General features: G+C 39.5%; 2 long non-coding RNA genes across 2 annotated transcripts; one reads left to right on the top strand and one right to left on the bottom strand.

The window, feature by feature from the left end:
* Positions 1-38,530: 38,530 nt before the first annotated feature.
* On the bottom strand, positions 38,531-130,877 carry LOC306821915. Its single transcript, XR_013778838.1, has 4 exons — positions 130,714-130,877; positions 77,152-77,301; positions 58,813-58,878; positions 38,531-38,770 (listed from the first exon to the last, which is right to left on the bottom strand). It is a non-coding gene; the product is annotated as an uncharacterized lncRNA (long non-coding RNA).
* Positions 91,649-92,364, top strand: LOC306821914. The gene is made up of 3 exons (XR_013778837.1): positions 91,649-91,878; positions 91,964-92,022; positions 92,103-92,364. It is a non-coding gene; the product is annotated as an uncharacterized lncRNA (long non-coding RNA).
* Positions 130,878-144,179: the final 13,302 nt, after the last annotated feature.

Below are 144,179 nucleotides of genomic sequence, written 5' to 3'. Positions count from 1 at the left end.
TCTCATATGATTAAAGCACCTCTATGCTGCTGAGTATCCAGCTGAGGGATCTTTATCAAGAGCAAGAGTGGGGAATGCAGGTGCTTGTGTGTGTGTGTGTGTGTGTGTGTGTGTGTGTGTGTGTGTGTGTGTGTGTGTGTGTTGGGTGGGGGGACTGTAGTTAAAGATATAAAACCAAAGAACCATTTAATGTGGATCGAGGATTCTGAGGCTTGTTTGACACATATTTTATTCCTCTTATGTTACTTTTTGCAGATTTTTTTTTCTAGATTTTGACTTGAATAATAATGAGTTTGAAAGTGAGTCACATCTCCAAATGGGTAAAAGTCTCTCTGCACATCTCCTCTTGCCTAATGGGAAGACCACTAAGATGAATGGAGCCTTGTCTGGAGATCAGGTGCTTTCATGGGTGTCAGTTTAATACATGGCCTCATGATTATTGGATCAAGTCGTTTGATGTCCAGCTTGACATAGAATCTTTCTTTAAGCAGTTTGTCAGCCTTCTGGTGTTTTATCTCAAATGTTTGTCAGAAAGAGACATTGTGGGAGAAAAAAAGAGAAAATAATAAAGAGATTTTATACATTGCCCCAAAGAACATGATTTCGCTACAACAGCATATGTGTATGTGATCAGTTTTTGTTTGTTTAGAAGAATATGTAATACAGAGATTAAAATGAAAACATATTTTGGACCTGTATGGCATTTTCATGGTCGTTGGTAGTTCTTACGTAGCAAACTAACACCCAGAGAGCAGATGATTTGCAACGATACTTAGGTACTACAGCAAGCCTGTGCAGTCTTTATAAGAACCGGACAGAAGAGGGGAGGGGATGAAAAGAAGGGGAGGGCCTGACTCTCTTTAAATAGCTGAGTGACAGCTTGGCCAAGCTCTCTGTATACATTAATAAATTAGAATTTTAATTGTGTCTTTGTCTGTAGCGATGGTCTAGTAATTCACAATGTACCAACAACTTGTATTACGCTATAGTCTGCTGTTCTGGTCTCCTCTGTTGACCTCTGCTGCACAATTCCCTGCTGCTAGGCTGTGGAAACCGTTTAGTTTGATCCTTCTACTTATTACTTACTACTGAAAGGCCATCACAGTCATATTTCATTCACTGGTGTTGCGTCTGCGCAAAAAAAGAGGCTTTTTCTAAACCTGACATTCAACCTAGCGGCTCCAATTGCTCACTAAAAGACACACCCCCACCCCCATGGGATAAATTAGGAGAATTTGTTTGTGTGTTTTATATATACAAGCTGACAGCATTAACGCATTACTTGAGATTAAGGGCTGAAGTAAACGCATTCATTTTTGAAATCCTATTAACCGTGTGCTATTTTGTCTTTTACAACACACTACTTCCCTAACCCATTCAAGTCTTTCTCTATGCCAAATCAAAGTTCTCCTGCTTGATCATCTAACCCACTGCGCTACTTGGATATGGTTCGGACAAGGCATTGAGTTTCCCCAGCGTAACATAACTATAATTTCTTCAAGACTCTGTCTGTTCTCCCTTGTATAATCTTTTCCAAAATGTTATTGTATCACAAAACCTGAACACTTTTGAAAATACCATACTGGTAAGAAAAGTTGTAGACATCAGGACAAAACTAAAATGTTACAATTTTGGTTATGTTTGATCAACTAAAAACCATACAATGTACCTTAATACATTTGGTTAATAAACAAGTGACATGTCAACATATGTGGAGTACCTGCAGCTTTTGGTGTTTTTCATTGGCTCTTGGAGACTTGCGGTCAGAATTTTGTTGTGGCAGTTGTTGCTATTGATGTTGCTGCTGGAGTATCTGCCAAGCCACTCGGAGAGCCTAGTCAGTCAGTTTGTCATTTCAGTGTGATCCCTGTGAATCTCCTCCTCCTCATTCACCTACATTCCAGCTCAGCACACTGAGCACCAGTGCCATAGAGGACTTGCACCTCCTGCGCAATGTATGACAATTCATTCAAAAGAGGAAGGGAAGAAAAGAGAGGCCCTGTTTAATACTGATGTTTTCTTATAAGCTACGTCTTCCTTTTGTTATATTCATATTTATCTGCTATTACTTGAAAATACTGGACGTTCATTTGCCTCTCACTAATACCTATTTTGCGCTTGCAGTCGTCCAGCTTTCCGTCCAAACTCTCTGTGACGTAAACCAGTAGAACACGCAAAAGCCTGTCTGAAATACTACCGCCTCCACAAGGTTTGCACCTGACGTCACGCAAATATTCTTAGTAAATCACCCGCAAAACGCCCACAACCCAAACGTGCAAACTTTTGCTGTGAACATGCAATTTAGTAGTCTTTAATTAATCTCTCATAAATCTCTTCTGATTTAATTTATAGAATACAAATTACTTTTAGAACATTGTTTTAAACTAGTATTTAGAAAAATGAATCTGAGGCCGATATAGAAAACACCTCCACAAACAGTGCATGTGGCTTCAGGAGCTGGGGATGTGCATGGAAAGTAAAACACGGAAGTTTCAAGCCCTGTTTTGTGCATACCTATATGGTGTGGACAAGTCATAAAGACAGTCCCAAGTGCTATTGCACCTGCAAACTCCCCATTTAAAAGGCTGATTTGCTTCTTTAAAATAACTCTTGACCTTATAACAAGAATAGAATGCAGCTCAATCATATATTAATTGTTTAAACAACAACCTTTTCCCTTACAACAAAGAATCAGACATGCAGTCAAGAACAAAAAAAGTGGAAGAGAGCAAAGGATGGGGGGGGGGGGGTGGTATTGAAAACTCTCAGCAATACCAAGAAAAGTAAGCATGTGAGCTGGCCAGCCTCACACCTCCACCGGAAAATCTGGGTAAAACAGACCTCATTCTTTCTGTGATTCTCATATGATTGCTAACACAACAAAACAGTCAGGAAGCAAATAATTTGAGAAGTTCAAAAATTGGAAAAATAAACTGATGAATGCTAAACAAGAAAAAGTTATAGAAAGAGATGAGAGCACAAAAAAGAAAACGAATAAAATGTAAACAACTCAGCAACAATTGTGAAAGACTGAATAAGATAACAAAGAAAGGGTGAATAGAATAGCAGATCATGAGAGAGAGTTAACAGGTTATAAGGTATGGGGCCTATTCTACGAAGCAGGATTTGAGCTTAGCAAGGTAACTTCAGGGTTAACTCTGGGTTTTCAGTCCTACGAGGGTCGTTCACTTCTTACCCTACAGACCTAACCTGCTCCAGAGCAGGTTATTTTGGAGATAAGAGAGCAAACTGTGAAAATCTCCACCCATTTTAGAAGTGCTTCAGAGCAACGCTCAATCAATTCAATTCAATTCAGGTTTTTTTTTTGGAAGGGGACAACGCATATTAATAGAACACATGATAAGACACAGGTAAAAATGCCAGAATTAGCCACAACGCTAGTGTACTGTAGTCTCCTAGCCACGATGTTAAAAAAGCTTTGAAAAATACAATCAATTAACTATTTTTATTTACATATATAGTATTTATACATTAACATGCCTTTGTTATATCATTCATTAGTTCATGCTGTAATTCTTTGTTTTACTGACTCTCCAATTGCCCTCAGTTAAAAAGACTTGAATCAAAATATCAAAGCAAAAAAGTAGCTGAAATGGCTGAGGTAGGGTTCATGTTTTTCAAGAATCTCTAATAAGCTTTACCAATATTGTGTCACTTACTCAAAGGACTTAGATAATTTAGTGATGCTAAATCAGCGTAACAATGTTTTCTGCTTTCTTTTCTACTGTTACATGGGACGATAAAAGGAGTTTGCTTAAGTAATCAATCATTGAAATTGCAAACTGAGCTTGCAGGTGGACACTAAAACACACACACACATGCTTTCCAGGCTTATGATCATAAAACAGCCTCAAGCCTGTGACAGGTTTTATTAGCAACAAAGCCAGTACAATTTGGGATCCTTTCAGTTTCAGTCCTTTTCATGTTCCCCTTTTTTAAATGTGTTTAAAGGTCACACCCTCTTCCCCATGTTAATGTAACTTCCTCTATAAACAACAGCCATTTCATTTAGATCCACTTCACACCCTATTAGTGAATAGAGGCAGGAACCTCTCTTGTGTCCCTGAGCTATCAATCTGTGATAAAGAAACAGCTAAGTACTGGATGTCTTTATGTGCAGTTTGCTCATGTGGATTATTTACAGGCTTTGGGGTTTCCTGCTGCTAAAGCCAGCTCTGGGTGTCTTACAAATCCCAGCTCAGAGCTTTGCAACATAGAAAAGCATGCTCTCCGCTGCTTTTTTCCCACCTTGTCAAAAGGAACAACATATTTTACACGTGGCTGTTGTTTTCCAAATGTATTGTTATTTTAGGTAAAAAGCAAAAACAGTGGCAGAAAGCAACATTTAGCTGTGCATAAAAGAAAATGATCAGAGGATGCTTTCATTTACCTACCATACGAAAGATACACATAGCTGTCATCATATTTTTCAAACAACACTTATATAGAAAAGGAAAAATGATTCGAAAAAAAAGAAAAGAGAGAATATGGGAGAGTATGGGGTTCGAGGCCCTTTGGTAAGGGCAGTCCAGTCCCTGTATGACCTGAGCAGGAGCCTGGTTCGCATTGTTGGCAGTAAGTCGGACCAGTTCCCAGTGCGCGTTGGCCTCCAGCAGGGCTGCCCTTTGTCACGGTTCTGTTCATAACTTTTATGGACAGAATTTCTAGGTGCGGCCAGGGGTCGGGTGTCCGGTTCAGAGACCACATGATCTCGTCTCTGCTTTTTGCGGATGATGTGATCCTGTTGGCTCCATCAAACCTCCAGCACACACTGGGGTGGTTCACTGCTGAGTGTGATGCGGCTGGAATGAAGATCAGCACCTGTAAATCTGAGGCCATGGTTCTCGACCAGAAAAAGGTGGCTTGCCCTCTCCGGGTCAGTGGGGAGTCCTTGCCCCAGGTGGAGGAGTTTAAGTATCTTGTTCACAAGTGGAGGGAGGATGGAGCGTGAGATCAACAGACGGATCAGGGCAGCGTCCGCAGTCATGCGGTTGTTGTATCGGTCCGTCGTAGTGAAGAAGGAGCTAAGCCGAAAGGCGAGGCTCTCGATTTACCGGTCGATATTTGTTCCTGCCCTCACCTATGGTCATGAGCTTTGGGTCATGACCGAAAGAACAAGATGCCGGCTCGGGCATCTGTTTCGGATGCCCCCTGGACGCCTCCCTAGGGAGGTGTTCCGGGCATGTCTCTCCGGGAGAAGGCCTCGAGGGAAAAACCCAGGACACGCTGGAGAGACTATGTCTCTCGGCTGGCCTGGGAACACCTCGAGGCCCCATCGGAAGAGCTGTAGGAAGTGTGTGGGGTGAGGGAAGTCTGGGCGTCTCTGCTAAGACTGCTGCCCCCACGACCTGGCAGTGGAAAATTAATTTATGGATGGATGGAAAAGAGAGAATAGAGATGATGCTGAGAAGTGCTTAGGGGTAAACTTAAGGAGGATATCAATCAGGGTCTCCATTGAAAAGTAGACAGAGAAATTGGCCAGCGTTGCTTGTTCAGAACCCATTAAAAGAGAGACCTGTAGTATTGACTGTCCAACTGCCCTGGCCACCGCTGAGCCTCGCAAATAAAAAGGTTCAGAGCAGATAGCTCCTAATTGCTCAAAGATGTGCAAGCAGTTGTAATTGGATAAGTGATGTTCCTAGTGATTAATTTCACCTTTGGTTCAACTGAAATTCTTGCTGGTGTCGTCATCTCAATTTAAGATGTAGCAATCAGTGAAAATGTATCACTTTTCTTAACACAGCTGAACACAGGATCACAGTGGCTAAGTTTAGCAGTGAGTAGCACCACCTGCCCTCGATCCTCCTTAATGTCCACACGCCTGTGCTGGTTAAACATCAAGTCAAATGATTTTTCTGTTTACCAGTTTAAACTGAGAAAGCTTAAAACATCTTTATATCTATTTTGTCAAAAAAAATATTGGCAAAATGTGCTGCTCCAACGAGATCTTGTCACTGTCTACATCCAAGTAGTAGAGTGTTGGGGGCCTTCCAAGTTGAACACAGGCAAACAAAGGACTTGGGCCTGTTCCCCTCTGAAAAGCCTGAGTAGAGTACGCTCAGCCAGAACAAAGAGCTTTTTAGAGGACTCAAGGTCCCGTAGGCCTTTGCAGTAGTTCACACCTACAGGAAGGGGGGACCCGAAACCCTCTCCTCTCATTGGAGGGGACTGAAGGTGCACCCCTCCCCCACAGAGCCCAAGCTACAAAATCCCAGAACAACCACTTCTCTTTCTCTTTCAAACGTCGTCTGGCGACGTCCGAGGATACCCCATCTGCTTCCTGTTTCACAACACGCTTCTCTTTGTTTAAAAGTTTTGGCGCGCAGCTAATCCAAAGGCCTTGAAGCATACCGACGTCTTAATTTCCGAGCCTAGATCATCCACTTGAACGCAGCTCAAAGAAGAGCGTCTTATTTCTCCCGTAGTAAAACGGTATTGAGAGAGACTGTAAGGATTACGTCTCGTTCCGTCCTTTAAAGAAAGGACTCTGCTCTGCTCAACCCCCTTGGACGCACCGCCATCTCCAAACAACTGCAGAAAGGCCGTTCCAGGATCTCTTTTCTTCCTTCATCAACCGTGGACAAAACGGTTACAAGTGAGGCTTAGCTAGGTCTGGGCAGTTAGATATAGAGAGTGTGTTTAATAACTGAGTTATTATTGGGAAACGGTGATAATATTTGCTTGGTGTTTGACCACTGTGTCTTAGATTTTATGAGAGTAAAATCTCTTTTGTTTCCTTTATTTGTGCCGCTACGTCCCGTGTGTTTCCCTGTGAACTCTCACGTCATAACCGGGTAATAGACTCATTATCAGAAAGACTAGTGTGAACGCCGTCTGATACAAATCCGGCCACTGGCTTCTGGTAAGTGAAGTTAACTATGCTCTGAGTTGTACGTGAGAGTCCAGGCCGAGATTGAGCTTCTGAGGTGCGCTCGTTTCTCTCTCGCTCTCTCGCTTTACACACACACGCACCTTTAGGCAGACGCACACACATAGAGATCTGTGGCTTTCCAGACGCTGCAGAAACATAGATCACGTTCTGTGTCCGCCATCACGTGACCACGTGTGGTCCCTCTCTCTTCCTCTCTCTCTCTCTCTCTCTCTCACTCTCACACACACACACACACACACACACACACACACACACACACAGACACACATGTGCCACGCTTGTTTGTTTTGTTTGTTACCAGTTGTCACCTGTTTGGTTTATAATAGTTGTTTGTTTGATTGAGTTTCATTGATTAACTTGCTTTGTTAAATAAATTCTGTTATAATTTAAAGAGCAGTTGTTTGTGATTACTGTGTATTCACATTGTGACTTAGGCTGGGTGAAAGGGCTTTGTGTTCGGATTTCACACCTTCAATTAAATACCGATTATTAATTATTAATGATATTAGTATTTAATTAACTAATTTTGAGACTGATATTTTGTAATATTTTGGTTGTTCCCTGTTTACAGGGTGGTGCCCCAAGGTTTATTAAACTCTGTTTAATAATAATTATTGATTTATTTTAATAATTAAGTAAACTTAATTATTAAATTTAATTCGACAACTAAATGTTACACCATAAAACCCCAACATAACCGTTGGTCAGGTATTCGCTCCTGAAATCCCCAACAAGAGCATTGAAAGTGTGCATGTAGCCAATAACGCCAGCCACAGCTAAGGCTAGTGGTGGCCATACAATAGCCACTGCAGCAAAGACTGTCGCCTACATACATGGAATGCATGACATAACCCCAATAGACTTTCCAGTGTCCTGGTTGGTTGCAGGTGAGACATATCATTTGACTACCATTTTGAGCTTGAAATGAAAAAAATATTAAGAATTATTCAAACTCACTAATCATTCAAGTGCCAATTATAGGTAGGGTGCCTATACTTTCATCATTCAGCTAATCTTGCACAACTGGACCCCAGCTGAGAGAACTTGAAGAAAAAGAGAAGTGACAAGATCTGTGCTTGTTTTTGCATTCTGAACTTGAGTGTCTGTTTGGATTTTTGTGTTGGTGCTACAGTCTGTTTACTCAATTACCATGGGGGACAGCCAGAAAAAAACATTACTAATAGGTAATTAATGTCTATAAATCATCACCTTTGGCCCATTGGTATCACTCTACAAATTTTTTGTTGGACATCTGGAGAAAGTCAAGCATATGCTTGCTTGACTTTCTGATCGATTACACATCTTAACTTACCCAACATCTATTACCTCTGCTTTCTTTATTAAAGGGAAAGCACTATTTTCCTCAATAGTAGCCAGCCCAGGCAGCCAGGTTGGACTTTTCCTCACTAAAATGTAAAATGTTAGAGATAAGTCCACAGAAATCATAAGAAAGCAAAGTAATTCAGATGTCCATATAACCAAAGAGTAGCCAACGTAGCTTGTATTAAGCTGTATTTAGGTCTGGGTTTTAGAGTTCAGTGATTTAATTGTGCATGTCATTGAAGCCCTTTATTTGTCTTGTCTATTCATTGTTATAGTCAATAGTTTTAGCTGATAACTTGTATGTTCTCACTGTTGCACTTTAATATATGTATCACTGATGCTTGCTCTTTATATCAATACTGCTCACTTATAACTGCCATCACTGTTTTTTGCACATGTTCATCTACTCCAGCAAAGCATGTTTGCACTTAGTTAAACATGACTTACAAATGTCATAGTTAATTAGAAAGTTAATTTATTTTAGAATACATGTCATTTAAATCTAAATGCATATTGTTATGAAATACATGCATATTGTTATAAACACGATTTGTTGTTTTTTTTGTTTTGTTTTGTTTTTTTCTGGCAGTGTAATTATTTTAAACAGATAAGCAGTCAAGAACAGGTCTATTTATTTAGTTACATTTCTTCTTTTTCCTTCCTTAGACATTTATCTGGTAGGCAAAAAAAGTAAGTATGTTATGGATTACGGTAAAAAACAATTGTAATATGAGAATAGAGAGGTAAAACACAGCTAACAAGAGAGGGGAAAATTGCAGAACACAGGTGAAGGTTGGAGGAGGTGCAAAGGGGAGGGTAAATGGTTTCCAAACCAGGCAGTTTGGGTGTTGGAGCATGGTACAATTCAATCCTACCCTCTTCACCCAATCTGGCAAGATCAGATAACCAATGTAGGCCTGACTTCTGGCTTCTAGTTGCTGTTTGCACTGATTGTTTGGATTGCACAACCTTGCTAAGCCTTGCAAACAAATTGGCCATTTGCTTACAACAAACAAATGGCTAAAGGCCTCTATTCAGAATGGTTTGCAGCAGAAAACTCATACCAAGGAGAGTAAACAATAATAATAATAATTAATAATAATAATAATTTTATTTATAGAGCGCTTTTAGACAAAGTGCTTTACACAGCTTAAAAGCTCAACACACAGACATAACACATCATTAAAAACATTAAAAACATCAGGCATAAACAGCAGTGAAAAGGTGGGTCTTCAACTTTGCTTTGAACACATCAATGGAACAAGAAAGTCTGATGTCCGCAGGGAGACTGTTCCAGAGAGTGGGAGCGCGGAATGAAAAGGACCGCTCACCAATAGTCTTTTTGCGAACCTTAGGGACAGCTAAGAGACCAGTCCCCTGTGAGCGAAGTGACCGAGCAGGCACATACAAATCTAAGAGACCAGTCAGGTATGCTGGTGCAGAGCCATTTACAATTTTAAAAGTCAGCAGTAACACTTTAAAATCCGCTCTGGCGTGAACAGGCAACCGGCAAACAAGCTGCAGACAATATACAGACATAAAAATTACAAGAATATAAATCCCAAAGATTCCATGAGTTGCACATGCTGCAAAAGGAAGAACAGCAAATTTGCATGCTGAAAACAAATACCCCATTTGCAAGAAATTATGAAATCTAACAGATGTAACGTGCACAACATGCAAGTTAGCAGGTATGAACATTGACCACTTTTTAAGATTTAGTAACTGAACAATCTTGAACTAACGCATATTCATCCCCTGCCATTATTGAGAATACCATGTTTGTTATACCACAAATGCAATGTAAACTCATCCTTGAGTACAACAGGAGTTATCTTATAAATATTGTTTCTCCCATGAGTCACGCTTCCACCTCAATTATGCCTTTCAACTTCATAGTCTCAGTATGATTAAGTGGCAGTTAAAATCATTCACATTAATACACCATTGTGCATCTGGTGCTAAAGGTAATTAAAGAAGTAAATGACTCATAAGAATAGACATATTAGCCACAAAATGAAAGGCAACTGGGCTGCCTGATGAAAATATGTACCATTAAGATACTGCATTTTCTTATTGGGGTAATCAGCTCCACTAGCCTGATGCTGATTTAATCCACTCCAGCGGAAAATCTTTCAGCGCACAGCTGCGTGTCGCTGTCTATCTTATGTCTACTTACCAAGAGCAAGGAATTATGCTATAATACAACCTTTGATATACCATTTAAATGTGTAGAGGTCTCATACAGGCAAATCATTCAGAGGAGCAGTCAATGCATTGGTTTCATACAGAGGCATAGGCTATAGGGAGCAAGAGAATGAGCAGTAGAATGATAAAATCTTCTTAAAAGAGAAAAAATAAGAAGGCAAAAGAGAGAACAATATGGGAACAATGCAGAGGGCAGATCTCAGCAGCACCACTCTCCCTGACCTTAGCTTTTGTTCTAAGCATTTGATGCCTCAGGATGCCCACCATTGAATACAGCAATAAAATCCATCAAGGTGATAAAGTGGGAGGAAAAAGAGCACATGCATGCCAACTGTGCTGGGTACTTAGATCGAGTACACATGCTCCCCCCGATTGCATCTCCTTTGGAAGTGTTGCATCACTTTGTAGCAATGAGTGGTGTGCTTGGGAAAATGGGTGCTACCAAAAGCCCAGCGTGGGACCCAGAATACTGTGAGCAGATTTTATCATGCATGAATGATATTGTTTAGAATGGGAAGATCTATTTGCCCTGGTCTCATAGACGGAGGACTCCACATTTTTGATACACTCGAGACTTCTGGGATACAACTAGTAAAACCCTTTATCTGCCAATTTAGTTGGAGTGAATATAGATGAATGGAATCCACACAGCTGTAAAAAAGTACTTGAAGGGGAGGAGCGTGATCAGTCAACTGCAAAGGCTATGAACAATAATAGTTAGTAGTAGAACTGTACTTAAACCCACGTGGTTTAATGTGAACTGTATGGAATTTAAAGCAGCTCATGATGAATATTCCAAGGAATCAGTGACAAAAGAAAGCAAGCATGACACTTCAAACTTAAAGATGGGATATTAATTACATCTGCCTAAAGAGCAGATGAGTATTGGCTAAAAGAGCAATGTTCCTTTTATTATGATTAAAGCCAAAATCTTCCCACTTGAGAACAATCTTTTGGAATCATGAATCTTGCTTCAAACAGCTGTGTTATAGAATTTGTAATAAGGTTTACTGTGTTTTTAAATTTTATATATTTTCCCGCTGATGCTCAGTCTGTATCTGTCCCAACTTGTGACCTAAAACATTTTGAGATGCTAAGGGAACATTTCATGCATATATGTGTGTGTAGTGAGAGTTCCTCCAAAAGGAGAAGCTTTTTCTATAAATCATAGACCTGTCAAATTGGCTATGGATTGAGTTGCAGCAAGGAGAGACATCTCTCTGGGAATAGCACTGTCTCTGTTGAAGTCATTCCAAGATGGGTAATATGATCAGATGCCACCAGGAATAAAGGCAAGGAAAAGAAACAGAGAGAAAAAAATGGATTTCTCCATCCATAAAAAGGAGTAATCTCCAGCGGGGTCAGATACATCACCTGTCATACTGGACTGTAATGTGTTCTGGTCTCACAGGTAAATGATGTGATACATAGTGGGTCTTGCTTTTGGGAGGTACAAGAAATATTTCTTATATATATATATATATATATAATTATTTTTTTACTGGGAATAAAGGTGTATCTTTGAAGAACAAAGGATAGTCACTTCTGGTGACAAGGAATATGAAGAACTTTTTTTTTTTAAATTAAACCAATGTAGTGCTCATTTTAACCAAAACAAAAAACAGGCCATAATAAGCTATTTTCTCTATTGAGTATGGATGGTATTATTCTAATGACATATCTGTTTTGATTATATTAAGGCTAAGAAAATAAATAATAATTAGGAGTATGGTTCAAATGATTGACATGTTGGTGGGTTTTATCTGATGATAGGAGGCTTTAGGTCTGCCTCAGCTCCACCTCTTCACCTGTTATCATATCGATTGAAAAGTAGGTGGTGATAACCCTTCCAATACGTCAACCTCCATTGTTCAGCTTCAAAAAGGTTCTTCAGAAACCATGGGGTGACATCACTGCAATGTTGTCCATGTTTAATTTCTTAAGCCTACATTTTTTTTGCATTTTTTCAATGCACGACAATGGTTTTAATTTAAAAAAAAAAAAACTTTATTTACAGCAGGTCATTATTCTCATGTCATATTATGCGATATTAACCTAACAATACCCTATTGAAGCATGTCATTAGTGAACCTGTAAAGGGTAATCCAGGAAAAGTAGTATCCAGTCCAAAGACAAAAAAGTCTACGGCAAAACCATTGCATTTGATCAAATCAATCAATGAAATGATATTTTTTACATAAGAAAAGCACTGTAATTTTTTTTTTCATAATACTTTTCGAAAGAACATCTCTAAAAATGTTAATATAATTTACAGAGCTGTAACCAAATCGACTTCTTGGTGACAGAATCTATTTTGAACTATAATAAATAGGAAGAAAACCTTTAGCAAAATTTAACTCACATTTGGCAATCACCTGCTTTCATACAATTGAGCATCAGAAAAAGAAAGGTAATATTTTGAAAGCAGGATAACGCTGAGAATTATTACCTTACTAGAAACTGAATGACTGCCACAACACAAGTAACACACAATCAATTCCTTTCATGCTACCAAGACTTTTGGTCTCTGGCTTCTGTTTTCTGGTCCCAATATTATTGTGAAGAGGGATGTGAAGAGACAAGACTGCAGGCTAAATGTTGCAGAAGGTAATGATCATAAGTCAAATTATGTAATGTTTTAAGTTTGAAAGACTTATCATCATCCCCCTTTTCAAATAATGCTATGTAGCAACTGTTGGTGTGAATAGGGTTTAAAAGTAAAATTCTGTTCACAGAAGTAGCCCAAACAACAAGCTCTGCAGGAACCAAGGGCATGTGGGCTATAGAGCTGTTGGCGTGGTGGGCGGGGGGATGACAGACTGCTGTTCAAGTCCATTAGCTGCTATGTGAGAGGGGTGCATCTAGCAGTACACGACCTGTGAAGAATCTTAGATCTCACTCTATCTTGAAATGGGGATTGCTGCATTAATTCTAGGAAACTGTAATCTCTCAAGCAAATCAAATTACTCTCATTAAGCGCTAGAAGAAAACTGCTACTGTTAAATGTATGTATAAAAAGTATTTATTACCAATAATCACCTATTTAACATGAGGTAGCTCACAATGGCTTTTACTTTTGCTGATTAAGTTTAAAATGGGGAAACAAGATAGGGCACATGCTCACAGATGCATATACTTGGCACTAGGACACACACTTACACAAACACATGTAATCGTACACAGAAACACACACATATACACATCTCATGAAGTTTATGAGAGCAGTTGATGCAGTGATTAAAGGGGTGGAATGAGGGATACAGTGCTTAGGGGCCTTGGAGAGGACATGCCTCACCTAGTCATAAAAACACACCTCTGTCTTTAAGCTAGCACAAGAATTACTATGAGTGGGGTCATTTGGAGGTGAGCTGCAAAAGAATTTACATGTAAAGTAGAACATGTCATCACCCAGATAGTGTGCTTGCGCACATAGTGTTGCACTTTTGCTTGGAGTACTGACCGTCACATATTTGCATTGTTGAGTGAGGTTTTGGTCAACTTTTTTTGGAATAGACCTGCAATATGCTAAATCTTTTATGTGTATATTTCTTTTATCAATGTAAACTAACTTAACCACTATCCAGACACTATCTGGGTGTTTATGCTGCGCAGGTATAGCTTTCAGACATGAAATAAAGCTGAACAGCTTTGTGACTGTATGACATGTGGCATAACGACTGTCATGGTATGTGAAGTCTTTGCATCTTTCCACAAAGGACACTCATCTAGCTATGATATCCTTGCTGGTAAATAGGAACGACATATACATCCCGTTTCTAATATTTTATTCTTTTCCCACCATTAATTACATAAAAAACAGTACACAAAACCAAACCAAAGAGGTTGAAATCATTTGCCTCGGAAAATTCAATTATGACTAGGGGTCAGTGGTTCAATGATTTACTGTTTTAGCATAATTACCTGATTTTACTTTCCCATTTTTTTATATTCATTAGAGACAGTAATACTCATGCAAACACAAAAAAAAATCACTTTTTTGTTATCAATCAAATTAAGCATCAATTCCTGAGAGAACATTTCTTTCAACTACAATGGAGCAAAGCTAATATGGTCCAAAAACAGTCCCCTGAAGCAATGTAAGGGAATTCTATTAGAAACCAACCTACATAGTGTTGGTTTCAATTAGATTTTCTTAATCAGATAATACATGTTTTTTTTAAACATCAATTGAATATGAATTCTGATTGGTGTTTTAACAGAAGCATTTATAATGTCAGGCTGAGACTCAGTTAGTTCTTTCACACAATATCACATTAGCACTTTGAAAACAATCAGCCAAAGAAAAAGATAATTAATTTGATTGCAGGTCCCTTGGGAGACTTGTCTTTCTTGGCACATCATAATATGAGCCACGGCTTTAACTCAGAAGTTTTAAAGAGACTTGACATAAACACACGTAAAGAGGGGGGTAACTTATTTTTTTTTTCTTTCTTTGTAGTTTATTATTTATTGTGCTTGGTACTGAATCAGCGAAACGATTTCCCACATTGCACTTGCCGAGATGGGATCATTCTCCAGTTTCCAGAGCTGGGATATGCAAAAGCATGAGGCTAAAGCAGGAGTATTGTCATGTTTGGTGTTTTCCATGTGCTGTGTGTGTTTGTGTTTCTCTGTCTGTCATTCCCTCGTGTCTCCCTTTCCCTCACTAATCACTCAATTAGGTTCAGCTGCGGTCACAGGTGTTCACCAATCATCATCATCATCCTCAGGTTATTTAAGCTGGCTCCTTGCAGGAAGCCAGCGCCAGATTATTGTCTCATCTCCATGGTTTGTTCTCTAGCGTTTGCTCTTGCTTCTCGTACATTCTGGATATTTGTATTTACTCGTGTTTGTTAACCTCTCGTGTTTTCTCATTTCCCATAGTTCCAGTTCCCGTCCTTCCTGCGCCTCCGTCTACCCCTGTTCGTCTCGTGTGTCTGATCTGGCTCATCATCACGCGTGTTTTAGGTCTAGGGTTGTTAGGTTGCACTAGAGTCACTTTGATTATTGTATTGCACATTTATTTCCCCCCCGTGTCACGTCTTAATAAATTGTTATTTGTTACACGTCTTTTTGTCTCTGAGTCGTGCGCTTGGTTCCAAAGATTATCTGAATCGTAACAGAATAATCTGGCCAACAATGGAACCAGCCGACCCAGACGCAGAGAATAGTCTGTTGAGAAACGCTATAACTTCTCACGGTATCATGCTAGGTACCCACGATCAGACTCTCCGGGGATTAGCTGACTCACTTAACATTATCTCTGCTAGTTTAAATCGTGTTGAGAATCAGCTACTTGTGACTCAGACTTCGCCTGTCATGTCCACTAACCCTGTCGTTTCTGTCTCCAGTTTGGTACAACCTCGTGAGCCATTCGTCCTGGCTCCAGAACGCTATTGTGGTAAACTTGGAGAATGTAAGTCTTTTCTTTTTCAATGCGCGTTGGTTTTTGAGACCCAACCATTAACCTACGCGTCAGACAGAGCTAAAATCGCTTACGTTTTGGGGTTACTCTCGGGCAGAGCGAGGGCATGGGGAACAGCTTTTTGGACGAACCCTCGTAATGATAACGTTCAGTTCCGGCTCTTCTCTGAAGCTATGGAGACAGTTTTTGATCATCCGGTGGCCAGTAGGGATTCTGGTAATCAAATACTTGGGCTACATCAGGGTAACCATAGGGTTGCTGAATACTCGGTTGAGTTTCAGACGCTAGCCACCGGGTTGGGATGATCAAGCTCTACAGGGGATCTTTTTAAAGGGATTAAGTGAGCCGGTTAAGGATGGACTTGTGGGTCGTGCTGAGACTAATTGTTTACAAGAACTTATCACTCTTTCCATTAAGATTGACAATCGTCTTAGTGAGAGACAACGCGAAAAGAGTAGAGACAAGGCGCAGTTAGCTCAGCAATGGGGGCTTCCGGATGCCCCGGGGTCCCGGGTTCCACGTGCGGGTTTTTCTGCTCATAATGACCCACCGAGCAGTTCATATCAGGTTGAGGAACCTATGCAAGTGGGCCGGAGTCGGCTGACGTCGGTCGAACGAAATAGACGTTTCTCTTTGAGACTCTGTATTTATTGTGGGGAAGGAGGACATCGGCTAGTTAACTGCCCCAAACGGTTAAACTAGGACGCTCGCCAGTTGCAGCAGGGGTGCTGGTGAGCAGAACGGAGATAATTAAATCCCCTCAAAACCGTCTCAATTTAGAGGCTAGCATCCTCGTGAATGGGAAACCCTTTTCTTTACTTGCTTTAGTGGATTCGGGGGCTGACTCTAATTTTATCGATTCGGAGCTAGTTAGACGGGCCGAAATTAGCTGTCGTTCCACTTCAGTACCTCTTAAAGTGGACGCGTTAAATGGTCAGTTACTTGCTCATGTCGATTCTGAGACTTTACTGTTGTCACTTACGTTAGCTGGCAATCACAGAGAGGAATTGAGTTTCCACGTCATGCCTTCCTCTCAAGCTCCCCTTGTGTTAGGTCTCCCCTGGCTGCAGCATCACAATCCGGACATTGATTGGTCCTCGGGTCGGATCACGGGTTGGAGTAATTTTTGCCATGCTAATTGTTTAAATTCTGCTGCACCTCTGGTAAAATCGACTCCCAGGGCCTGCGTCGTTTCACCGACTGACTTATCTTCTGTTCCTCCGGTTTACCACAATCTTAGCGAGGTTTTTAGTAAGGAGAAGGCACAGACATTGCCGCCTCACAGACCCTATGACTGTGCAATTGATATTCTTCCGGGTGCTCCCTTACCCTCGAGTAGGTTATTTAATTTGTCCAAACCCGAGAAAGACGCCATGGAAAAATATATAAACGAATCTCTCACTTCTGGGTTTATCCGACCATCGTCTTCACCTCTGGGTGCCGGGTTTTTCTTCGTGGATAAAAAGGACAAATCTTTGCGCCCGTGTATCGATTTTCGAGGTCTTAATAACATCACGGTAAAGAACAAATATCCATTACCTCTTATCGGCTTTCGAACCTCTTCATGGAGCTACTGTTTTCACCAAACTGGACTTACGGAATGCGTACCATTTGGTTCGGATAAGGGAGGGGGGATGAGTGGAAGACTGCATTTAATACTCATCTCGGACACTTCGAATATCTTGTTATGCCATTTGGTTTGACGAATGCACCTGCGGTTTTTCAAAATCTCATTAATGATGTACTCAGGGATTTTTTGGACCATTCAGTTTTTGTTTACCTGGACGACATTCTCATTTTCTCTAAGACCTTCGAGGAGCATGTGGTCTTGGTCAGGAGAGTACTTCAGAGGTTGTTGGAGAACAGACTATTTGTCAAAGCCGAGAAATGTGTTTTCCATGCTGACTCTGTTTCTTTTTTGGGATACATTCTTGAAAGCGGACAAGTGAGGACGGATCCGTTGAAAGTTAAGGCGGTGCTGGACTGGGAGAACCCTACGTCACGTAAGCAACTACAAAGATTCCTGGGGTTCGCCAACTTTTACAGGAGGTTCATCAGGAACTATAGTCACGTGGTTGCACCGCTCACTAAACTCACCTCACTCTCTGTTCCATTTGTTTGGTCAACGGATGCAGAGAGAGCATTCGTTGACCTCAAGAGACGCTTCTCATCAGCACCTATCCTGGTGCAACCTGACATTTCAAGGCAGTTTATTGTGGAGGTGGATGCATCGGACATCGGGGTAGGTGCGGTGTTGTCGCAAAGAGACTCGGAGGACAAGAAGTTGCATCCTTGTGCGTTCTTTTCACGCAAACTGTCCCCTGCTGAAAAGAATTATGATGTTGGTAACAGGGAGTTACTGGCTGTGAAATTGGCGCTTGAGGAATGGCGCCACTGGTTGGAGGGAGCAGAAGTACCTTTTGTGGTCTGGTCAGATCACAAAAACTTGTCCTACATTCAAACGGCCAAGAGATTGAACTCGAGACAGGCCCGGTGGGCCTTGTTTTTCACTAGATTCCATTTCACGGTTACCTACCGCCCTGGTAGCAAAAATATAAAACCGGATGCCCTTTCCAGGCAGTTTGCTAAAGACAGTAAAGACAATGAGTTACCTGACACCATTCTGCCTCCCTCATGCCTGGTGGCATCAGTTACGTGGGAGATCCAGTCGGTAGTTAGGGAGGCTCAAAAGGATCACCCGGACCCTGGAGGGGGTCCGAATAATTGTTTGTTTGTTCCAGATGTGGTCCGCTCGCAGGTTCTGCAGTGGGGACATTCATCTAGGATGGTTTGCCATCCTGGTATCACCAAAACCACGGACTTCTTAAAAAGACATTTCTGGTGGCCGACCATGAACGAAGACGTCAAGGAGTTCGTCATGGCGTGTACGGTCTGTGCCCGGAGTAAAGCGTCTCATCGACCTTCTGCGGGTCTACTACGACCTCTTCCGACACCAGGACGTCCTTGGTCGCATGTGGCGTTGGATTTCATCACGGGATTACCAGTTTCTGAAGGTAACACAGTTGTACTTACGATTGTTGATCACTTTTCCAAATCTGCTCACTTTATCGCTCTTCCCAAATTGCCCTCTGCTTCCGAGACTGCCGAACTGATGACAGTGCACGTCTTCCGGTTGCATGGCATTCCTCTAGACATTGTTTCTGATCGTGGACCCCAGTTTACGTCTCAAGTATGGAGGGCTTTCTGTCGAGCTTTGGGGGCCCAGGTGAGTCTTTCGTCCGGGTACCACCCGCAAACTAACGGACAGACGGAGAGGGCGAATCAGGACCTGGAGGCGATGCTTCGTTGTGTGTGTGAGCAGAGGCCACACAGCTGGAGCCAACATCTGGCGTGGGTGGAGTATGCCCACAACTCGCTCACCTCATCAGCCACAGGTATGGCTCCGTTTATGTGTTCGTTGGGATATTTACCTCCGTTGTTTCCGAGTCAGGAGGAGGAGATCGCAGTACCCTCAGTGCAAAGCCACTTGCGGCGGATTCGCAGGACATGGAAAGAGGCTCGTGCTGCGAGGACAAAGGAACGCAACCAGAAGATGGCTGACCGATGGCGGATGCAGGCCCCGGTGTATGTTCCGGGGCAACAGGTTTGGCTTAACTCTAAAGACATTCCTCTGAACGTTGCTTCTAAGAAACTCGCTCCTCGATTCATCGGCCCATACGAGGTCGAAAAGGTCATTAACCCATCTGCTATTCGTCTCAGACTTCCTCCCGCTCTTAGGATTCATCCCACGTTCCACGTTTCACAAATCAAACCGGTTGTCACCAGTGATCTGAGCCCTCCGGCCGTCGCCCCTCCACCCACCCGGCTCATCGACGGCCATCCGGCCTTTACGGTGAACAAGATTTTGGACGTTCGACGAAGAGGTCGGGGGTTCCAGTTTTTGGTGGACTGGGTGGGGTACGGTCCGGAGGAAAGGAGCTGGAACTTCGCGAGCTCTCATTTTGGACCATTCGGTCATTAGAGACTTTTATCGGGACAACCCGGGTAAACCTGGTAGACGTTAGGGGGGGGGTACTGTCATGTTTGGTGTTTTCCATGTGCTGTGTGTTTGTGTTTCTCTGTCTGTCATTCCCTCGTGTCTCCCTTTCCCTCACTAATCACTCAATTAGGTTCAGCTGCGGTCACAGGTGTTCACCAATCATCATCGTCATCCTCAGGTTATTTAAGCTGGCTCCTTGCAGGAAGCCAGCGCCAGATTATTGTCTCATCTCCATGGTTTGTTCTCTAGCGTTTGCTCTTGCTCCTCGTACATTCTGGATATTTGTATTTACTCGTGTTTGTTAACCTCTCGTGTTTTCTCATTTCCCATAGTTCCCGTTCCCGTCCTTCCTGCGCCTCCGTCTACCCCTGTTCGTCTCGTGTGTCTGATCTGGCTCATCATCACGCGTGTTTTAGGTCTAGGGTTGTTAGGTTGCACTAGAGTCACTTTGATTATTGTATTGCACATTTATTTCACCCCGTGTCACGTCTTAATAAATTGTTATTTGTTTCACGTCTTAATAAATTGTTATTTGTTACACGTCTTTTTGTCTCTGAGTCGTGCGCTTGGTTCCAAAGATTATCTGAATCGTAACAAGTATTTTAATTCATGATTCTACAGGCCGGGCAATTGAAGGTATAGATTCATTTTTTGAGTTATATTGAAGCAGAAGAATGGAATCAACACAAAGGTCACATATAAGTATAGGCTTCAGTTTTTGGCCTAATATTCATTTGAAGGCAGCTTACCCCTGAACAATAACTTCCCCCCCCCCCCCCCCCCCCCCCCCCCCCCCCCCTCCCCTCAAAAAAAGGTATATATGTCTTTTCTGTGCCATTTTTTATCTCGGCAGTACCAGTCCTGGACTTGAGCTGTAGAGCACTTTTAGTTGAGCACTGGAGTTGTGTCAACTCAATGTGCTTTTACACCGCATGTCACCCATGCACACACTGATCGCAGAGGTTGCTATGTAGTTAGACTATTAGAAGTAACTAATCCAATTAATTTGCATTCATGCGCAGCCAGTGAAGAAGCAGGAGCCATTTGAGGTTAAGTTTTTTGCCCAAGGACACACTGGACATGTTGCTGCAGGAGCTGGTGATTGAACCCTTGACAGATGACGAACTGCCAACTGTGCCACAGCCACCCATTTGCTGCCCTGAGCAATGTGTCTGCTGGTGTCTTTCTAATTTTCCTTTCTCTTATTTTTTAGTTTATATTCTATTCTATTATTGCGAAACTGTGTGTTTATTGTTGTTATTGCATGGCCTGCGGAAAAGTCTTTACATTTCATTGCACATCTGTATGAGCACGTGACAAATACAAATCTTGAATCTTGAATCTAATAAGTGCACTGTTATCCATGTTTCTAGAATGGTTCATTGAATATGCACATATTTTTGGTGAAAGGTAAACTGAATGAGTCAATTTGCAAATAATTAACCTGAAAATGTGCGTAACTCAGATCCAGAAAACAACCGCTCAGGTTCCTATTGGTATCAAGGGTTCTCTTGTTTTTTTGTTTTTTTTACCAAAGTCAGACATGTAACTTGGTATGCATGAATACCAATAAGTTTCAGGACTTCATGCCTTTTAAAGTAAAAGGATCTGTTTCTGTAAAATACATCAGATAAATAGACTTGTTTTTCATAAGCAATATTTTGGCAACATAATGATATTCTGTGAAATTACATTAAAAATAGAAAACTTTCCACAGTTTAGGGCCTTGAAAATATGACTTTAGAGAAAAAGTGGTCCAGTGACTAAATTTACCCCAGACTATAGTTAAAGTTAATCTGTGTCAGTGGGTCAAATAAGCTAACTTGAGGTAAATTGATTATCCTTCTTTTGTTGTTTGAATGCAGGGGTAATAATAAAAAAAATGACTATGCTATTTTGAAAAGCATTTTTAATGATACATTTACCTTAAAAGAAGATCTTCTTAACAAGCTACCTTAAACAACACAAATCCAACCAATAAAAATGTTATAATTTGTTTAATATTCTTCTATTATTACTATCTCGTACACTCTGTCTGATCAAACAGAGGTCTGCTGGTTTAGCAACAGAGCATCGCTAAAACAATTCCTTGAATTACAGAAATGGCACAGATTCATGGCGCATTAAAAGAGAGTGACAGAGTTATATCACAATAGTAAGAACATGTAGAAGAACGAACTGCCAGGCTCATACTGAAAGTCCATTAACTTAGTATACTTTTGTGTCTTAACCCCTCTACCAGTTGAAGAACAAGCACAGTGTATAACGTCTGTTCGTTTGGAAACATTTGATCATTTTAGAATGTCTGGCACTAAAATACCCAAAGATTACATATTTTGCATCAAAGACACGTTTGTGACAACATATTCATTCATATTCGTGTGCAGGTTTTGTCTGTGATGAACTTTAACGAGTGCAAACTGTGGCCTGACACAGTCTCTCTCTCTCCCCTATTTTGTGTTTTAAATTTCTTTCCTAAATGCCAAAAAAATCTAACTTGAACTAGATCTATCATATCATGAAAGGATAGCATAATGATTAATGCCTGACTTGTTTTGTAACCGTTAACATACAGTTTTCAGTACAAATAGCTCATTTCAATGTTTTTGAAATTATACAGCAGCCTATACAGTATTTGTTGAGTTATAGTGATGTCTGAAAGCCAGCCCACTGGATGTCTCATTTCAACCAATCTGGCCCCCGACCCAATATGAGCTTGAAACCCCTGACATAGTCCATTTTTGATCCTGTATTTTGCTTGATTGTGCGCACATTAGTTTTGTCTTAGTACATACAAATCCCAACTCTTCCAATATTTTGTACAATTGAGAACCTTGATGGAGTTTGCCAGCAATAGTTGTTCATCAAAATCAAGACATTACGCAATATCTACTGTCTGCTGACTTTTATTTTAGTTGCAGTGGAATCAAAAAGCTGTTGATATTGTTGTATTTTTAATTCTAAAGTAATATCCAAGTATAATAGTTTGGTATCCTTTAATCTTTATTAATTTGAACTTTGTGATACACCCTTAAAACTATCTTCTTTTAGCTACACTAACTTACACTTTTTTTTTTCTTTTTTTTAAAGATTTATTTTTGGCCTTTATGCCTTTATTATAGAGAGGAAAGTGGATAGAGGCGGAAATCAGGGAGAGAGAGTGGGGAGAGACATGCGGGAGATGAGCCACAGGCCGGACGCGAGGCCGGGCCGCCCGCGCGGGGACTGAGCCTCAATACATGGGCGCGCGCGCTACCGCTGCGCCACCAGCGCACCCCCACTAACATACACTTTTAAACCTCCCAAAAAGTTGCCACTAAACTGGTGTAATGGCATTCACAGGAAGCAGCACATTAGCAAAGTTGTCAGGGAATGCAAGATGTTTTATATGGCAGCTTTTGAAATTTTCAGGATGTGCAAATGATTGCTAATGCCAAAAGTGTGATTCAGTCAATCACATACTTAATTAATTAATTAGTTGATGCAAGTTTAAACTTTATTCTATTTTTTTTTTTTAAAAACAGCACCGTGCCATCGTGGTTCCTGGAGTTAAACGAAATGTGCACTGCTGGTTGTAATGTGGTTTATGACACTGTATGGATTAGATGTTTTTCTTATTAATATTCAAAGTTATTACAATTGACAAATAACATCAAACTATTTAAAATTATTTACATAACACAAAAATGCTAATCCTAAATGTGGAACTGTTCTTATCGAAGCAAAAACATTTTCATGACTTGATAGAAAAATCTGCAGAAATATATGCAAAGCAGGATGACAACCAACTGCTTTTCAATTGAAAAATTCTTGTTTTCTCGTCTTTTATCCCTCTGTCAGTTACTTCATCTTGGTACTTATGTTCCTTGCTTGGTGCAGATCATTTATTTTCACTGATCTACCTCCAGAAAAATGCCACCTGAACCTATCTTGATAACACTCAAAAAGACAAGAGCATCATTTATTGCTGTTATGGAGCTAGAGTTCTAAGACAAAGCACAAGTTTACCCTAAAAAATAAATGTGCAACAGATTGCAAATTCTATCCATCAGAAATAAGTGCACAATATATAGGGACGAGTCCTGTCAAATTGAGAAACATTTTTTAACTGTAACTTGAGTCAGAAATCTCTTTAGAAATTCAGAGCACTGTTAGAATGCGTTTTAATTTAATTTGGAATTTGCCTTTGTGTATTTATAACTGCCATCGACATTAATCAATAAGGGGGATAGACCGAATTTGGATTACCATTTGATTCTTACATTTCTATTACATTCATTTGTATTGATTCAAAAGTGTGGCGATAGATGGTGCCCTTAGTAGTAATGCTCGTAAGGTGAGGGGCTGCAGAATCAAAGATGTATTTGCTGAAATGGTTATCTTGTCATCTGACACGCAGGACCATTCAATCAGCCAGCAATGGCTGGTCACAAGCAGACAACACTCTGAAATCCCCATATCTGAGGAGGAGACGTAAAGGAGGCCAAATCTGATCAACAAATAAAGTTCCATCGTATCATAGATGTCTGGAAGAAGAAGATACTACATGCAGACCAAAAAGTAAGAGATGCACAGGAAAAACAAAAAACCTCTATGGTTAAGTTTCTAAAAGGAAAGATTCTCTCCACTGGAAAGTAAGATAAGCAAGAATTTTTTGTGTCCTACTCCCTCCTCCAGATCAAAGAACAAAGCATTTATATGCTATAGACAGCCTTACATTTATAATAGTCACCTTAAACTAAAAAATAAAAGCTTGACTGTCCATTAATGGCACATACCAATTAAAAAAACTCAACCTTGCATAGTCTAGTTGACATTTCCTCTGATTTTTAAAAAAAAATCTTATTGTATTTAATGAATTTTATTCAGATTTAAGATAAATTATCATTTAGCATGAGGGATAAATACATATATGGTTGAATGTGGACATAAGAGCTTAGCAATTAGGAGTAGAAAAAAATGAAAAATGAAAAATGAACCAAGACTAGTTTGTTTCTTCCCTTGCTGCCCTACAGATATCTTACATTATTCAATCCAAAATAGCATCTTTCTGTTTCTTACTTTTCTTTCTTATGTTAATGTTTAATAAGAGCCCTTGGCTATCTATGGGCACAATTATTAAATTTCCGCAGAGAGAAATTGAAAAATTAATCATACTCTCAATTGTGTGCTTCTCTTATCCATTGGAAATAGCTCTAAGAGCTGAGGCTTCTTCTCTGTCAGACGCATAATCTAAAGACAATTAATCTGTTGCCAGGGATATGCTGCTTCTGCCACTGAGACAATTGCTTCAATAAACACAACAAACTGATTATCTATATGCTAGCACTTGAAGAAAGCTAAGCCTGTTAAGTGATGATCATTACAGAGATGGTCTGAAAAAGGAAGAGGGAGCATGTGTTAAAAAATACAAACTATTATCCCCAGTGGCATATTGGAGATTCATCCCACAGGATGTTGTTTCAATAAGTGCTGGCAGTTGGCCTGAAGCACATATTTTCAGCTAACACATAAACACGCTAAAACACTCCCTCGATTACACACAGCACGCTATTAGGAGTCAGATGGGCTGACAAGAGTTGCAAAAACAAAATTGCTAAGACCAGGTGTCTTGTGTTTTTTTTTTTTTTTTTACTTTTAAACAAGTCAATTATTTATGTGTGGGCTTGGTAGGATTTCCATAATCCATGTTTTGACCCTTGCCATTGCTGCACACAATCTATGACAATATGATAAACGGAATATAAAATGTCTGCAAAAGCAAAAGAGCATTAATTTCAAACTGGCAGACACATTTATTCCACACACACTATGATGATTTTAAGTGGTATTTTTAGTTTTACAAGGCAAATGTAACAAGGTATCATGAAGTTTCTGAAGTAACTAAATTCCAATAATTTGTGAGTGCATATTTTTGTCATTACTTCTGATTTACAGTAGCACTATTCTTTTAGTTTGATCTATGCAAAAACAAACATGTATTGAAGTTATGTTATGTGTTATGTTGTTGGCCTTTTACTTCCATACACAAGAAACACAACACAACAACTAGCTAGCTTCCAGAATTGAGTTAGACACCAACAAAATGGGATTCTGTTTTTTAACATCATTGATAATCTTTGTGTTTCTTTGAACAAGACATATGATGGATCTTGTGCACTCTCCATCTGCCTCCCAGTAAACACATTGGACTGACTATTCTCTCTATCATGCATCAATCCTGACCCCCAGCTCAATCCAATCCCATCCACAGGCACATACACAGACATGCACAAACAGCCCCCAGGCGGAATGCCCTCCCTTCCCCTCAAAAAAACCTCTTTCTTTAACATCTGCCAAGAAGCAGCACTGCTGCCTATTGTCCACTCAATGTCTCCTAAGGCATGTCATCCAACTCTAATCAAGCAGAAAATGGTCATAAATATTTCTTTCTGCTAGATTTCACATTCACATTTCACGCAGAGACATAACATTTTCGCTTCTCCTTCAGGGACAACCTAATGCAAAAAACAGTTACTTATATTCAAGGCTCATGTTCGTTCAGTCAAATGCAGAACACATTTTTCCTGTTTGCAGGAGCAAAATGAGGAGAAAAGAGGAGGGGGATAGAAATGCAGGGTTGTCTTATTTTTTGTGCCATTTACTGGCTAGTAATGTGGCACAATGTTTCCATTGCATCATGTAAAGGATGTAAACAAGCAAATAACAACAGCGCACAAGAGACCAGCACAAATTGTCCTGCTCTTGAGGTCTCTCTGCCAGCACTGATGTGGAAAAAAAACATTTGTTTTACAGTCCATTTAAATAATACATATCTTTTATGTAAACAGGAAAATGTAGAGAAAGGATTCATGGGAAACATTGTCTCTGGCCAAGCTAAGTATTTATGGCACATGTCATTCACAGGGTGCAGAGGTACCATCACTATTATTTATGTCAAGACATCCCATCAGTGCATATCATTCTTTAAATGGTACAAAGGCATTCTCAAATAAATGCCGACCTGTGCCATTTTTCTCTCAAGTAGAGGCCATGTCACTGCTGAGCATGCAGAAGAATTGGTTATTAATCATTGATACATTTTTTGATGGGTGAATACATGTCAAACAATCTTATTTAGGAGACCGATACAAGGTGTGGCTTCCCATGTATATTTATTTCAAAGAAGATTTATTTCATGATCAGAATTGATTATTCATGATATTACGATCAACGAGGCAAAAATACAACTGTCTATGTTTTTCTGTCGATGACACTCTGCCCTCTGACTTTCATGACAATTGAAATTCTATTATTATACCCCTGCAAATTTACACAAGGTCAAACTCAATGCTTAATCATTTGTTAAAGTACTATGTTAAAGTTTGTCCAATATCAATATGCTAATGTGAACTGGTCAAATTGACAATATTCTTCTCTTCTTGGCTATTGACAATCCATTTTCTGTTAGTCATTATAATGACGATGATGCAGCCAGGGCTTACAAACTGACACAATGATTGAACTGTGATGTCATTTACTAACATTGTGTCAAAACATTATTCATAAATTATGAAAGTCAGGCTCAATACAGGATTTTCTCATTTGTCTGTCTGTGTGGGTAACACCCACTATGCATACATTTCCAGATGCCTGCTTGTCTCGAACACAATGCACACACTTTTACCATAACTTCGAATAAAACTATTAACCCAAAAAAGCATATATTCAGTCTCTGTCCCTCTCAAGTCTCTGAGATAGCTCTAACGTTATAGGAATTTACAGTTCAACACAAAAAAAGCCCTAATCTAAAACAAGAATTAGAGTTTATTAAAACAAACAAGTGTTTTATAAAGAGGCAGTCCCAATTTCAATTTCAATTGCTCATTTAACCCTTAACTGTCCAAATCTTCAGGGACCATTCAATGTTAATTGGATCTACATTGCACTAGCATTGGAGGTGTTGACAAGCACAGTCAATGAATATTAATTACCCTAAAGTTTTTCGTACAGGAAAGACTTCACTGGTAAATATTAATTCTAAGAAGTTTTTAAAGTACTGCTCTTATTAAAAATGAAAAGGCCCTCTGCCTGAATGTTTTCCCAAGAGGAATTGTGCACCATTAAGTCTATTATCAATGAACTGGGGCGGATTGGATCCCCTTAAAGAATAGCTTTTCTTAAAAATAGCATTATTAATAAACTAAATGCAAACACAACTCAGTAACGGTTTTGTTTTCTTTGTGTTTTAAAAAAAAAAGGCTACTTAAGCCGGTAATTTCTAAATGTTTTTAGTTGTGGTACACAGTCACTTGGAGCCCTTTTAAAATTGTTACCTGTTTACAACACTCAACATACAAGTTGTTCAGTTAAACAGCACAAATGTACTTGTGTTTCTACAGCATAATGATTTGTGTGGGACTGGTTGTATCGAATTCAAAAGCAGTTGTTTGCATTGTGTTACCTAAAAATGTTAGAATGCATTAGTCATCTTGCTAGCTAAGGTCTCTCTTTAAGGCACTTACTAATGAATTGACACAGATTGAGGTTGAGAACATGATCATCAATTACATATTCAGTTAATAAATGGGAGAAGTAATTAAGAACATGGATGAATTCTGAACCAGTCAGGGTCAGATACTTATAAGTCCATTTCATATTTACACATTTACATACTCTCTGTTCCTTTTCTTTTGTGCTGGAAAAGATGAACCTGGCAGTCCATTCTTTTACCTGTCCATACTTTCATAATCTAACACTGACTTTTTATCTGCGCTATCTCCGTGCGTAATTCATTTCACCGCAGCTCCACAGCTTGACCAGCAGACCTCTTTTTTGAAAGGCCGCCTGTGTGGGATATTGTTTTGGGATGGGAAAGAAATGCTCAGTTCTAATGAGATATACAGTCTGATAAAAACTAGTGATGGAGGCACAACAGCTGGCTACTGATCCAGCTGATCCACTATGAGTTTGGTGAGCTACAGAAAAGCATGATCCATATGGGTCACGAACTTGCCAAATGAACTCCAAACTCTTACTGCTGCACGCACAACACTACTAAACTTTCAACTTTAATCTTCCTGTTGATAAAGATAACACGGCCTGAAATGACTGAAAAATAAAATTAAACACATGCACTAAAGTGCGTCTGTAAGTCACACTGTGTGTAGTACTTAGACTACGCACGCGTGTGCGTGTGAGGCTTTAAAAAAATTAAACGTACAGTGAGGCAAAAAAGTATTTAGTCAGCCAGCGATTGTGCAAGTTCTCCCACTTAAAAAGATGACAGAGGTCTGTATTTTTCATCATAGGTCAACTGTGAGAGACAGAATGTGGAAAAAAAATCCGGAAAATCACATTGTAGGTTTTTTTAAGAATTTATTTTTTAATTATGGTGAAAAATAAGTATTTGGTCACCTACAAACAAGCAAGATCTCTGGGTCTCCCAGACCTGTAACTTCTTCTTTAAGAAGCTCTTCTGTCCTCCACTTGTTACCTGTATTAATGGCACCTGTTTCAATTACCGTAAATTCCGGACTATAAACCGCTACTTTTTTCTCACACTTCGAGCACTGCGGCTTCTACTCCGGTGCGGCCAATGCATGGATTTTTTATGGGGGACAATGAGCTTCTGCCGCAAATACATTTGACTTCGTCACGTCGGATCTTAATATCAGTCATTTTGCGCTTCATGCACGCACCCTCATGATGGAAAACACACGGAGAAATACATATGATGCAGCTTTCAAGTTAAAGGCCTGGCTGCCAAAGAAGCTAACAGAGCTGCTGCACGTTAAGATGACACTGACAGCGACAACAGAGACTGAGGAAGTGAGTAATGAAGTCATTCTGAGGCAGTGAATGGATGGACTTTTTCTTGTGAAATATATTACGGTCATCTTTTTCATCAGCCGTGTTACAGACACCGTCGGCTAGGCTTCGTATTGTAACAGTTCATGTTGTAAAGTCAGTAGTTGATAATGTGTTCATAATTCCGATTATGTGGAGAGTCAGTGAATGCACCAGCGAGAACGTGTTGAGTGGCTGTATGAGAGAACGCTGGGGGAGAGAGTTGGATTGTTACGGCAAGTTATGTGTTGCTCTCCGCTGTAAACGGCGTGGTCACGGCCGACAGTGATCGGGTTATTAAAAGTTATTATTTGAACGCTCTCGTCGTCCTTTAACGTCCGTACGGACGCTACAGTATTTGCGGATGTTACCGGTAGCCTACGTCTGTGTAAATAGCTCTTGTTATAGCGTGGACACCTGCGGCTTATAATCAAGTGCGGCTTATATATGTACAAATACATTTATTTACTTATTTTTAGCCGGTGCGGCTTATATCCAGGTGCGCTCAATAGTCCGGAATTTACGGTAGTTACCTGTATAAAAGACACCTGTGCACAGCCTCAAACCATCAGACTCCAAACGGCACCATGGCCAAGGCCAAAGAGCTGTCAAAGAACATCAGAAACAAAATTGTAGACCTGCACCAGGCTGGGAAGAGTGAATCTACAATAGGCAAGCAGCTTGGTGTGAAAAAATGAACTGTGGGAACAATTATTAGAAAATGGACGACGTACAAGACCACTGATAATCTCCCTTGATCTGGGGCTCCATACAAGATCTCATCCCGTGGGGTCAAAATAATCATGAGAACGAAAAAAATCAAGCAAAAATCCCAGAACTACACGGGGGGAGCTGGTGAATGACCTGCAGAGAGCTGGGACCAAAGAAACAAAGGTTACCATTAGTAACACACTACACTGACAGGGAATCCAATCCTGCGGTGCCAGACATGTTCCCCTGCTTAAGCCAGTACATGTCAAGGCCCGTCTGAAGTGTGCCAGAGCATATGGATGATCCAGAAGAGGATCGGGAGAATGTCATGGGGTCAGATGAAACCAACATAGAATTTTTTAATACAAACTCAACTCGTTGTGTTTGGCGGAAGAAGAATGCTGAGTTACAGCCCAAGAGCACCATACCTACTGTGAAGGAAGGTTGTGGGAACATCATGCTTTGGGGCTGTTTTTCTGCAAAGGGGACAGGACGACTGATTCATGTTAAGGAAAAAATAAATGGGGCCATGTATCTTGACATTTTGAGGCAAAACCTCCTTCCATCAGTCAGATAAAACGTGGCTGGGTCTTTCAGCATGACAATGATCACAACGAAGCCCGGGCAATGAAGGAGTGGCTCCGTAAGAAGCATTTCAAAGTCCTGGAGTGGCCTAGCCAGGCTCCAGACCTCAACCCCCATAGAAAATCTGTGGAGGGAGTTGAAAGTCTGTGTTGCCCGGCGACAGCCTCAAAGCATCGCTGGCTGACCAAATGCTCTTTTGCCCCACTGTATGTGCGTGTTTATATGTTTATATATTGTAGTACATAAACCCACCCCATGCCTTGTGTGTGGCTTTTATGAAATAATCACATTTGTGCAGTATATAGGCAGCTGAACCATTCCGTGCACCATATTGTTTGTGTGTATTTGTGTGTGAGCTACTGCTACCCACATAAGCTTGGGATATTTAATAGGATGTTTACCCGAGCAATAGCAAACAGTTCAAAATGATGGTTGCAGCAGAAAGTGGAACTGCACATAATCCCTCCCATTGGAAAGGGATGGCAGGGGAAAGTCTCAACAAAATACCTGTGAAAGGCATTCTTAGAGAAACAAGGGTGCTGGGTGAATCACCTCTGAAAAGTTAACATCTTAGTGAAAATAGAAGGTGCACTTAGGTTAAACAAGGATTTTGTCTTGGTTTTGACCCCCCAAAAAGTTCTACTTTGTTTAAAAAAGAAATATGATTCAAGAGAGAGGAGAGGACGTTGGTATAAAAGCAGACCAAATGTGTTCAGTGACACACAGCATTTTTTTTAAACCATAATTATTATTTTCCCCCTTTTCAATATAGCAGCACATCACTGTTCAATTTTCTCCTCCATCTGTGTGATTATTAATCAAATCATAGATCAATTGCCAGAAACAGCAACGAATTCCAGCCCGTAATAAAACTGTCATGTGCTGTAGTAAAAAGACAAATGTTGCAAGTTGTGTGATAACATAATTAAACTGTTCTGTGAGGGATTCCGTAAAATTATTTAAATTGGACAAGCACTATCATTTTACTAATAAGGCAATTTAGGGCAATATGCAGTGTCATAACACCGATATTATCCTCTTCACTAGATTTTCCAATAAGTTGCGGCCTCTGTTTCATATCATTTTATGAACAGTTTGTAAGATACCTGAGAACACCTTTGTATACAGGAGTACCACACCAGAAACACCATGTGGGCTCACATCCTAACAGTGGGTTTGTTTTCTGGTTCCACACTTGTAAAAATGTTGTATAGGCCCATGAATGATAGGACAAGGCAAAGAGAAGAAGCCCATATTAAGAAGTATTGTGCAGTCATTGGTAAAAGAGTACCCAGAGTAAAAGAAGCCATTATTACACTAATATTCAGCAGTGAAATAAACCGATACATATTTCTACAGTAGAAAGAAATTCCAGTCATCAGTGTGGTGATAACAACACTGTGTGCTTTTGGCAAACACACATTTTCAAACCAGGCATTTAACGCCCTCTAGCCAACCCTTAGTACCACTAACAACACACCTTAACCACCCACCCTGTCATGTTTGGGGTTCTGTGTGCTTCCACGTGTGTTTGTTTTGTTTTCCCTGTCTGTCTACTCCCTCTGTGTCTCCCCTTGCCCCATAATTGGTGATTGGTTTCAGGTTGGCTCACAGGTGTTTGCACTCCAATCAGCACACTATTTAAGCCGGCTCCTTCCATGCTGCCGGCGCCAGATTATTGTTCTTCCCTCATGGGTTTGTACTCTCCATGTCAATACCAGTTCTCTAGTGAATCTTTGAATGCTCGTTTTTGATTGCCGTGTTTTTGGCCTCTCGTGTTTTTTCTCCCTCTCGAAAGCTACCCAAGTCTGCCTTCCTGCAATCTCGCCCCCCCCACCCCCCACCCCCCATCACGCCTACAATTGGTCCTTATATTTTATCGATTGTGAACAACTCGCTAACTGCTGGCTTTGTCCATTTCCATTTAAAAGTGATTTGATTGAACCCCTTCTCATCCTTGAGGAAGATTTTGCTGCTCGAGGCTTTCTCTTCTGTATCTCAGGAGGCAAAATTGTGATTCTCATTCCAGCCTCTAATAATTTTCAAATATTTCTCATTGATGTCTTTTTTGTTTCTCCTAAAATTCACTCGGAACAATGGTTGAGACTAGCCACAGGAGTCTTATTTGAGACTTAAAGCCGATATCTTTTTAATGGTTCATTGTCATCTCCAAAGGAGAACATAATGAGACAAAGATGAGACTGTAATGAACCTACTAAACTTAAGCAGCCTTACACATTACAACTACATAAAAAAACCTAAAATTAATTGATATGTATTTTGACCATCACAAGTAACTTATTCCACAGCAGTGGCGGCAGTAATTCGGGGTTAAGTGTCTTGCCTAAGGACACATCAGACATGTGGCTCACAGGAGCTGGGTATCGAATCCTTGATCTATGGTTGAGAGACGACAACTCTGCCAAAAGAGCCACAGCCATCTCCAAGCGAAAAAGTGGATGCCAGTAAGGTTGTAACAAGACCTAGAAATAGGGCTTTGTTTTCAAATGTATTGCATTAAAATAGTACATTTTCATGTCACAGATAAATCATGTTTATTTTAAAGAGCAGAGAGCACAAGGTTATTTTTTTTTGCTCTGTGTGAGATCAACATTAAAAAAAAAGTGAAGGGAGATTAGATTGAGTAAATTGAGTAAAATGAGTAAATTGAGAGAGCTCTCAGTTCTCCACCTGAGCTCAAAAAGAGTCTCCAAACTTGAGACAAATCCAAGAATCATATCAGAACTTGATGAGATGTCCTTTGGAACTGAAAGGGAGACGAGGTTGAGATTTTGTGCAGCTATTTTATCAAGAGGCCAGGGTGAGAAGCTGGAGACATAAGCTATAGTCTCATTTAGCTCTCACATGGATCTCAAAGTTGTCTAGGAGAAATAAATGAAACCTCTTTGAGACCTCTTTTCTAAAAAGATTTTCTTTATCTCCTTTCGCCTTTGTTTTGACAAAAGAAAAAAGAAAAACATCACAACACAAGACAAAACTCAGAACATGCATCTAAGTTGAGATTGATTAAGACGTGCTGTGACACTTGTGCTTTTTATGTGATGATTCAGTTGACTTTTGTTCAGTTTTAGGTTTGTTTGTGTTTGTTCTGCTTCTGTTTTCTGTCTCCTGCAGGTATGTGAGTGACAGGAGGTGTGGCTGGCTTTGTCACTCAGCAGACGAGGCACATCTGACTCCAATCAGTAATCATCTCGCCCATAAGAACCTGGGGTGCGTTCAGATTGTCCCTCCTCTCTACTTTCACTGGCCTTTATTCCTTAACCCCAGAAGCAGTTAAATGGCGGCCATGAAAAGAGCGGTTCGGGTTTCTCTAAAAGTTAACGAAAGGTGGCTCAATGCTTCCTTTATAACCTCCTTCAGCATAGGAAACGGTTAGAATAATGGGCCTTTTTTTACTTATACTCAGGTGTAATTTAATGTGCTCATTGCAGTAATGTATTTTTGAATAAATCAGATAAAGCCTAGATCACCCAGTATAAAAGAATGTTTTGACTTCCATAGTATGCAGGATTTTGCTTATGTTGATGTAGTAATGATGTGTTATTTTGTCATGTTTTGCTCTGGTTTATGTGTGTTGATCTTGCCGTCTGACTTATCAGTTTGTGGAGGTATCTGTGTGAAAAGGGCTTGCGGGAGTGATAAGATTAGCTTTTCAGATTAGCTTTTTGTAGTCCATTTTCTGGAAAACGTCACTAACCTTCACCGCCCTCACATTATTATTAGTCACCTAATGGAAATTCGGTCGGATTGTCAAAACACTGCGATCACCTTTCACTAAGTTTTTTATGAATTCTCCTAACACCTTTCCTTAACCCTGTGATGTTTTCACAGGGTTAAGGAAAGGTGTTAGGGGAATTCATAAAGGTAAACATCTCTCCAGTATTGTGCCAAATAATTCCGTCATGTACGGTAGTATCACTTTGCGCTTCATGTTTACTGAGCTTCGTAGTCCTGTTAGAATATTTTTTGTGCTCATTAGTCCTTGTATTTACCGGTGTTCTCTTGTGTCCAGATTCGCTGGTGTGCCTCAATTTTCCTGACCGGAGCGTCCAGAGTGATGTCATGGGAGTTATTTTTCTGGCCATTCAGCTCCCTGCCTTCACTACCTGCCCGTGTTTTTTGTTTAACATTAAACACTTTGGGGTTCAACTTAATGAAACCACAACATTTTATTTGTGGTTCAAATGGTCTACCGCTAGATTCTGTTCGTAAACATGCTGTACTTACATTTACACATGTTTCTAAGTAACAGTACAAGTTGATAAATACCACTTTTTGCATGGTAATGTTCTTATGCACTCTTTACAAACACATCACTGCGTACGCACTGTTGATAAATGAGGCCCCAGGTTTTTCTGCACACACTTTATCCATGTCACTCTCTTCTCTCCGCACAAGCAACATAGAAGACATTTGGATCAGAAAAAAAAGTTATTGGCTGCAGTTAGAGTTCAATATGCAACAATTTATTCATCCCTGCTTAAATTATAACTATTGTGATATCGTTAGCATTTCAGAATTGGAAATAGCGTTTTGTCATTAAAACAGGGTACAATGAAAATGTGATGCCATCTGTCTGTGCAGTAAAGCAACAAAACAAAAAATGTAAACAAATTAGTACAAATGTAAGAAATAGAGCCATAAATACTTTAAAAGTCACAATGAAAGTGATCATTGTAAAGGTAGGCACAGATAGACAAAGGTGTTTTATAGCAGCACTCCAGCAGGTTTGTGGATGGAAGATGTGTGTTTGCCAAGTCCAACTTGCTGTTGTAGGACTAAGAAAATTTCCAGTATACCATTCGCACAGCGACAAACCAAAACCTACATGTCCTAGTTTTGTCACTTGCGTGGTTAAACAAACAATATAAATGCTATGCTGAAATGAACCATTGATCACCAGATATGTGTTACAAGTTGAATGTCAAGAAAGCAGAGACAAATTCACGTACATTGTTATAGTCACTTTGTATCTAGAGCTACAGAACATAACTTCCTGTTGCAAAATTGTGTAAATCACAAAACAAGTTGTTGCAAAACAATTCTCTTTCATGCTTACATTTTTGATGTTGTCAGTATCTTCACTTCCTCATGAGGATATGTTAAAACCACAACTTCTCCAACATAAACTAAAAAACGGACTGCTACACAAACTTGAAAACAACTAAAGTAAATCGTCCAAACACCTTACCATGCTGCAGAAAAGTACAATATGTTGCATTTTCAAAGCCTCATTAAATGAAACCAATAGCTCCTTATGTTTTTTTTATTTATGACTAAACAGTATTTGACTTACTAATAGAGATGCTTAAATCATGCTTATGGTCCACTTTTCATAGTCTACAAGATAGATTCCCCTGTCATAGTCAAAATGATCAAACAGATAACAATTATTTCATCCCCATTTATATTAATGAGGACTGTCTTTCATGGTTATGCTCCATAACAACAATAAATTACATGCCACTGTCAGGTTTGTTGTTCCTTCTCACTCAAAGGACTTAAATACATTTGCACTTAAATTACAATATTATTTCAAATGGATTTTTTCAAGCCAAAAAGGGGTTATAAACTGCTAGACGTTCGAGGGGGAAAAGGGAGGGGAAGGGATCCTTTGTGTCTCAGATTTGTAACAGCCCAAGATGCAAAACTGAAAAGAGAGATCATAAAATTTCACAAAGTGGACACAATTAACAATGATTCACAGTGCATGAGTCTGTATCCTTGGTTTTCCTTGACTGCTTGTTTGAATCTCAGTGACACTACACTATTTAGTGTAGTTACAAGCACTAGAAGTAACACATCTAATCCTTTATCCCGATCAATGTTTAATTTATCACAACATATTAATACAGGAGCCTTTTTAAAGTCCAACATTAATCACTGCGAGGCAATAAGTGCTATTACTACTGTGTTACTGCTATTTAACACAGTTTAAAGCAGAAGGCAGGAAATCGGGCTTGCTTGTTTCTTCTTAGTTATAATGTCAGGGTAAATTGTAGAGAGTAACAGCTCTCTTGGGATGACTAGAGATAAAGGAACATGCTGTGATGAGTGGTTCTATACTAACAGGGAGGCTTTATTTCCATCCTTTCGAAGTATCAAGTGCCCATCCATTCCCTTTGCTCTCCTCTCTCTTATGCTCTACACCACTTCCTTGCCTTAATATTTGAAAGTTGTAACCCCTTTGTCTTTGCTGGTTAAAACTGAAGTAAAAGTCCAGAGGAATTAGGTTTCAGTCTCAATGTTTTCTCAACTATGGCCTGCAGTTATTGAAATTGTATCTATGGTCTCTCTTGAGTAGTAATGAATTTGGTATGGCTGTGATTTTCTTTCTGATGTCATGCTCATTTTGAGCTGTAAAAAGATAGAAAGACAGGGTGATTGGATCTAGGACAGTGGATGAAGAACATCTTTGGTAAGAGCTAATGGCCTATCAGAGTTAACTAATGGCATGATCATTTACCACTTAACAATCATACATACAATCCCTTCTCCTCTACAGGTAAATAAAAATATACATGTAATGGGAAAAAAAATATGTAAAGGCAATTACGGTCTCTGCAAAGCCAATCCAGTTTAGTGATCAATTTCACCATGACAAATAGCATGTCAACAACTCTTTACCCATGCAACTCATGTGTAGTTCAACATCTACTGGAAAGAAATCATAGCTTTATCTAAAAAATGTCTCGTACTATTAAAATGCTTCAATAAAACATGAATGAATTTGCTTGTTATCGTCAATTGTGAACACAGAAGGGTGGAGCATAGTATTGCAATATCCTACAATCACTATGTCCTAATGGTTCAACAGAAAGATGATCAAGAATAATACCCAATTATTGCCAAACTTCATATGTTTAGGTGCCCTGTATTCAATGCCCAATCTTGCATTATTGTTGCATTCCCTGTTCAAATACTGACTAATGTACTGTGACAACCGACAGCAACGCAGAGTCTGCGCTCACCAAACAGTTCTTGACAACCACCCAAGTAATACTGTCAGATAGACTGAGATAATGGAGGACACCCTGATCTTTTCAATGCTGTTTCCGTAAACACACTGTCGTGTGCCACACATAACATTGACACCAACAGAAAGTGCTTGTCTGGTTGCTTCAAGTCTAAGGTGGTAAAAATGTTTTGGGCTTCACTGATGATAACAGTGTTGTGCATCTTTATACTTCATTGGTTAACACAGCAGAACATTGCATTAGTTATGAGTGTACGGTGTGTTTACATTGGGTCAGGAGAAAGTGCTGGCACCCCATTGGATGTCATGGTTTCTTATCTGTCAACAAAATCTTGTGGCACCCTAAACCGTGTGCTAGAATATCATCATAAATAATTTACTAAAATGCAGATACTGTATGCTGTGATAAACACGCAAAGAACTTAGCACAATCTCACAGAGAGAGCACTTCCACGTTTTTAAAATATTTAACAAGGCCTCATTATGCATAAATAATAATAATAATGTGTTTATGTACTAGCTGTACTTCGAGGTGGCATTAAATATTAAGTGGCACTATATAAGGAATAGGCCTGCAAATGAAATGGCTTCATAAATTTAGGACAGGTGTGAAATGGGGTTTACCTGGTGCTGGCGGAGATGCAGGAGGTCAGTTGCATTCAATTCAGCTGACAGCATAGCACTCTTAGGATGTCCATCCACACTCTCTGCTGCATTTTCATTTGCTGTCCCATTGCTTGTTACCTCCACTCCAGATCCTTGCATCATGACTGAGTAAACCTAGAGAAGAACAGCAAGAGAGAGAGAGAGAGAGACAGCGTGAGATAGACTTCAACAGTTGCAACGATGAAGTTGCTCTTTAATCCTTGCCAAGACTATAAATATCTATTAAACCCTTAACACAATATAACTTATTGCAGGTTTTCCTGTTGGTTTGTGCATTGTTTGTTTGCATTGTGGAATATCTAACAAGACAAACTTACACACTCTCTGACATAATTTCCTTTCTGGTGAAGATACGTTGACAAGTTCCGACAGGACTAGAGAAAAGGGAGGGACTTTGGCTTTGTTTGTGTTCTGCATTTGGAGTACATACTGTACAAGGGTGTCGCACAGAAACTGGAGATGAACCCAAACCCAGTTAGTGAGGGTAGACAAACCCAAAGAGCTCCCAAAGAAACATTGCAGATTTTTTTTTAGAGACACGTTGACTAGACAGTATGTGTGACCTTTCAAAGGATTTCCATAAGAGAGATCCTATGTAAGGATAAGCAACAATTCTCCAGGGTTCAACAATTTAAAAGATCGGACTATTTCTTGTGTTCCTCCTGTGAGTGTTCCTCACATGCTCCACCTCCTGATTAAATCAGCCTGTTTTTCCTCAAGTGATCATATTGAGATTGAGATGAGATGAGATTCAACTTTATTGTCATTACACATATCCAAGTATATAGCAATGCAATGAGGTTTGGAAGTGCACCAGAAGTGCAATAAGCAGAAAAGTGCAATAATCTATGTACAGATATTTACAGAGTTTTCAGAATAGATACAAAATGCAAATTACTGACCATATATTGATTTATGGGATGCAATAAGAATAAAGAGGACAATAAATATGTGTAAATATATTCAGCAGATTATGATATATAGATTAAGGTGCAGTAACCATGCTATATTAGATTGTAGCTATAAACAGAAGATTGACATACATTATTATACAGGTTAAAAACATACAGGTGGTATGAACATACTATACAGAATAGACAAGATATTCAATTTATCCGTTAAAAAAGTGGATAGATGCTATAAATTTAAATAGGTCAAACGAGTATACATACACTGCTCAAGGAAATAAAGGGAACACTTAAGCAACACACTGTAATTCCAAGTCAATCACACTTCTCTGAAATGTCGCATGCTGTTGTGCAAATGGAATAGACAACAGGTGGAAATTAGAGGCAATAAGCAAGACACCCCCAATAAAGGAGTGATTCTGCACGTGGTGACCCCAGACCACTTCTCAGTTCTGATGTTTTGATCACTTTTGAATGCTAGCGATGCTTTCACTCTCAGTTTGTGTGGCAGGAACGTTTGCTGTGTCTGAGAACGTAGTGTCCAGAGCATGGAGGCGCTACCAGGGGACAGGCCAGTACATCAGGAGATGTGGAGGAAGCTGTAGGAGGGCAACAACCCAGCAGCAGGGTCGCTACCTCCGCCTTTGTGCAAGGAGGAACAGGAGGAGCACTGCCAGAGCCCTGCAAAATGACCTCCAGCAGGCCACAAATGTGCATGTGTCTGCTCAAACGGTCAGAAACAGACTCCATGAGGGAGGTATGAGGGCCCGACGTCCACAGGTGGGGGTTGTGCTTCCAGCCCAACACCGTGCAAGATGTTTGGCATTTTGGCCAGAGAAAACCAACCATTAGCAAATTCGCCACTGGCGCCCTGTGCTCTTCACAGATGAAAGCAGGTTCACATTGAGCACTTGTGACAGACGTGACAGAGTTTGGAGACGCCGTGGAGAACGTCCTCTAGAATGACCGGTTTGACGGTGGGTCTGTAATGATGTGGGGTGGCATTTCTTTGGGGGGCTGCACAGCCCTCCATGTGCTCGCTAAAGGTAGCCTGACTGCCATTAGGTACCGAGATGAGATCTTTGGACCCCTTGTGAGACCACATGCTGGTGTGGTTGGCCCTGGGTTCCTCCTAATGCAAAACAATGCTGGAATTCATGTGGCTGGAGTGTGTCAGCAGTTCCTGCAAGATGAAGGCATTGATTCCCCAGACCTGAATCCAATTGAGCACATCTAAGATGTCATGTCTCGCTCCATCCACCAACGCCACAATACACCACAGACTGTCCAGGAGTTGATGGAGGCTTTAGTTCAGGTCTGAAAGGAGATCCCTCAGGAGACCATCTGCCACCTCATCAGGCCCATGCCCAGGCGTTGTAAGGAGGTCATACAGGCATGTGGAGGCCACACACACTACTGAGCCTCATTTTGACTTGTTTTAACTACATTACATCAAAGTTTGATCTGTAGTGTGTTTTTCTACATTTATTTTGAGTGTTACTCCAAATCTAGACCTCCATTGATAATATTGATCATCCATTGATCATTTTTGTGTGATTTTGTTGTCAGCACATTCAACTATGTAAAGAACAAAGTGTTTAATAAGAATATTTCAATCGTTCAGATCTAGGATGTATTATTTTAGTGTTCTCTTTATTTTTTTGAACAGTGTACATTCTACAGGTTATGATGCACAGATTAAGATTACGGTGCAGTGCACATGCTATACTAGATTACAGATATATACAGAATATTAACATATTTTATAGGTATTACAAGGAGGAGTGGTTGGGGAAAAGTGATGTCCACGTGCAGTGGGGTCACCAGGGGGCGGAGTTCGGCAGGGAGACGGAGTTCAGGGCTCGTGTTGAAGAGTTCAGGAGAGAGATAGATCTGGGGAAAAAGCTGTTCTTCAGTCTGCTGGTTCTGGACTAGAGGCTTCTGGAGCGCCTTCCGGAGGGCAAGGGGACGTACGTCTGTGGGCGGGGTGGGAGGAGTCTTTAAGGATGCTGCAAGTTCATCGCAGACAGCGTGTCCTTTGACTGTCTTCAATGGCAGGGAGTGGGCAACTTATTGTAGTGTATTTCTTTCTTTATTGAACACCAGTTTGTTCAATCAACCAACAGCACCATGTTAAGACCAAGGTTGTCCTTGTGATCATTAATAGGGTTTATTTGTGTGAGGCTTTTTGCAAATTTTCTGTGCTCCAGGATAAACCTCTGCCTCCAGTCTGCCAATCACTGCCTGCCCACCTCTCATTTCCTCACCCTCCTACAGCAAAGAATTCTACACTGGCACAGGCCAGTGTAGAATTCAGTTATGTGTCTCAACATAATAGTGGGTTTAGGGGGGCTTATTGGACCATCAACCACAGTTCACTTTTTTCTAGTCAGAAGCTAGAGCCAGACCCCTCTATCTCCAGACATTTATTGACTTGGCTCACCCATCTGGTCGTGGGCACTGCCCCTCCATAAATTCGTTTTCAAAACAGGGAGTGAGCAAAAGGAATACTGTCAGTGTCCAATAAATTAAAGATGTCTTTAATTTATAGGCATTTGCTTTTAACAACTTACTCTTCAAGATGCCAATTACAAATACACATTTTTTATTGAAATTAAAGGCCGTTTAAAATCAACCTAAGCAACATCAGTCTTCCCCTGTTGTTTTAAATAAAAAGTTAGTCCACATTGTTATGTTAAGGTTGCAAGTGACAGTAGCCCACGCACATGGATGTTTATTGTTTACTGTTTCAATCTATCTATCTATCTATCTATCTATCTATCTATCTATCTGTCTGTCTGTCTGTCTGTCTGTCTGTCTGTCTGTCTGTCTGTCTGTCTGTCTGTCTGTCTGTCTGTCTGTCCGTCCGTCCGTCCGTCCGTCCGTCCGTCCGTCCGTCCGTCCGTCCGTCCGTCCGTCCGTCCGTCCGTCCGTCCGTCCGTCTTGTTATTTGTGAATGGTAAACCAGCATTTGAGACGATTAGTGGCAGATTCAAGATTTATAAATATCGACTTGTGTTGAGAAAAATATTGTAGGAAAAAGAAATTTGTGCAAAAGAATTCCACAGGTGTCACAATGTCTGCCAGACTGGACAGTTTGAGGCCACAACCGATCAACACTGACACGACTCCACTTACATCTACTCTTTTCATTGGATTTCTAATATCTGCATCTCTATCGTGTTTGCCTGAAATGTAAAAGTTCAGGCAGGTCAGCTTTCAAGTCGGATAAACGACCTCTCTCAGAAGGTTGCAGGGTGGATGTCTCAGTCTGCTGCTGAAGGGGCTGATCAGAGCCCATCAAAGAGCCATGAAGGGAGTGGAGGGGTTTTCCATAATGGATGTAAACAAATTCTCACCCATCTCCTTCAACTCCAGAGTACAGTCCAAGACAGAACTGGCTCCCCTGACCAGTGTTAAGTCTCTTCCTGTCTTTCTCTGTGGTCCCTCCTCCCCAGCATACTCCTGCATAGAAAAATGCAAACACCATAGTGTCATCAAAGACCTCAGTCTCCTCAGCAGGTGCAGTTGACTTTGGCTCTTCTGTACAGGACATCTGTGTTATGTAACCAGTCCAGTTTACTGTTGAAATGAACACCCAGTATGAACATCCAACCATCTCTGTTGTTTTACTGTAGCTGGATGTGGGTCTCCTTTTTGTTACCATTATACACACACTCTACAATGGCTGTGTCATCTGAGAACTTCTGCAGGTGGCAGCTCCCAGAGAAAGGGAGGAGAGCACTGTCCCCTGTGGGGCCCCTGTACTGTATACCACCATGTCAGATTCAAAGCTCTGAAGCCTTGCATACTGTGGTATGGTGAGGTTGTCTGTCGTCCTAAAACCTGAGCTGCCTCAAAAATCAAGGTCGACTCACTTGCCGGAGTGCTTCGATGGCTTTATCTAAAGAGGAACTAATAATGTTGACATTATACCAAAAGAGACTTTAGAGACAGAAAAACATGTAATCTTTTTAATAACAAGTCAGAGAAAAACAAAAAAATCTCCAGAGTACTGTGTCAATGTGTAAATTTACCATTGCAAGGTACATCACATGAGACACATAAATATATTCCAAGTCATTTCGAGCCTTACAAAGCAAGTCTTAGCAGATCACAACACATTTACGTACTGATGGCAATGGCAACAATGTAAAGTGTCCATCAGTACTAACATCAGACATGTTCCTGCAGGAGCCAGGATTGAACTCCGTACCTCCCACTGAGCCTCAGCCACAATATTTATAAAACAACTAGACAGAAGCCATTGAGGCTTCTCTGTCATTTAGCCTCCTAAAAGTCCGTAGCAAAAACAGTTCAGCATGTCGGGAGGGCATGACATGAAAGCTAGAGTTCCAAAAGCATAAGGACATCTGTTTTGATTTATAGACATGAAATCAAATTTTAAGCCCTTTACAACTTCATGGGTGTATCCCAACTAATGGTTTAGATAATGATATCTCATTCGTCAGATTTTATCATCATCAACTGATCAATGAATGTCTTGTAGAAGCTTTCTGTTTTGACCAAATGCATTTACTACACCCCACAGAAGATGGCATAATTTATGAAGATTAATATTTCAAACAGGTGTTAGGAATGTAAACCGTTCAGTTGTAACTAAAAAAAACAAACATGCTTTTTGAAGCAATTTCGGTCTCTTAAGCTAATTGTTCAGCTTAGCAAAGTGATGTTTTGAATCGTTTTTGTTTTCTTTGTTTTTTTAACAATTCTGTTTGATACAAGCCAAATCATCGTGAATTCTACTGTATTAGAATTAGTGTTGCATTTATTATCTATATTACATAATATATATCAAGTCAGCAGCGGCACAATGATCTTGGACCCGATCAATACAAATCTTTGATTCATCTTGTGCTCCAGACAAGCACAGCTCTTTTTTGTACTGCAGTCTAGGCAAAAAAGTCAAGCTACATAAAACATATTTTTTTCTGATAGAGTTCATGATAGATCCATGTATATGACTAAATGGTTGATTTTCAACGTTTTTCCACTGGTAGATTTTTTTTTTTTTTGATGAAGAAAATGTCTCCGATCAGAATTTTTAACAAATCACATCCTGCAGGTATGCATACCATGTGACGTGAAAATGTAAATTGAATCTTCAGCTTTTTTAGCTTGCTCTGACACTTAAGAGCAGAGCTAAACAGAACCAATACACCTAACATTCAGAGGATATTCCTGCACCTACTCCTACTGTCAAAGAGCGTGCCAATACAAAAAACGTAAAATGTGGCACAACATTCAGGTTAACTTGTGCTAAAAGAAGCAGGCTGGGACTTGTGGTCATAAGAGAGGTTGTAAGTACTGTAACTGTCTACAGTGATATTGGAAAGCTCTGCCAAGTGTGGCTCTGCTAAGGCTCAGTTAATTTAATGAGGAACACTTTTGATTTTGAAAATGTCATCTTAATTCAAAGTTCCCTGTTATTATTTTTGCTGAAATGTCTTTATTATGAAACAGCCAGATCTGAAAATGGGTTGTTTTCAGCATTATCATCAACATAACATAACTCCTTAGACAGTAAGCTAAATCTAATATGTCTCAAAAAGTAGACACACCAAACCAAATTTCTGCATATTGTTTCTTCAATTAAAATCAATCCATTATCATGCACAGGCTCAGACAGATTAACAGTATTTGGGATCATAGATGGCACACTCCAATGAAGCTGTGTCAGTATTGAGAAAAATATACAAATCACTTTAATCCTTTACATGGATCCAATGCCTAAGTCTAAATTCACAGACCTTGATTTATAGAGCAAAGTAAACTAAGGCAAGAACACGATCAACTCATGTCTATATGTAGACCAAGAAAATAGAGAAATCAAATGAGTTGAAATCGGGTTGGGAATTATAATTATTAAACATGTAGCCTCTTAAAGCGCTGAATCGCCACACATTTTCTCATTAACTCTCCTTCATTTGACTTTATCTCACTCATCTCACTCACATGTGGCCCATACCCATTAAAACTACAGCAAGAGGATAGACATCAGGAGACAAAAGGCCTCTTTTTATGACCATAGACTCAATGCAAAGGAAATAGCCCATTCACTCCTACAAGTTATCTAATAGATTTGACAAACAACATACTAAAAGAAAAAAACACAGCATAAATTTTAACATGCAATGGGATCTTCAAAGTATGTGACACATTTTTAATCTTCCTAACAAGAATTCATGAAACAGTTGTTCCTTTGGGTATGGGATTGCAAAGTTATCAAGAGGAAATGTGTCAGATGCATTTCCTGGGATAACCAAGGTTAGCTTTAACGAGTTTTTCTAATTAATATTGCATACTTATGCACAGAGAGGACAATATTATTAGAACTGCTGTCTTCTGGGCATATGTCATCTCACTGGAGTGCAGCCTTCTGACATCATTCTTTATGTGAAGCAAAGCTTGTTATTTAAAAGCTTGTTAAATCAGAATTTTGCCAAACCACTGCTTTGGACATAAAGTAAGACATTAATTATAGTTGAGTAAGCCAACAAACAAGATGTTTCAATCTTTTTATCTTAAGTACTGCTGTATGTATGAATACTTTAGACATGGTATCAGAAGTAATCAAAAGTAAAGTAGTGTGCCACCAGCGCCACTACAATACACTGAACGTTTTTTGTCGGACTACATTGCAGGTACCCATCAACAACATTACATCAAAACAGGTACCAAACAAGAACGCATTTCTCACTTTATTCCCTTGAGGTAGGTGCGCCATCCGACAGAGCAAAACCGTGATTAGTATGTGTGACTATATCCATCTCAAATGTGGTCAGGTAGGCCTAGATATATGGAAGTATGTCTATGTCATTCAGTTCCAACACTTAATAATTGTACATTTCAAATATGTATCTGAATTTTTTAATTCTATAGGCCAAAGTCAGATACCAAAATACATTTTCAAGATGATCAAATTGATTTTTCATTGAAGGCTATGTTCCTGGTAGCTCAGCAGACCTTGATGACTCATATAGTTGTTTGTTTTATTTTTTTAAAAAGGATTAACTGATATAGACGCTAATTCTTTAAATGTATACTATTTATTTATAAACTCAAAAGTTAACTGATGAGCAATAATGTCTATAAATGTCTTTAATGTTGTATCAATGATTTTTAAATATTAATATCTAATAGGAAGGGGGCAAATGTTACCTGTGTTCTGGGTGTAACTAAGAGATTATCAAATGTGTTTTAAACTTTAAATGTGCTCCAATGTTTCTCCTAATTTTCAATATGTCTGTTCATCACTCTTTGCAGCTTTAATATAAATTGATTCTTATCTTCAACTGTATGTGGAAAGTGACAGCTTAAAATTTAGACCAAGCATCAACCTCCGGTCTTGAAAAATTAAGCCTGCAATTTATCAAGGGTCTTCTTGAGGCTGGCTCCAGGAGCAAATACACATCACAGCCAAAAAAGCCAGTTGTGACAGTAAAAATTAACATGGTAACAGTCTGGTACAAAACAAAAAAAACGGGGGTGATTTTTTAATTCTAATGAACAATATGTGTAATCAATAGTAAGGTGCAATCAGGTGCAAGGTGCAAGCTGCATCAGCTTTCAGCCTCAGTTTGAGACATTTCCAGGATGGCAGCAAATGCCAAAGGGCCTCTGAAGCCCCCTTGCCACAGCAGATGAGTGATATCACTCAGGCTTCATCCAGTATGGTTTAGACACATGCAAAAAAAAATGACTTTGATTTTATGATACTTATTGGCAGCTTCATAGTTTATGGTATGGAAGTATTTCAAGCTTATGATCTTTCCAGCTGCTTTTAAAGGAGCATGGCAGAGGGGTTGGTTTAAGCCTTAGACGCATTTTGATTTCCAAAGGCCCCATTTTCCAAGAAAAGGAAAATGTATGGATACAAAAGCAGAGTAGTTTAATCCTTTTATTAGGAAGTTACATTAATAAAACTGACCTGAAAGCAAAATAACAACACATCTTACTGTACATCATTTCAGTGTTTTCATAGAATTGGGTTTAACTTTTTTTGTTTTTGTTCAATACAGCAGAATGTCAGCAGGATGTGTCCCACTAATAAAGCAACACAATGGCAATGTGTAGTTATAAAAGGACATAGTTCATCATGACATTTTCTACCATTCCCAACTGATTAAGGTCATTATGTTGGAGGCCTGATTTATGCTGTCATTTCCTCTCACCGATACTGCATCAATGAATCTTAATGAATTGGTAAATAAGGGTGAGGATTACACTATGTGATACTGCAACATTTTTCACCCACTACGGCCTAAATTTATGTTGCCAATTAAAGACTAACAGGGAAAATAGGCTGGCAGAAATAATATTCTTACTGGTATAAATGGACTACAATTCTCAGTGAAGCAACATTTTATTGTTATTATTAAAAGTCCCTGTACTAGTCTCCTCACCCACGTTAAAAGTGCATAGGTTGCTGACATATGTTTGCAAGCATGGGATTTAAGGACAAGTTTATTCCATGGAGATGTAAGAACAAGTTCACAACATTGGGAAGTTGACCATGTCGTGGGGCCAAGTCCTCAACATTCACAATGTGCCCTCTATGTTTGACTAGCATACAGATGCACATCAAGCATGGTTACACACATAAAGAAAACATCAAACAATCAGACACAATAGTATGTCAAAGAAGAACACGTGCTGGATTGTTTAAGAGCATTTCTTAAAAGAAAATACCCTGTATAATTCACTCTAACGGATATTAAGGACATATTTCGGCAACAAAGTTTTGTTGATCTGCAAAAAGTTATAAAACAACATCTCTCTGTCTTTTAAACACAATGAATATTGAAAACAAATTGTCTTTAAGAAGATTTATCTTATCTGAACTACCTAAAAACAAGCTATTGAAATTGCCATTGCAATTAATACGCTCCAATTAATAAAACATATTTTTAATATTATATACTGAGAAAAGAAAATGTTTTTGTATCGCAACACGTGATGAAAACCTTGCATGCTTTTTAATAACAATTTCTTAAAAGAACATGTTGAGTTATAATGAAAATCTTTTTGTGTTTAATATTGTGACTAGATTTGTGTGTTTTAAGAAGCGCCTCATCACATCAAACACACTGTCCTGCCATAAGATGAAGAGGTTAAGGGATGAGGGATGCAGTGTGGAAAATTAGAGCTGAAGCAAAGCAGAAAAGGGCTTAATTTACTGGCATGTAAAATATGCAAATGAGATTACTCTCAGCTTAACTGTATCATTTATGTCCATAAAACATCATAATCATTACAGGACTCAATTTAAATTACTCTGTAATTAGCATATCAAAGTTATTGGTTAAAGGTTATAACAAAGATCCAATTTAGGTAATAATTATTTGCTGTCACCCTATAGAATACATTCAAAACAAATGTGTTTTGGGGAAGGGGAAGTAATATCCTATCTAAAAGAAGTGTGTGTGTCTGTGTGTGTGTACAGACTCACAGACAGACACACACACACACACACACACACACACCTACACACACACACACACGAACACAGGTGTCTAGGTGTGTGTTTGTGGGGGGGGGGGGGGATTGAGTGTGTGTATCTCTGAAGGGAGTACTCACCTGGGGAGCTCCACTCAATCCATACTCAATGTATTTCCATAACACCAGGAGATCACAGATCCAATTTCTCACACTTGCCACTTCAGGAGCTCATCAATAAATACTAATCACTTCAAACATGATTCTGAAAATGGCCTCAGTCGAACACTTAAGTAGACTTCCAAAATCATAAAACATTTTGTGACACACTTCTACATTGACATCTATAATTTGCAACTATTCATTAGCTATAGCTTCTTTTCTTCGATAAAACATGGAAAGTTTTTAGCATTTTGCACGCTAGCCTTCCTCAAAGTTCTTGCACAAATCCTTTTTAATTTGCAGGTAAATGAACGTTCACTGAATATTACTTATTTATTTAAAATATAATTGATACAAAACACATTTGATAATAGATTTACAAAATAGTTATCAAAAAAGTTAAAAGTTCAAGCAGCAGCTGTGGTGATTTAAATTTGGGTATGTTTCAATCACAGGGGAAGCTGGGTTAGGACTGCACCTAGAAATATGTTATACAGTATGTAGATGTAGTTAGGCTGGCAATTTTATATATATAAAATTATTCTACAATTCACTTAGCAGATGCTTTCGTCCAAAGCAACATATATCTGAGAGTTTTATAAGCAAGGATCTAGAAAAGAGAAAACAACGTGAGTACAAACAAACAGCTTCAAACACTTTGACTGCAATTAAACGTCACATTAAAAAAAAAATTATATATATATATATATATATATATATATTATTCTACATTTCACTTAACGGACACTTTTGTCCAAAGCAAAGTACATCCGATAAACGTATGTACAAGGAAACAGCTTTAAGTCAGATCGGACACAGGTGCAGGCATTGCACATCGACGGCTGTTCTTAAGAGCTCTAATCAGTTTAGAAAAATCCTAAACCATCATCAGTAATATCAAAAACCATCATCATCATCACCATCATCATTAGGGATAGGGTTAAGTCATTGGTATTTATGAAAAGTGCCAAGGGACTCTGCAGATCGATGGAGTTTGGAAGTTCCTTTCATCACCGAGGGGCGACAGAAGAGAAGAGTCTAGTTAGCCTCTGTTGTGAAGGTTGAATCAGAAGCCTTTCACTGGCAGAGTGTAGAGGGGAGGAGGGAGTGTGGAACTGGGATTATAGAGTTTCGGTATGGAGGAGCCATTTTTGTCACTGTTTTGTAAGTGAGCAGCAGAGTTTTCAGAGACCAGTGGTAACTGGGAGCCAGTGTAAGAGATGAGATGAACAGCAGAGTTACATGCTTTTTTAGATAGATTAACTTGTGTATAGTTTGTGCGCTGACTCTTGAGGCACCCCTGGGGATAAAATGTGCCCTTTGGACACTCAAAAAGGTCACCAGGAGAGCTAGGACAAGAACCAGCAGAGGGCAGATCCTGAGATGCCAAGTTCAGAGAGTGTGGATAAGGATTTGATGGTTAACTGTGTCAAAGACAGCAGACAGGTCTAGCAGTAATAGTAAAGAGGACTGACTGGCAGATCTAGCAGCTTGTAGCGATTCTGTTACTGATAGTAGTGCAGTCTTAAGCCTCGTTTCCACCAAGCGGTCCAGCTCGGTTCGTCTTGGTACGGCGCGCATTTTGGGGTGTTTCCATAGACTAATCCCGGGAAAGATTCCCAAACAACCGATCCGTACCGTCCCACTTTTTGGGACCCTTCTGTTGGGGTGCCTTGGTAGAATGTGGAGCCGACCCGAAAAGGTGGAGCTAAACACAGCAGTCCGTTGATTGGTTGAAAGAATCATCACTTCCTGTGCTACGTCGGCAAACAAAACTCTGCCGTGTTTAAAGCATTGACTGTATTACACAACTGATTGTTTACCTCTGTATTTCTCCTCGCGGCACACAAGCCTTCTCTGAAACAAAGCTTGATTGAGTTCTTGTAATAAAGAGTCACATGCCAATGAAGTGGATGAACTGCTGGATGTCTTCCAGCGTTAGTTTTGTTTGTGTAGCGTTTTTCTCCTTTGTTGAATTTATTAGTTAGTGGTTAGCTGCTATCATATGACACAATGTCCTACACAAGTCCATGCTGTCTCATTAAGGTGGAAGCCTAGATAGATAGATAGATAGATAGATAGATAGATAGATAGATAGATAGATAGATAGATAACAAACATCATGGGCTATCAGTAAAACTATCCAATTAATCAATTAGTGTCTACCTTATTCCATAAAAACTGCTTGACCATAGTTACATTATCACAGAGATAATATCTACCGTAAATTCCGTACTATTGAGCGCACCTGGATATAAGCCGCACCGGCTAAAAATAAGTAAATAAATGTATTTGTACATATATAAGCCGCACTTGATTATAAGCCGCAGGTGTCCACGCTATAACAAGAGCTATTTACACAGACGTAGGCTACCGGTAACATCCGCAAATACTGTAGCGTCCGTACGGACGTTAAAGGACGACGAGAGCGTTCAAATAATAACTTAATAACCCGATCACTGTCGGCCGTGACCACGCCGTTTACAGCAGAGAACAACACATAACTTGCCGTAACAATCCAACTCTCTCCCCCAGCGTTCTCTCATACAGCCACTCAACACGTTCTCGCTGGTGCATTCACTGACTCTCCACATAATCGGAATTATGAACACATTATCAACTACTGACTTTACAACATGAACCGTTACAATACGAAGCCTAGCCGACGGTGTCTGTAACACGGCTGATGAAAAAGATGACCGTAATATATTTCACAAGAAAAAGTCCATCCATTCACTGCCTCAGAATGACTTCATTACTCACTTCCTCAGTCTCTGTTGTCGCTGTCAGTGTCATCTTAACGTGCAGCAGCTCTGTTAGCTTCTTTGACAGCCAGGTCGATCGCCTTTAACTTGAAAGCTGCATCATATGTATTTCTCCGTGTGTTTTCCATCATGAGGGTGCGTGCATGAAGCGCAAAATGACTGATATTAAGATCCGACGTGACGAAGTCAAATGTTTTTGCGGCAGAAGCTCATTGTCCCCCATAAAAAATCCATGCATTAGCCGCACCGGAGTAGAAGCCGCAGTGCTCGAAGTGTGAGAAAAAAGTAGCGGCTTATAGTCCGGAATTTACGGTATCTCTGACAATACAGCCCAATAATTTCTGCTATCATTATCTTACATTAATAGCAGGGTTGCACTTGGAATTCCCATGGGAGATACGTGACAATCGATTCATTTATTTCTAATTAATGTAAATGGACACATCAAAATAAATAAAATAAAAAACTCTACACTGATAACATTTTAAGTAACACAGTTTAAGGTTTATGTCTCTTTGTTTCTGGTTTATAAATCTATAAGCCTCCTTTTATTGAGAAATAATTGCAATTACACTTTCTCTTTGTTGTAAGGTTACAGCGTTAACAACATGGTAATAAAAATATAGTGATTGTGTTGACAAATACAGCAAAAAGAACCTCTTTTAGAAAGCTATTACATTTCACCTCTGAGCTCATAGCTGGCTTTTCTGAGATGCACTAATTGAGTTACTGGGGGGTGGTGTCAAACTATTTTTTTTATTATTCTGGATGTAGTTATGGAAATAGTGGATGATTATGGATGTATGTATATATTTCTGAATTACAGGTTATGGATCAACGTGTGTGTTGCAAGCCTGAATAATTGTAAACGGACATGAGCTTATATAGCGCTTTTCTAGTCTTCTGACAACTGAAAGCGCTTTTACACCACAATCAGAGGTAACTAATTACATTCATTCGGGGTTAAGAGTCTTTAGATCGGACATCTTGCTTGCAGAAGCTGGGGATCGAACACTCAACATTCCAGTTGAGAGACGACTCCACCAACTGAGCCACAGCCGCCCCCGAATTGTCATTTTAGTAACATGTTTAGGTCACTGCTCCTGTAGGTTGTACAGTAAGCGAGCCATATTTCAGGCGATAAATGTGGACAACCTATGAGTCTTGGCCTGAAGCCTTTTTTAAGACTTGTTCCACCAAACCTTGATATAAAGGGCCTAATTTTGGCATCGTCATACTGAGTCAAGTTTTTAAGAGAAAAGGACAGAGATAACGCTTATGAATTGACGCTATACAAATAAAGATTGAAGATTGAAAGGAACAGAGATCTATACGCTATGTGATCTTGGTATAAACAACGTTGTCAGTAGCAGTCACCCAAGGTCATAACACCTTATTCTGAGATCCTCTCAGCAAGTGACCAATAATCAGATCTGTTGGTGAAGCTGTTACAGAGTCTTGGGTTAAGAGTTAATGTCAAACTTTCCTAAAGAGTGTTTGTCCCAATGTTTGTGCTGGTTTTCAACATAGAATGTAATCATGTTTTTTAGAGTATAGTTCACTCTCCTTGAATATGGTGTCTAATGGTCTGAGTGCTGGATGCCATGTATTAATTAAACTATAAGGAATACTCCGACTGGTCAACATGTCTCAGTCAGCAACCAAGGTTCTGCTCCATCAGGTTATCTTCATTGTTCTAATTGTATTGTGGGATGATTGTTGGTGTCAATGACAGAGAAAGACATGCATTACAATATGAATTAATTCAAAGGTGTGCAGTAATGTTATTCTGACTTTGTAGGCGCTGTATTTTTTTTTTTTTTTACATGGGTATGACATATCCTGAGATCTCAATAAAGATTCAAAGTCAGAAGCACACATTTATGCTGTGCCTTTGCCTTAGTGTCTAAAGTGATGTCTTGGTAGGAATAATACATTTATTTTTCACGCTACCTTGCATTTATGCAACCTCTTTCTGTTTTTAACTACAGCAACCAAGCTCATAGAGATAATGGTACTTACAGCGCATGAAAAAACAGCAACAAAACTGGCAGTGTTTAACATTCTGCTAGAATGCCCCCACGTGGCACTTTCACTACAGCAGTTGTTTATTATGTTCCAGGCAAGTCATAAGCGATTAAAGAAGGTCTTAAGATTCAAAGTGTTATAAATGCATGGAAACACAGTGGACTGTAAATGCCAAAGAATTAGAAGCTTACCAAGCCTTTTACTAATACATAGCAATTTTCTGCCTGATGCTGATATAAAGAAATTACTTTTTTAAAGTTAGACATAAATGCAGTGAAGAGAACTATTACATGAACCCCATTTGTATCCCTGTATAAGCTCACACAAACTTTCTTTTGGCCCCACTCATGAAGTCACTTGTTTATGTTGTATATATCTATAAAAAATAAATTATAAAATACCATCTTAAACTGGGAAAAAAAAATAAAATCTGAGGAGATTTTACCAAAAAAAAAAAAATTCAGTGAAATAAGGATGCGAGAAAGGGCTTCTCCCTCACATGGCTTTATAAAATTTAACTCATGCTGAGAATGAGCTTAGCAAAGTTTAGAGTGCTTAGGGCATCTAAGGATTTTACAAGAGGACTATTTCTTGAAAGATGGATGTCATCATGTCCGAATAATGACCTTTATAGGTAGAAGCACATCAAAGGCAGCTCTATATATGAGCACATTCTGATCTTGTATTCTATAAAGCTTCATCAATATAAATGTTTACATTTCCTTTGCTTCAATTCTCTTTAAGATTTGTTTTAAATGTGGGGCTCAATACCAATTTAAAAACAATTTATGGCAGTGTATAGGCAAAAAGTGAATACAAATTATGAATGATTATTATTAATAACTAAGTCTTGATTTCACATTAGATTTTCAGTTTACACAAATATTGATTTTCTAAAACCTTTTGATGGGTTGAATGATATAAATGTCCCTAAAGCTGAATTTATCAACAGACTGGATACTATTAACGCAGCATATCACGGCCGTGGTTCTAATCTAACAGACAACACTGAGACTCTGCGCAGGCTGAAAGATAGACAATTTAATGTTCAGTGTGGAGCCATTATATACCGTTCAACAGATGTCATAAATTCCTTCCCACTTTGGATATTTCTATACATGGTCTGGAGAATCACATCACCTTTACCCTAGATGTCAAACCTCTATTTGAAGAACAATTCCTCATTCTACTGTCAACTGAGGCCATACATTATACTTTTGGAATACTTCTAATGACATTCTTCTCTTCAAATATGGTCATAGCTTCTCAGAATAGATCGTAGTCTGCTCACAGCAAAGTCACCTCTACAAAGTGTAACCAAACTGAACGTATTCACAGAAATTCGCACATCACCTTTGTACATGTTTTCCTATAACTCTGAATACAAAGAGCAACAAAAACTTGGAGGCCACTTACTCTACCTAGTTTCATATCACAATCTCCCTCCCTCACAATTAAACTTTAACGTTGTCATTCATCATGTCTGTATTGCTGTTTAGTCTGATTGTTGGTTGTGTCTTTTGTTTGATGTGACCTTTGTTTTGTATATGCTGCACAACAAGAACTTGCTGTAAACAAGCTTTAACTGAGTCGGGCCTGTTTAACTGTAACAATTGTGAGGTTAATCTTTAATCTTTAATCTTTAATCACCTTCACAACATTAAGGCACAATCTATGTTCAGGAAAACATAGTTTCATTACTGCAATTCCCTTTTTTTCAGGCTGCCCTGATAAGTCTATTAAGACTTTTTTGAACTCGTCCAAAATTCTGCAGCATATGGTCTGACCAGAACTACAAAAAAATACATAAATGTATCACTAAATTAGCCTTTCTGCACTGGCTCCCTTTAAAATCTAGAAGCAAAATCAAATCCGTCTTCTAACTTACAAAACTCTTGATCGCTTGATCTTTAAGAGCTCATATTGCCCTAACACCCCCTTGAAATCATAGTCAGTGTCCAGGAGGTATAGACACCTTCTCTACCTGTGACTAGCACACTGAGCTGCTACACTATAGAGTAAATGAGTCCAAAGACACAGAGCACACTAAATGGGTTTGATATGCCCAACACTGTACAACAGTTCTCTGCTGCTGTCTGTGCTTGATAAGATGATCTAGTACAGTACACAGTAGGGGATTACTGTTTATTAATGATGTAAATCTCTCCTTCAGAAGACAAACCAATTCAAATATTCTTTCACAGGATACAGTTCCTAATATAGTCTAATTCATTCTGATTTGATTTGATTACACAGACAAAATATTATTGACCATAGACTTTATCACACAACCATGCTCAGCTGTCTCACTTTGACATTTAGAAGAAAAAGGAAAATGTGTTATTACTGGTACATAAATATTGCCTCTTTCTATATCATAGTTCACGAGCTTTACAAACTCCTACAATTGTGAACAAGAAAATACTGAATTTTCCCAAGAGGAACGAAATAAAGCCAATTGACAATAAAATGAAATAAGTAAAAACACAATGACAGAGCTTTGTATGTCTGCTCAGATAAGGGAGCTATGCTTTTGTTGCTATACCGAATAATGAAAAAACAGAATAAACAGCCTATTAGATGTTATTTTTTTATCATTTATTTGTGATAATGTCTCAGAGACATTCAGGAATCATTATTGTCCATAGCTCTGCATCTTAACAGTGCTTGTTTGTATTCATTCTTAAAATTTGTCGCCAAAAATGTTTTTATATATATATATATATATATATATATATATATATATATATATATATATATTATGTACTGAACTCACCTCAAAAGTTTTAACCATGTCACTAATGCAATTTATCTCAACAACACAATACAACTTGTGATATAAATATATAGAGATCAGAAGGTTTTTCTAACTGTTGCCTTCTCTTTTGGGGGGTAAAATGCCAGTTGTAGAATTCCCCTTTCCTGTAACTTCTTAGAAATCTTTAGCTTTTTGGAAACAAAAACTGCTTAAATCAACTATTTGTATAAATTTAAGATTAGGCTTTGTTTTGACAATACATGTATTTCATTCATCCAACAATGACTAATTGTGGTCTTATCCTCCATATATATTTCTCAGAGGTGGAAAGTAGTGAATTACATTTACTCATGTTACTGTAATTGAGCAGTTTTTTTTCTGAACTTGTACTTGTTTTTAAAATCTGTAATTGCACTTTTACTTAAAGAAATCTTGTTTTAAGTATTGAAGGTTACTTCAACGCTATGTGTCAGGATTATTTTAAATAACATCAGTTACTGAGTAAAAATGTAACAATGTAGGCCTAAATCGAGGCTGAACAAAATTGTTCTGTGCGAGAAGATTTAGCTTAAACACACCTTCAGCAGGTAGACCCGCTGTAATGGAGGTGCTTGTCCTTGCTGCACTAGCTAATGTGGCACAGAGCCTAAGTCCAACATGATTAAAATAAGCAGGGTTGTGTCTCTGACTTATGGGCAAAGAAGTGGCTGTGAATGTTGTTTTTCTCAGCAGCGTTATCAAGAATCATGGCTTCGTGCAGCTCTAAAAAAAAACTCAGAGCAATAAATGCATTTAATTCTGGGAAGTTTTTCACATTAAAAGCCCATTATTGCCATCTCTGTTGGGTGCATTTATTTTGAAGCAGTCATATTATGAAGTTGGGTGTTTTCAGCTGTTGCAAATTAACAGAACTTATATGATCAAAAATAAAAACTTAAACTAAAATTTCATAGGACTTTGTCAAGATTTGCCTTTAATCAAAAACAAATTTGAATTTGTATTTGTAATTTGGATTCAAATCCTCATGTTCTTTTTGCTCTACACAGATCCATCAAAACATGTAAAATGCAACAACATACTACTTACGACAAAAGTAAGGAGTAACTTCTAATTCAAGTACATTTTAAAGAAGCTACTTCTTTCTTTTACTTAAGTATATTTTTAATCTGCTAATTTTACTTTACTTAAATTTTATCAAAGTAATAGTCCTTTTACTTGAGTAGTATAGTTAATTCTCTTTCCACCCTTGATGTTAATCATGTGTGTGAGGATATTATTCCATGGACAAAGCTTAATTTTAGTATTTAACAATCATACAAATAAACTTGTTTATATCTCAGATGTGACTCTTGTTGAACACCAGTTTCATCTCACATATTTTCTGTTCAGAACAACTTTGGTTCGTTTTGTTCCTCAAACATAAAATCACTGTTAAAAATACAGTTGAAATAAAACATTTGCTCGCATGTTGCAACATGCTGACAGAAGACCAGAGTGAGTGTGAAGGAGAAGAAATTATAGAAAAGGAGGAAAAATGTGGTAAAGATATGAATGAAGTTGGAAGAGGAATGAGACATTATTGTTAACACCTTTTATACCCTGAAAGCATGCTTTGACCATAAATACATCAGAGTAGACCCTATATTTTTCTCGTAACAAGCACTATTAACCTTTGTTTAATAAACAGTACTTTAACACATTTGAAGTCTTATCTGACATGTATCAAAATGTACAAAGATCTGGAGGTACTTAGGTGTACACATAACTGCACTGTTAGATGTTAAACAGTGCAGCATGCTGTATAACTAATTTCAAACTAGTTATCAGACTAAATCTCTACATTTTTACCTTCTCCATGCCACTTTTCAGCTTGCTATTTTACTGACAAAGTGCACCTGTTGAACTATCCACCACCACAACAACTATCCATCAAAAGGGTGAAATAGCACTCTTGCCATACATAGAAGAAGTTAAGAAGACTGTACACAGCAATCAAATCACCACTCTGCATATAATCAGTTATTAAGCCAGTTCAATACAGCATTAAAATGCATAATGGAATTATTTAATATTTACCTTCTACAATGGCTTGCTTACTTAAGCAGTCTTAAGTTCCAGCGATGAAAAATCAGTCTCCTTGCCCTGTGGACAATAAACAGAATTATTCAGAATAATATGTAATACATCGAAACATGAGGTTTACCATAAGTATTCACAAAAGAACTTACAGAAAAATATTTTCAGGTGTAGTTCACCTGAAGTTCACAGGAGGTTCCAAACCAGTTTCCTCTGATATATTTGGATAAGAGTCTGTGTATGTTCTCACTAATTAGCCAAATTTAGTCACTGCATTATTTGCTCTTTGCTTGTTTTGTTTGTCTATAGACACTACGGTCTATGTACTTCCCTCTGCTGCTACAGGCAAACAGCCACAAATTCTGATCAGAGCAGGACAAAAGGCACTTTTTTTCTTTCTTTCTGTTTGTTAACCACAAATAAACTCAGTCATGATAACAAATTAACAATGGAGCTGCCTAAAGTGAGTGAATAACTTATTTGCAAGACAAAAAGTCCTCATGTCGCTGACAATAGATGCCTTTCTCCTGGTGGTGAACAGTGTGCCTGTATCTGCTTAGTCCAACTCACCGACAAAGCCTTGATCTACATCCACAGCTTTCCTGAATGAGCTCTACTGTAACTCCAGGAATTGAAGGGGAAAAAATGAGAGGGAAACACAATCTTATTTTTATGGTAAACTGAAAAGAGACTGTTGAGCGATATCTCTGGTGTATTTAAATAAAAGCATTGCCAAATCCCCTGTCTGACTCTTCTTTTTTGCTGTTTACATTTGACAGTCAAAATTGTGGTCAGGTGTTTGAGCAAGTGTATATCTAATGCGGACTTAGCATAGATTAAAAACACAAAGTGTCACCTTGCTCAGTTCCAGTATTAACTACGTGTTAAATGCTATTGTAGAATAGTCAATGTACATCTGGCTCAGAGCTCTCCTGAGGGATCTGCAGTTAACCAAAACAGACTATTCCCACACATTATTTTATTAGTTACACTTAAACTTGTGATTCCAAAACTTTTTTCTGCTCCTCTCCCACCCAAACCCTCACAATGAACATATATTGCTCTTTGCTTACAAATTCAGATATTTTTAAAATTGATCTCATACATTGGCCACAAAAAGTGTGTGACAAACTAAACAACCTAAGAAGCCACATATAACAAGTAAACAATTAACATTGATAACATTGATATTAACAGTGAGATTATAACTTCCATTGTGACATCTGGTGAACAATAATTTACCACCATTTACCTGGAAATCCTCTCACAAAATTTGCCATGCTTTGCTAGCCGTGAAAAAGGTGTACGGGGATTTTTTTTTCAAGCCTTTGTGATCCCACATGTCACATAAAATGTATCTATATACAAATGTTTCATCATTTTTATAGAGGAGATTTTGCATTTTAGAGATAATGCATAAATGGGAGCTGAGAGCACCTTTTCTCCTTGTAAAATAGAGCTCATCTTGTAATGCATAAGCAGATAATTGTCTCCATTTGAAACTGCACAAGACTGTAATATTGTCATTTATAACAGTAGGAGTGCACAGAATTTAGGGTAAGGATAAACAAGCACATGCTGTTTCATCCGGATGGGAAAACCTAGCTCATCACACACTCCCACATTGAGATTTTAGGGAGTAGAACAACTCCTCGTTGAAATAATTACCCACCCAGGTGGTTTATATGCATGCACAGTAAGAGGCCTAAGCAAGAAATATGAATCAAAATGCAACAATTTAACTAGACAATGGAATCCAAGGACAATTTGGCAAGGTTCTCTTTTAAGGTCTTCAAATAATACTGTTTGTGTGATAGGTCAAACAGAGTGGAAAATACAACATTAAAGACTTTTGACAAAGAAAAACCTCATTGTAGTTAAAAGAAATCTGTGTGTAAAAATCACACACACATTTGTCACATTGCTGTTAACCTGATACCTAATAGAGGGTCATATGGTCCAAACAATGTTCCTATTTTCTATGCAAGTACTGTAGGTTTCATTATAATTGTTAGCTAAAAAACATATTAAACAAACCTTTTTCAAAGGAGAAGAGCAATCAGAAGGGGTTTTTTTCTATGACAATGAACTGCTGTGGTTCTGAGCACAAACAAAGACTCATTTCAGTCTGTCCATACAGCTATGAAGTGGAATCCCCTTTTTTTAGAGGGTCAGGACTTCACAATATGCTCCCTAGTCTCAGGAATGTTAGCAGTGCCTTTTGCTTTGTTGTAAGATTGCATGCAATATAAATATACCTCCATTGAAATGAACCCAATACCAACAATAGGCTTGCATTCACTGTAGACAGCTCTTCAACTTCACTAATGGACAAGCTTTCATCTCTCTTCACACTGTGCAGATAAAAAGCTGAGGGCCGATGAATATTTACCACTAAGTAAAGTTATTCCATTAATTACCCCAAGCACACTTAAAACTGTACATGTGGCTACTTCTCGAGCACCTCGTTAATGAACCTTCTCATATCATTACCATATTAATGTGCTAAACTCAATCTTTCTCAATCTCTTTAGTAACATTACATTAGCTGAGGTATTTTACCTACTGGTCTTTAATATAATATAACAAAGAGTAAGGTCTTGGGATAACTGTCTTGCTATTAATTGGAACTACTAAATCGATTAGTAGGTTGAGATATATATATATATATATATGTATGTATGTATGTATGTATGTATGTGTGTGTGTGTGTGTGTATATATATATATATATATATACACACACACACACACACATATATGACTCACCGCCACACCGGTCAAATACACACACCCACACACACACACACCCACACGTACATACATACAATGTTTGGGCATGCTCCTTATGAGGTGGTGGATGATCTCCTGAGGGATCTCCTCCCAGACCTGAACTAAAGCATCTGCCAACTACTGGACAGTCTGTGGTGCTTTGTGGCGTTGGTGGATGGAGGAACCCAGGGCCAACCACACCAGCATATGGTCTTACAAGGGCTCCAAGGATCTCATCTCGGTACTTAATGGCAGTCAGGCTACCTCTAGTGAGCACAAGGGCTGTGTGGCCCCCCAAAGAAATGCCACCCCACACCCTTACTGACTCACCGCCACACCGTTCATTCTGGAGGATGTTGCAGGCAGCAGAAAGTTGTCTGTCACGTGTGTCACAAGTGCTCAGTGTGAACCTGCTTTCATCTGTGAATTGTGCCAGTGGCGAATTTGCCAATCTTGGTGTTCTCTGGCAAATGTCTTGCACCTGTGGACGTGAGACCCTCATACCACCTTCGTGGAGCCTGTTTCTGACCGTTTAAGCAGACACATGCATATTTGTGCATGTGTCTGTCCGTCTGTCTGACAGACAGACAGTCAGACAATCTGTCTGTCTGTCTGTCTGTCTGTCTGTCCATCCATCCATCCATATATTGTGGCAAGCTGCATGGAAGAATGATTCAAGAATGAAAGTTGTTCTCATTCACCACACACATGAATACAACATCAACAACAATCACTGCCAACAGCAGGAGGTGATGAACAGCAATACCCCAAACACTCATGGTTTACACCAAAGTCCCGAACACCCATAATGCTTTGCAGCATCCAGTCCCCGCGATTGGCTATATATATATATATTGTGTGTGTGTGTGTGTGTGTGTGTGTGTGTGTGTGTGTGTGTGTGTGTGTGTGTGGGTGTGTTTGTTTTTTTGTTCTTAGCTAAATAAGCATCAGTGCAGTCTGGTGAACCTGGTGAATGAATTTCAAGGAAAATGACATCATTCACCATAACAGACATCATAACAGGGTTTATGGGTGCTTTGTACTACAGAGAAGCACATGCAATGTCCTCTTTAAGTTATTTAATGTCATTTTGGATGAGCAATTCTACAGAGGCTGGTAGGGGTCACACACTCGGCAACTGCTGAAATAATGCTCATTTAGAAAAACACGGAGAATATTCAGAAATGCAGCACATTCAAAGGCAAATGTGAACTTCCGAAAGCTGGAGCATTTTTATGTGAGAGTTAGAGACACAAAAAGAATTAAAGCAAGTCCGAGTGACATTTTGAAACTGGGGATGAGACAGCCTAGTGTGGGTTCCATGGCTGCAGCCCCTGAATGCCTGGAAATAACGCTAGCTTTGGGGCTAATGAGCTCTAGCTCCAACACATCCCTCTACAACTGCTTTCACAGCCTGACACATTGTGCTTTCACCATCCCTGCTGATAGAGTCCGGGTCTTTGCCACAGTTTCACATAACTCCCTGTCATCAAACAATTACACTTCACCCATGGAGAACCCCCAGCCCCAGGCCAGACAAGTTAAAAATCCTGGCAGTCTGAAGTCCCGTACTCATGCCAGGCAAAAAAAAAGAAAGAAAGCAATACATACAACACATGGGAAATAGTAAACCACAAAACAGAGCAAACTAGATTGTCACCTGAATGTTACATAGTGGCTGAATATCTGATCACTGTGACTGATCCAAATTTGAGGAAATGTTTGACAATGTACAGACTGAGCAGAGCACCACCATCAAGAGAGGATGCCAGAGACAGACTTGGCTTCCCAAAGAGGACAGACTAAGCACCCACTAGACCCAACAGAAGGTGGAAAAAGAACTGCACTTTTTACATGAGGTCAGCCCAAAAATCTTGTTAAAAGTGGTTTAACAAGTTGTATTCCTTGCACACTCTTTGTAGAGTAAGTGCGCATACAGGTTTAATAAGATACTTCATACCGTTGGTTCCCAAACATTTTTTTGATTCAGTTTATACAGTGTGCACATCAATTCTGAGCTTTAGTCGTGCTTCGTATAACATTTAGTTGTACGTGTCTGCTGACATTCTGCCACAAATTTTATCCAATGGAGGCTCGGGGTGAACTTCAATGTTTAAGCCAATCTACAGTGAAAAATAATAATAATAGCAGATGCAACTTAGCACAGAACAAATGATGAATATGAGAGTGTCATGAATTCGAAACGTTAGATACAAATTAGCAACCTACTACCAAAATTTGCAAACTACGATGTACCCATAGCAGGTAAAGGACCCATAAGTAAGATCCTATACCTGCTTTTTGTAAACATAACGATGAGCATGGTCTCGTTACCTGCTCTCTTGTTAATGTTAACAGACAAAGAGTAAGGTCCTTTACCTGCCTTTTGTAAAGTGTCTCGAGATAACACCTGTTATGAATTGACGCTATACAAATAAAGATTGATTGATTGATTGACTCCAGTGCAATTATCTCCCTAGAGACCTCCCTAGAGAACTTTTCACCAAAAGACTGATAAAAGTACAATATGTCAGTGTCTTCTTCAGCCGTTAAGGTTTTTAAATATAATTTGTTCATCTTTGCACAGGCGAATTATAGAGGTATAAGTGTGGTTTTCAAATTTTGGGAGATGCAGAAGATTTGGATGAACATGCTTAAAATTTGCATACATGTAATTGTAAATGTAGATTTTTATCCTTTTTTATCCTGCTGTTTGGTCTGTTGACTAACGAAGGCCAATATTGCTACTGTATTTTCTCATAAGAAGCAAAGCATGTCTGTTAAGTCAGGTCGAGACATTGCTGGGAATTTCTATTTACAACATAGATGGTTTGGAAGAAGAAGATGTGTTTCAAAGTCTCTTTAATCAACCCATATTCTATTTGGATTAGCTGCATATAGCTTATATCATATATAAATATATTATAGCATATATATAGGCAAGAATAAATACTTAAAGCAGGTAATCTACATACAAGTTTAGGAATGTTATGTACTGACGTTATCACATGGAGATAACTTGATTTAATTAGCTCATAAGAAATTATTTCCATTAGCGGATCTCCCCAAATCGGGTTGAGGCATTTTTCTTAGAGAAAAAGGGCTATTAGAAAAGGAACTGGCCAGCCAACAGCCATTTTAGTTCACTGAGACTGAGGTTGAGTTAATTAGGCCATTGTCATTTTAATCAGGACAGCTCAGCGGTCATCACTTCCTGAAAGAGGCAGTGGACTTTAAACAGCTGAGGGGATTTTTGTGTTAACATATGTTGTTGTGTAAATGTGTGTGTTTGACCCGAGATGTCACCCAGCCTTGGGTTATGGAGTATAGTCTGTTTCTCTCATATGGTTTGAACATTAATGAGGTGGAGACAAACAGAAAATAGTAGCCTGTAGGATAACCAGGGGAAACCACTCACCCCTGCTCTAGTCATGTCTTATTTCATTTGAAAATATTTTCGATACCACAGATTTAAAAAAAGGTCCTCCTCTTGGCCAGGAGATTTTGAATCGAGTCTTTCATGTCTTTTTTATTTTGTTGTTCCCTGACATTTGAATTTAAAACATATTCATATGTATTATCTGACAAACATATTGCATGAATTTGTTATTTACAGAGAATGACTAATTAGACTTCAAATATTTTACTGTAACATCCATTGAATGATAGATTGAAGCCTACTTTAGGGTAATTGTTATAATATATTATTATTAAAGTTTCCAACAAGAGACAGTCTCTTTAAAACAAAAAAAGTTATAAGTCCTTACTTACAGGTGTTTTTGTGGAAAATAACATTTAGTATTCCACAGTGGTCAATATTGTAGCTGAGACAGAGTAGGGTGGTTTATTTATTAGGCTTTTTATAAGGCATGTGCTTTTGACCTTTTTTAACATGTAGTTGCTTTAGATGTTTGCAATATAACAAAACTTTTAAACAACTTTTGAACAAAGCTGTGACATGAGTTTTATGGGCTTTTTATTAATCCAACATGACATGAGTGATGTGAGCACGGAAAGTCACCTGACAGAACAGTCTTTCAGTAGTTTAGTACTAGTTTAGTTGTCTGTTTCTACTTGTCGGACATTCTTCGACAAACAGCTAAACTAAGTTCGGAGCAGGCTTGTTCTCCAGCATAAGTTACCATGATCACTCAGTGAAGATTCGGTGATGGCACACTCCCACAGCTAGACCTATGTAAATAAGTGATTGTTTGGCTCCTCACAGCATACCGCCTTACACCCTCTGTTACGTAACAGATGCACATTGACTAAGAAGGGTAGGCGAATCAGCGCTGAGTGTTTTATGGTCATTGAGCCTAAATTACCCCTCCAGACGCTGTTCGCTAACAGATGAGAGGACCTCCCGTGACCCTTAAAGTATGACCTCACACTTCATTGATAATAAATGTGATTAATTGCCCCTAAAGGTGAGTATTTTGTCTTCTATTTTACATTGTACTTAATTCATATATTTAAATCCGAAGAAATGATTCCTTTTGTGTTGCTTTTTTTGTTTTGTTATTTTCCTCTTTTTATATTTTATATTCAAGAGCAAGCAGGACAAATTGTTCAGGAAAGCAGTTTTGGAGAATAATGTTCAGAAATGCATAATACAACTTGCTGGTCTGACAGATGCATAGATTGTGGCTGCTGTGTTGTTTGGACTTAAAATGGTTTAGATGGTAATTACCAAAATAAGCATAGCCTTACAACAATGAACATCATTGGTCATACATCCCCACAACCACCACTGTCCTCATTCATGCAAGGCCTGCTCTGACTCCACCTCAGCGGTAAGGAAGTGTTTAGAAATCCTTCCTGCATATTATCCCGTACACTCTCGAAATAACACTTGAATGAATGAATTGACATTATACAAACAATGATTGATTGATTGTTAACTGGAATGGCATCACCTTCTTTCATGAAAAACAAATGCAAACATAGGACATTCATCTAAACAGCTCAGCTGTCTGTTGGTCGGTTTTCGGGATAACCCCCTTACATCCCTACTGAATCTGAAAGTGGTTAAGTTTGCCCCTGTCAAATGACAGGATTGACCTGACTCAGTCAAGGAAGCCAAGTGACTGATGCTGTAGCCCAAGTCTCCCCCAAGAAAGCAAATTAGGGATATCAAACAAGAAAGGAGAATGAGAAAAATCAAGCCAGGGAAAATGTTTTTTTTTTTTCTTTTAAATGCACATGAAAGGTGAGACGAAGAAAAAAAAATAGACAAGAACATAGCTGGGATCAGAATTAAGTTGCCTATTTCTCATCAGTGACAATTAATCAGCATCAATCTCATATGACTTTAAACAATGTTGAAAAAAAAATTGATACATGGTTCTAAACTAGCAACAACAAAATCACTAAGTAGTCCCAATACAACAATTTGTGCCAGTGAGAGATTTCATACTTTTCATTTCACTGTATATGTCTGCCAGTAGATCCATTTGCTGTAAGCATGTGACTCAAGCGCTGCAGTATGGTGAAAATTTAATCATCATTCTGCAGTCTAAAATGTTGTAGGCCTACAGTATATCCCAAGAAAAAAACATTATTTTTGGCTGTAATGAACTGATTTTAATGCACATGTAATGAATACATCTCTGCAGTCCATTGCTCAATCTGGATGGTTTAATCGATTCACTGCAAGCTCTTTGCCTGCATATTTTTTTGCAACTGGCTGATATTTTTGTCAATCAAACAGATCAACCAAAAGATGCCACCAAAGCTCATGTATTGAGATTGAGGACCAACTTCAATACTCAAAATGAACTAGAGACATTCATCGGTTGTGGATTTATCTGACACGTACAACTTTTGATCACAAAATAATTAAAGCTAAAGAAAAAACTAGAGCTCTTGCTGTCTTTGGGAAGTTTGAGTTGTCTGCTTGTTGGCCGTTTTTTTCTGAGCGACGTGGATGGTATTATTGGAATAAGCAGGGTCTCCCCTTTTGTATGACACCTTGTTGTGCGAGTTGCATGATGCAGCATGCGTCTAGTGGCAAAATAATAATAATAACAGATAAATGGTCAGGATTTTTAATCACACTTCTTGGACACCACTTAAATTTATACTTAAAGTTAAAATTCATAAGCCTCACTTATAATTTGCCATATTCCTTACTGGAGGCTGTTTGGCGACACATTTGGAACAAAATCTTTATTTTCATTTCCGAGATGGAAATGAGTGTTACCATTGGATTCATATGCCACAGTGAATCCTGTGCAAATTTAAACACAAAGATAGCCACAGGTTTTCAGCAACTCTGCCCTACTTCCTGTCAACATTGTACTGTGTATGCCTAAATCATTTTCAGAGTTGACCTCCCAACAAATTGAGCTGCTTGTGTTTGTGTGTGCACATGCACATGTCAATGAATGTGTGCATGTGTTTGCCACAATGAAGTTCTCTGTATTTTCTAGTTTTCTGAAGATAAATGGTGTTACAGTCATTGAACTGAATTTTAAAAGCAGAACATGACAAACTGCAGTACATATTCGAGTGACAATTCAAAGCATTATAAGTGACCTTTAAGTCACATTTTGCATAAATATCTAATCAAACAAACAAACACAAACGAGTAAATAGATAATTAGGGGTGGATAATATTGTGTCAGTTTCAAATATGTTGGCTGTTTAAACTCAACTTATTTTTTACCATATCGTCATCAAAAAAAAAAAAAAACTACAGACAAAGATTCTGTTGTGTGCTCTGGTTCCTCCCTCAATATGCTGATCCCTCCCTTTCTCTTGTCATCTCCAGTTCCCAGCAAACAGAGTTGTAAGCAAATAGATAGTGCCAACATAGATCTCAAACATTTAAATACTCAAATGTTAACACCAAACAATAAAACCCATTATGGATTTGAGTGTAGGTGGTTAGGTTTGTACACGTGGCAAGCCAGAGACTGAGCAAATTTGCATTGTGTCTGGTTTGATAAAATGTTATTTGCATAATTCTGTTCTTCCATCATACTTGTTAACAATGCTACCTATATTTAATAAAAGACCACTGTATGTGTCAAAGTCACAGAGTTGATTATGTGAATCACCCACATACTGTATATTCTACTTGACCAAATTGGCACAGCTAATGAGCGAAATTTACATAGAACTGTTACTGTGAATGATTACTATGAATAAAACTCCCCTCCATACTGTAATGGAAAGAATGGATATACCAAAGTGTGGGTTAACGCTGCCCTTAGGTAAATAGCTCAATTACAGTACACCCATGGATATAAACACTTGTGTAGCCATCAGAGTGGTAAACATATGTGTGCTAAAGTCTGTGATGCATGATCACTCAAGCAGAAGTTTCTTTGCCTTAATTTATTCACTTGTTCTGATGATGGATTTCTTTTTTTTGGTCCCGTAGCTCAACATGCAACAAAGACATTTGTGTACGGGGCAGTGGCCATCAGCAGACAGAGCTGTTAAGAACATCATTAACATATTCCCCTATGCATTGCTAAATCCAACCACCCTTTAACATTATCAAACACAACAGTCTGCATGAAGTTAATTTCACATTGGGTTTTACACTTGCACAAAACTCATGACATTTGCTGGAGGAGCTGCATATGAGAAATATAAAATATTTTAACCAGGACATTATCTGCATTCTAGTGACTAGTTACTTAGGAAAGTATCTTGAACGTTACTTTTTTTTAGCTTGAATCTTCATTTCAATGTTCACATTATTTTGTATTGCTGTGTTACATCAGAAAGGCAACACAACATGATAGCAGATGTGTCATGCACATGGGGTGAAATCAAAACAGCTGTCCAGCATGGAGTTGTACATATCATCAGACAGAGTTGCTAGATGAGACGGTGAGGCAGTGAGCCATATGTAACATATGTGTAACATATTTTGTGTAACACATTTTATAGATTAGCAACACACTCAACATTTGTTTTGAAGCTCATCATCACCGTCGGTGCCTTCTGTATTTAGTCTGACTTACAGATCATGAAGTAGGCTGTGTACTCAAGCCTTGGAGTATGGAGTGTCTATTCCTTGGTCTACCAAGCTCACATAAGCTTTACCTCGGTTTCCGGCGTCTGCAGCACCAGGCTCTCGAACAACTTAGTAGTAGCCTATCGTTGTTCGGTTTGTTGCTTTATTCTTGGGACCAAGGTTTTCTTCCTATACACAGACTCCAAATCACCACATTATTCTCGTTGTTTAACTTGAGCATTAAAAAAAAGTCTGTATTTCAGAGACAGAGAGCTGACTGCAAATGATAACCTGCCTGTGTTTGTTTACAGCACTCATCATACTTTCTCCTAGGATGCTGCTGTTAGCAACACCTCGCCTGTAATGAGAAATGAGTAACGAGTGCTTTTTAATGTCAGTAACTGTAACAGCATTATTAAAATATGGAAATTAATTGTTTACTAGTTAGTGCAAACAGTAATGCTGTTACAGTAACGTGTTACTTATAACACAAATCCAAACACTTGTTATAATGTAAAAAAGTTGACACTGTGACCAACTTCTTCTAGCTTTTTTTAAACATAAGAGCACTCAAAAATATGTCAAAAGATTTTATTTTGTCTCGGCCCAAAAGTGCATTTGAACTGAGTGCATTGAAAAGGACACCCCCTTTGGCTGTTGTCTCTTTGAGAGCCTACCTGTCACACAGATGATATAACACTCTTTGAATTTAGTGTGTATATGTGATCAGAGCAGTTGTAAGCCGCACATGACATAGAGACTAAGGTTGTCAAAGCAGTCTTCAAGCATGACTCTCCTCTTCAAGAAAGGAAGCTGAGAACAGCAGAGACGCTGCCCTGTCTCATCTGCCAGCAGGGCTCACTGCCTCACCGTCTCATCTAGCAACTCTGTCTGATGATATGTACAACTCCATGCTGGACAGCTGTTTTGATTTCACCCCATGTGCATGACACATCTGCTGTCATGTTGTGTTGCCTTTCTTGTCCGAGCACCACAAGGGCAATATGTTCCTTATCCTTCTGTCTGTGTTTACAGCTAGGTTTGCAAACAGACCAACATGGTGCACATTTAGAAGATGAACGAACTATGTGCACCTGTGCGTCTGTTGTCAAAGCAATCAGTCCTCCTGCAAATGTGTGCTGTTTAGGATGTAGACTCTGAATGTGCAAGCAAGGACGTAGAGAAGAGGAAACATCAGTAACTGCCAACAAACAGTTCACTATGGCATTACACAGGGTGCAGAATTTTTTTTTTTTATAATCAACAACATCAACAGTCTCATCATGAATATCATTATCATCATTATATCTCTATCAATACAAGCCTTTATATCATCACGATCAATGTCATTAAATAGGAATTCATAATAGGGCAAGGTGTTTTTCTATAATGTTTGAAAGACTGGAGTTTGGATATTTTAATGGAATTTGGTAGCTCGGTGCACCACTAGGAGACCTCAGATGAGAAAAATCTGATCTGATCTGAAGTGTGACAGTCCTTAAGTTTAGAGGCATTTGAAGAACTTTATAGGATCTTTTCAGAAAACTCCCGAAATTGGGGATTTTTAAATAAACAACCACTGTCAGCTTAAATAGGTTAATGTGTCCAATTTGATCAACCAAATCCAGCCATCCTTGAAGTAAGTATGGTGCCTCAGAGATAATTTAAAAAAAACAAAAAAAACCTCTTGTTAACAAAAAGTGGGGACAAGGCCAGCAGTGGAGAACCACAAGTTATTTATCTGTCAGTAGCACAGAAAGGCCTCAGACGGGTGAATCAATAATCAAAGTGATGCATAATTAAAGCAAAATTCAAAATGTCAATATATGCAAAATTTGGGGAAAATTTGTGTTTTTGTGGTTTTATTATTGTTTAATTTTCAACATGGTAAGTTCTTGCAATTCTCTTATGATCTATTTTTTTTATCTGCTTATTTTTATCATTAGATAAAAAAGTAAGAAACATAAGTTTTCCACATAAACAATTTGCAAGAGTACCAAGCACCAGCCACAAGTGTGGGTAAACATCAAAAGGCTCGATCACATTTTCAAATGACAGTACAGTCATACTTTCTTTCTATTGCAATGTTTCACAAAAACGTTTATGAGTTATTCACACTCAGTGTGTGTGTGTGTGTGTGTGTGTGTGTGTGTGTGTGTGTGTGTGTGTGTGTGTGTGTGTGTGTGTGTGTGTGTGTGTGTGTGTGTGTGTGTGTGTGTGTGTGGTTCATCAACGTAATAATAGCGTAATAATACTGCTGTAACACAAACTGAATGTTGGTGTATGTTGCACAAACATGATCAAACACCATGACTGTCATTTTGACAAGCGTTACAAGACCACAAGACAACGTGTAGCAGAGATGGCACAGCAGGGAGGCAAAACACCGCTATGGCGCTCTAATATATTCAAAGACGGATAATTTACTTAAAGCTTGCATCCAAGGATAAGTCTGGCCTTCATTAGCCTCTATCTGACACAAATGTGAACAACATGTTGGCTTATCACATGAGCACTGCCCCTCCTCCCTCAAAACCTGAAAAAACCCTCCCCTCTTTGAGACCTGCACTGCAAATTCCTCTGGAAATATCACAGTTTATTAGCAATCAAAGGGATAACTTAACACTGTATAATGTATAATACAACATCCTGCAGTCTTCCCTTTACAGGAATTAATTTGTGAAGATTTATATAAATTGTTTGAAAAAACAAATGCGCAATCTCACACTGAAAACAAAATTCTAACTTTTGGTTGAGATCCATTCAGTGGCTACCAAGAGACCTCAACCTGAAAATCAGTAAGAACAGCTCTGCAACACCGACTTGAAATGGACTTAAGGTGTGTCGACCATTTCTGGCCAAGGTCCACATGGAGCTTTTATACAAAAAGGGAAAACAAAAAATAATTGGAAATTACTTTAAACAGAAAGGTAAACAACAAAACGCAAACATATCACCTTTTTAAACACAGAGACAGGGGAGTTACTGCACTGTACTCAGATGCTAATTGCTTGATAGGTGAGTGTTCACTGCACTGCTAAGTGCATGTTGAGTGTAAGAGCAATAGTGGAAGGACACCAAACACACACATTTTTGAATATGCATTTAGCGTTTCATAAATGAGATCTCACTTAATTACATAAATCATGACACATTACCAAATCTGTAATAGAGTTCAAATAAATTTTACACTGATAGCATGTAAGCACTGCTCCTCCTTAACCTTAGATCAAGCACTGTTTAATAACTATCTTCCCAAGACTAAATCCCTGAATTCCCTGTAAGGAAGGTAGCTATTATTTTACATCTACCGTTTAATTTAAAAAAAATATTTTTGGCCTTTCACCTTTATTATGATAGAGAGAGGAAGGTGGATAGAGGCGGAAATCAGGGAGAGAGCGGGGAGAGACATGCGGGAAAGGAGCCACAGGCCGGATGCGAATCCGGGCCGCACGCGCGAGGACTACAGCCTCGCTACATGGGACGCGAGCACTGCTGCTGCGCCACCAGCGCCCCTAATGTTTAATATTTTAACAGTATATTTATGTTAATTGTATTTAAGACAATAGGATGTTAAGGTCAAGTTAAGTCTTGAATTTAAATAAAGAAATCTTGAAAAAAAAATTCTAAACCTTTCCCAGCATCTTCAATCAAACCATGGTCTGTTGATCAGAGTACCGTAAATTCCGGACTATAAGCCGCTACTTTTTTCTCACACTTCGAGCACTGCGGCTTCTACTCCGGTGCGGCTAATGCATGGATTTTTCTTGGGGGACAATGAGCTTCTGCCGCAAAAACATTTGACTTCGTCACGTCGGATCTTAATATCAGTCATTTTGCGCTTCATGCACGCACCCTCATGATGGAAAACACACGGAGAAATACATATGATGCAGCTTTCAAGTTAAAGGCGATCGACCTGGCTGTCAAAGAAGCTAACAGAGCTGCTGCACGTTAAGATGACACTGACAGCGACAACAGAGACTGAGGAAGTGAGTAATGAAGTCATTCTGAGGCAGTGAATGGATGGACTTTTTCTTGTGAAATATATTACGGTCATCTTTTTCATCAGCCGTGTTACAGACACCGTCGGCTAGGCTTCGTATTGTAACGGTTCATGTTGTAAAGTCAGTAGTTGATAATGTGTTCATAATTCCGATTATGTGGAGAGTCAGTGAATGCACCAGAGCGAACGTGTTGAGTGGCTGTATGAGAGAACGCTGGGGGAGAGAGTTGGATTGTTACGGCAAGTTATGTGTTGCTCTCTGCTGTAAACGGCGTGGTCACGGCCGACAGTGATCGGGTTATTAAAAGTTATTAGGGTGGTTGCCTGAAAGGCAAACCACACTACTACTATTGTAAATATTCTTATTATTAGTGTGAATGCTCAAGCATTCACACTATTGTTATCCAAATCTTTATTATTATTATTATTCTACTTCCGTACGTTTTTTGCTTCGCTTCTACTCTTCAACCGTTTGTGCTACTTTCACCGTTCAACTTTCATACTGTTCTGCTTGTTCTGGACAGGTGTGCTATATCTTTTCACGTTTTTACTACTTTTACTTTTTAAGTTATTTCACTTTTTCCACAAATTTTCACAATTTTTTTCCCCATTGAAATGAATGGGATTTTTTTCCACTGTTTCACCTTCTTCTCAGCCTTATAACTTTTGCTGTGTTCCACGTAGAGACTTAATTTTTACGTTAAAACGTTCACACGTTTTTCCACTACTTTTACTACATTTACATTGTTTTGCTATCTTTTATACTTTTTAAACTATACCTCCAACTGTTTTGTGATGTTTTTTGCTGTCTTCCCCGTTTTTGAATGGGTGTCTATGTGGTGGAATGTTCAGAGCTAGAGTGCGTGACATCATCGTTAGAGTGTGGCAGAGTTGGGAGATGGGTTCAAAATCTCCCGAACAAATTGCTCTAGCGACCACAATTTTCACACCACATGACTAAATTTACCCTCAAAACGTAGGAAAACTTGTCCTCTCGCTCACATTAGGATTTCAGGACAAACGGAGCAACGGTTTGGACACTGTGAGCTTCAAAGCGGCAGGTGGTCCAAAAAACTCTCCATCTGCGATAATGTTAAGATTCTCCGATTCATTTGGAAACAGATCTCTCTTGACCAAGTTTTTACATCGCTGTGGTTCCCACATTTCTTGGATCCCAGACATAAAAATTACATCAACGCGTTCAGCTACCTCTCCTCTTGCTCATAAAATCATCATTCAGCCACCAACTCTTCATTTTACCCCTGAAAGTCTGCACTGAATAGGGAGATGTTTTCCCCGTTTTCTCAGTCTAAGCTGCCAGCTGAGTGCTGTTACTCTTGGTTGCAGTTACACACAAACACCCACACCCCCACACACGCACACACATGCATTGAACTTCATACTGTAAATGGTCTACTTTTGCTTCAACTTCCTGTTCTTCTGCTTTTACTTCTTTTTCTGCGTACATGTCTTCTTTTACTACATTTTCTTATTCTATCACTATTTCTTGTTCTCCTACAGATACTTTTACTTCTTCTGCGTCTTGTTTTAGTTTTGCTACAGTCTTTTTCTGCTATTTCCTCTTCTTCTGCTTCTTGTATTTCTGCTTTTACTTCATCTTTTTCCATTACTATTTCTTCTGCAGATACTTTTACTTCTTTTGCTTCTTGTTCTAGTTTTGCTAATGTCTTTTTCTGCTATTTCCTCTTCTTCTGCTTCTTGTATTTCTGCTTTTACTACATCTTCTTCTATTAATATTTCTTGTTCTTCTGCAGATACTTTTACTTCTTCTGCTTCTTGTTCTAGTTTTGCTAATGTCGTTTTCTGCTATTTCCTCTTCTTCTGCTTCTTGTATTTCTGCTTTTTCTACATCTTCTATTACTATTTCTTGTTCTTCTGAAGATACTTTTACTTCTTCTGCTTCTTGTTGTACTTTTACTAATGTTTGTCTTCTTCTACTTTTCTTCTGCTATTTCCTCTTCTTCCACTTTTTCTTCATCTTCTGCTAGTTCTTCTTCATTCAGCAGTGTTTCTGCAACATTTCAGCAGGAAGCATTCACACGCATTTTCCGCAGGGAAATGCAAATTTTCTAGTTATTATTATATCCTCAAATTTACGCGCGCTACTCCTCCCACAGCGTTTGCGCCACACACACAAAAAAGGTATCAAAACGAGCGGCTCGGTCATGACATGGGTGCTATTACTTTGTGGAAACTTCGGTCACACGATTTGGACACAAATCGAGTTTAAACGACAAAAATTTGCCCCATTGAAAATGAATGGCAAAAATTCAAATCCTAGAGTGTAACTGCCAAAAACTTCAGTTTTGGAGACATATTTATAAATCGCCATCCTGAAGTCATTGTTGCTCACATATATAAACAAAATACATCAAAATAAAGCTCTGAGTGTCCTCTCACTCATAAAGCAAAAAGTAAAAACATAAAATGTTTCAGTCTCTCAGGGGAGGAATTTGTTTGACAGTCACGCACCACATACACACACATTGGGCTCTCACTCTAGCTGATGTCCAGAATTTCATAGTTTTCACTCATGTTTTAAAATTGCCACTGTGGTCCCAATCTGAATGTTAAATACACATAAAATATATCAAAACGTGCGCCTATTTGTTCTGTCGCTCACAGTCCAAACGGATCTGTGATACCATGTTTAGTTTTCAAGATATTTGAGGTTTAGCGAGCAGTGGTAAACCCATTCAAATACATTGATGGAATGTTCTGGCAGAACAAAGCTGAATGTCAACCAATCAGTGAGCAGCTTATCAGAGTTAGTGTTTAGAGTGGGACAGAGTTCTGTCTTAACTGTTAGATGGCACCATTCTTACTGCTGTCCCACACATGCACGCACACACAGACACTCACGCACACACGGCAACCACCCTCACAATTTCTGCAGGAATTGTCTAGTTATTTGTTATTATTCGTCGTCCTTTAACGTCCGTACGGACGCTACAGTATTTGCGGATGTTACCGGTAGCCTACGTCTGTGTAAATAGCTCTTGTTATAGCGTGGACACCTGCGGCTTATAATCAAGTGCGGCTTATATATGTACAAATACATTTATTCACTTATTTTTAGCCGGTGCGGCTTATATCCAGGTGCGCTCAATAGTACGGAATTTACGGTATTCATTTTTGTAATTTAAGCATAATGTATTTTTTTTTAATTTAATTTAAAACATTGTAAGGTGAGACTTTAAATCATAAAGGACTATTAAATCTCAAGCTATGACCACACATTAGGGGTTAACATGGAAAACCCTAACTCTAATTAACTACAATAGTTGAAATAGAAGGTTTTGAGATTGAGACTGTGATCTGCTTGTTTCTTTTTGAGTTACTTCTTTGTTTGATTTACTTTTCTTCGTTTTTTAAAGCGCTTTGTCAACTTGTGTTTTTAAATATGCTAAATAAGTACAATTACTATTATGATTATTATTATTGGCATATAGTTAAACAAATCAAGCAAAATAAATAGGGCAGTGACTAACAACGAAGAATACACACACATATTGAATGTAGGCACACAGAGACTTATGTATATGCTATATATGCACACGCATACTTACATTTAAAAAGATTGGCATTTTAGCTGTGGACTTCCAGGTGAATCTGAATCTTTGATAGTTGTGTGGCTTTTTTTCAGGTCACAGGGGGTAGTGATACAGGTTGCAGCATGTTGTAGTCTTTCAGCCACATTGAATGATGGACAGATGCATCTACAAAAGACAGAAAAAAACTGTTGTCATTTCCACTTGGTAGACAAAGTTCATAATAATCGATATTAAGTCATGCAGTGCAACAACAACTTTCAATGCTGTTTCAACTGTGCATTTTAGTGATTATTTTCTCCAAATGGCTTCAACAACATTAGAACTTTACCTCTGTATTAAAAACAATTAACATTTTTTAAACCACACATAACTAACTTTACCTGCAAATATATATCTAAAAAATGTTTGACAAAGCCAATAACACACAGTTAGAGCGTAAAACAAAAGTTTGTCCTCTATGAAAACATACACAGCTAACGCTAGCTAACGTATATAATTAGTTCTATTGGCGATTATTCAATCGTATATGACATGATTACCGCAACACTGTAGTTATTAACAATGAAGTAGGAACGAGTGGATCAGACGCAAGCTTTTATTTTGATAATCAGAAGCTCAGGAAGCTCCAGTGGGCATGGCTTCAGGGTACCAGGCGAGAGGGCAGCACACGAGAGGGCATGAGATGAGAGGGCTCCAGGCTGCAGACATGTTGGTTACCTTGACTAATATGTCTGCACTTCCGGAGGTCAAGACAAGCTGATAGCCCTAGAAAGGTACAAGGCCAATCTAACATCAGAGTGGAGTGAGAGTTTTTCCACATCTTCTCTTCCTCACCGGTGATAATCATGCATTTACAGAAAATGGGGGTATTTTGCTCTGTAATTAAACCTTGGAGAGTGCTCTTTTGATTGAAAGAGCTCTGTAAAATATTACCAGGGTTTAACAACATTTAATTGTAATATTTCACAATAAGTTACTGTTTTGTCATTTTACAGGCCTTAATTGTAATGTTTACAATGTAATACTGTAATTTTTAATTTTACTGTGAAATCAATTTAGGAACAGGTAATTACAATAACAAATGCATTACCAGGAAATTACAACACTTTACTGTGTTATTTCACAATAAAATACTGACTGATAACAACAAATTACATAAACCACACTGCATTGTGGGAGCTGGCTCAATGCCTAATCTTTTGGCGGTCACATCCTCACTATAGCCAGAACCAAGGGGGAAGGTGAACCACACCAGAGACTGTTGAGGTAAGTTACTCTCCATCTCTGTATTTTCTTTAATAGTAGCTAGTCTGTTTTCATTCAGTGTTGCTCCAGTATGGTTAAATGTGATTGCAGACAGCCTGAAAACAATCAGTGCGCTCTGTTGCGCCGACGCACACATTTGTCCATGATATATTTTGTAACATTTAAACGTGTGCATGTGTCATATGATAATGTCTTTTTTATTTGATCCGAGGATCTTTTGCACATGCTAACCATTTATCAAATTACTGTACTGCTAAAACTATTCACTTAGGCAAATGTACCTGACTGTGGATATGAATGTCCTCATAGTTCAACACTTCAAGGACACCTTCTTTACCAAAAACTGAACATCACGCCAATTCTGCTAAAACTTCTGCTGACACAGCATACAAATATTCTAGAACAGGTACCTAACTGATCTGTGACTTCAAACATTCGTGGTCCATTCTCTGGTTTTTGGCTGATCTGTATGTCAGCGAGGTGGACCTCTCAGGTGAGAATAACCCTGTATAACCCCTTTTCAATTTGACTCTAAGTGTCTTCTCTTCCTTCTCTGAGAAAACCAACACGCACAAGGTGACTTAAAAACGACAGAACACTACCCACTTTTTTGATGTAAGTAACGAGGTAGCGGATTATTACTACTTTGGTGTTGCTTGTAGCTAGCTAATGCTAACGTCCTTGTTTAACTATATTTTCCAGGTTCTTGTGAACTTTGGAAGGGATAAAAATGGGTTGACCGCAACTGCAATAACTGGTAAAAATGAACAAGTTTAATTTTTGAGTCATTGTGTCGGCAATATGTGTCACTAAAGTTGCAGAGCATGGCTGCACCAGGATCCTCTGTTAACTGGACGCACGCATGCTGTAACAAGACTAAAGTGACAACATACGTGCATGCACAGCCGGTCCCGACGGTGGTAATGGAGGCCAGTTGCATATTATATACAAATAATACGCTACATATATTACATTCAGCCCTTGACTGCACAGTGATTTGGCTGACTGCCTGCTCTGCTTTGAAGCAACCAATAGGCTAGTTCTACTGCCTTAGGGAAAAAACAGTAACCAATAACATATAGGTTCAGTTGAACTCGAAAAATTATAATTTTTCCATTCATCTTGCATCAGTTGTGGAAAATTCATAGTGAAGCAGCAAGCAACATTAGGGGGTTGTGCAGCACTTTAACACACAATGTTCTCTATAATTGACTTCTAAATCAGTGAGACCAGTGGACTATCTCTTATGCACCATGTTGAAATTTTGCTACTATAGATGTATGCTATGTCTTATTTTACAGCTGCGTGACACTGCTGTTGATGTGCAGAGGACAGCCCCTGCTTAAATCTCCAAGGTAGGCCTACTGTTTATCTGATTTTATATTGACATGTGTAGCTGTAAGCTAGAAATTATATTTTTAAATAACTTGCTCATCAATGTTTTGACATGTTTTTTTTTTCTTCTAATATTGTATCATGTCTCCATTTCTCTGATAATGAAAAATAGTGCCATTAGCTGGTGTCCAGTCAGTGGTTTCAGATATTACAGATTGCTTTTTTCTATTATTCCAGGGGAGTACATTGAATTATATTGTTATTGCTGTTCATTTTAGTTGACATGACGGAGCCAAGGGCTTGGATGCTGTGCATCGAAGGACATGGGACCACATGCCGGATTCATCAATGGTATAGCTGCACATCCCAACAGGATGTAAACACGTCATGTAAATAAGAAGGTACAGGTCATCTCCATAATACTTATTATAACAATCTGAGCCTGTTAGTAGCAAAACAAACACCTATATTTGTCTGGACTCTCCTAGTGCTTTTCTAGTTTAAATTTTCAATCAGAGACACTTAAGCTGAAACTCTGGGGTTTAGTCACCCTTTAAATAAAGTACACGTAAACAAAAAGCCACTCAATTGTTACATAAGTAAATGTCATTAGTTACTTTTCAACTTTGTTAATTCTTTCTTTTTTAGTGTTTTTCAGTGTGTCTCTATTACTACATACCTGCTTGCTTGTATCACACTTACAGTATATCTTACCTTTGTTACTGTAGGTTTACCTAAAGGAAAAGGGGCACCACTGCATGTGCCTTGGATAGATTATGCAATATGTAAATCTGTGTAAAACTTAAAGTTGTTTTCTTTGCCTATTGTTTACAGGTGCTTCTTATGGAGCTCAGCGTAAGTTCAGACAGGAAGACTGGTGTTATTCTTTCATTCATTCTTAAACCACACCCCCTACAACTACCTGCATCTCTCTCTGGTAAGCAGCTGATCATGGGCGTGTATCATCCTGGAATTAACCAACCAGACTCTGCCACGAACTTTCTCTACCAATCAATGGCTTGCTGTCAATAGTTTAAAAACTCTCTCTCTTCCAGTCATCCTGTAGCTGCAGGCATACGCCGCAACCCTCCTCCACCCCAGTCACCTCCTTCCAGCTCGGCAGAGTCCAGGCCCCGGCTGAAACCCACTCTTCTTCTCAGCCTCCATCCTTTTCACCACCACCAGTGTCTAGACTCCACAGGGGGGCATCCTATCCCGCGTCGGCCTCACTACCCCTCAGAGCTCATGAAGTCGTCATGACGGAGTCTAGCCCTCAAAACACTTTGCACATTTCATTCTACAATTGTTGCACATTTCATTGTAATAAATAATTGTTCATTCTTAATTAAGTCTCTCCTGATTGAAATGAATTAACCCTGAGACCGGCTTGAAGGGCAACAAGCGGAGAGGTGTCAACCCACGTGTGAACTTTCTCTTGAAAAAACTTGCAGATGGGGTCGCCGGTAGTGCAGTGGTACTGCGCACGTCCCCATGCACAGTTCTTGCGCGGACGGGCGGTATTTAATGTTTGAAATGGCCATTGTCTGTTGTTTTCAGTTTTACTGTTTGTAAGAGTAAAACACTGTAAAATCACAGTTAACAAGTAAAATTTACAATATGTTACAGTATTATTTAAATTGTAATTTCACAGTAAATTACTGACTACTAAATTGCCGTACTTTTACATTAAAGTTTAGTACCGCAAATTACTGTAATTATACACACAGCAAAGTACTGTAATTTCACAGGTAAATGCTGTAATTTACTGTAAATTTACAATGACAAATTTTACAGTGAGTCCTATATTAAAGTTAAAGACTGACCAGTGGAGAGCAATTGCAGGGGGTGCGCGGGAGAAATGAATAAATGAACCAATAGATTATTAGCATAACATGGATACATTTTTGACAGGGCTCCAATGGAAATGCGGATTCATCCAGCGTTATGGATGAAGACAGTAGCAAATCAATGCCAACTATTCCTTCTACGGCAAAGAAAAGAAAATATTATGAAACATATCTGGCCTTAGTCTTCACCTGTCAACGCCACTTGGAGACAAAACATCCAGAGCACAAAGATAACCCAGTTGAGTTTTTCAGACAAAAACTGCCATGTTCAACAGTTTCTCTCCACTAAAGCTGCATCCGTACCGGCAAACGTTCAACTCGTCTCATACAAAGTTGCCTAACGAGTAGCACAAGTGTAAAAAGTTGATAGAACACAAGAAAACACAATACAAATTAATTCTTATCTGTGCTATGGAGATGGTTTCAGCTATGTTTGATGACTCTGCAGCCAGAAAACTAAAGGCAATTCCTCTGTCTGACCATAACATGTCAAAGGACATAGAGGAGCAGCCTAATGATAAGGGGCGTGGCAGCCGCTTTTCTCTGCAGATGGATAAAGCCACAGACAGTAACAAAGGCTATTTATTGATAATTTATGTCAGATACATCTATGGAGATGATATGAGGGAGGAATTGCTTTTCTGCAAACAAATTACTGGCAGAGCCACAGCAGAAGAACTGTTTAAAATCATTAATTCTTACTTGGAAGAGGCCAATTTGCAATGGGAGGACTGTGTGGGGCTCTGCACGGATGGAGCGCAGAATATGGAAACGGGGAGGGCTGCAATAACTCATCAGGTGTAATGGACGCACTGCATGATACACCGCAAAGCTCTGGCATCTAAACAGCTGAGCCCCGAGCTAAACGTTGTTATGGTCAACACAATTGCCACAACTACATACCAGATTTTTTCAGCACTGTGCAAGGAAATAGGCTCTGACCACACAGCTGTTCTGTTTCACAGCGAGTCCCGATGGCTGTCACGTGGGAATGTGCTGTCCAGGGTCTTTAAACTACGAGAGGAAATCTGTATCTTTTTAAATGAAGAAGGCAGTGATCTTGCCTACAATTTTGAGTGTAACAACTTCCTCATGAAACTTGTCTACCTCAGTGACATGTTTCTGAAACTCGATGAAGTGAATTTGCAGTTGCAGGGAAAAAATACACATTCATCAGAAAATCGGGGATGTGGCTGCAGAGAGTGAAAGGTGGAAATGTGTAGTCATTTGAGAACCTGATAGAATATTAGGCCTTTTTCTGCTTATAATCAAAATGTTGCAATAATGTATTCTTGAATAAAGTTTTGATCACCAAATACAAAGGAATGAATAGATATCCATTGTATGAATGATTGTTGCTCACATTTATATTATATCAGTTATTATATGTCTTTTAATCTAATTGTTTGAGATTTTAGTTCAGAGGTTAAAGGAATTCTGTGAAGAGGGCTTGCAGAAGTGAGTGCACATTCCAACATGTGTTTGATGTGGCCCTTTAAACTGAATCACTCACCAAATCAAACCTAGGTTTAGTTTAAGGCCCTGAACAGTTAATCACTCACCCACTTTTATATGGTTGAGTGAGCCTTGATTCTTAATTACCTAAATTGTCTTCTCCTTAAAAAGAATTAGTTACAAGACGAGATGTCAGGTTGTGATAAGAAACAGGTAGGAAGTGTCTTCCCCTACAGATTGGACAAAGGATTCGGGAGTTTGATGCACCAATGAGAGAAGCGGAACCAAACATCAGGAGGCGCATAATTTGGAAAGATATCCCAATTGGAGGATGGAAACCGCACATTCTCAAATGCATAATTTGGTTAGATAATAACCAAATTAACGGAGAATATTTCTGGGTCTAGGTTGGGTTTTTTCAGCCAGGGTCAATAAATAAAATAAAACACTGTATAACACTACAGCAGCTACACACCAACAGCAAAGAGATGTCTTGCAAAGACGTTTATGATTATTTGTTGAGCAACTGGAAACTGCTGGGAAAGACCAGTTCTGCAGAAAATGTGGATGGGCAGACAAGGAGGATGAAGAAGAAAAGCAGGATGAATAAGACAAAAAAAATTATTAAAAGTAGATCATTTTTGTTTGTTAAGTTAGTATTTTTGTGAGCATTTTTTCTAATTTAATATTTATCTTGTTACCTTGAAAAGGGATATATTAAAAGCTGGATTTTCTAACACAAAGAGTTCATATTTTCACATTATTTGAAAAGAGAGCTATTATTTTGTTACAGTTACATATTTCATTTTATTTCATTACAGAAGTTACATTTGCACCATTTAGGCATAATAAATCATGATCATAGACCTGTGAGAAGCCTGTCTGAAGTTGTGTCTCATGGCCGTCCCGAGTGTCCTCTTTTTTGGAAATCAAAATATGGTCACCCTACCAAACTGGTACTTTAACTATATTATATGAATGCCACTATATAGACAATATAATGGACACATGCTTATCAGTGAAAGGCACTTGAAATAAAATTGCTTTTTTGCTTCATTTAAAATTGAACCTTAAAAAAAATGTGACTGGATGAATTAAATACTGGATAAGCATAATTATGTTAAATATTTATTATGCCTCTACTGTGGCAGTGTTACGGAAATGTAACCGGAGACAAATATTTTCAGGAATTGTACTGCTACCCCCCAAGCTACAGTGGTACAGAAGTGTTTCATCACTGAGGGCCTGAAGACGGATGGGCTGTCATTACCATCTCCTATCTAGAATTCAATTCCTGGGCTGGTTTGTAGCTAAAAAAGGCTTGGCGGTGCTTTCCAGGCCTGCATCATTTTCTATAAGTAATTCTCTAATGCCAGGATGCTGCCAACGTCCTTGCAGCCAATGGCAGAGAGGCCAGTAAGTTCAGATTAACTGCAGAGTGTAACTGCACAGAACATCTGCTCATGAATGAAAGTACTGCCCACTAACTCCGCGAGTTGAGGCCCACTGATTAAAATTCAACCAACTCCTGGTTGGAACACTTGTTTCGTACTGTTCTCCTGAGCCTCCAGAATTATATTAAGAGCATTTCAGCACATGTATCTAAGAGAACAGCTGGCACAGAAAGGGATCCGCCTCTCGGCAAGAGCTCAGGGACTTCACACAAGAGCTGTCTTCATCATTTGTCCTTGAAGGACAAAAAAAGTGCAGAGATAATATTAAGAAAAGCAAAGGCTTCATTTAACTGATTACATAACTGAAGTGCTACAGCATACTTGGCATATCAGTAAAGATATTGCAAAGAAAAGGCAAATGAATAATTGTGAAAAATAGCTCCTTCAGTAGACCTATTAAATGTACCTCTCAATTGTTTGGTTTGTGCAAATCATTCAAATTGTAACTAGTACAGACCCAATACTTACAATACAGGTGCAGTTAATAAACCTGTCCTTCGATTGTTCCAGTTATGTGCTTGTTACTGTAAGTTTATCATATTACTGGAAAATATGGACAAAGTGTATGATTAACTTTAAGCTACAGACAGCAATTTCAATCAGTGGTAAATATAAACTAAACTGCGGTATATCATGAAAATAACCTATTCTTTACTCTATAAAGGATGAAAATTTTGTCAGTGTAAAAGAACTGAAGTAAGGATGATGGTCTAGCTCAGTCGATAGTGCAGGACATGAAATAAATTCCTTCAAGCATCAGTATCTGGTTCAATTCCCGGCCTGAGCCCTTGACGCAATTTTACCCATCTATAGCCTCTCTACATTCTCTGTCACACTTCACCTGTTTTATATAGCAAACATAACTCATTGCAACTACCAAGAATAAAATATGCACTATACGCACACGCTGTCATTTCAATTACCGTAAATTCCGGACTATAAGCCGCTACTTTTTTCTCACACTTCGAGCACTGCGGCTTCTACTCCGGTGCGGCTAATGCATGGATTTTTTATGGGGGACAATGAGCTTCTGCCGCAAAAACATTTGACTTCGTCACGTCGGATCTTAATACCAGTCATTTTGCGCTTCATGTACGCACCCTCATGATGGAAAACACACGGAGAAATACATATGATGCAGCTTTCAAGTTAAAGGCGATCGACCTGGCTGTCAAAGAAGCTAACAGAGCTGCTGCACTTTAAGATGACACTGACAGCGACAACAGAGACTGAGGAAGTGAGTAATGAAGTCATTCTGAGGCAGTGAATGGATGGACTTTTTCTTGTGAAATATATTACGGTCATCTTTTTCATCAGCCGTGTTACAGACACCGTCGGCTAGGCTTCGTATTGTAACGGTTCATGTTGTAAAGTCAGTAGTTGATAATGTGTTCATAATTCCGATTATGTGGAGAGTCAGTGAATGCACCAGCGAGAACGTGTTGAGTGGCTGTATGAGAGAACGCTGGGGGAGAGAGTTGGATTGTGACGGCAAGTTATGTGTTGTTCTCTGCTGTAAACGGCGTGGTCACGGCCGACCGGGTTATTATATTTGAACGCTCTCGTCGTCCTTTAACGTCCGTACGGACGCTACAGTATTTGCGGATGTTACCGGTAGCCTACGTCTGTGTAAATAGCTGTTGTTATAGCGTGGACACCTGCGGCTTATAATCAAGTGCGGCTTATATATGTACAAATACATTTATTTACTTATTTTTAGCCGGTGCGGCTTATATCCAGGTGCGCTCAATAGTACGGAATTTACGGTATCTCTTTCTCCATTCTCAAGAAAACTACCTTCTTATAAGAATCCTCCTCTATCTAATCTTGAACTTGACATAGAAATAGGCAATGTTAAATAATCAAACAAATATAGCATCATTAGCAATAACCATTGGCATTAAACCATTAAAAAAACAACTTTGCTAGTTGCTAAGCCATCTCAAGAAACTGATTAAAATGATGAATAGGCACTAGCTATCACTTCAGAGAAGTTTCTGAGTGACTTAAGACACAGCATCAATACTGAGATGACGAGGGCACATTTGTAGTATTCAGGAGATGAACTGGCACCTCTCTAGCTACCAGACTAACTTCCAGACTTCTTCTGCTAGGTAGGTTTGTAAGGCTTATACTTAAACCTATTTCTTATAAAGTTAAGGGGCAGAGTTTTGATATGTTCTTGAGATGAAAAAATTAGGTTTTGCAGATGTGTTTTATGTGAGATTCAAAGGTTAGCTGAGGGTCTATTTTTACACCTAAGTTGGTGACAATTGGTGAGAGATGGATGTCTTGACCAGAGAAGGATATGGTGGTTATGGGAGATGACTTGGTGGGATGTGCCGACTAGGATGGCTTCGGTTTTTGAACTATTTAATTGGAGGAAATTTTGACTCATCCATGCCTTTATCTCCTCCAGGCAGGTGGTGAGTGTGGATGAAGGTGGTGAGGCTGTAGAGGGGGTGGTGCAGGTTTTCAAGTAAAGTTGGGTGTAGTCAGCATAGCAGTGGAATGAGATTCTGTGCTGATTGATGATGTGACTGAGAGGGAGCAGGTAGAGGGTGAAGAGGGTTGGGCCTAGGACTGATTGTTGTCCCACAGGTGACAGGGTGTGTGCTGGACTTGGTGTCTGCAAGTTGGATGTATTCAGTCCTTGCAGATAGGTGGGAATGAAACCAGTTTAGAGCAGTGTCAGAGAGTCCGATGGTGCTGTGGAGTTGGTTCAGGAGGCTGTTGTGGTCGACAGTGTCGAAGGCTGCAGTCAGATCGAGAAGGATGAGCAGTGAAGGAGAGCCACAATCAGCGGCCATCAGCAGGTCATTTTTAACCCTAACAAAGGCTGTTTCGCCGCTGTGGGCACTCTGCCCATAGCGCCGAAGCCAGACTGGAATTTATTGTAGAGGTTATTTAGTTGTAGATGGTCGTGGAGCTGGGCGGCAACTCCTTTTTCCAGAACCTTTGAAAGGAACGGGAGGTTGGAAATTGGCCTGTAGTTGGAGAATATTTCTGGGTCTAGGTTGGGTTTTTTCAGCCAGGGTCTGATGACATCGGTTTTTAATGAAGGTGGTACATGGCCAGACAGTAGGGAGTGGTTAATGACTGTGGTGATTAGGGGGCTTATGGTGTGGATGTTTGATTTTACAAGGGCTGTGGGGAAGGGATCCAGGGGACAGATGGTGGGCTTCATTCTGCGAATGATGCTCTCAACTTCTTGCTGAGATGCTGGCAAGGCAGCAGAGGGGCTGGGAGATCATCGGCTGTGGGATGACAGTGAGGACTGGTAGAGAGAAGGTGATGGAGAGAGAGGAGCGGATGTTGTTCACTCTAGCTCTGCAGAAAGTGATAAAGATGTTGCAATGTTCCTCTGTAGTGTTTGTGTGGGTGCTCGATTGTGGTTTGAGGAGATGGTTTATGGTGGAGAAGAGCTGCTTTGAGCTGCCGGGGCTATGTTGATAATTGTAGAGAAAAACTGTGACCTTGCAGCTCAGAGAGATTTAGAGTAAGACTTTCGATGTTCACGGTAGGCGAGTTGGTGTACGGTGAGTCCTGTGGTTTTGTGGCGTCAAGGGCGCTCAAGGGCACACCCAGCTGTCTTCATTTATCCCAGCTCACTGGTGAACTAAGGGGCTGAGCGTGAGATGGTAACTGTCTTGGTTTTAACAGGGACGTGGATATCCAGGGTTCTGCTTAGGGTTTGGTTGTATAAGTCTACTGGAGGTCAGATGTTATGGAGTCCAGGTTGATGTCTTTTAGATTTCTGAGCTGGATTTGCGTTTTGGCTTGGTTTGGGAGGATAGTAGTGGCAGGTCCGTTGAAATGACCTTGTGGTCAGAGACTCCCAGGTCATAGACTTGGAGGTTGCTAATAGTTGCAGTGTCGGTGATGACCAGGTCCAGTGTGTGCCCCTGCCTGTGTGTGGGGACTTCAGGACTTCAGGTAGACATTAAACTTTAGTTTGAAAAAAGAATACAATTCAAAGCCATAAGAAGGTATTTGTAATCAATCAATCAATCAATCAATCTTTATTTATATAGCATCAATTCATAACAGCCGTTATCTCGAGACACTTTACAAAAGCAGGTAAAGGACCTTACTGTTTGTCTGTTAACATTAACAAAAGAGCAGGTAACAAGACCATGCTCATTGTTATGTTTACAAAAAGCAGGTAAAGGACCTTACTTATGGCTATATTACAAGAGCCCAGCTTAATCCGTCATAGCGTGGCAAGAAAAAACTTCCTTTTAACAGGCAGAAATCTTCAGCAGACCCGGGCTCATGACGGAACAGCCATCTGCTAAACTGTGCTGGGCTTGAAAATGGGATGGGGGAGATGGGACAAGATGCAGAAAGAAGAATAGGATGGGATAGGTTGGGGGGGGGGGTGTTTGGGCAGGCCATCCTCACCAACAGTCCCAAGGAACCTAAGAGAGCTTAAGGAACCTAAGAGAGCTCAAAAGGAGAGGTTAGAATATAAAGGTAGTGACAAGCAGTAATAAGATATGAAAGCTGGGAGAGAAAGTGGGAGAGAGAGTTAAGTGTTCCTGGTGCCAGTTCCCCTGGTAGTCTAGGCCTATAGCAGCATAACTATGAGCTGGTCCTAAGCCAGCCCTAACTACAAGATTTATCAAAAAGAAAAGTTTTAAGTCTATTCTTAAAAGTACCTAATGTGTCTGCCTCCCGGACCCCGACTGGTAGACGATTCCAAAGGAGCGGTGCCTGATAACTAAAGGCTCTACCTCCCATAGTACTTTTAGAGACTATAGGCACCACAAGCAGGCCTGCATTCTGGGCACGTAATGTTCTTGTCGGATAGTACGGTACAATTAACTCTTTAAGATAGGATGGTGCCTGACCGTTTAGAGCTTTGTAGGTGAGCAGAAGGATTTTAAATTCTATTCTAGATTTTATAGGGAGCCAATGGAGAGAAGCCAATACAGGAGTAATGTGGTCCCTTTTCCTAGTTCTAGTCAGAACACGTGTTTTGGACGAGTTGAAGGGTCTTTAGAGATTTACCATAGCACCCTGCTAAAATAGAATTACAATAATCCAACCTGGAGGTAACAAATGCATGAACTAATTTTTCAGCATCGTTTTGTGACAGGATCTGCCTGATCTTAGAGATATTACGAAGGTGAAAATAAGCTGTCCTTGAAATTTGTTTAATGTAGGAATCAAATGACATATCCTGATCAAATAGAACTCCTAGGTTCCTAACAGTGGTACTAGAGGCTACGCTAATACTACTAAGGGCCGTCATATCGGCAGAGAAAGTCTCTCTAAGGTTCTTAGGTCCAATCACTATAACTTCAGTCTTGTCTGAGTTGAGCAGTAAGAAGTTTCTGGTCATCCAGGTCCTAATGTCCTTGAGGCAGGCTTCTAGTTTACGAAGCTGGTTGGTGTCTTCTGGCTTCATTGCTATGTAGAGCTGAGTATCGTCTGCATAGCAATGAAAGTTCATGGAGTGTTTTCTCATAATACTACCTAGAGGAAGCATATATAATGTAAATAAAATCGGACCAAGCACTGATCCTTGAGGCACTCCATGGCTAACTTTGGTGTACATAGAGGACTCATCATGAACATGCACAAACTGAGATCTGTCTGATAAATAGGATCTAAACCAACTTAAAGCAGTCCCTGTAACTCCAAGCAATTGTTCTATTCTCTGTAACAGAATCTGATGGTCAAATGTGTCAAAAGCAGCACTAAGATCTAACAGGACAAGCACAGATAGAAGTCCCCTGTCTGAGGCTAACAGAAGATCATTTGTTACTCTAACTAGTGCAGTCTCAGTGCTATGGTAAACTCTAAATCCCGACTGGAACTCCTCAAACAAGCTGTTGTTGTGGAGAAAATCACACAACTGATTAGCTACCACTTTCTCTAAGATCTTGGAGATAAAAGGAAGGTTAGATATAGGTCTATAGTTAGCTAGAGTTCCTGAATCAAGAGTAGGCTTTTTAAGGAGTGGTTTAATTACAGCTACTTTAAATGACTGGGCGACATCACCTGCTGCTAAAGATAAATTGATCATATCTAGTATGGAGCTGCTAACTAGAGGAAAGACTTCCTTAAACAACTTGGTTTGGATTGGATCTAAAAGACAAGTTGACGGTTTAGACGCAGAAATAATCGAATTTAGTTCTGAGAGGTTAATTGGAAAAAAACAGTCGAGGTTAGTATCAGAATTTGGAACCGTTTCTGCCGAATCGAAAATATAGGAGGAATCTGTACTAAGTAAAGGTAGTAAGTTTGCTAATTTTGTCTCTAATGTTTAGAATTTTATCATTAAAAAAGCTCATGAAATCATTACTGCTAAGGGCTAAAGGAATAGATGGCTCAAATGAACTATGACTCTCTGTCAGCCTGGCTACAGTGCTGAAGAGGTATCTAGGCTTGTTTTTATTTTCTTCAATAAGAGACGAGTAATAGGCAGTGCGGGCCTGCCGTAGAGCTTTCATATATCTATTATGACTATCTTGCCAACTTAAACGAGATTGTGTCGTTTTGGTGGAGCGCCAAATTCTTTCACATTTACGTGACGTTAGTTTTAGAGTACGGGTTTCTAAATTGTACCATGGAGCTGATCTCTGTCGTTTGATTGGCTTCTGTTTTAGGGGGGCGATTGAATCCAGAGTAACTCTAAGTGAATCCACCGCACTATCTACAAACTGATCTAGCTGAGAGGGACTAAAGTGATTATAGGAGTTTTCAACTAGGTTAGGGGATGGAACAGAAACAATAGCTTCCTTAAATTTAGCTACAGCATTATCATTTAAATTTCTAGAAAGCACTTTTTTATTAAGAGGAGTTAAGGTTGGTAAAAAGAAATAAAAAGTTATTAGGAAATGGTCTGATACCAGAGAATTTTCCAGAAAAACCGACAAACTATTAATTTCAATACCATAGGCTAAAACAAGATCCAGGGTGTGGTTAAATCGATGAGTAGGTTTGTTTACACCCTGGGTGAAGCCAATAGAGTCCAATAGAGACATGAAAGCCGTGCTAAGACTGTCATTAACAACATCCACATGGATATTGAAATCACCTACAACAATTATTCTATCACTGCTAAGAACTATGTGTGATAGAAATTCTGCAAATTCAGATAGAAATTCTGAATATGGGCCAGGAGGGCGGTAAACTATGTAGCGATTCAGCTGTACTGACATCACTCATTCATCAACTAGTTCATTCATTCACCAATCCAGCCGTTCACGCCCACCTAGCACCAATCATCCAATAACGCACGATTTAAAACCACCCCTCCAAACACTCGCGTTCAGGACTATCGAAGAGACACACCTCAAACCATTTAAAAACTAAAGTACTCTTACCTGCTTGCGGAAGTATCTGATGTTAAAACCTTTGATCGCTGCCTCTTGGTAAGAGCTAAAAGAAAGTTAGCATCCATAACATTCCGTCCGTTAACGTTCTCTGTTTAAACTCGTACTTTTAAAAACTCCGCAGAATAACGAGCTTCATCACAGCCGTGTCATCCCTGACATCTCAGACTCTACTGACGGGAGGTACAGTGACTTCTTATTTAGTTAAAAATGATTCTGTGTGTTTCAAAAAGTCACATTGTTGTTTTCCGGGTTGTTCGTAGGGTGGGAATCCGTGGTAAAACCCGGACTGGATCTTTTATTCAGTGGATCGGAAAGGAATGACTGAACGGGTGGTGGAATATGGAATGGATTGTCCTCATGGAATTTCAAAATACAAAAACTGAAAAATGAACTAGTGTCTGTTGTATATATTTATTGTAAAATTGTTTTCAACCTGTTGTTTATGCATGTTTGTTGTGCGGGTTAATATATATATTGGTTCAAGTTTAACATATTATTATTTGTCAGACTGACTCTGACTGGCACCCCTTCTTTTAAGACAAGACCCGTTACATAAGTGGCACCCCAGACTAAAAAACGACCACACCCTGGTGTTTAAAAATAAATAAATAAATAAATAAATTAAAAAAAAAAACTTAAAAAAAAATAATAATAATAATACACAAATCTTGGACATCCTATCTGAACTCAAACAAGCATTCAGTGGGATGCAGGAGCAAGGGCAGCTGGAAATGAAGAGTTCCTTGCAGCAGCATACAGAATATCTTCAGACTCAATTCACGGATGCTATCAAATGGAGGCTTAAACATCACCATACAGAGATGCTGAAGGAGGTAAACCAGATTTTGCGTCCCATGAACCAGAATATGGATCAGATACAAAATGAATTTCTGCAGTGCTCCCAGCGCCTGGTGAATATAGCTACTCATATGGCTACAATGACAAGTCAATCACTCCATGTGTCCGCACTGGCTGATGCTTCAGTACAGACTGGTCCAAGTATTGCTCAAGACACATGCCCAGCTATAAACCCCTATCAAAATGCTGCTTTGGCTCCACGAGAACGCTTGCAGTCAACCATGCAGGTTCAAATCAATGATTGTGAATTATCTTCACCAAACGACTCTCCTATAGCAACAGACGTGTGTGGCAGATTCATGGCTAAATGTCCTATTAAACTCCAGTTTCCTACATTTGGGAGGATGGAGGACAACCCCGATCCTTTGTTATATTTGGAGAGATGCAAAGATTTTATGGCCATAAATCCACTTACGGCTGAGGAGTTAATGGTAACACTCAGGAATGTGCTGTATGGTACAGCAAGAGACTGGTGGGACGTGACTCGGGCTAATACACGATCCTGGACAGATTTTGAATCCAGTTTCCTCTCTGCTTTCCTATCAGAGGATTATGAGGATGAATTGGCAGAGAGAGTGCGTACCCGAGTTCAAAGAGAAGATGAAGGTATCAGGGACTTTGTTTATATGTACCATTCCTTGTGTCGCCGCTGGAAGCCAGAAATTACAGAAGATGCAGTTATGAAGCTCATCCTCAGGAACATCCACCCTCGGATGGCTAGCCAGCTGCGGGGTAGAGTGAATACAGTGGATGCTCTGGTGAGACTTGGACAACAGTTGGAAAAGGACAGAGAGAAGGAAGCACGGACGGAGGCACCCCGGCGATACCACCAGATTTCCACTAAAGTTCTAAGTGGGATAAACCCTGGCCCCAACACACAGGTTTCTCCCCCCCCTGTGATTCTGGAGGACATGCATCCTTACTGCTGGAGGTGTAAGGGTAGTCATGCTCCATTATCATGTCCCAATTACAACAATTCAAAGAAGGGAAAGCCTCCTTCTCAGTCACACTCTCAACAGCATCAGTCAACCGCCCAACCACAGTCTTCATATTTGTCCCACTCACAACAGCCATCCAACCACCCTCGACAATTCCATCCTCAACAGCCTTCTTTTCGGCCTCGACCGCCCCTCCCTCAACAACAGCCATCCACAAACTCTCGGCAGTTCGGCCCACCCCCTCGTAGTCAACAGCCACACACGCAATCTTCCTGTTTTCCAGACGAGCTAGACCGTCCTTCAGTTAGTACCTTGACACAACAGGCAGTACAGCCAGTGCCATGTGTTCCCTCTCATGTCTTTGTGAAGGGACTGGGGGATTTCAGCGGACCTGGAGGAAGCTGTGATATGGCCTTGCCACGTTTATTAAAGGTGATGGTGACTGTTCGGGATTGGAGTGGAAAAGCCGTGGTGGACACCGGGTCGACCTATACACTGCTCAGTGAGCAGGTATGGGAGAGCATCAAGGCTCCGGGTGATGGACTTCATCCATGGACAGGGGAACCACTCTATCTGGCTGATGGAGAGCCCAGGAAGCCTCTGGGATGGGTGGAATTAGAGGTGACTTTGCAGGGGAGGACTTGGTTGGTTGCTGTGGCGGTGTTAGATTCAAATGCTTTGGCATTTCCTGCTCTGCTTGGTTTGGATTTTGTGTTTTTCTCTGGTATGCAGATTGATGTGGCAGGGGGGACCTACTGGTTCCGGGATGATGACAAGAAAATATTTTTTTTCTGTGCAGAGGCCTCTCCACTGAGGGAGGGGGAGTCTGGCAACTATGTTGCTTTGTTTTCAGTGGAACCTCCCTTGGCCTATACAGTATTCCCTCCTTTGACCTCCGGGGAAGACTCATTACTGCTACAGCAAGCTATCCAGGAGTCTCATCTGGATGGACATGGAAAAAACCGGTTAGAAACTTTGTTACACAACAACACAGATGTCTGCACAACCAAAGTAGGACGCACTGAACTATTGAAACATAAAATTTACCTCACTCATCCACTTCCCATTCAACAGAAACCTTATCGGGTTTCCCCTCCAAAGCTAAAAGTAATGAAGGAACTCGTGGAGGACATGCTAAGGGATAATGTCATCGAACCTTCTTGCTCAGCTTGGGCTTCTCCCGTAGTACTGATTCCCAGGAAGATTGGAAAACCAAGATTTTGCGTGGACTACCGGAAAGTCAACACAAACACCATCACAGACGCCTATCCCATTCCCACCATCCAGGAAATACTTGATAGCCTAGCAGGTGCTGTGGTTTTCTCTTCCTTGGATTTGAATAGTGGGTATTGGCAGGTGGAAATGGACCCTGAGGTGCGGGAAATGACAGCTTTCATTTGCCCTCTGGGTCTGTATCAGTTTAAAGTCATGCCCTTTGGACTAAAAAATGCACCAGCAACCTTTCAAAGGCTCATGGAGAGAGCCCTCGGCGAACTGAGAGGCGTTGTCTGCTTTGTTTATCTGGACGACATCATCATCTTCTCCACATCCTGGGAGCAGCATTTTTTTGATGTCCAAGCTGTCCTGGACAAGCTTCGCAGAGCTGGCCTCTCTGTAAACATGAAAAAAAGCAAACTGTTCAGGACCTCACTGAAATTCCTGGGTCACATCGTATCTGCTGCTGGGGTCCATGTTGATCCGGACAAAACGGAAGCTGTGAAAAATTTTCCAGCTCCAACCAACCTAAAGGCGGTGCAGAGGTTCCTTGGAATGGAGGGGTGGTACCATCGGTTCATCCCTGACTTCTCAAGGATCGCAGAGCCACTCAATGCCCTGAAGAAGAAAGGAGCCAGGTTTCGTTGGTCACCTGCTTGTCAGGTTGCATTTGACACCCTTAAAGAACATCTGGTCCATCCACCTGTACTGGGACACCCAAACTTCAATGCTCCCTTTGTGGTTTATACAGATGCCAGCGAAGTAGGGCTCGGAGCAGTGTTGGTCCAGAAGTCTGATCTGGGATCAGAGGAAGTAATTGCGTTTGCCAGCCGTAACCTAATTCCAGCGGAGAAGAACTACGCCGCTACAGAACTGGAATGCTTGGCTGTGGTGTGGGCTCTGGAAAAGTGGAGGACTTACCTGGAGGGGCGTCTCTTCACGGTGGTTACAGATCATGCCTCTCTCTTGTGGGTTTTTAAAACCACCAAACCCAGTACTCGGCTTCTCCGGTGGGCTCTCCGGCTTCAGGAATTTACCTTCACCGTGGAATACAGGAAAGGGAAATATAACACCGTGCCTGATGCTCTTTCACGAGCCACAACAGGAAATCATCCCTCTCTACCTGTATGTGCTACAGTCATGTCGGATTCCTCAGACCTAACAAACGAACTCCCTCTATCCATTGAGGCCTTATGGAAGGCGCAGCAGGAGGATCCTGAGTGCCAGGTCCTTTATAAAAAGGTTGTCGAGAATGAAAAGGTAATCATAAACTCAAATACTTCCCTGTGCATAATGGAAGATCTCATCTACCGGGTAGTCACCCTCCCCTACAAAACAGTCTATCAGCTCTACATACCTCCCGGATTCAGAGAACAACTTCTGGAGTATTTTCACCAGGACCCCCTCTCTGGTCATCTTGGGAGGCATAAAACTTACCGGAGACTTCAGCACCTGGTCTACTGGCCTCAGCTAAGCCTAGATGTACGGCGTCATGTGCAGAACTGCCAAATCTGTCAAACCTACAAACCAGAAAACTGCAGACTAGCTGGAAAACTGCAGCAGACCCTGGTACAACGCCCCTGGGAGATGCTGGGTATGGATTTGATGGGCCCATTCCCCAAGAGCTCAAAGCAAAACATGTATCTCTTGGTTTTTGTGGATTATTACTCCAAATGGGTAGAATTATTCCCCTTGCGAAAAGCCACGGCAGAAACCATATCACAAATTCTTGTGAAAGACATCTTTACTCGATGGGGCCTCCCAGACTTCCTCCTCTCTGACCGGGGATCCCAGTTTGTCTCCTCAGTCTTCCAATCAGTGTGCAGAACCTGGAATGTGGGACACAAAATGACCTCAGCTTATCATCCCCAGACCAATTTGACCGAGAGAGTGAATCGTACCTTAAAATCCATGATCGCTTCCTATGTTGGGAATCAGCACAAACACTGGGACAAATATCTATCTGAGTTCCGCTTCGCTATCAATTCCGCCGTTCAGGAGACCACTGGAGTTTCTCCTGCAGAGCTGAATCTCCGTCGCCCACTAAGAGGACCCCTGGATGTCATGCTGCAACCAAGAGAGTCTGTGCCAAACACCCCTGCGTATGACAAGGTGGCCCAGCTGGAAGACCTAAGTTCCTTTGTCAATAAAAACATAGATGCAGCACGGCGTAGACAGAAAAAACACTATGACAAAACCCGACGAGACATGGAGTTCGAGACACAAGACAGAGTTTGGGTCCGAGCCCATCCCCTCTCCAAAGCCGAAAAATCCTTTACTGCCAAGCTAGCCCCTAAATGGCAAGGGCCCTATCGAGTGGTTGAACAGGTAGGACCAGTGAACTACCAAGTGGTTCTGGAGGATTCTGGGCGGGACCTGAGGGTTGTACACATTGCCCGGCTGAAGCCCTGCTATCCCACTGCACAAGAGCTGGAGAAGCGGGAATACCAGCGTGTTTTAGACATTTTTCTGGAGGACTCGGATGAAGAGGATTTCATGGGGTTCTTCGATAACCACTGTCCTGCTGACTGAGTTGGATAGACCTGCAGGAGGACAAGAAGATAACAATAACGCCTCACCTTTGGCGGCTTTGGCGAAGGGGGGAAGAGTGTAGCGATTCAGCTGTACTGACATCACTCATTCATCAACTAGTTCATTCATTCACCAATCCAGCCGTTCACGCCCACCTAGCACCAATCATCCAATAACGCACGATTTAAAACCACCCCTCCAAACACTCGCGTTCAGGACTATCGAAGAGACACACCTCAAACCATTTAAAAACTAAAGTACTCTTACCTGCTTGCGGAAGTATCTGATGTTAAAACTTTTGATCACTGCCTCTTGGTAAGAGCTAAAAGAAAGTTAGCATCCATAACATTCCGTCCGTTAACGTTCTCTGTTTAAACTCATACTTTTAAAAACTCCGCAGAATAACGAGCTTCATCACAGCCGTGTCATCCCTGACATCTCAGACTCTACTGACGGGAGGTACAGTGACTTCTTATTTAGTTAAAAATGATTCTGTGTGTTTCAAAAAGTCACATTGTTGTTTTCCGGGTTGTTCGTAGGGTGGGAATCCGTGGTAAAACCCGGATTGGATCTTTTATTCAGTGGATCGGAAAGGAATGACTGAACGGGTGGTGGAATATGGAATGGATTGTCCTCATGGAATTTCAAAATACAAAAACTGAAAAATGAACTAGTGTCTGTTGTATATATTTATTGTAAAATTGTTTTCAACCTGTTGTTTATGCATGTTTGTTGTGCGGGTTAATATATATATTGGTTCAAGTTTAACATATTATTATTTGTCAGACTGACTCTGACTGGCACCCCTTCTTTTAAGACAAGACCCGTTACAACTATAACAATTAGAACTGGCTGAAAAGTTCTAGAGACTGGATGTGAAAGACTGAGTGCAAGACTTTCAAAAGAGGTATAATTCAGCTTTGGTCGAGGATTAATTATAAGACCAGAATTAAAAATAGCTGCTACTCCACCACCTCGACCAGTGTCTCGAGCTATATGAGCATTCAAATGACTGGGAGGGGTGGATTCATTTAAACTAACATATTCATCCTGAGAAAGCCAGGTTTCAGTTAAGCAAAGTAGATCAATATGATTCTCTGATATTAGCTCATTTACCAGGAGAGATTTAGATGCTAGGGATCTAATGTTTAGTAAGCCGCATTTAATTGTTAGATTTTTTTGCCAAATCGTATTTGTAGTTTTGATTTTGACTAAATTGTTATGATTTACGCCTCTTTTATTGAGGCTGGAATTGCCTATGACAGGTCTGGGGCGGAGAACAGACACAGTATCTATAGTATAAATAGGGTTACAGCTATAAGAAGATCTAACTGAGTTACAGTTAGATTTACAGTCACAAGGACAGCTATAGTGGCAGGTAAACAGATCTAAAGGAAGCGCAGAGAAGTGTGTAAGACTGCAGCTCTGCATCCTGGTCTGAACTCTGATGAGTTGTCAGGGTTTGGGACTAATAAACTCTGCTACGTTTCTAGATAATAGAGCTGCACCAACCAGAGTAGGATGGATGCCATCTCTAGCTAGCAGACCAGGCTTTCCCCAGAAGGACTGCCAGTTATCTATGAAGCCCACATCGTTTGCTGGACACCACCTCGATAGCCAGCGGTTGAATGAAGACATGCGGCTATACATGTCATCACTGGTCAAATTAGGGAGAGGACCAGAGAAAACTACGGAGTCCGACATCGTCTTAGCAAAACTACACACCGACTCCACATTAACCTTAGTAATTTCCGACTGGCGAAGTCGGGAGTCATTTGTGCCGACAATTTACAATTTTATCAAATCTACGTTTAGCCTTTGTCAGCAGCTTTAAGTGAGCCGTGATGTCGCCCGCTCTGGTCCCGGGTATACACCTAACTATGCCCGCTGACTTCGCTAACTTCACGTTTCTGACTATGGAGTCTCCAATTATCAGAGTTTTTGTCTCAGCGGGTGCGTCGCTGAGTGGGGAAAATGAGTTTGAAATGTGAAGTGGTTGGTGGGGAGCCGTGAGCCTCATTTTCTTACTATGCCTCCCTCGGCCAGTAACCCAGCCACTGCCTCCCGGCTGCTCGGGAGCTACCGGGGGAGATTTAACACTATGTCGGCCCGCACCGGCTACAGAAGGCTGGCTAACTGCTGCTGCGTAAGATAACTGTGACTCTGACTCAAAGGTGCGGAGCCTGCTCTCTAACTCAGACACCCTCGCCTCCAGAGCTATAAATAAATAAAAATAAATTTAATACAGATACCTTTATCAGTAAAGGAGGACGAGGAGTAACTAGACATCTGGCACACAGGACAAGAGAGAGCAGGAGAGGGAGAGGCAGGGAGAGAAGCCATCGTATGAGAAGCTAACTGCTAAGTTAGCCTGAGAGCACGTAGTTTAACGCAAACAAAAGATCTATAGATAGCTCGCAGGGGTGCTTGGTGATTATTTCGATTAGTCAAAGTGTGCAGTGAGTGGAGACAAATGTAAGAAAATACACAGGATAAACAATCTAGCTTTAGCTCTATCGATCGGTAGTAGCGATAGAGCGAGACACAACAGGAAGTGATGCAATACGCAGGAAGTGATGCAATACTCACCCAGGGACCTGCCGAATTAGCTCATGCAAAACGTCGTAACGTCAAAACGTAATTGTACAGCTTAAAAACACAAGTTAAATGCTCTGGCGCCTTTTCAGTCTGAAGGGTATCAGTAAAAAATAATCTTTAACTTAAAGTAATATAGCCTAACATAAATTTGACACATGAAGTGTCCTCGCCCTCTCGATCAGCTGCAGGAGCTCCAAGATCAAAAGATCTGATTGGTCAGTGGGCGGAGATTTTCACAGGTTGATCTCTTGTCGCCCATAGACTCCCATAATATATGTAGACTCCTCATTACGTGCTGGAACGCATGAAACATCGCCGCCATATTGGATGGGTCTCTTCACTCTACGCTAGCACCAAAGTCTATAGGAATCAATGGAGAGTCACTATGCCCCTTTTTTGTGCAGCTTTTAATTGCAATAACCGATGCAGTATTGAGAACAGATCGCATCAGATTATCTTTCACAAGTAAGATGAACAATACATATATATATTTTTTTTTTAACCATATATAATGTTATGTCATCGTTACCAACGTTACTTAAAAACACATTTAGCAGCATCTTTTCAGCCCTACTTAAAGTTTTTATAGTCATATATGATCAAACTTGAGCTCCTGTTTATTTAACTGATATTTATAAATCACAAAGTTAAAGTGAGACTCCAGGTTGTGATCGACCACACACCTGTTTTTTGTGATTTAACGTCCTTAAGCTGTGAGCATCATGGCCCTGGTCAAATCAACATCTCTCCCTTTCTTTCTGCAACTACTCGCATATCAACTTTTTATGTTATAAATCAATACACACGTGAACACTTAATTGTTGTACAGTTCTTGCTCTCCTGAAAGGTGCTTATGTTTTATATTACAAACACATACACACCCTCCTTCACTGACACTCTCTCACACATATGCACACTTTCTCAAAGTCATGTTGCTGGCAGTGGCACTGATATTATGGGTAACAAATAAGAATGTGTGTCCGCACATATCCAGTGCTATACACCAAACAATTTCTTTCAGAGAGGCAGAATCTTCTGGAAGAAATAAATTCAAATGAACAGTCATACTTGCTTCTTCACTAAAATATCTAATTAATTAATTTATACATTTATCAATAAGCCATAGCCTACAATATGTCTTTATTAGAGCATAATACAAAGTCTTATGGCATGAAAACACATATTTCTCAATGTGCCAAACGTCCTGTATCATAACTACATTTCTGCTGTTTCTAACAAACCAAACCGAAAAATCTGTTAGAAACTCGGGGAGTTATGATGATTATTGTAATTGAGGATAGACCTTCCTCAATAGAAATGAATGCAGAGCGAGCGGACCAGAGACCCATCCAAGATTGGAGCCACATCAACTCCAATAGACAGCATCAGTCTATGAGTCGTCAACGTATATTATGTCTATGTTATCTCCAACATAACCTGCTCCAGAGCAGGTTAGGTGTGAAGTGTAAGTTACCGTGGCAATATACCATGGTAAGAAATGAAAAACCCTCATAGGACTGATTCGATTGAAGTTTTTATTCAATCTATATGACTTAACATTTACTTAAAAGCTAGTTCATAGATTGAAACAGAACATCTTAAAGCTACTCCTACCTTGTGTTCAGTGCTGTCTTTGACTGATAAGACTTTTAAACATAGTTAGACTGAATAATCATATTGCACGTTATCATATAGAGAGCTTAACGTGTTTATCTGTTCTATATCTTCATAATACAGATTTAAAGAAGAATATTTTACTGAATGTTCAGAGATTACTCACATTCTCACATCGTTCCTGCGTGTCCGGGGTCTACCCCGAGGCCTCCTCCCGGAGGGACATGCATGGAACACCTTAGGGTGGCATCCGGAGCAGATTCCCAAGCCACCTCAGCTGACTCCTCTCGATGTGGAGGAGTAGCAGTTCTACTCCAAGCTCCACCCTAGTTGCCAAGCTCCTCATCTTATCTCTGCGCCCAGCCACCCTGTGGAGGAACCTTTGGTCATGACCATAGGTGAGGGTAGGAATTAAGATCGACCTGGTAAATCAAGAGCCTTGCCTTTCGGCTTAGCTCCTTCTTCACCTACACAGACCGATACAGCGACTGCATGATTGCAGCGCTGCACAGTTCCATCTGACGATCTCACGCTCCATCCTCTCCCCATTCGTGAACTAGGCCCCCGAGATACTTAGGCCAAGACAACAGTCAGAGACCTGTCCCCAACCCAAAGATGTAGGGACGCGATCCTCTCGTAGGCCCACGTCATCCGTTCGAGCTCAGCCCGGCTACCAGACGCTCTCTTACGAGCCCCCAACCCCAGGCCTCGAGAGAGAGAAAACTCGACGAAGGGTCATTGTCAGCACAGTCACTCCGAGTAAATGTTTCTAAATATAAAATCCACTAATCATAGAATTCTCCGAATTGCATTTTCTTTTAAATCACCACCAAACCATTTTTCGTTTAATTTGCTACTTTATACCTTTATAATGCCACCATAAAATTAGAAGCAAAACCATACATTAAGATCATATTCAATTTATATTTGATAATTTAAAACCTTGTCTGTGTTGTTTACTGACTGAAAAGTGCTCCAGAATTCAACCTTCTGATTACGAAACTGATCAATTAATAATTCTTTCTTCCATTAAACCGGAGGATGGTGCCCTGAGGAATATTCATTCAGGATATATTCATACCATAATTAATCAATTACGCTACACTTCTGTTTATGAAAATGATAAATTAATATACATTTCTTCCATTAAAGGCAGTGTAGGTAACTTCCCCAGATACACTTCTTAAATTTTTGGTTGAAATTGTCTTCATGTCCTGACAGTATATAACAGGGGTCCCCAAACTTTTTCCTGTGAGGGCCACATAACTTTTCCCTTCTCTGATGGGGGGCCGGTGTCAGTTTGTAACAGAAAAATTGTGACGATCGTAGGGGAGCTTAAAAAATGTATTGTTTTCCAGAAAGCCACACATAACCAAATAACCCTTTCCAGGTTCTTTACAGAAAAAAAGTCAGGAAACAAATAATAACACTACTAATGAAATAAATAATAACTAAATAACCCTCTCTGAGTTCTTCACAGAAAAAACAGGAAATAAATAACACTATTTATGAAATAAATAATAACTAAATAACTCTCTCTGGGTTCTTCATAGAAAAAAAAGCCATGGAACATTAACTTTCTGTTGTGCCATGCACAATCTTAACAGATAAAAGTTCAGCTCAGTTGTCAGAGCAGAATCTCTCTGACACATATGAGCAGTCTCTTAAAGTTCTTGTGTTCCTTCGTTATAATCCTTTTGTAGGTTCCAGTAGGCTTGTAGACACCGCTGTTTGCAGCTCTCAGGTTGAGAAACTGAACTAAGTGATACAGCACCTACACAGCACAATACATTTCACTACCAGTATGGTTGTAAAGATGGATTTTATCCCAGTAGATTTTATTATGATTATATTTGTTTACGCTCAGAATGACTCATTCAAGTCAGAAAAGTGAGCTTACCTATGTATGTTCATCAGTGTGAACTGTGGGCCTGCATCTGGCTGGTGAGAAGTTGAATATCAGGTTCCATTCTAGTTACAGCCAGTCTCAAGCACTGATGCAAATGTTCATCTGTCAATCTTGATCTCATCGGAGTTTTCAGCAGTTTCATGCGAGAAAAGGTTTTCTCGCAGATATACGTGCTGCCAAAAACTGTGGACATTTTCATTGCGTGTTTTTTGATGTTTGGATATGTGTCGTTTGGGAGGGCGGCATAGAAGTCAATGAGACTGTTGGGCTTGAATGTGTCTTTCAGAACATCACAGTTCTGTAACTCAGCCAACTCAAACTGATATGAAGGCTGGGCTTCATCAATGTCGGCAACAAAGGGGTTCTGAAAAAGACGGATTTCTTTTGCATGAACATGTAGTTCACTGAATCGCACACCGAACTCCGCCTTCAGCATTTCCAGTGCTTCCACGCACTTTTCAGCTGGGAACGGAACCGCTGGGTTCTCTGTCGACAGGTTTTGGGTAGCAGGAAGATGGACGAAGTTGCGCTTTTTCACTTGTTCCAAAAGCAGCGCTAATTTCACCTCAAATGCTTTTATGTGTGAATACATGTCGCAAATGAGTTTCCCCTCGCCTTGTAGCTGCAAGTTAAGGCTGTTAAGTATTTCTGTCACGTCTGTTAAAAATGCGAGGTGCCATTTCCATTCTGGGTCGATCAGCTCTGGGACCGTTTTGTCTTTTAAATGAAGAAATGCGTTAATTTCGGGTAGCAGCTCGTCTTACCTAACCTTTTCGCCATTATTCCATTCTCTCTTTGACAGGGCCGGGCCTAGGATTTTTTTTCTGGAGGCCAAATAGGAAAAAAATCCGATAGCGTCTCTGGTATTGTTCAGAGGGCCGGGCCAAATGTGCTGACGGGCCGTATCCGGCCCGCGGGCCGTAGTTTGGTGACCACTGGTATATAAGATCTTGCTTTGTTATGTGCTCTGAAAAATGAATTGCTCTGAAAAAGGAATGATGAAAATGCACGAGCCCAAACTCAAAGTATGAGCTGAAATCTGCTTCTGGACCAATGGCGCTGAATGTAAGTGAGGGGCAGGGCTTTTAAGGTGAGCGAATATGGAGAATGGAGAGGATGTTACTTTCAAAATCCTGCTAGTTTTCGAAAATTACCAACCCTGCCTTTAATGTGAATTTTCAGTAATATAGCTTACCATGTGGCATAATAAGAAGGGTAAAATATTCATGTTTTTTTTCTTGGACCTTCATGCAAATTTAAGATTATTGATAAACACTGGCTTATTTAACACATGTACGTGTAGTTAAATTCAGCTGATGTGTGCTATGTACAGTCATGGACGAAAATATTGGCACCCCTAGAATCTTTCCAGAAAATACACCATTTCTCCCAGAAATTGTCGCAATTACAAATGTTTTTGGTATAAATGTGTTTATTTTCTTGATGTGAATTGGAAAAACACAATAAAGCAGAAGAAAAAAGCCAAAATTGACATAATTTTAAACACAACTCAAAAAAATGGGCTAAAAAAATCAATGGCCTTAACCATTACGACACCCCACTCTCAGTACCTCATCTCATATCGGACAGTCTCTGGGAACATACATGACTGACCCATGCAGCTAGGGACAATTACAAGGGATGGCTCCTTTAGGGCTGTTCACAACTCACTTGACCCAGTAGCTTAAAGACACAGACAAGATACACATGATTTAAACTCCTCTCAGAGAGGCGCTCGCAAGGTTAGAGAGTCAATGCAGACATTAAAAGGTCAGTGTGTGAACCACTTGGGAGCAATTACTCCTAGTCACAGCTAAGTGGACACTTGATTGAACAGGACAGAGGCAAGACCCAATTCCAAAAATAATAATCCCAAGAGTCATTTAGGATAAAAACTTTTTGTTTTTTGTCAAATTAAAAGCCCTTGTAAAACAGCCTTTATGAGCTCGATTCAATTCATATGTTTTCCCTTTTAAAGAATGAGCCAGGAAGAGATAAATCATTTTAATAAATCAATAGTCTATAAATACATGTATTGCTTATGGCACAAAAACCAATTCAAGGTCACTTGTAGGAAAAGCTGCAAAATGGGAAGAGCCGTTTGGATTTCCAATTTACTTAAAAAGATGTTTATCTCACAAAAAACAAAAGTCGTTCAAGACATATTCAACATTGGGATCAACTGCAACAACAAGAACAGGATCATTACAAGACAGATTTCTTTTAAAAAAAAGAGACATAAAGTACATACAGTTTAAACAGCACAATAAAGTAAGTTAAGTTCAATCGTTACAGTTTGACTACTCTCCCACCACAAATAGAAAATCTATGTCACTAACATCTGGTTTGATATGTGTACAGTAATCAACTATAAAATATACATTTTAGAGTGACTACATATCACAATTATCTGTATGTGGGGTCAAGTAAAAAATATGATGGGGGTTCAATTGCCAATAAAAATGCCAACAAAGTAAACAGGATTTCTGAGTTATATGGTCAACCTTGTCCTGTAGTCCTTTTGTACACAAATAGGGCTTATCAATTTTGGAACACATTGTTGGGTCCAGCCAGGATGGCAAAGTTCAGACTGTGTCCCTTTGGAGAACTATGACAAAAGACTCTTAATCCCTCTCTTATGCCCTGTAGGTACTCCCAGAATGCTTTGCCACACCTAACACATAGGTGTGAAGTTTGGCATGGATAAAACCGGTTGTCTCCCATTGTTCACTCTCTTTCACAGGTCATCTGGATACGTCCTGAGATATCCCTCTGCATCCTTTTTCACAGCACGCTTCTCTTTGTTTAAAAGTTTTGGCGTGCTGCTAACCCAAGGCCTTGTAGCATACCGACATCCTGAATTCCAAGCTCAGATCATCCACTTGAACGCATCTTAACAAAGAGCATCTTTTTATTTTTGCTGAGAAACGGTATTGAGAGAGATCGTAAAGTTTATGTCTCGTTCCGTCCTGTAAAAAAAAGGACATCCATGATCCATCACCTCGCTCGACGGAGGACACCACAGCCCCTGCTCAAGCCCTTGGACGTGCCGCCATCACCATTCAACTACACGGAGACAGCTGAAGACCGTCCCAGCGAAGGACCCTTTTTGCTTCTTCCATCAACCGTGGACAAAATGGTTACAAGTGAGGCTTAGCTATAGGTCTGGGCAGTTAGCTTTAGAGAGTGTGTTTAATAACTGAGTTATTATTGTGAAACTGTGGTAATATTTGCTTGGTATTTGACCACTGCGCCTTGGGTTTTACGAGAGTAAAACCTCTTTTGTTTTCTTTATTTGGGCCGCTGTGTCCCGTGTGTTTCTCTGTGAAATCTAGCGTCATAACCGGGTAATAGAACTCATTATCAGAAAGACTAATGTGAACGCCGTCTAATACTATGCTCTGAGTTGTGAGTTCCAGGCTTTGGTTGAGCTTTCGAGGCGCGCTCTTTTCTCTCTCTCTCTCTCCCTCTTTTACGCACACATGCACCATTCGGCAGACACATACACATAGAGATCTGTGGCTTTTCAGACGCCGCAGAAACATAGATCAGGTAGAGACAGAGTTTAACTCAGTCTCTAGATGTAACAGGGTTAAAAATGCACTTTTATTATTATTACTTTAAATTCATGTTTGTTGGCGTAATAAGTATTTGTGAATTTTATTTTAATGAGTCACTCTTATTTTTGATTGTTTGACTTATTTGCCTGTAGTCCTTTTTGCACTCTACCTAGTTTGAGCCTCCTGGGTTTCCGTAGCTCCTCTTGGGCTTCCGTAGTTCCTCCCGTCACTCCCCTCACATTGCTACTCCGCATTGCTGAGGGTAAGTTGTGTTAGATGTAAACTGCCGCGATATGGTGTTGTTCGCTCCATAAATCTAGTTATTTATGTCATAGCCTCTGGTGTATGTTGCTTACTGTTGTACAATATCACGTTATAAAGCTGTTTTGTGTTGTTTTGACCGTTATAATATGTTTTATGAATGTCTTTGTTTCAACCGTTTTGGCGCGAATTTTGTGTGACGTATATTTTGCAGCACAGCTTGTATAAACGCTGTTCTTGTCTGCATGTTTAGGAGCAGAGTGCACGTAGAGAAAATCAGAAGACCATTAATGCGAGATTAATGTCTTCTACAGGTATGTGTATGTGTTTTTATTTTAAGTTGTAAAGTTTGTCTCTGTTTAGTTATTCCACTGGGCGGTATTAATGTGGCCACCAGGTGGCATTTGTTTTTGATTTACTCATTGTTATGAAGAGAGGTGTTAAAACCGTTGTTTTAAAATGTTTTTTTATTGTGTGACATTGCTACTCCGCATTGCTGAGGGAGCAGAGTGTACGTAGAGAGAATCAGAAGACCATTAATGCGAGATTAATGTCTTCTACAGGAATAAAAGCTGGAGAACAGTGATCTGTGTTGTCATCCTTGAGCCCTAAACACGCACAAAAGCATATCCGTTACACTGGTGCCGTGACCCTTCGGATCTTCAAACCAGCTTGACGCTCGTCGCCGTGGATGCTGTGCAGCCGCCCTGATCTACACTACAGGATCCTTTTGTGGTTTTATGGGAGACTGTGGTTTAGGGCACTTTGTTTTAAATTCTTGTGATCAGTGAGCAGACTGTTTTTGCTTAGTGATATACGTGTTACTCTAATGCTTTTATTTATTTTATTTTTTTTTCTATTCCTCTCATTAAAAACACAACGCAAGTACATTTGATGGTTGAGATCAGCCACTAAATTGCAATGGATAGGTTTGCTAGTCCTACTTTGCCTAGAGGCAGGGGTGTTTGGTTACATGATGTTGCTGACGGTGGGGCTGTAGGACATTCAAAGTTCACACCTGATGGTTGTGCAGAAACAGGTTCGGGTCTGAGCCCAGGTTGTACTCCTGTGGGTGGGTTAATGAGGGAGGGTCCCCTTAATTCCACAGCCCGCAGCGATGTTGATGCCATTCACCACCTTACAGACATGGTTGGACAGTTAGGTGCTCAAATAGGTGAGTCCATTGTCTCCAAGCTAATGTCAGCTGGTGTTGTGAACTTGACTGGTGACCACCAGACTGCCTCTACTGCCCAGAACTCACAATGTGACATCAGACATGACCTCTCACATGTGACAGTCCATGTTAAACCAGATAAGGTACTCCAGACATACAGAGGTGACGGCACTGACAAACACTCAGTCCAGGACTGGATTGACATGACAAATACTCACCTCAGAAAACAGGACATACCTGTGTGTGAACAAGCTGAAGAGATCATGAGCCACTTAATGGGCAAGGCCAGAGATGTTGTGAAGATTGCCTTGCGTAGTGATCCTACACTTGATGTTAAACAGAAACCTGAACTGATATATGATGTTCTTCTCCAATACTTCAGCGAAGCTCCCTCATGTCTCCCCCTTGCCGACTTTTATGCTACTCTGCCAAAACACAGAGAAAACCCAGTTGATTACTGGATAAGACTGAACAAGGCAGCAGACCTGGCTCTTGAGGGCCTGCGTAGACGTGGGAAGCAGACGGAGAGCATGAATGATGAGGTGGCTCTCATGTTTGTCAAACACTGCCCTGACCCAGAGTTATCCTGCACCTTGAAGTGTAAGCCAATACATGAGTGGACTTCACGTGATGTTCAGCTGAGGGTTGATGATTATCAGAGAGAGTTGAGGGCAACTGGCAGAACCACTGGTACTCCACAGCTGAAAAGCCAAGTCACAACCATCGCCTCTGAGCAGCCCAGCCTGACGTCGTCCAGCCTGGCAGCATGTGAGCAGTGTCATAATGCAAGTCCATTACCCTCATCCTCCTCTCTCCAGGCTCAACAACAGGTGTGTCATCCTCCATGCCCCTCTTCGGCGTCTGTTTCTTGTCAGGGTGGTTCCCAGCATGCTCAAAGCCGAGCCTCTGTACCAGTTGTGGCACATAATCTCCAACAGTCGGAGGAGAGGCTTCTCACTCGTGTGGTTGACATGTTTCAAGAGATGATGGAGAAGATGCAGCGGCGTGACGATTATCATCCAACACGTGGTGGGAGGTTCCAGCGGGCCCCTCGTGAGCGACGTGCCAGAGAGGCGGGTTGTAAAGTCTGTAATGACTCCAGCCACACTACTATTTCACACTGCATGTCTGAGAGACTGTGTTTTGCTTGCCATGCTCCTGGCTACACCAGAATGAACTGTCCAGCTAATAACTCTCCCCAACCACAGTCTGCGGGAAACTAGCTGACCTGTATTCAGAGGGAGGCAGTACAGGTCGCACCACCGACTCCCGAAGTGATGACATGTCAGATGCTGAAAGTGTTTACACTTCAGTGAGAGGCTCATGTGATGACTCTGAAGTTGTTGTTTATCAGAATGTTCACAGAGTTGGCAGCAGTGACAGTCTCTTCTACACGACTGTGAAAAAGCAGCTTATCACCTCCGTGATAAGCAGTTGGAGGACAGAACTCTTTCCCATGTTCTGTACTATGTTGAGAGACGTCGAAGACCCTCTAGGAGAGAAAGGTTTCAGGAGTCTGTCTCTGTAACAAAGTATTTGAAGCATTGGGATAGACTAACTGTGAGCAACGGTGTGCTATACAGGACTTCAAAGGACCTGAAAACCAAGGCGAAGCGCTTCCAGTATGTTGTCCCTGACTCACTCAAGACTGAGGTTCTGCATGGTGTCCACGATGGAGCTGGACACCAAGCCTAGTTCAGGAGCCTGAGCTTGACAAGGCAGAGGTTTTTCTGGCTGAACCTTGACAGGGATGTGAGAGACTATGTTCGCCATTGTCAACGATGCATCGTCAGTAAGACCATTGAGTCTGAGGGAAGGGCTCCCTTGGAGACCATAATATCAACCAGGCCGCTGGAGCTGGTATGTATTGACTTTTGGTCGGCCGAACACTCCAGAAACAAGTCTATTGATGTCTTGGTGATTACGGACCATTTCACGAGAATGGCTCAAGCGTTTCCATGTAAAGACCAGACAGCTAAGCCGGTGGCCAGGGTTCTCTGGGACCGGTATTTCTGTGTCTATGGCTTTCCTGAAAGGATTCATAGCGACCAAGGCGCTAACTTTGAGAGTCAGCTGATTAGTGAGCTCCTCAGGGTGTCAGGTGTCAGGAAGTCACACACAACCCCTTACCATCCGATGGGAAATGGTAGTGTGGAGCGGTTCAATCGGACCTTGGGTGGCATGATTCGTGCGTTGTCCCCTGAAGAGAAAGCTGACTGGCCACGACGCTTGCAGACACTCACCTTTATGTATAATTGTGCAGTCCATGAGACAACAGGTTATCCCCCCTTCTACCTCATGTTTGGTCGGGTCCCTCGCCTGCCTGTTGATGTCCTCTTTCATGCTGTCCTTCATGACTCTGCTGTGATGAACTATGACAAGTATGTGGCATGTCTTGCAAATGACCTGAAGGAGGCGATGGTGATCGCTCAGGACCATGCTTCAAGAGAGCAGAGGAGACACGCTCAACTGTACAACAGAAAAGTGAAGGGACCCAGTATTGATGTTGGTGACAGAGTGCTCTTGGCCAACAGGAAGGAAAGGGGCAAGAAGAAGCTGGCTGACCGGTGGGAATCGACCATCTACACTGTGGCGAACGTTAACCCCGAGACGCACACGTACAGGATCCGTGACACAGTCACTGGTCAGGAGAAGGTGGTCCACAGGAACTTGCTCATGCTGGCCAACTTCCTCCCTGTGGAGGCCACATGTGAAATGTCTGACCTTGCCTCTTCCATGTCTGCTACGGACTCCTCATCCCTAGGAACTGATGACGTCAGAGTGGATGAAGAGGTCTTGTGTGAGAGAGAAAATGAGACTCTTTGTGGAGCTAGTGGGAGCCTTGACAGTGGAAATGTTGAGATCTCACCTGTGACTGCAGAAGAAGGGCAGGGCCCTTTGAGTGATCCAGAGCCCGTGGACTCTGAGGGGAGAACCATTGAATGGATGTATACCGTGTTGTCGGTTTTTTGATAGTTTTAACAGTTGTTCCTTTATCGAGTATTTTCACTTTCATCCCGTCTTTTAATGATGTATCTTGTATTCTTTCCTTAAGCTCTGTTTTAATGTTTTTCTGTTTCTATGTCTGTAAAGCACTGTGAATTGCCTTGTGTCTGAACAGTGCTATATAAATAAACTTGACTTGACTTGACTTGACTCATGTTCGATAAAATTCAGTGGGGGTGGGTGTAACAGGGTTAAAAATGCACTTTTATTATTATTACTTTAAATTCATGTTTGTTGGTGTAATAAGTATTTGTGAATTTTATTTTAATGAGTCACTCTTATTTTTGATTGTTTGACTTATTTGCCTGTAGTCCTTTTTGCACTCTACCTAGTTTGAGCCTCCTGGGTTTCCGTAGCTCCTCTTGGGCTTCCGTAGCTCCTCCCGTCACTCCCCTCACATTACTACTCCGCATTGCTGAGGGTATTGTGTTAGATGTAAACTGCCGCGATATGGTGTTGTTCGCTCCATAAATCTAGTTATTTATGTCATAGCCTCTGGTGTATGTTGCTTACTGTTGTACAATATCACGTTATAAAGCTGTTTTGTGTTGTTTTGACTGTTATAATAAGTTTTATGAATGTCTTTGTTTCAACCGTTTTGGCGCGAATTTTGTGTGACGTATATTTTGCAGCACAGCTTGTATAAACGCTGTTCTTGTCTGCATGTTTAGGAGCAGAGTGCACGTAGAGAAAATCAGAAGACCATTAATGCGAGATTAATGTCTTCTACAGGTATGTGTATGTGTTTTTATTTTAAGTTGTAAAGTTTGTCTCTGTTTAGTTATTCCACCCCACTGCACTGTATTAATGTGGCCACCAGGTGGCATTTGTTTTTGATTTACTCATTGTTATGAAGAGAGGTGTTAAAACCGTTGTTTTAAAATGTTTTTTTACTGTGTGACATTGCTACTCCGCATTGCTGAGGGAGCAGAGTGTACGTAGAGAGAATCAGAAGACCATTAATGCGAGATTAATGTCTTCTACAGGAATAAAAGCTGGAGAACAGTGATCTGTGTTGTCATCCTTGAGCCCTAAACACGCACAAAAGCATATCCGTTACATAGACATTAGACCAGGTGGGGAGACCTGTGTTCAGTGTACGCCATCACGTGACCACACATGGTCCCGCTGCCATTTTGATCCCTCTCTCTACAGTGTAGCGTGCTGTGTGTGTGTGTGTGTATGCATGCGCACACACACACACACACAGCACACTCATTTGTTTATGTTTGTCTCTGTAGTTTAGTTTATAACAGTTGTTTGATTGAGTTTCATTGATTAACTTGACTTGTTTCTTTGTTAAATAAATTATGTTATAATTTAAAGAGCAGTTGCTTGTGATTACTGTGTATCTGCATTGTGACTTAGGCTGGGTGAAAGGGCTTTGTGTTCGGATTTCACACCTTCAATTAAATACAGATTGTTAATTATAAATATTGGTATTTAATTAATTAATTTGATTAATTTGATGATGAATATTTGTGTAATATTTTGGTTGTTCCCTGATTTCAGGGTGGTGCTCCGAGGTTTATTAAACTCAGTTTAATAATAATTATTGATCTACATTAATAATTAAATAAAGTTAATTATTAATTTAATTTGACAACTAAATTTTACATTATAAAAACCTTTACTAATCCTTGGTCAGGTATTCGCTTCTGAAAACCCCAACAACATTTTACCATCATTTGCATAAGCTGTGTACCCATGTCGCGCTTAAGCACAAAGAGGATGGACTAAATAATGGCAGTGCAGAATTGCACCATCATGGTCTTTGGCAGGTTGAACTTCTTAAACTGCCGCAGGATGTACATCCTCTGCTGTCCTTTCTAGATGAGGGAAGTGATGTTCAGCGCCCACTTGAGGTCCTGGGTGATTGTGGTCCCCAGGAAGTGGAAAGACTCCACAGTAGACACCCAGGAGTCACAGATAGGGCTGGGGGCTGCTGTGTTTTTACGTCCACAACCATCTCCCACTGTCTTCAGAGCTCTAGATTGTTTTGGCTGCACCAGGTTACCAGATGGTCCGCTATGGAAGTAAATCTGTGCCATCGGATTTTGAATTCGAATTTTAGCACAGAATTTTTAACACTGATTTTTTTTTTTTTGACTCAAAATCAGACTTTGAATTTCAAAAGCCATTGAATTTTTAGCACTGATTTTTTTTTTGCCTATGATTTTCTTGTTAAATGTTAAAAAAATCTATGTAAAAGAAATTCAATGTCAAAAAAGTCAATGTCTCAAAAAATTCATTGTCAAAACTGTTTTAAAAATAGTACACTTCGATGGCCGATAATTTAACTATGTAACCAAACTACTTATTGTTTAGTAACATTCAGCTGTTTAAAACTTCATTTTTGTGCTGCTGGTTTGTAATGAGTCTGTCTTGTGTTTGTGATGACAGGATAGTAAGGCTGATGAAATTGTGCAGTCAGCCAGGTGCTTGTTGCATTTAATCAGTGTGTCTTTAATTAGATAATAATAATATTCTTATATTAATGTGGTAGTTCATGATTTTACACTCTTATTTTCTATGGGTCCTTTCCAGGTGTTTATGCCGAGAGCAGAGGGAAGAGGCACTCCTGCAGAAAATCTTGTTCCTGCCAAGAGACTTAAACCCCAAAAGAGCAGGAGCAAATCTTCCATATGCATGCAGGATGGGGCAGTAAGTTTTCTCATCTAGATGAAAGCAAAACACATGAAGAGGTAATAACAAGAAATTAGTTATTTAGGCTAGCTGTTTATTTGTTTATTTGTTTATTTAAAAGGATCCCCATTAGCTGACGCCAAGACGACAGCTAGTCTTCCTGGGGTCCAGTCCTGACATACAAAAAACATCAACAACAACAACACTTAGGCTATTAAAAATAAAGATAAAAACAATGAGATATAGAAAAGCAACATACATTTTCCTTGTGACATAACACAACCTTTCTCAATCAATAATCAAGATGGTATTATGGCTTTGAGAACAAATACAATCTTAGTCTCTTTTTAAAACCAGTTTTTCCCTTGATATTACGAATCTCAACTGGAAGATTGTTCCAAAGCCCAGTTGACCTGTAGGATACAGTCCTCTTCATAGCATTAGACTTAGGTAGAGGTAAAGTGATCTGTCGACTATTTGCCCCTCTTGTGTAATGTGAATGTGTATCTGAGCAGTAAAATATATTATCATAAAGAAATGTAGGAGTTTGAGTATTGATAATTCTGTGAAGGTATATTAATAAATTAGCAGATAGTCTATGCTTGACCATCAGCCAAGCAAGACGTTCATGCATTTCTACAGTATTAGTTCTTGCAGAACAACCAAGAACCAGTCTTGCAGCCTTGTTTTGAGCAACTTGCAATTTATATAGAAGAGAGTTCGATGCAGCTGCCCATACAACTGAACAGTAATCTAAATGACATAAAACCAAAGTACGAACAACACGACTAAGCAACTGTGAGTTGAGAAACGGTGCACATTTACGTGTTACAGCAACAGCTCTACCCATTTTGGCAACAACTTTGTTGATGTGATCAGACCACGACAATGTGCAGTCAAGCCAAAGTCCAAGAAGCTTCACCGTTTGTACTTGCTGTATAGTTTGACCATTTAGTCGTATAATCATTTTCGGATTATGTGATAATCTATACTTAGAACCAAATATGATACTCATTGTTTTTGATAGATTTAGAATAAGTTTATTTGTTTTGATCCAATTAAATAAGTTGCTAATCTCACCAGACAGTACCTGATTAAGCTCTGAACATGCAGGGGCTGCATAATAAAGAGTAGAATCATCTGCAAACATAGTCAATGTTGCCTTGCTGAGTACAAACGGCATATCATTAGTAAAAATTGAAAATAACAAAGGTCCAAGGCAGCTTCCTTGAGGTAGTCCACAGTCAAGGTACTTCCTACACGATAATTCACCATTAAAATAAACCCGTTGCGACCTCTCAGACAGATAGCTTGTAAACCACCAAATAGCAGAGGAAGTAAATCCATAACTAATAAGTTTATGAATCAAAATGTCATGGTCAATCACATCGAATGCAGCACTGAAGTCGAGTAATATTGTACCCACTAGCATTGAGTCATCAATTGATTTTAACCAGCTATCCAACATTTGTGTCATTGCAGTGCAGGTGGAATGACCAGACCTATAAGCATGTTGGAACTTTGAGGCTAAACCATTGTGAGAAAAGTAATCTTGCACTTGCTTGAATACAATCTTTTCCAATAATTTACTCAGGACAGGCAATATGCTAATAGGCCTACTATTCTGACCACAGAAAGTTAATTTTGCATCTTTAGGTAAAGGAATGATCTTGCCCTCCTTCCAAAGCTTCGGACACACACCACTAATGAGACATCTGTTAAATATATGACAAATTGGTTTACAAATATGTGCAGCTGAAAGTTTCAACAGCCTACTATCCAAGTTGTCAGTTCCAGCAGACCCCCCCACAGTCAAAGAGCACAGCAACATTTCCACCTGTACAGCATTAATCTGATAAAAATCAAATTTGCACTGTTTATCTTTCATAATAAATTTTCTTATCAGCTCATCGGAGTTGGAATCAACTGTACAATCCATTTTCTCTCTAAGTTTAGAAACCTTGATAACAAAGTAGTCATTGAAATAATTTGCGATCTGTGACGGTTTAGTCAAGTAAACTCCATTCAATTCAACAAAAGAAGAACAGGTAGATTTTCTTCCCATGATTTCATTGAGTACATTCCACATTCTTTTACTATCTGTACCACTATCAGCGATTCTTTTTTGAAAATACTTTTTCTTTTTCACTCTGTTCACCTTGGTTACTAGATTCCTTAAAGTACAATAAACTTTTTGGCCTCATCTCTGTGAGCCATCAAACCCTTTAATTCTCGATCAACCCAGGGAGCACCTTTGGCTTTAACAGTAAATTTCTTCAATGGAGCATGATTGTTGACTACTCTCATGTAAAGATCCATAAATAAGTTAAGGGAGGTATCCACGTCATCAATGGCGCATACTAAATCCCATTTAATATTATCCAGTTCCTTTAAAAAATTCTCCTCATTAAATGCCCTATAAGTTCTTTTCGTAATGATTTTAGGACAGGCTCTAGGTAGCTTTGTTCTTCTGGAGACAGCAACACAGTTGTGATCACTGAAGCCAACTGTTACCGAAACAGGTGATGAGCACAGATCAGGATTATTAGTATAAATATGATCAATACATTTTGATGTTAAAGATCCTGAACTATTACTCGAGATTCTTGTAGGTTGATTAATTATTTGAGATAAACCACAGGTGTCTGTCATAGATTTAAGTTTATTCTTAAGAGGACAATTTTCAGATAGCCAATCAATATTTAGATCACCCAGCCAGTATAGCTCCCTATTTTCCTCTGTCACTTTGTCTAGCATATTACATAAACCATTTAAGTACTCTATCCTGGCACTAGGTGGCCTATAACAACAGCCAACAACTATTGGTTTTAAATATGGAAGTTGTACCTGTAACCATAACACTTCAGCATCATCAACCATTAAGTCATGTCGAAGTTTCACAGGGAAATGATTACGTATGTAAATGGCCACACCACCACCAAACCTGTTTCGATCATGTCTATAAATTGAAAACCCCCCTATATCAACATCTGCATTGTCTATGAAGCTATCCAGATGGGTTTCCGAAACCGTAAGTATGTCTATTTTGTTTAGTTGCAGAAACAGAGAAAGATCATGAATTTTATTCCTCAGACTACATATATTAATATGTGCAAGGATTAAACCTTTGGGCAGTTTATTTATACTGGTCATATTAAATGACGGTAAATAAGTGAGACATCATAATAAAATTTAAAATCTATTTGAATATTTTGTACCGTAAGCTGTTTTGTCTTCATCCAATAGGCCTCAACATCACAGACGTGCATATTCACTCACAAAAAGATAAAATCGCATCTTGAGCTTAGGTCAGTGACTGACGTTGCTCAGACCTGGAGATGATGATCAGTTTATCGTACTTCAAGGTCGCTTTATCCCCTCTCTCTCTTGCAGCTTTCAGCTTCGGCCATAGCTCTTTCCTCCTCAGTTGCACAGCTTCAGAGAAATCTTCATTAATGTAGATCATAGTCCCCTTTAATTTCTTGGCAGAAGAAAGAATCAGCTCTCTGTCCTTGATACGAAGAAGTTTGACAACAATTTTTCTTGGCCTTCCATTCTCCTTGTATTGACCAAGTCTCTGGGCACGCTCAATGTCCATTTTTGTACCATCTAAACCCAAGTCTTTAGAAAGCATTTGACGTACCTTTTTCTCTGATTCACTCCAATTCTCTCCTTTCTCATCAGAAATGCCATCGATTAAAATGTTACATTTCCTGTTCTGGTTTTCAATGTAGTCCAGTTTATTGAACATTGCATCCAATTCCTGTTTGGACGTAGTTATGGTTCTCTCGAATGCCTTTATCTTTGCCTCAATCTCAGTGCATCCCATGTTATTCTCATCAAACTTTGCCTGGGAGAATTCCAAGCTGGTCTTAAGCTCCTGTACATCTCTGATAACACCATCCAATCTTTTGTTAGTTCCATCCATGAATAGCTGAATGAAACATTTGAAGTTGTCCTGTTGCTGCAGTAACATATCCTTATAGATCTCTCTCTGCTGATCCAGTAACTGGGAGAGTGCACTCGTTGTGACCAGAGCATCCTCATCGCAAGGGGATGTTTTTGCATTTTTAGGAGGCATGATTTCTCTTACCAGGATGTACCGGAAGTTGTTGCAAGTTGAAAATGTTGATGGTGACAGGTCTGTTTGTCTGAGGCCTAGTAGGCCCAAAAGCAAGGTATAAGGTATAAATAAAAAGCAATTTGAGTCCGTAACTCACTGGATTTGAGAGAACCAGAAAGGATTCAGTAGATATTAATTAGATTCTCAGAGGCCAGATTCTCAGAGGAAACTTCTGGCAGCCATGATCAGACTGTCCATTCTTATGGGTAAAGGATAAAATAAAAAGCTGTTGATGTGTATGTATTCTGAGGAATACAATACACAAGGATTTTCAAGTTTTTCATCCAGTGTGATGAATGCTATTTCTGATTTGAATGATCTCTCTGTAGAGAGGCAAACACATACATTTTTTTGCTCACAGTTATGTGATGCGCTCAAAGTTTTAGTTCCAAAATTGTGGGCTGTGAATGGTGGGTGGCTGCGATACAAATCTGCAGGTAGGCCAACACAGGTTTGTGTATTTGTGTTGCTCAGTCATGAAAGAGTACCGGAGTGGAGCATCGTCAATGCAGGCGAACAGAGTGATGAGTCAAAGCTGCACTACTGGAAGATCAAAGAAGCTTTGTGAAAAGGACAGTACCTCGGTTTCAGGCTGTGCTGCACAGTGTCAAAATGCTTATAGACGTAAATATTGGTTGTAGCTCAGCTTTCTGTAAAATACACCTGAGTCAGACTCTAGACTCTGGCAGACAAAGAGGTTACATTTGTCCTTTTCTGGATGATGCTGCGCTCGTCGTTAGAAAGATGGAATAAAGTTTGAAGTCAGTATGTTGCTTGAGTCAGTTGTGCAGAGTATAGTAACATTAGTTTCTATAGCAACATGTTCTGACATGCGAGAAAGTTTACACTTAGCGCTGCTCAGACAAGTAGCAACCTGAGCTAATGTAACAATATGCTGTTAGTATTATTATTAGTGCTGTCAGTAGATTAAAAAAATAATCTAATTAATGACTGAATTTTTAATTTTATTACTGTAATTAATCTCATTTTAATCTCATATCTGTTTAAGGTCCACACATAAAGAATTCAAATTTCACGTCATTACAAAATTGTGCACAACTAATAAAATGAATACACACTAAGAAGAGAAGATTTGAAATCCACATTATTATTAGTGATTGAATAAAACGTTTTTATTGAAAAGAAGATCTTTATATAATATGACATTGTTTTTTAATTTCTAATTCCTGTTTATTTCTGTCACGTTCCATCTGCATTAATAAGATTTCCTTCAGTGGCATTTTTTGATCTTCTTTCATTATTTTGTTCTTCAGTTAATTTAGATTGTATCGCTAATTTAATGTGTTCTTTTATACATTTGTCTCCGACAACCTTCACAGAAAAATGCTCCGCAATCAAGAGCAACTGCTCTTTGGAACATTTATCCAGGTATTCCTGAGATGGATTCAAATAAACAATTCAATTTCAGACACGTTTAATTGCAATTGCTATGGCAACAAACAACAAAAAACGAAATGTCAGCAACTCCTCAACCGAATGTGGATTTTTTCCCACTATCTGAATAGAAACCCAGCTACCTAAACTTTACCCTATTGCAGCTTCAGTGGTGAGTATTTATGCACTAGAGATTGCTGGTTCAGTTTGGTGACTAGCAAGCTAACATCCTCCATGAGACCACGGACATGCTCCAAAGCAAAAGCTTCACCCACATTCACCACATTACTAATTCATCCCCACACAACAAACCCATATGAGGAACGTTGCTTCAACATACCAGGGGAAAACACCACACTATATTACTGATGACGCAAGGGAAACAGTCAAGTGAAGCAGGCAGTCAAAACAATAAGCAGCCGACAAACAAACTCTCTCTAATTGACAAGGTAAGAGCAAACAATCTACAAAGCTTTCACACAATTCACTAATTTACCCTGCAATGTAATCCGGGTTTTGCAATCTTCTTTAAAAAAAAAACGAGCCGACAAAAGTTTTACCGCGAACCACGGAACAACAGACCAGTGCATGTGCAGCATGCGCTCCACATTTATGCACACAGTATCCACAAATGTTTGAAGCACAAACTTACCAAAACCGTAAGTAAACAAATATGACGGTCAATTTGAACGTTTTACTATGAAATTGAGCCAAAACAATGCTCCAACGAACCAACAAATCAACGTTCAACCAAGTACCAATTATCAAACAAATACAAATCAAATTTCCTCACCCAAGTCACGTCACGAAAGACAAAAAGATGGACGAGCCCCAAATTTGTCGTAACCTGGCACAAGAGCCATGACAAATACGATCCACGGCCACAGTTTGACAACAACCATTTATCAGTGCACTGCCAACAATAACCCTGCACAAACAAAACAGGCAACTTCTGTCAACGTGTTGTGTGCAGGAGAGAGAGAGCGAGATCCACCCAGGGGTCTGGCTTTTATGCCCTGAGAGCAGCCGGCCCAGGTACTCCAGATTGCGCCCGTCAATACTTCTGACAATGGGGAAACAAACAGTTAATAGTGTGTACCATTTATACACTACAGCAGTGACCGTCACAATTGTGATGTCTTTTTATTCCTAAATCATGCAGCCATTAACTCTGTATGATTACATAAATCACCAAGCAAGGGAATGGTCCTAAATAAATTATAGCGACTAGGTGGCAGTAAGAGTTAGTACAGAAATTAAATTGAGTGCCAAACACTAAGAACACCATCCTTGTCTCAGGTTAACTGAATATTCAAGAGTCAAATTGGATAATGTGAATTCATAGCTTCCATATGACCGCACACTCTTACGGAGCCCGCCACCTGGAGTGCAAGAAAGGCTCTCTACCACTGTACGCTACTGAGAAGTTACTGGTCTCATTTGCCCCCTACATGTTTTTATCTGTTTTATTTTACATTTTTCAAATTAAAGAAAGTTGTCCTTAAATGGGATACACTTACCGACATGGAGAAACGCCTGAGATCTGCTTCTATAGAATTTAATCCAACAACAAAACAGAGAGGACTTTTGTGAATTAATGCAGTTAGACTGCGCCCCTGTGAAGGGAAACATCGTACTTCTCCTCATCCTGACATCAAATAAAGTGTTGACTTAATCTAAATATTCCTGCCGTTAACTCAGATTACTGGCCCAGAACAGTAACATGGAAAGCTTACTATGCACTGTTAGAATATTAGGCCTTTTTTAACTTCTACTCAAGTGTTGTTGAATAAATCAGATAAGGTTTTATCACCCAGTATAGAAGAATGTTTTGACATGCACAGCATAAAGGATTTTAGTTTAATGCTTACATTTACACCTGAAACTTTATTAAAATGTTCTACTTTAGGTTTGTGTGTTGTAATTTAATTGTCTGACGTTTCAGTACATAAAGGCGTTTGTGTAAAGAGGGCTTGCACGAGTGATTGCACATTCCAACATGTGTTTGATGTGGCCCTTCACAGTTAATCACTCACCCATTGTTATATAGGTTTAGTGAGCCTTGATAGTTAATCACCTAAATGGTCTACTCCTTAAAAATAATTGGTTACTAGACTAGATGTCAGGTCAGGAAACAGGCCAGGTAGAAAGTGTCTTCCCCAACAGATTGGAGAAAGGATGCGGGAGTTTGATGCACCAAGGAGAGATGGGGAACCACACACAGATGCATAATTTGGAAAGCTGTCCCAATCAGAGGAAGGGAACCGCACATTCTCGAATGCATTATTTGGTTAGCTATTCTCTGTCTATTGAATGAAAGGGTTCAGGGAAAAATAGTCGGGGTTCAGACTTCACGAACTGACCCAGTATATGTCTCTTGTCAGGGACACGTAGTGTTTAAACCCAGAGACTCTGTAAATTGTATTCTTGATTCATCAGGTTAATAAATTGTTAACCTGAAAGAGACGCCTCCAGTCATTACTCTCATCCCATCAAAATAATGCGCGAGATTCGAGGTAATTATTTAAAGGAGTCAGATTTCTATTTACAACATTTCGGAAAAGGATAAAATAGCCGACTTATCAAACAGCACATACTATCGCTGTACTAACTAGCTGATGTAAGCCTATAAGCACTCACCGATGCTTGAGTGATGAGGAATTTCTTGCCCTTCACGACTCAAACAGTGGCATTATTGACCCAGAATGATCAGAAATACTTATAGCTGCCTGTATGTTTGTAGACTTTTATCTTATAGTGATGTAAGGGAGAGGGAATTCTGATATTTAGGGATTCTCCAAATATCAGCAGTATCACCGAAGTGACGTTCTGTTGTTACTATGAAAAGAGTGACTAATGACTTTAAGAGAAATGTGTTGAAATTGTCCTAACAAATGACTCTTAGTTCTGTTTTTTCTAATGTCATAATTACGCTCAAGATATGTTTTAATGAAAGCTCAACAAAGAGGCGTTAAGACACTTAACGTCCAACAACCAGACTCACTCAGCTGACAGTCAATCACCAGTTAACATGGTAACTCTTTTAACCGTAACACCGACACAAACACAGACAACCTATGACGTTTCTAGTGATAGATTGTCAGTTAGGTCATTTATAGGAGCTGTTAAATTAAAAGCCTGTGCTGCAGTTGTTCAGTCTTTTGAACATTGGCATTTATTTTCCTGAGCATGTGCCCTCCAGGCTTTCATGCTGTTGAAATCACTGAAAGCTATGTAAAGTAAAAAAAAAAAAAGAAAAAAAAAAAAAAAGGATAAAACAAAAATGTAATAATCACAGGAGTAGTTATAGGTGAAGCCAACTTAAATGTCCGATGTTTTCATGGTAATGCCATGATGGTCTTTGCTGAGTCCATGCTAGGACCTAGTACAGTAATGTAGACAGACAGACAGACAGACAGACAGACAGACAGACAGATACTTTATTGATCCCGAGGGAAATTCAAGGCATCCAGTAGCAGTATACAGACAGGCAGGACACAAGACATTAGTTACAATACACACCCGCTGTCCCCCCTCCCCTCTGTATACAATAATCCCCCAAACAAGATTTAGCAGCCCCTATGTGACTAAGAGTAAACATAATTATATGTTAAACCTGTGCAGTTAGCATTAGCAATTAGACTTAAAACTTATATAGCATAATGTACATAACCTGTGAGGAGAGAAAAACATGTGTTGGTTAAGAGAGACCTGTAAACAGTTAAAGAGCCTTAGAAACAAAGTGCTGACCTTCTAGAAACTAGTTAGATGTGCATGTACAGAGGTGTTTGAGCTTATGCCAGAGGTGTGAGTACAGTCGTTAAACAGTCAATGCAGGAATGTAAATGTAGTACTGTAATGAGACCCCCGACAAGGGTGGATTTGTAACTCCGTCACGGGTGCAGGCAGAAAACCGGGAGGAGGACCCAAGTGCAGAAAAAAAATAAAAAAGATTGATTCAAACAAAAGGAAAAAAACAAAACTTACTTCAATAATAAATCCAGAATTCCAAAAAACCACAAGGAGAACCTTCAGGCATACAGGCCTAAAGACAGTTCGGGAGGACGGCCCGGAGGCCGACCAAACACGGCAGATAGTTCAAACAGGCGGCCCAGAGGCCGACCAGACACGGCAGATAGTTCAGGTGGGCGGCCAAGTGACCGGCCAGCGAAGGGCAGGACCTCCGCCAAGAGCCCAGGAGACAGCAGAACTACCAACGAGGGGTCAGGAGCCAGCCGGACCACCGATGAGGGAACATCAGGTATTGTCGTCCGCCAGACCATAGAGGGGACGTCGTCAGGCGTCAGCCGGACCGCAGAGGAGACATCGACTTGACGCCGACGGCGCTCAGCAGTAACGGGGACAGGAAGCAGGTTACGCTCTGCCGAAACTGACGGCAGACGGCACCTTGCAGGAACGGGACCAGGAAACAGACAGCGCTCTGCCGAAGCTGGTGGCAGATGGTGCTCTGTAGGAATGGGGTCAGGAGGCAGACAGCGCTCTGCAGGAACGGGGACAGGAGGCAGACGGCGCTCTGCAGAAACTGCTACAGGAGGCAGACGGCGCTCTGCAGGAACCGGGACAGGAAGCAGACGGCGCTCTGAAAGAATGGGAACAGGAGGCAGACGGCGCTCCGCAGAAACGGGGACAGGAAGCAGAGAGTGCTCTGCAGGACCAGGAAGCAGGGGCTCTAATGCACCAGGAGGCCGAAGCCTGGACTGAGGCTTGAGCTGTATATTGGGCCGAGGCTAGGGTTGAGGCCTTGGTTCAGGCTTTAGTTGAGGCCTGAGCCCCGTTTCCACCGAGCAGTCAGGCTTGGTTTGTCTCGGTACGGCGCACATTTTGCAGCGTTTCCATAGATTAATCCCGGCAAAGATTCCCAAACAACCGATCCGTACTATCCCACTTTTTGGGACCCTTCCGTTGGGGTGCCAAGAATGTCGAGCCAACCCGAAAAGGTGGAGCTAAACACTGCAGTCTGTTGATTGGTTGAAAGAATAGTCAGTTTCCGTGTTATGGCGGCAAACAAAACTCTGACGTCTTTAAACCATACACAGCTGATTGTTTACGTATGTATTTCTCTTCGCGGCACACAGCCTTCTCTGAAACAAAGCTTGATTGAGTTCTTGTAATAAAGAGTCACATGCCAATGAAATGGATGAACTGCTGGATGTCTTCCAGCGTTGGATTTGTTTGTGTAGCGTTTTTCTCCTTTGTTGAATTTGTTAGTTAGCAGTTAGCTGCTATCATGTGACGCTATTTACATAACAGTTATCGGCATCCAGCTTACGCGCCGCCGTGCAGAAAAAAAGATTTATTGAAACAGAAGGAAAAAACCAAAACTTACTTAAATAATAAATCCAGAACTCCAAAAACCACAAGGAGAAAAAAACAAAGTAAATCCAGGGAGTGGAGGAAACAAACGACAGGCGAAGACTGACACTCATGACAAACTCCAGACTACAAACAACACTGCAAACAACAATGAACTGACACAGAGGGTAACCAAGACAGAGACTAAATAGACATGGGGTAATGAGACACAGGTGAGATTAATCAGGGTAATCAACAAGGCAGGAAACACAAGGAATACAGAACACAAGACCAGAACACTTGAGGACAAGTACAAATAAAAACCAAACACAACACAACTTAAACAAGATATTACAAAATAAAACAGGAAACACTTAAAACTAGACTAAGATATATTAAACACCAAACTAAGAACCTTAAAACACAAGTAACACAGGAAACAAACTTACAGGCAACATAGAAGGACACAAGGGAAACACCCTAAAGACTAGGCACCTAGACCTCTGTCCCTCAGTTTCAGATGTCAGGCTTATAAAGACGCAATATGTCTAAAATGTGACATTCAGTCATTCAGATGTTGGTTTGACAAATGTGGATGCAAATTTCCCCCGAGAAAGAAGCACACCAGAGCAGCTTCTCCGTATAGTGCCTAAGATAACAAGAAGGATTACGCAGTGATCACTGCAGCATCTTGTATTTTCTCTCGCAAGAAAACCAACGGTCAACATTTCACAACTGTGTCCTCCCGCCCCCGAATTTATATTAACTTCCTCCATCTCACGGTAGCTAAAACAAGTGTGAGTTCAGCTTGCGAAGTTAAGCAAGACGAACATCAAGTCGTAAACATTCAGATAAATCCTGAGCTTATCCAGTCTAAAATATTTATTTCTGTTCCCTCTGGAGATTTCCCTCTGTCACAATGGCACTACTGTACATCCCAGAGATTCACTGAAAAAACGCAGCAAACAGTAAAACAAGGTGCAGATCAAGAATAAAATGAACCAGAATTAATGTACATTACTAGCATCGAAGTTGCCGTTCTTGTTGAAGTCACAAGGCGGCAAGCTTAAAATGCAACAGCTGTTCATTTACAGGGAGATTGAAGTCGCATTTCCTAAAGCTACTGTACATTCAAATATATGCAAGTTGTTCAGCATGAGACTGACAATTCTTGTATTTAAAAATGTTCTAATGTAGTGATTTAATTTGGCAGTGCTCCAAAAGACACCCCTTCATTGTGGAAGGAATCACATCATTGCAGTGCACAGAGACACAGAGGTTGAAGTACTTTTCTGCTTTGTGTTATTGTAAAAAATATGGATTTTTTTTTTCCTTCCTTAGCTTAAAGGGATACTTCACCCATTTACATGAAGCTGTGTATCATTAGAAACATGGTAGTAGTGTTGAATGGTCATGAATCCAACCCTCATTTTGCCCTGAGATGAGAAAAATGTGTTTTTCTTTGCTTGAAAGTTTTCTTCATGTGATGCAAAAAGCGTCGTATTGCATCACATGAAGAAAACGTCCAGGCAAAGAAAAACATATTTTTCTCGTCTCAGGGCAAAATGAGGGCTGGATTCACGACCATTCAACACTACTACCATGTTTCTAATGATAAACAGCTTCATGCAAATGGGTGAAGTATCCCTTTAAGGACAATAGTTTTATTTTTAGCTTGAGGTTAAATCCAATTTGAACAGTAGAAATTGTGTCTTGTTTTGAATGAATGTCTTTATTTTATATCTATATTTAGAATTTTGAATTTCAGTAGAATTGTGAAAACATTTATTTGTTTGGACTTTTAAAACATTTCCAGTACCATCTCAAGATATGAAACAAAAGAGGGGGAAGAACACCTTAGATGTTCTGCTGTATTGTTTTTCTAGACTTTTATTTGAGTTTAAAAAACTGCAATTTCCATGTTTCCTGATATGCAAAATATATTCAGTATGCTGCATTTGATTTCAGACTGACAGCAAAAGTTGAGAAAAGAAAAGGTGTAGTGAAAATACACTCATCCACTGTTGTTAGCATTACTCTTTTTGTTTAAACTTAATGGATAATTGTCATCCTAATTGGTCTCCCAGCCCTACATTGTTGAGAAGTCGAAACATTCAATGCGAAAAGACACAAAAGTTGAAGTACTTTTTCAGTTTCTCAATCTGTGAGAGAGGTTTGAATTAGACTGAGATAATCCCCTTCTCAAAGATAAATTAAAAATTATAGTAAGAATTGTACATTAACTGAGCACCTTCTGTGCGCCGACGAAAAAAGCATAAGCTGCGCCACTGATGGTGCACAAGCCATAACGTAAGCTGGAAACAATACCAAGTGTGGAAAAACTCAAAAAAAAAAATGTGACAAATGTCAGAATGTACTGTGTGAGCTGCACTTAAAAGGGGGAAATTAGGCTATCTGCAATGACTGTGCCACCCACAGTCCACAAGCGCCAGTGAAAGTGTTATGCACGGTTTAAGAGTAACTAGATTTTTTAATGTATCAGGTATTGTAACATCTGTAACAGTTGTCAGCAGAATCACCTCGTCTTTAGCCTTTTGCCGACAAAAAAAGTCCAAGGCAGTTTTTCAAAATCATGAATATTACTATTTGGTAAGAGACTATAAATACATACCATTATGAGACAGACAGAGAGAGAGAGAGATCTCTCAACTTCCTGCTCTGATAATTTTTTTTGAATAATTGAGAACCACTGCATTAAAGACACAAAGTGCAGCACAGACATCAAAAGAGGACTGACATACATTAATCTCAGGAAAAATCAAAGTACGATCAAAATCCCTCTTTTCATCTGCCCCTTGTCATGCTTTGTGCAAAAATATAAAGTTCTGAGTTTTGATAAGTTCTATGTAAAAATGTAATGAAGGGGTAAATGCAGCTAATATGTCAAAAAGATACAGCTGCTGAACCCTATTAACCCAAATATTAATAGGGTATTTAAATGTGTTCACAAATATTGAAGGCTCTTGTAAAAAAGAGTGCCATTCCACTCAGGACTTAGAGTCCCCACATTATAGGGATGAGAAACTGATTACATTTTACCCGAGGCCTTTACTACGAAGTGAGTTCAACATATCCAGGGTCTCTTTGGGTGATCTGGCTTCAATAACCCTAACATAAGAGATCGTGCTTAACAGTCCTATGATGCTGGTTATCAACCTGATAAGTCAACCCAGGTTGCCGACAGCGTGTTCACATCAAAGGGCAGAGCTAACTTCATTTAACCAATCACCCCATCTGCCGTCAGCAGGTCGTCATATCTATAAACATTATATTTAGAAAAACTACAAACTATATTAACAATATAAATGTGTTAAGACAAACAGGCTCCCAAAGACTAAAGTTACATAGCTGCAGCAATAAATGCAGGAAGGACAAAAGAAAATAAAAAAAGGAAAATCTGTGAGCATTAACGGTGAAAACTACAGCTTATTATATTTATCCCATCATTAGTTGACCTTCGAACTGACTATAATAACTCATTTCTTCTCCGAACTGAAAGTGTTGCTCTGACTCTTTCATGTAGTGAGTATAACAGTTTGAGAAGTTATATTTAAACTGCAGCTCTGACGATCACAAACAGAGCAGCATGGAGACATTAAACGTTCATATGAAAAAACAATTCAAAGTCAAAATAAAATATTCGTAATTGTGCCCATTCAACTGAAATGTTCCAGTACTTTTTTCAGTCTCTGTTGAAGGATATCTATGAAAAATAATCATTAACTTAACACACTATAGCTAATATAAAATCATGCGGGACTCCTGAAGTGTCCTCCCCTCTTGATCAGCTCGGGAGCTCCATGATCAAAGGATGTGATTGGTCAGTGGGTGGAGATTTTAACAGTTTGATCTTTTATCTCTAGCATAACCTGCTCCGGAGCAGGTTAGGTGTGCAGAGTGGTGATATACCTAGGTAAGAAGTAAACAACCCTCGTAGGACTGAAAACCCAGGGTTAACCCTGAAGTTACCTCACTAAGCTCAAATGCTGCCTCGAAGTATAGGCCCCAGTAGAGCCTCACCTAAAAAAAATAAAAACAAAACTTAAGCCCCACCATGAAGACGCCAAACTAGAAACAAGGACATGCTTGGCCTTTAGGGACTATGCTTCTGTACTGAAATTTATTCCAATTGTTTACATCCAACCACCCATCCAGCAGTTTAATCAGTTGTTGGACAGAGATAGTACAGCTCCTTTGTTTTTAATGACAAATGTTGGAGCAGTCTATGATTGTATAGCAGTATCCAACATCAGAATGACAAAGTTGTTTGTTGTGTTTTTGCTCATTTTTGCTTGTTGAAGGCCTATCCCTTTACTTTTGTGAAAAAACTTTTTTTTCCCTTTCTCCTCAGATAATAACTAATCCAGATCAAAGAGAGAAAAGGGCGAACTGTTAAAGCAGTTTACATTATGTTAATGTTCAAATATTTTCTAGTCAACAGCTCTGTTGAAATGTATTCTATAAGATAAACATAGTTCTTACCTGAATGCATGTACAAATACATTTGATAAGGCATTTTGGTGGAAGAAGTAAATTGTTATAGCATTATAATGTTCCTTTGTACAAAGGCAGTTAAAGCCTGGTATTAAGTAATATAACAAAACGTTTTTCTTGTTCAGTTCACTGGGCTCAATCTTATCTCTGTATGTGTTGTGATTATTTTTCATCTGCATTAGCCAACCATGCAGAATATAATGTTTGTAACTAATTTGGTCAATTTACTCTCTATAAAAACAACAGCAATAGTCCAACATCATAATTGTCCACTATAATAAACAGACATCTTTAACTAGTATAATAAGTATAATCCTGCTACTTCAGCCAATTTGCATTCAACAAAATGTCCAAATGGCATGACACATCTTACTGTATCATATCCTATAAAACTAGTTGTGGAAATACTGACAAATAATTGTAATTGTCTAACTATAAATTAGAGTAGGTCTAATTCAACAAATTATTATAGCAACTGTTAATAAAAAAAAATGAAACAATCATGCAAACACCTACTCCATATGTAGACTATTTTGAGCAGCATAAACAAGTCAGAAGTTTAAAAAAGCACTATTAAATCTCCAGTTCTATGAGGAAACCACAAGGGAAAAGTTGTTTTTCTGGTCTTAATTCAGAAAAATCACAGCGCTTCAATTTATTTTTCATCGTATGACGATGTTTAACGTTTACCATTCTATCCTTAACAGATGGCATTGTAATGACAGCAACGCATGTTAGACTCAGCAATGTAAAAAATAAAATAAAAACTTTCAAAACTAGTTAGTTGTAGCATATTCATAAGCATTAAACAGAGATACCAACCAGTCCATTAGTAGTCTTACAATACAGGAATTCTCCGGTTTTTTTATTTTCTAAAAATCAACACTTATTAAGTGCAGCTGCAGGAGGAAGCCTTTACAGATATGAAAACAAAGCCAATGTGAACACTGCTTACGTAAAACTAACCAGTATTCAAAATGATTTACAACAAACTGGAGGACGCGGACAGTAGCCTACCGATTCTTATTTACTGAACGAGCCCAAGCACGCACGCTTCTGTACCGAACATGCGCTAGACAACAAATCCTAAAGAGCCTACACACCAACGTTTTTTTCCACTTGCTTTCGGAATTTGTTGCGCGGTTGGTGGCTGGGATTAGGCATGAGGACGACAACAAAAAAACTTAGCTACAAGTAGAAGGAAAGAATCTTACCGAGGCATCAGAAACAGCCGATTATGGAGTTCCGCACTCGCTGACACACAGCCTGCCCTGTAAGAAAGGCAGAACTATTTTATAAACGTACTAGTTATTAGTTTTAAGACACCAAGGAAATAATAAAAAGGCAAGAATCCCTGATTTGGATATTGTTGTTTTCATGTTCCATTCCCATGACGTCATATCCACCTGCTGGGTAAATAACGTTCATTGCGTTTAAATTCCTACCGAGAAATATCACAGTCAAAAGGAAAAAAACAGTGGCACTTCGACCGTCGTTTCTACTGTGAAATGTAACGATATATAACGTTAGTTTTACCTTAAAGTCTGACAGTAGAGGGGATGTGTTATTTCTAAACTGAATAATTACAACTGAGGCTTATACAATTCTATTAATCCAGGAAATTCTTCTGTCCTTTTTTAGGTCAATTGTACATTTTCCAAAGCGTCACTACAAAATATAAGGGGTGGGGATAGGCTATGATGTTATGAATCTACTGTAGGTTTAAACTAGAACATGTTTTTTAAGGGATAACTGAAGCGTTCTTATACATTTGTTTTGTGGGTTTCTTGAATCATGATATTGAAATGTACCATTTCACCGAAGCTATCCATTTGAAAGCAACATCAATTTCAAATCAAGACATCTCCAAAGCCAATGCATTTATGACCGGTGAATGGCAGGAATGCTGTTGATAAACCCCATAATAAAGTCTGTTTCTTAGTCAATAGCGCCATCTTCTGATCATGCTCAGTCCCAGCTGTATTGGTTTCTTTATACAGAATAGTATATCAGTTTTATGTGAATTTATAAGGATTTAAGTAAATATTCTCAATTCGTTAAGCCACTACACTATTTCTTACCTTTCGTTTTATAGACAACAATATAGGCTTCTTTTAAAATATTAATTAAAAAAACTCAGGCCAGCCAATTATATGTTAACAACAATAATAATACAAGTTTCTTACTGAGCTTCAAATAATAATTCAAAGCATTAATTCAGAAACCCCTCAAAAAGTATTATGCATTTCTTAATCCAAACAAAACGTTTACAAAAAAGGGAACCATTGAAAACACGTTTATTTTACAGACATATTGTGTTACATATTGAATGAGTTATTTTATCTGTAAGTAAACAAAATATCACTGAATTGTCAGCTTTTTCTCCTGTGTTACAATTCTTATGTTTGATATACCAATAAACTTTTAAAATACAACCTTAATTTGAATTTATAATTACCACTTTCAACAGCTGCCACATTGATACCATAATTGTCATAAGCATAAGAGGTTTTCAAAATAGAATGAAGGAATCAGACATTATCACTAAATTTAAGTTATATTTCTCAAAAGTTAATGCACATCCAACAGCTAAGAAAAACCCCACTAGCCTCCTGAATTAATTTTATGCCCAGAGTCTACGGATTGTAGACTGTAGTGAAAGTGTTGCTCTGACTCTTTCATGTAGTGAGTATAACAGTTTGAGAAGTTATATTTAAACTGCAGCTCTGACGATCACAAACAGAGCAGCATGGAGACATTAAACGTTCTTATGAAAAAACAATTCAAAGTCAAAATAAAATATTCGTAATTGTGCCCATTCAACTGAAATGTTCCAGTACTTTTTTCAGTCTCTGTTGAAGGATATCTATGAAAAATAATCATTAACTTAACACACTATAGCTAATATAAAATCATGCGGGACTCCTGAAGTGTCCTCCCCTCTTGATCAGCTCGGGAGCTCCATGATCAAAGGATGTGATTGGTCAGTGGGTGGAGATTTTAACAGTTTGATCTTTTATCTCTAGCATAACCTGCTCCGGAGCAGGTTAGGTGTGCAGAGTGGTGATATACCTAGGTAAGAAGTAAACAACCCTCGTAGGACTGAAAACCCAGGGTTAACCCTGAAGTTACCTCACTAAGCTCAAATGCTGCCTCGAAGTATAGGCCCCAGTAGAGCCTCACCTAAAAAAAATAAAAACAAAACTTAAGCCCCACCATGAAGACGCCAAACTAGAAACAAGGACATGCTTGGCCTTTAGGGACTATGCTTCTGTACTGAAATTTATTCCAATTGTTTACATCCAACCACCCATCCAGCAGTTTAATCAGTTGTTGGACAGAGATAGTACAGCTCCTTTGTTTTTAATGACAAATGTTGGAGCAGTCTATGATTGTATAGCAGTATCCAACATCAGAATGACAAAGTTGTTTGTTGTGTTTTTGCTCATTTTTGCTTGTTGAAGGCCTATCCCTTTACTTTTGTGAAAAAACTTTTTTTTCCCTTTCTCCTCAGATAATAACTAATCCAGATCAAAGAGAGAAAAGGGCGAACTGTTAAAGCAGTTTACATTATGTTAATGTTCAACTATTTTATTTTCTTTTATTTCAAATAAAGTCTGTTTCTTAGTCAATAGCGCCATCTTCTGATCATGCTCAGTCCCAGCTGTATTGGTTTCTTTATACAGAATAGTATATCAGTTTTATGTGAATTTATAAGGATTTAAGTAAATATTCTCAATTCGTTAAGCCACTACACTATTTCTTACCTTTCGTTTTATAGACAACAATATAGGCTTCTTTTAAAATATTAATTAAAAAAACTCAGGCCAGCCAATTATATGTTAACAACAATAATAATACAAGTTTCTTACTGAGCTTCAAATAATAATTCAAAGCATTAATTCAGAAACCCCTCAAAAAGTATTATGCATTTCTTAATCCAAACAAAACGTTTACAAAAAAGGGAACCATTGAAAACACGTTTATTTTACAGACATATTGTGTTACATATTGAATGAGTTATTTTATCTGTAAGTAAACAAAATATCACTGAATTGTCGGCTTTTTCTCCTGTGTTACAATTCTTATGTTTGATATACCAATAAACTTTTAAAATACAACCTTAATTTGAATTTATAATTACCACTTTCAACAGCTGCCACATTGATACCATAATTGTCATAAGCATAAGAGGTTTTCAAAATAGAATGAAGGAATCAGACATTATCACTAAATTTAAGTTATATTTCTCAAAAGTTAATGCACATCCAACAGCTAAGAAAAACCCCACTAGCCTCCTGAATTAATTTTATGCCCAGAGTCTACGGATTGTAGACTGTAGTGAAAGTGTTGCTCTGACTCTTTCATGTAGTGAGTATAACAGTTTGAGAAGTTATATTTAAACTGCAGCTCTGACGATCACAAACAGAGCAGCATGGAGACATTAAACGTTCATATGAAAAAACAATTCAAAGTCAAAATAAAATATTCGTAATTGTGCCCATTCAACTGAAATGTTCCAGTACTTTTTTCAGTCTCTGTTGAAGGATATCTATGAAAAATAATCATTAACTTAACACACTATAGCTAATATAAAATCATGCGGGACTCCTGAAGTGTCCTCCCCTCTTGATCAGCTCGGGAGCTCCATGATCAAAGGATGTGATTGGTCAGTGGGTGGAGATTTTAACAGTTTGATCTTTTATCTCTAGCATAACCTGCTCCGGAGCAGGTTAGGTGTGCAGAGTGGTGATATACCTAGGTAAGAAGTAAACAACCCTCGTAGGACTGAAAACCCAGGGTTAACCCTGAAGTTACCTCACTAAGCTCAAATGCTGCCTCGAAGTATAGGCCCCAGTAGAGCCTCACCTAAAAAAAATAAAAACAAAACTTAAGCCCCACCATGAAGACGCCAAACTAGAAACAAGGACATGCTTGGCCTTTAGGGACTATGCTTCTGTACTGAAATTTATTCCAATTGTTTACATCCAACCACCCATCCAGCAGTTTAATCAGTTGTTGGACAGAGATAGTACAGCTCCTTTGTTTTTAATGACAAATGTTGGAGCAGTCTATGATTGTATAGCAGTATCCAACATCAGAATGACAAAGTTGTTTGTTGTGTTTTTGCTCATTTTTGCTTGTTGAAGGCCTATCCCTTTACTTTTGTGAAAAAACTTTTTTTTCCCTTTCTCCTCAGATAATAACTAATCCAGATCAAAGAGAGAAAAGGGCGAACTGTTAAAGCAGTTTACATTATGTTAATGTTCAAATATTTTCTTTTCTTTTATTTCAAATAAAGTCTGTTTCTTAGTCAATAGCGCCATCTTCTGATCATGCTCAGTCCCAGCTGTATTGGTTTCTTTATACAGAATAGTATATCAGTTTTATGTGAATTTATAAGGATTTAAGTAAATATTCTCAATTCGTTAAGCCACTACACTATTTCTTACCTTTCGTTTTATAGACAACAATATAGGCTTCTTTTAAAATATTAATTAAAAAAACTCAGGCCAGCCAATTATATGTTAACAACAATAATAATACAAGTTTCTTACTGAGCTTCAAATAATAATTCAAAGCATTAATTCAGAAACCCCTCAAAAAGTATTATGCATTTCTTAATCCAAACAAAACGTTTACAAAAAAGGGAACCATTGAAAACACGTTTATTTTACAGACATTTTGTGTTACATATTGAATGAGTTATTTTATCTGTAAGTAAACAAAATATCACTGAATTGTCGGCTTTTTCTCCTGTGTTACAATTCTCATGTTTGATATACCAATAAACTTTTAAAATACAACCTTAATTTGAATTTATAATTACCACTTTCAACAGCTGCCACATTGATACCATAATTGTCATAAGCATAAGAGGTTTTCAAAATAGAATGAAGGAATCAGACATTATCACTAAATTTAAGTTATATTTCTCAAAAGTTAATGCACATCCAACAGCTAAGAAAAACCCCACTAGCCTCCTGAATTAATTTTATGCCCAGAGTCTACGGATTGTAGACTGTAGTGAAAGTGTTGCTCTGACTCTTTCATGTAGTGAGTATAACAGTTTGAGAAGTTATATTTAAACTGCAGCTCTGACGATCACAAACAGAGCAGCATGGAGACATTAAACGTTCATATGAAAAAACAATTCAAAGTCAAAATAAAATATTCGTAATTGTGCCCATTCAACTGAAATGTTCCAGTACTTTTTTCAGTCTCTGTTGAAGGATATCTATGAAAAATAATCATTAACTTAACACACTATAGCTAATATAAAATCATGCGGGACTCCTGAAGTGTCCTCCCCTCTTGATCAGCTCGGGAGCTCCATGATCAAAGGATGTGATTGGTCAGTGGGTGGAGATTTTAACAGTTTGATCTTTTATCTCTAGCATAACCTGCTCCGGAGCAGGTTAGGTGTGCAGAGTGGTGATATACCTAGGTAAGAAGTAAACAACCCTCGTAGGACTGAAAACCCAGGGTTAACCCTGAAGTTACCTCACTAAGCTCAAATGCTGCCTCGAAGTATAGGCCCCAGTAGAGCCTCACCTAAAAAAAATAAAAACAAAACTTAAGCCCCACCATGAAGACGCCAAACTAGAAACAAGGACATGCTTGGCCTTTAGGGACTATGCTTCTGTACTGAAATTTATTCCAATTGTTTACATCCAACCACCCATCCAGCAGTTTAATCAGTTGTTGGACAGAGATAGTACAGCTCCTTTGTTTTTAATGACAAATGTTGGAGCAGTCTATGATTGTATAGCAGTATCCAACATCAGAATGACAAAGTTGTTTGTTGTGTTTTTGCTCATTTTTGCTTGTTGAAGGCCTATCCCTTTACTTTTGTGAAAAAACTTTTTTTTCCCTTTCTCCTCAGATAATAACTAATCCAGATCAAAGAGAGAAAAGGGCGAACTGTTAAAGCAGTTTACATTATGTTAATGTTCAACTATTTTATTTTCTTTTATTTTCTTTTATTTCAAATAAAGTCTGTTTCTTAGTCAATAGCGCCATCTTCTGATCATGCTCAGTCCCAGCTGTATTGGTTTCTTTATACAGAATAGTATATCAGTTTTATGTGAATTTATAAGGATTTAAGTAAATATTCTCAATTCGTTAAGCCACTACACTATTTCTTACCTTTCGTTTTATAGACAACAATATAGGCTTCTTTTAAAATATTAATTAAAAAAACTCAGGCCAGCCAATTATATGTTAACAACAATAATAATACAAGTTTCTTACTGAGCTTCAAATAATAATTCAAAGCATTAATTCAGAAACCCCTCAAAAAGTATTATGCATTTCTTAATCCAAACAAAACGTTTACAAAAAAGGGAACCATTGAAAACACGTTTATTTTACAGACATATTGTGTTACATATTGAATGAGTTATTTTATCTGTAAGTAAACAAAATATCACTGAATTGTCGGCTTTTTCTCCTGTGTTACAATTCTTATGTTTGATATACCAATAAACTTTTAAAATACAACCTTAATTTGAATTTATAATTACCACTTTCAACAGCTGCCACATTGATACCATAATTGTCATAAGCATAAGAGGTTTTCAAAATAGAATGAAGGAATCAGACATTATCACTAAATTTAAGTTATATTTCTCAAAAGTTAATGCACATCCAACAGCTAAGAAAAACCCCACTAGCCTCCTGAATTAATTTTATGCCCAGAGTCTACGGATTGTAGACTGTAGTGAAAGTGTTGCTCTGACTCTTTCATGTAGTGAGTATAACAGTTTGAGAAGTTATATTTAAACTGCAGCTCTGACGATCACAAACAGAGCAGCATGGAGACATTAAACGTTCATATGAAAAAACAATTCAAAGTCAAAATAAAATATTCGTAATTGTGCCCATTCAACTGAAATGTTCCAGTACTTTTTTCAGTCTCTGTTGAAGGATATCTATGAAAAATAATCATTAACTTAACACACTATAGCTAATATAAAATCATGCGGGACTCCTGAAGTGTCCTCCCCTCTTGATCAGCTCGGGAGCTCCATGATCAAAGGATGTGATTGGTCAGTGGGTGGAGATTTTAACAGTTTGATCTTTTATCTCTAGCATAACCTGCTCCGGAGCAGGTTAGGTGTGCAGAGTGGTGATATACCTAGGTAAGAAGTAAACAACCCTCGTAGGACTGAAAACCCAGGGTTAACCCTGAAGTTACCTCACTAAGCTCAAATGCTGCCTCGAAGTATAGGCCCCAGTAGAGCCTCACCTAAAAAAAATAAAAACAAAACTTAAGCCCCACCATGAAGACGCCAAACTAGAAACAAGGACATGCTTGGCCTTTAGGGACTATGCTTCTATACTGAAATTTATTCCAATTGTTTACATCCAACCACCCATCCAGCAGTTTAATCAGTTGTTGGACAGAGATAGTACAGCTCCTTTGTTTTTAATGACAAATGTTGGAGCAGTCAATGATTGTATAGCAGTATCCAACATCAGAATGACAAAGTTGTTTGTTGTGTTTTTGCTAATTTTTGCTTGTTGAAGGCCTATCCCTTTACTTTTGTGAAAAAACTTTTTTTTCCCTTTCTCCTCAGATAATAACTAATCCAGATCAAAGAGAGAAAAGGGCGAACTGTTAAAGCAGTTTACATTATGTTAATGTTCAAATATTTTCTTTTCTTTTATTTCAAATAAAGTCTGTTTCTTAGTCAATAGCGCCATCTTCTGATCATGCTCAGTCCCAGCTGTATTGGTTTCTTTATACAGAATAGTATATCAGTTTTATGTGAATTTATAAGGATTTAAGTAAATATTCTCAATTCGTTAAGCCACTACACTATTTCTTACCTTTCATTTTATAGCCAACAATATAGGCTTCTTTTAAAATATTAATTAAAAAAACTCAGGCCAGCCAATTATATGTTAACAACAATAATAATACAAGTTTCTTACTGAGCTTCAAATAATAATTCAAAGCATTAATTCAGAAACCCCTCAAAAAGTATTATGCATTTCTTAATCCAAACAAAACGTTTACAAAAAAGGGAACCATTGAAAACACGTTTATTTTACAGACATATTGTGTTACATATTGAATGAGTTATTTTATCTGTAAGTAAACAAAATATCACTGAATTGTCGGCTTTTTCTCCTGTGTTACAATTCTTATGTTTGATATACCAATAAACTTTTAAAATACAACCTTAATTTGAATTTATAATTACCACTTTCAACAGCTGCCACATTGATACCATAATTGTCATAAGCATAAGAGGTTTTCAAAATAGAATGAAGGAATCAGACATTATCACTAAATTTAAGTTATATTTCTCAAAAGTTAATGCACATCCAACAGCTAAAAAAAACCCCACTAGCCTCCTGAATTAATTTTATGCCCAGAGTCTACGGATTGTAGACTGTAGTGAAAGTGTTGCTCTGACTCTTTCATGTAGTGAGTATAACAGTTTGAGAAGTTATATTTAAACTGCAGCTCTGACGATCACAAACAGAGCAGCATGGAGACATTAAACGTTCATATGAAAAAACAATTCAAAGTCAAAATAAAATATTCGTAATTGTGCCCATTCAACTGAAATGTTCCAGTACTTTTTTCAGTCTCTGTTGAAGGATATCTATGAAAAATAATCATTAACTTAACACACTATAGCTAATATAAAATCATGCGGGACTCCTGAAGTGTCCTCCCCTCTTGATCAGCTCGGGAGCTCCATGATCAAAGGATGTGATTGGTCAGTGGGTGGAGATTTTAACAGTTTGATCTTTTATCTCTAGCATAACCTGCTCCGGAGCAGGTTAGGTGTGCAGAGTGGTGATATACCTAGGTAAGAAGTAAACAACCCTCGTAGGACTGAAAACCCAGGGTTAACCCTGAAGTTACCTCACTAAGCTCAAATGCTGCCTCGAAGTATAGGCCCCAGTAGAGCCTCACCTAAAAAAAATAAAAACAAAACTTAAGCCCCACCATGAAGACGCCAAACTAGAAACAAGGACATGCTTGGCCTTTAGGGACTATGCTTCTGTACTGAAATTTATTCCAATTGTTTACATCCAACCACCCATCCAGCAGTTTAATCAGTTGTTGGACAGAGATAGTACAGCTCCTTTGTTTTTAATGACAAATGTTGGAGCAGTCTATGATTGTATAGCAGTATCCAACATCAGAATGACAAAGTTGTTTGTTGTGTTTTTGCTCATTTTTGCTTGTTGAAGGCCTATCCCTTTACTTTTGTGAAAAAACTTTTTTTTCCCTTTCTCCTCAGATAATAACTAATCCAGATCAAAGAGAGAAAAGGGCGAACTGTTAAAGCAGTTTACATTATGTTAATGTTCAAATATTTTCTTTTCTTTTATTTCAAATAAAGTCTGTTTCTTAGTCAATAGCGCCATCTTCTGATCATGCTCAGTCCCAGCTGTATTGGTTTCTTTATACAGAATAGTATATCAGTTTTATGTGAATTTATAAGGATTTAAGTAAATATTCTCAATTCGTTAAGCCACTACACTATTTCTTACCTTTCATTTTATAGCCAACAATATAGGCTTCTTTTAAAATATTAATTAAAAAAACTCAGGCCAGCCAATTATATGTTAACAACAATAATAATACAAGTTTCTTACTGAGCTTCAAATAATAATTCAAAGCATTAATTCAGAAACCCCTCAAAAAGTATTATGCATTTCTTAATCCAAACAAAACGTTTACAAAAAAGGGAACCATTGAAAACACGTTTATTTTACAGACATATTGTGTTACATATTGAATGAGTTATTTTATCTGTAAGTAAACAAAATATCACTGAATTGTCGGCTTTTTCTCCTGTGTTACAATTCTTATGTTTGATATACCAATAAACTTTTAAAATACAACCTTAATTTGAATTTATAATTACCACTTTCAACAGCTGCCACATTGATACCATAATTGTCATAAGCATAAGAGGTTTTCAAAATAGAATGAAGGAATCAGACATTATCACTAAATTTAAGTTATATTTCTCAAAAGTTAATGCACATCCAACAGCTAAAAAAAACCCCACTAGCCTCCTGAATTAATTTTATGCCCAGAGTCTACGGATTGTAGACTGTAGTGGCTGCTTGTAAAGATGAGATGCTGCTGGACATAATGACTGAATGAAATGTTGTCTAGTGTAGTAAGTGATAAAGAGTTTGATACAGTAAAAGACAAGGAGACAAAGAAAAATAAACAACTGAATCTGATAAAAAAAAGAAAAAAAAGAAAGATAATAGAAAATACTGTAGTTAAAAAATTAAAAGCTCAATTTTGTGATGATTTTAAACATTGATTTATTTTTAAAACTTCTCTCTCCATGTGTATTTTAAATATCTAGGGTTCAGTGATCACTATCTTGTTTATTGTTCTGTTTTTATAAAAAAATGTCCAACTTAAAAGGGCTTATTGTCATTTTAATATTGCACTGCACAATTAGGCCTTTAAGGTTTGCTCTGAAGTTTTTCTTGGACACTCATAAACAGTCTGATTTTAAAACTGTTAAAACTATTCATCAGTGGTGGGACTTTGGTCAAATCAAGTACAGTACACTCGTAATTTCACCAGGAACATTAACAGATCTTTGATCTAGACTAGAGACTGAGTAGAATTGCAGGGTTTAGTTGATGCCACAAGAATTAGGGACATTTACTGTAGATCCCCAAAAATCTATAAAGCCAGCTTTCGCCAACCGGCTTGGCAGATCAGGGGGTTCTGGTCATGTCAGTTCCTGGATGTGACCCGGATGTACATCACAGTTCTTTTTTGGTGTGAGAAGAAAAACCGACAAAGGAAGATTTTTACCTCCGTACGATCAGTGGCCATTCCAGAGCTGTGTAAGCCCTTCTGTGCTGCTCTCCATCAGTTCAGTGCACTTGAGGCCCAGCTGTCTCCCTCTGAAATGTATTCTGTGTTAGTAGTCTGCTGAATGGTAGAGCTCAAGGAATTGATGGACTTCATGTGGATATTTATAAAGTCCTTTGGTCTGTGCTGGGGAAGGATCTCCTGGAAGTTCTGGGAAACAGTTTTGGTTGTCTGCCTCTGAGTTGCAGGAGAGCAGTACCTCTGTTGCTAAAGAAGGGTGACCTGCAGGATTTGAAAAACTGCAAGGACTACAACGTCCTGTTCAGGGTGTTGGCAACCAGGTCAGATTTGTTCAAAGAGACCTCAGGCCGGAGTCGTTTTGCTGATATCTCTATAACTCAACACATAGGCTGCTGTATGATTTATTTTGTAAATCAAAATAAAGTGCTTGTACCAAGAACTGCATGTCAACACATAAAAGATACAGTTAAACAACACAGAGTGGTTAACGGTAACAAAACAAGGCAGGCATAAATGCATCATATGAAAAAAAATATATATATGGTATTCGCTGAAGATGAATTTAAGTTACAGACTTAGGACCCAAAATCTCTGTGTGATGACCCCACCTTCTTTGCTCCCACTCTGCCTGTGTCACACGCATGGCACTTATTCCATTTGTTACTCCACAGGCAAGGGTGGCAAAACATAGAAGCTGTTGGTACGTCAGCACCATGCACACACTTCACGCAATGCCATAATACAGACTAAAAATCAGACTCTTTACTCAAGCCACTTGTTTAAGTTTCACTTTACAAAAAAGCTTACGCTGCCACCTGCTGGTGAATGTAGAAATATCTAACTGAACAGAAGTTTTAATCAACAACATGTTGAATTACAGTCACTGGACATTAATTAGGTTAGTAAATAAATGTATTTATTTACATTTTTCTAACATAAGAAGTCATAATAAATAACAGGTGTAAGTTTCAGGTGCTACACCTGTCTGTTCGTTTCTTAGTCATCTCTGCTCTTCCTGTGAGGTTTCAGTTCTGTTTTGTTTTTCTGGTGTAGTTTGTGTTGTCTTTTCTCCCCCTCCCTCTTCTGGTTTTCTTCCTTCTGCAGGTATGTGAGTGGCAGGGGGTGTGGCTGGCTCCTCCAGGCAGCAGACAAGGCACACCTGACTTCTATCTAATCAACTCCTCCATATAAGCCTGGCTTGCACTCCACTACTCTGCCTGATAATTCCGTCTTGTTCGGTAGTGGTCACGTTGGCTTTCAGCAAGTTGTTTTGTAGCCTCTCGTGGATTTTGTGCTTTGGTTTTTGTGACTTTATGGACTGACCTTGTTTTTTCTTATCTCTAGTTTTCGCTGCGTGCCTCCTGCTTGAGTTCAACTCGTCGGAGTCCCCTGTCTTCCGGATCTTCCAGCCAGCCAGCTCCCTGCCCTCACTGTCTGCTCTCTTTTGTTTTTCCCCGTTGGAACATTAAATATCTTTTTGTTAAAACTATTTTTGGTTCTTATATGTCTCTGCATTTTGGGGTCCGCCAAACGAAAACCTAACACTTCCAGGTGCATGGAGTTGGCATGTGGGTTGAGCTGGGAGGGTTATCATGTGCTGATGCCTGCTTGGCTGAGTAAGGCATTTAGGTCTGCCTGAGAGAAGTTCTCTCTGAAACCATCAATTTTTCCTTTTATCTCAAACTACAACACTGGTGAAAGCGTTTTGTGGATCGACTAAAAATATGTTCTGAAGATAAATAATGTCATGTAAAGAAACTCACTCCTTTACTGGGGTGACGATGCTAAATTATCGGATTTTGTACACTATGTTATCTGCAAACCATCACTGGTGAGAAATTCTAAGATGTAAAAAAAATATTTACTTATATTACTTGTCACAAATCTGCTTGGATCCTGATCTTTACAGTCATATTGTAAAAAAAGTATCCATAATCTAACACAGCAAAAAAGTTTAGCCACTCTAAACCTCTAAACCAGGGGTCGGCAACCTTTGTGACATGGAGTGCCAGTTTGAAATGTTCTTCTCATCTAGTGTGCCATTATCAATAATAACGCAAATGACACAAAATACAAAATAATTTCCACTATACCTGGAATTTTATTCCATCCATATACAGCACATCTCAAAACACAAACATTTCATAAACACAGTGCTCTGGGAAGAGAGGCCAAACCAAAACTGAGACCACAGTGCCTTGTCTTAAAACCTGCATCTGCTCAAGCTTAATAATAATAATAAAAAGTGAAACTGTATCTGTATCATAACAAAACAATAACATTATATCTGTATTCTTAACAAAATAGCCACATCAACATTTCAAAGACATGGACAAACAGCTACACATTTAAACTAAAAACCTGTGTAGGCTGAGGCCACATCAAATGATCAGATGCCTACTAGATAGTCAGTGTGATCCCTGGCCCTGCTTAGCTTGTCTGAGCTCTGTGATCTGGGGCTTATAGTTGGTTACCTTGAGTTGCAAACATGCCTCAGAGTGCTCCGTTGTTAACCGACTGCGGGTGGGGCTGAGCACATGTTTCATGTGTGAGAACACCTGCTCACAGAGATATGTTGACCCGAAGACTGACAGCAGCGCCACTGCAATGTCCCGGAGACAGCGAAATTTCTCAGGTGCAGATGCCTAGCAGGTGAGGATGTGGGCTCTGTGATCTCGCACGGGTGTGGCTTCCAACTGTTTCCTGAGCTCTGCAAACTTGGTCACCCACAGTGTTGAGCTCTTCAGCTCAATCAGCTGCATTTCCATGTCCTCTACATCCATCCAGTCGAACAGAGTAGCGTCCAAATCATGTCCATCAAAGCTGTCGGGCTTGATC

This window comes from Symphodus melops (assembly GCF_947650265.1).
Source record: "Symphodus melops genome assembly, chromosome: 4".
Classification (NCBI taxonomy): Eukaryota; Metazoa; Chordata; class Actinopteri; order Labriformes; family Labridae; genus Symphodus; species Symphodus melops.
Note: the sequence above shows the minus strand (reverse complement) of the source record. Positions and strands in the feature narration are given on the sequence as shown.